Source organism: Eubalaena glacialis, chromosome X (assembly GCF_028564815.1).
Source record: "Eubalaena glacialis isolate mEubGla1 chromosome X, mEubGla1.1.hap2.+ XY, whole genome shotgun sequence".
Classification (NCBI taxonomy): Eukaryota; Metazoa; Chordata; class Mammalia; order Artiodactyla; family Balaenidae; genus Eubalaena; species Eubalaena glacialis.
In genome coordinates, this window is record NC_083736.1 from 95,896,460 (window position 1) to 96,017,354 (window position 120,895).

General features: G+C 43.8%; 3 protein-coding genes across 4 annotated transcripts; 1 reads left to right on the forward strand and 2 right to left on the reverse strand.

Annotated features, from left to right (window-relative positions):
* Positions 1–18,383: 18,383 nt before the first annotated feature.
* On the reverse strand, positions 18,384–30,889 carry MORF4L2 (mortality factor 4 like 2). 2 transcript variants are annotated; one of them, XM_061178306.1, is made up of 4 exons: positions 30,798–30,889; positions 27,959–28,047; positions 21,327–21,430; positions 18,384–19,722 (listed from the first exon to the last, which is right to left on the reverse strand). In XM_061178306.1, the coding sequence occupies exon 4, from the start codon at positions 19,696–19,698 to the stop codon at positions 18,832–18,834; it is 867 nt and encodes a 288-aa protein (XP_061034289.1). In that variant the 5' UTR covers positions 19,699–19,722; positions 21,327–21,430; positions 27,959–28,047; positions 30,798–30,889; the 3' UTR covers positions 18,384–18,831. The 2 variants fall into 2 exon arrangements, with proteins under 2 accessions (XP_061034289.1, XP_061034288.1); XM_061178305.1 differs by lacking the exon at positions 30,798–30,889 and adding an exon at positions 29,471–29,692.
* On the forward strand, positions 29,994–53,501 carry TMEM31 (transmembrane protein 31). The gene is given in 4 exon segments (XM_061178307.1): positions 29,994–30,119; positions 52,387–52,511; positions 53,074–53,286; positions 53,289–53,501. Coding segments are annotated over 3 exon segments (528 nt in total). The 5' UTR covers positions 29,994–30,119; positions 52,387–52,409.
* An 11,987-nt stretch (positions 53,502–65,488) lies between these two features.
* Positions 65,489–75,793, reverse strand: LOC133081975 (glycine receptor subunit alpha-4-like). The gene is given in 8 exon segments (XM_061178304.1): positions 65,489–65,523; positions 65,526–65,798; positions 68,335–68,475; positions 70,227–70,309; positions 70,437–70,660; positions 71,292–71,359; positions 71,645–71,775; positions 75,723–75,793. Coding segments are annotated over 8 exon segments (1,026 nt in total).
* Between the last annotated feature and the right edge of the window lie 45,102 nt (positions 75,794–120,895).

Sequence of the window (120,895 nt, forward strand, 5' to 3'; positions counted from 1 at the left end):
GAGAGATATTAAACTAATTAGGTTCATTTGGTAGGTTAAATTACATGGGAAGTATTATCAAATAAGTAATAAACCTTCTTAGGTTATATTGTATGGTAACTGTTACTAATATAGATATTCTAGAGGTTATATGGAGTTCCTAAAAATCTGATATGTCCTGGTAAAATGTTATCAGTCATAACTCTAGTTATTATCTGAAAGTGTTGTATGTCACAGCAGTAACCAAGTTACTTTGTCAATTGCATTGTAATCAGATTTAAACGTGCCTTCTTAAGTCTTTTGTCATTATAGACAGTTATGATTTCACTCTGATGCCTTTGCAAAAATGCTTCCTCTTCAAGAAGATTTATAGAAAGGACTTTTGGATAAATACAAGTTTCTGACTTTCAGACCATAATGCTGAACTGGGTAAGAAATTGAAGAATTCTAATGGGAAACCTGATGGCTTCATAAAGCTGTCAACAAAAAGGATTAGTTACATAGGACTGAGTGAACTGGTGAATATGATTATAATTTTTATGGTTTCTATCTGAAAAATTACTGGTTTAAATCTGTGTTTTCCAGGTATAAGAAAAACCTTCCCCTTAAACTAATTATGACTTACAATAATTTGGTAAATTATACCTTTGTAAGCAGAATTGAAACATTTATCTTTTCTCTCTATTTGCTTCCTCCAGAGATTGAAAACTCTTAGGTTCCCAGCAGCTTTATCAGATAAATTAGGAAGGCTACCTCACTAACAGGTACGGAAATCTCAAGGTATTTTGGAAACCTTGAAAAGGGAGGAATTCACCTAGATCTATGAGGCAAAATCTGTGATAAGCTCTTGGTGGGAATTTCCTAGCCCTGAGAGGTCTTTTAAAAGTCCAGTCTGAGACTCCTTATAAAAGTTTCAGCAAGCAAAATGCCTATATGATCAATTATAGTTATATAAATCATCAGGCCAAGATTATTAAGACCAGAGTTATTTTGCAAACAAACTAGTCTTAATTTGGTTATATTTTGTAAAAACGAGGGTAATTTTAGAGAGAAAAATTACATTTCAGTGAATATTAAATTCCAGTTTTGTTTACGGAGGTCTGTATTTACTAAGACTCACCTCCCAGATAGTTCCTTGCTGTTACGTTATATTAATGTAAAGTTTAATTGAAGGACACGCTAAGTTTGTTTCTGAAGCTTATCTCAATAATCTATCTTTGGATGAAGATCAGATGCCCCACGACCTGCAACCAGGGGATTATGCATGCTGGAAAAGACATAATTTAAAGGACTTTCTCTACCCTGGGCAGAAGGACCCTTATCAGGTGCCCTTTAACTAGCTCAAGCACAGTGAAACTGAAGGGAATTGACTCTTGGATTAATTTCCACTCACAAAGGGCCCCCGCACTGGACTGGCCTGTAGAGAGGACGGTTTACCTCAAAATCACCTTGAAACAGTGCTCAAACAGAGGAGAAACTACACTCATGCTAGGATGCAAAGAAGACCACATCAGAAGTAGACAGCTTGCTCAAGATCCTCAACCTGACTCATACGATCATTTATAATGTTTTCTTGACTTCTTGGACCCTTGCATATGAATCAAATGTTCTCCTATCATGAGCACGATCCTATGCTAGTTTTAAAAATCAATCCAATTGTTGGGTTTGTGGCCAATTACATGTACCTAGTACTTCTGGGTTACCTTGGTGAACTTCTCCACTTCAAGGCTCTAACTGGTTGGCTCTGAGGAAATTTACTTTAAAAGCAAAATTATAGTCATGTTCAGGTCACTACTGATATTACTAGATGGAATCCCCTCACCTGGCCAATTAATAATGCCTGCTCTGACCCTGGCTATAAATATGAGTTTTCATCTATTACTCAGGCTCAATCAGAGCAACAAGCAAAATTTCAGCCAAGGAATAAGACCTCCAACAATTATGGGATGGATTTATGTAGCTATGTAACACCAGACTATGGTAATTAAGGCTCCTATATGTTGGGAATAATTAAATCATACTAAGGATAATCAGTCTAGTAACACTAGGAAACTGGGCTGGGTGCCTTATGGACAATGCCAATATATAATTTCCCTTAAAGATAAGGATAAGGATCGGTACAGAACAGGCTAAGTCAGATGACCTAGGATATACTGGGCTGCACCTAATGGAAGTTCTTGACTTATGTTCTTGCTTATGACCTTACTAATCTGCTAGCTATATTGTTTTTTTATACTGCCTGGTTTACAAAATTGTTGTTTCTTGCATTACCAAATGTGTGACTGAGCCTCTGATAAAATGATGATATATAGTTCCATATAAGATCAATGATTTAATGGTGTAATTCTAGATATGGGAAGAAGCAACAAGAGGGAATATTTTCCTGGACCATAAGAGACTAGTGAGACGGGTGGTCTGGAGACTAGTGGCACTGTTAATGAAGCCTAGTCCAATAATAGCAGGACACTGAGTGGCCTATCAGTGAAATCTTCGCCAGACCTGGGAATAGGTATTCTTAGCACCGTGGGACGAAATGGTCATGAAATGCCCCCCAAACCATGGTCAAATTTATGACCCTGAAGGGGCTCTGCCAACTGAAAATTGCCATCTGCCTCTGCAAGGGTTAAGTCAATGGCCACTGCGGCCACTGACCTTCAACATCCCCTGAAAGGAATTCAGGGTGTAGATCAGGATGAGGCACTCTGTGCTCTGAGAAAACCTGGCAGAACAGGCCTTTAGCTAGTTAGATGTTTTCAGGAGAAGATCTTATGAGCCCAAATTCTTGCATCTTCTCATATCTAGAGAAACACTAACATCATTAACGGTGACATCTGCTTTGGCTATTAAGGGGAATATTACAATTAAAAGTCAAAATGGAGTAGCTATGGTTTAGACACCCAATGAAATAACTAGGTAACATTATGGGTGTGATTTCAGACAAGTCCTTATATTGCTAAGAACTTGAGTTTTCTGAGCTGTGTCAGAATTGGATGCCACCAGCCATTCTCAAAACAATGTCAGCTGGCAGCTGGTAACTGCAACCTTACTTTTTAAAGGTCTCCTCTTGTAACTATTACATTTTTAGACAATGAAATTGCTTTAGATCATACATTAACAAACAGAAGAGACATGTATGATGATCAATAGCACCTGTTATCTATGTGTTACTACCACATTAAAAGTTAAAACCTACTTAGATAAAAGTAGACAACTGGCTACCTGGCTACAAGTCTCCCCAAAGTGCTGGTCCATATTGGGTTTCAGGCTTATTTTCCTGAAATGAAATGAGATTTATTTTTCCTATTAAAATTCCAGTTGTCACTCCTCCAACTACTTCTAATTGGGTCTGTTACACTAAAATGGCAGACCAAGGGATTGAGATTTTAATCATACAAGACTCAGATCCAGAACTCGGAACTCAGAAATATTTCTGATTCAGTGTCTATTTTCCAAATTGAGGCAGGACTATGCCCCATTTTAGCAGGAAGTGGCCAAAGCCATCATCATCCAGTTCCCTGAATTGAAACTGAGCAGGACTCTGTGGGGCTCTGGAGTACAAATCCTTTCTGTGTCCCCTGTTTCTTGTTTGTAGGATTTAGACTTCATTCAGCCTCCTTGACCATCCCTGAATTCCAAAGGGCAGATTCAAACAGTTGCTAATCAGAGAAGGGAGGGGATACAGAAACAGGGGAGTCAAGTGGTGGTACAGCCTTGGGGCAGGCTTCTGGCTCCTCCTAAGGAGTATGCATAGCAATACCTTTGAGTTCTTCTGCAGGAACTAAGGCCCCCACCCAGGTGGAGGATGGTAACTTCAAGCTGAGTGCAAGATTCCTGGAGCAATGTCCTGTTACTTTGCCACCGACCAATCAATCAGAAGAAAGTCACACATCCTGCAGATTTTGCCTTCCTTTTCTGGGCCCAGTGATGACCATCCAGTTAGACTTCCTGTTTGGCCCCTGTCTGTTTCATCTCCGACAGGGTTCAACAGTTTCAGGCTAAATTGTTGTTACCATGAGGGTGAATACTGGTTTCGGGCACAGAATACCTCGATTTAGATCAGGTGGAGAGAGACTTCTACTCTACTAGGCAGGACTATGCCCACTCTCAGCAGGAAATAGTTACAGAAGAAAGAGACCTCTGCCCCAATTCCCAAGAAGTATCTTGAGTATGAAGTCTCTCAGCGGGGAGTTGTTAGGGGAACCACTGACTGAAACTGCCCGCTCTGGCCAGGCCCAATAGTAACCACTTGCATGAGTTATCTTAAACAGGAGGTCCTGGTAAGGAGCACGGAATTAACAAGCCACCACCAACTGGAAGAATTCGGGAAAGGTCAAAAGGAGACAGGAGACGCCAGTCCATATGTCCTCCCGGAATCCTTCTCACTGGGATCCATCTTGGCTGAGCGATGCACACGCCACCAGGAAGGACCCTGAGTCAGAATGATTGGCCAGAGACAACCGGGAAACTAATCCCATCACCATAAAACCCGAGACTGCGAGCCATGTGGCAGAGCAGTCCTCCTGCGTTCCCTTACCCTCCTGCTCTCCACCCGGGCACCCCTTCCCAATAAAAGTCTCTTGCTTTGTCAGCACGTGTGTCTCCTCGGACAATTCTTTTCCGAGTGTTAGATAAGAGCCCACTCTTGGGCCCTGGAAGGCGTCCCCCTTCCTGCAACAGTGAGATGGAGGTGGGCATGTCTGGGATCGAGCTGAGGGGAAGCTGACTTGGAATTACATTTAGTTTGGGTTTAATTGGATAATTTATTCATGTGTTTCTCAGTCACTTCCATGTATGATTAATTACTAGTAAGATTTCACAGTGTAGTGAGTAGAAGCTCTAGGATTCAAACTAGGGTTGTCTGATTCTAATGCTAATGAACTAATGCTACACTCTATTGCCTTTCATATGTTTAGGGAACCATGAACAAATTTTACAGCTCAAATTAATACCATGGTGGTTTAACACCAGCTACTTGCCAGCATCTGATGCTATTTCCCACTTCATTACCTGATTCCAAGATACTTTTTTTAAGTCTTGGCTCCCATTGCTGCCCTATAAGTACGTACGATATGATTTATCAAAAATGCACTCCTGGTCTTTTGCTACACCGACTACATGTATGGTTTTGCCCAATCACATCCACACAGGTTCGTATTAATTTCTTGGTGATGTGGCATGAAATACTGACATTGACTAAGATACCTTAAAACTCAAAATCACTACTACAGTGAGGACTGTGGGGGAGGACAAATAATTTTCCTTCTACCCTTCTAGGTTCTTGGCTGAGACCCTCCTGTAATAAAGAACAGATTAATAAGAGAAAAACAAACACATTTAATAACACGTATAGGGACTTCCCTTGTGGTGCAGTGGTTAAGACTCTGCACTCCCAATGCAAGGGGCCCGGGTTTGATCCCTGGTCAGGGATTTAGATCCTGCGTGCTGCAACTAAAAGCCCGCGTGCCACAAGTAAAGATCCCGCATGCCGCAACGAAGATCTTGCACGCGGCAATGAAGATCCTGCGTGCTGCAACTAAGACTGGGTGCAGCCAAATAAATAAATAAATATTAAAAAAAATAATAATGTGTATACAGAGAGACCCAGCAAAACTGAGTAACTCCCCAAAATAGCCCAAGACACCACTTTAAATATCATCTTCTTCTAAAGACAAAGGATGTTGCTGGGGGGTGGGTGGGTGGCCAGTTATGGGAGGTGACCAGGAAAAGCACAGTAAACAAGAGTAAGGTTGTTATGCAAATTCGAGTCGTTGCCTTCTCCATTGATAAGAGTTTCTAGAGATTTAGTCATCCTTCTCTTCCAGGCACTGAGAGGGAGACACCCCTACAAATGGAGATTTCCCTTATAAATGTAAATCTCTCTTACAAAAGGGTAACTTACCAGTTTTCTGAGCTTCTGCTAGTGAAACCGTGCATCTCAGATTGGGACTTGAACCCAGCTAAACCCCAGATTGGGACTTGAACTCAGCCAAAACCCAGATTGGAACTTGAACCCACGGTCTTTTAACTGAGATCACACACCTGGTCTCAGGACTTAATGAAGCTCAGGTTCTTGATGTCTCATCGCAGAAAGAATTCAGTGAGAGACAAAGTGATGGGTAAGAAGTGGATTTATTTAGAGAGAAACACACTCTACAGACAGAGTGTGGGCCACCTCAGAGGCAAAAATGGCCCTAGAGTATGGGGTTGTTAGTTTTTGTAGGGGTTGGTAATTTCATAGGCTAATGAGTGGGAGGAGTATTCCAGCTATTTTGGGGAAGGGGTAGGGATTTCCAGGAGTTGGGCCACTGCCCACTTTTTGACATTTATGGTCGGCCTTGGAACTGTCATGGCGCCTGTGGGTGTGTCATTTAGCGTGCTGATGTGCTACAATAAGCGTATACTGAGGCTCAAGGTCTAGTGGAAGTCTCGTCTGCCATCTTGGACCTAGTTGGTTCTAACCATTTATGTCGTGTCTATGTCATTCTTTTAAAGGTTGTGCCCTGCCCCCTTCCCTCTTGTTTCACTAGGTCTGGGTTTCTTAAAAATAATCAGCCTAAAATAATCTTTATGCCCAGGAGGCATATTTTGGGGTGGCAAATTCTGCTCCTCTTCAGGACACTGACATCAAACTGGTTTGTAAGTGTCATTATTAAGACTATTTAAGATAAGAATCTGCACAAGAAAACCTAAATCTTAAGCCCATATAAGAAAGAAACTTGACAGAGTTAGACAGCAGTTTACTCAAATTTGATAATACTAAAAATTCACCCATCACCAAGAATGAGTTGTAAAGCTGAAACTTTTATCAACAACAACAATAATAATAATAAATTGATTAACCATGCAAAGGAAAGACTGAATTATCTTTACATTTTCTCTAGGAAAAATATTACACAGACATATGAAGAGAGGATCAAAGAGTTTATAATAAAAAAAAATTGTAGGGAAAATATCATAGAGGTGTGCCAGGCAGTAATTAATAAAAATATTGTTTGTATGGAAATTGGGATGTTTTGTATATGCCAGCTGTTCAAATTTCATAATTTCTTGTGATTTCTCATTATAAATAAATATTAACTTTGGCACCTAATTGCCTGCATTACCCATAAATTTTTAGTGTCCTTTTTCTTAAAGAGGGTCCCCTGAATCTTAAGTTTCAGGCCTCACAACCTAGATCTGTCCCTGAGATGGTAAGAAGTAGTATGAAATTTTGGTTGCAATTGGAAAGGGTTAATAGGGATGTGGATGTGGTAGAGAACTGGGAAACAGAGCAATTGTGGAGGTTAAATTAATAATAATCTTGAAGACCAGGACATGTGACCAGCTTTTAAAATCTGAAATTCCAAGTTGGTATTATGATATTATGTGACCTCAGAGGCTGACTTCATGGACCAGCCCCCCAAACACACACACAGGGGCCCCTCCCAAGAGGAGCCTCCAGCTGCTCTGTACATTTCAAACTTCCAGAAACGTAGCTGCCTAAAGGATCTATATTTGTATTAACAATGAGCAGGGAAAACAGGTGGCTGGGTTGTTTGCTTATTCCCACACACACTTGAATCTACCTCTTGCTTCCCAAATGACAATAGATAGCTCTTTTCTATTTTCTAATGGTAAACAGGACATAGGCTGATAGTAATAACGGTAATGATAATAATAACTACAAGGCACAGAACTGACAAATGTTAAAAAGAACTAGTAAAAAATCTCTCTCTCACTCCGATCCTTACTTTCTGAACCCCATTTCAGTGCCTGGACAGGACTGCAAGGGAAATGGTAGACCTTCGGGTCTTGGGGGAGGGGAGGTGGAGAATCTAGGGAGCAGGGGGGCCGGGGGAAGGAGACACGGGTCGACTAACCGCCAGGGGCTGATCCTCTCTGATAATCTGAGAAAGGCGCATAGAAATTCCAAGGAGATGATACACTTCTCCAGTTTCTGGCCAAGACTGAAAAGATTGTCAAGTGGGGCGGGGAGGAACAACCTGGCTCCTGCTGCAGTGCTGTTGGGAGAGTTAATTGGGGAACTGAACTCACTGTTAACATGGGCCTCGCTGGACAAAGGGCTGACGTGAACTTCAGTCACTGTGTAGTCTGACTCCTCTTTCCCCCGCCTGAGCACCATCTCCCTCTTACCTTGGAGGCAGGCGGGCGCTCTTCTGGACACTAGACCAGAGGAAGTGACTACCACCTGCCGGGGATCTGAGCAGGTTTGAAAGAGCAGAGGCTATCCGAAGGCGAGGGCGAACACCATTGCGGGTCCAGGACTGCATTGCCTATGCTCCTTTCCTGCCCCTGCTCCGGTCCATTTTGGGGCAAAAAAAAATGGTGGGCTTGGGGGAGGGATCTGGGAAGGGGGCGGCGGTCATGTTTGAGTACCAGCTCCCTATTGCATTGAAAGCAGGCTGGCCTCTGGCCCAGAAAAAGAGGAGGAGGAGGAAAACACCAGGGTTCCCTGGAAGTGGAAGTGCAGGTGGGAGCCACCTGCAAACCACTGGAAAGGAAAGGGGCGTGGGGGGTGGGGTGGGAAGCGGACCCCGTTCTGCAGTTTTCACCCCACGTCCACGCCTTCTATCCACTTTGATTCAGTAAATGGTGGGCAATGGGGAATGCTGGGGGGGTGGGCGGGAACCCTGCGTGGGTGCAAGCATCCTATTGCGGAGGATGTGGGCGGGTCGAGGGAAAGATGGAGAGAGGTAAGCACCCCGGATCCCTGCAGATGGGTGCGAGAGTGGCTGGTGCCTGTAGCCCTCAGGGGCGGGGGCGGGCAGACATGGAAGCGAATCCTTTTCAGGACTGCATTCCCCACACTCTTGCCCTGCCGCGCGCGCGTGCGTGTGCGTGTGTGTGCGCGCGTGTGCGTGTGCGTGTGTGTGTCTGATTAGGGGAGCTGACGGAGCTCTTGAAAGGAGTGCTGTGCATTCTTTTTTCCATTCCTCTCTTGTAGGGAAAACATGGACTTTTTTCAAAAGAAAATTCCTAACATGCCACACTAGAAGGTTAGCAATATCTGTGTGGAGTTCTGGATTTTTAATTTTTCCTTTTTGTTTGCGTCTTCTGTTTTTCCAAGCACCTGGGTAACAAATACTATTATAAGGTTAAAAAAATTAAAAAGTATAAAATTCAAAAGGATTTGTCAAATCAGCTAATTGAGTAGTTCTCTCCTATCATCACTAATCCATGTCTGTCCCCCAATATATTTTTGTCACAAAATATGTATTTTAACGTTTCACAGGTGATTCTATTGCATCCTAAACTTTGAGAGCCATCGCTGTTTGTCAGGTTAGGCTAAGCTTATGCTGGGGTAACAACCCCCAAACTTCAGCGGCTTAACATAGTAAGGGTTTAGTTTTAGCACGCAATAAGTGCCCAACAAATGTTGGTGAAGGTCAGGGGTGAGGGGGCTCTGCTTCCTATCTGTCAGGGACCCCAGCTGACAGAGGCTCCACAGCCTGGAACATCGCTGGTCACTGTGGCAAAGGGAGAGTGTCATAGAAATCTCTTATTCTTCTAAAGTCACTGTAGTCTAGAAGTAACATAAGTCACTGCTCTGCACAGCTGACTGGCCAAAACTAGTAACGTAGCCTCACCTAATGGCAAGGGGCTGAGGGTGCTATGGGACTAGGAAGCATAGTTTTTTTGTGTGTGCAGAGGCAGTATATACTATAAAGTGAGAAAAATAAACTAAAAGAAAATATTCATAAAAATTCCAGGGGGAGTGCCTTTCTAAAGCACTAAAATGAAAAATTGAAAATTGTAAAGAAAAAGTGACAAGTATAATTAAGTTTCTATGGAGCAAAGTAAGAATGAATGTATCCTTGGCTTTTTGTTTTCTCAGTGGTGTTATTTTGGGGGAATCTTCAGACCATTCTTTAAGGTTATGGTAGCCTGATGGATGCTGATTGGGCTGGATTCTGGCTGGAGTGAGTTGAGGGTCCAGCAACTCACTTGCCAGCTTTATAGGATGGAATGAATCCAGCCCCCTGGGTGCTCTGAGGCATGACACTGGGGCAGGATGTGGAAAGGCTCCCCCAAGACACACTCTCCAGGGTGGTCTGACTTTGGTTTCTCTTCTCCAGTCTGCAGCAGGCACCAGACTTCTTCTAGGTTGATGGCCAGGCTGTCCTGGACATACACACCAGGAGGACAACGACTGTCCCATTGCAGGTCAGAGCACTTTGCCTCTCTTTCCTTTTCCCTGTCTCTTTTGGGGAACCAGACTTCTTCTAGGTTGATGGCCAGGCTGTCCTGGACATACACACCAGGAGGACAATGACTGTCCCATTGCAGGTCAGAGCACTTTGCCTCTCTTTCCTTTTCCCTGTCTCTTTTGGGGAACCTTTTATAGGGGAGGAGATAAAGCCCAAGGGTTCCCAAGTGGAAACATTGGTCGGGACAGTCTTTGAGCAAACAGATGTCTGACCTGGCTGGGCCTGACCAGGTAACTTGGGGCTGAAGCAGAAGGGGCTGGCCCTTCTGTCAGAGTCCAACGAAGTAGCCCCCCTGAAATGGGGTTAGACCTCAGACACGACCTCACCCATCCCTCTCCCACTCACGTTGCTCAGATTTCCAGAAGGGCCTCAGATGTGCCCTGGCCTGTTTGAGTGGTTCTGTGGTGACTTTAGGTCTGTGTGTGCCTGGTGCGGCGCTCCTGAGGTCTGCGTCAGCCCAGGCCCAGAGGCAGGGGAGCCCCCAGGTAAAGGGAGCTTCAAAGGCATGTGGTCTCACAGCTCAGGAGAAAAGGGGTGGCACCTCCTGTGTGAACACCCCTATGCACTGCAGGCCTAGCCCACGACTTGGAGGTCAGGGCAGTCAGGCTGTGGATTGGTGTGAAGATGTTTTGGAGGCGTTGATGGTGGAGGGTCAGCAGCATCCAGAGCCTGGTTCTCTGGCCCCCTCACCACTTCCCTGCCCACACAGAAGGCTGATATCCCCATCACGTGTCCAAGAAGCTACTTGCCTGGCCAACTCCAGAGCAGAAAGCATTGAGGGTCCAGGACCCTGGAGAGAGCTGTCTGCTAAGCAGGATGCCCAAGCCCTTGGGAGACAACGCCTGGGAGTGGGAGCCCCTCTGGTGAGGCAGGGTAGAGGGATCAGGTTCAGGGTTCTTGCAAAACACTCAGGCGCCAGAAGGTATGTGGATGACTGCCAGGAAAAAGTCACCGGGTCTGTGGTGGCCATGGAGTCACATAGCTCAGATATTTCCTCAAAAGAATCTTTGGATCTCCCCTGACATTCACGCTAAGGCCACATTTTACCCAGATTGCGCCCATACCCTAACTGAGCACAGTTGGGCAGCCAGAGCCAGGCCGTTTCTGCTCTTTGGATTCCCTTAATCTTTGCCTGTCCTCCCCACTGGCCTGGTGCAGACATTCTTTTTTTTTTAAATTTATTTATTTATTTAGTTATTTATTTATGGCTGTGTTGGGTCTTCATTGCTGCGCACGGGCTTTCTCTAGTTGCGGTGAGCGGGGCCTATTTGTTGTGGCGTGTGGGCTTCTCATTGTGGTAGCTTCTCTTGTTGCGGTGGCTTCTCTTGTTGCAGAGCACGGGCTCTAGGCTTACGGGCTTCAGTAGTTGTGGCACGTGGGCTCAGTAGTTGTGGCACATGGGCTTAGTTGCTCTGCGGCATGTGGGATCTTCCCGGATCAGGGCTCGAACCCGCGTCCCCTGCATTGGTGGGCAGATTCTTAACCACTTCGCCACCAGGGAAGTCCCCAGACTTTCTTATTGCACCACAGTCTGAGGCTCTTCCTGCCTAGTCTGCCTGCCTTCCCTCTCTTCTTTCACAGGTGTGAGATGTGCATCACAGTCTGAAGGCTTTCCCCATGTCTTCCAGGTCCTTCCTCTTTAATTTTTCATAAGTGCTCCCCCAATAAATCTCTAATGTTGCCTAATCTTGTCTTGGCATTTGCTTCTAGGAAGGCCTGAACTGGTACCTAGGCTCAGGGTACTTTCACAGATGAGAGCTCACGTTTCACATTTCTCAATAACTGTACTGTTTTTCAGAGAGGCAGGGTAGCATAGTAGTTAAGAGCCTGACTAACTGGGTTCAAGTCCCAGGTCTATTACTTTTAGCTGTGTGTCCTTGGCCTCTGTGCCCCTTTTCTAAAACTGAGATAATCACATTACTTCCTCTTAGGATTGTTGTGAGGTTTATATGAATGATTTTTATACAGACCACTTAGTATCTCACACATATTAAATAATATCAGCTATTTTACCACCTTTGGTAGATGAAGGCAGAAGAGGGGAAGGATCTTACCAGGTCCTGTAGCTATTGATGAGCTTGGGTCTGGAACTCTCAGTCTTACGGTTCTACAGCTCTAAGTACATATGTTTTATTGATTTTTAACCTAGAAGCTAAAATTAAGGTTTAGGAAAACACATGAACCAGTTAAATGGCATGATGATTGTGACTCCTACCTTCAACTCCATTGGGTGGGTAACACCCAAAGTGAGAATGGTATGATAATATTGTCCCTTTTCCTATATTGTATCCATCAGACAACTTATTCTGGAATACAGAAATGGCACTGAAGACCATACCTGTGATTCCTCTTCTTGTTGTTACATTTACCAAATACTCTTTATGGTAGAGTGTGTCACAGGCATATTTTTCAAGGAAGGGAAGAGGCAGGGTGGGAAGGGAACTAACATTTTCATGAGTGCTCACTAAGGGCCAGATGCAGTGTTTGGTGTTTTGGGTTGATTCTCTCTTTAGTCCCCATAACAGTCCTGTGAGGTAGGTAGCAGTATTTCCCTTACATGAAGAAGAAACAACTCCGAGAGGTTAGGTGTATTTTCCAAGGCCCTTAATCTAGTAAATTATAGAGTTTATATTCTAACCTAGGTTTTGTTATACTCCAAAGCCCATACCCTACCTTTTAAAATTTTTTAAACTTTAGATGGTGACCTTCCAGGACTGGGAGATTTATTGGTTTAAATTTGCATGACAGGATGTTAAATTTGAGTTTTCTCATGAGCAACCAAGATATAATAGATACGAAATTCTAAAGCCACGTTTTCAAAGGAAATAACCAAGCAGCTCTAAAACTTAAAAGGATTAAAAGGATTAAGAGAGAGGAGATATGGAGAAAGAATTTTTTTGAGGATTTCTTTGGAGTGGGCTTCCAAGGGGGAAGAGTTCTGGTGCTTTGCCCTTCACCCCAAGGCTTTAACTGGACCCCCTGAAGCTTGATATGTAGCTCCTGGAGTTTGGAGGCACAGTGAAATGGGATCTGACTCCAGCATAAGAAATCTGATGGGCTAGAGAATGGGGAGGACAGGGAAAGAGAAGAAACCCAGCACATCCCTTCCCCACAAAGTGGGAGGCCCACCAGAAGTTGGTGCTAGCTAAGGGAGGAGAGGTTTAACTCTGAATCGAGTTCAAAGGCTCCTTTATTATTTGGGACTAGGGGTTCTAATCACTGAAATGAGGCTCAATTTGTGATTTAAAGTGACTGGAGAGCTCTTTGGAGTGAGCTACAAAGCCATGGGGCCTGGGAAAAACTTTTGCTACACTAGCTTTCTTTTGACTAGTATTTGCCTGGTATATATTTTTCCATCTTTTTATTTTGAATTTTTCTGGATAATTTTAAGAGTATCTCTGAGAAAAAGCATGGAACTGGATTCTGTGCCTGGAAAATAAATCCAATCTGAGGTTTTATTCCTGTTGAGTTTAATCCGTGTGTCTTTATTTTGATTATTGGCATACTGTAGCTACATTTATTTCTACCTTCCTACTTTGTGTTTTCTGTTTATAATGTTTGTTCTTTGCATCCTTCCCCTCCTCTCCTTTCCTGCCTTCTGCTGGACCAATGGAGTTTTCTTTGGAATTTTGGTATTTACACATTCTATTTTTTTTAATTAATTAATTTATTTATGGCTGCGTTGGGTCTTTGTCGCTGCATGCGGGCTTTCTCTAGCTGCAGCGAGCTGGGGCTACTCTTCCTTGCGGTGCGTGAGCTTCTCATTGCGGTGGCTTCTCCTGTTGCAGAGCACGGGCTCTAGGTGCACGGGCTTCAGTAGTTGTGGCACGCGGGCTCAGTAGTTGTGGCTCACAGGATCTGTAGTTGTGGCGCACGGGCTTAGTTGCTCCACGGCATGTGGGATCTTCCCTGGACCAGGGCTCGAACCCGTGTTCCCTGCATTGGCAGGCAGATTCTTAACCACTGCATCACCAGGGAAGCCCCTCTATTTTTAATCTTTTAGTGCTTGTCCTAAGATTTTTCTAAATTGATTATCTAACTTTTTAAATTTTTATTTATTTATTTATTTTGGCTGTGCTGCGTGACTTGCAGGATCTTTTTTCCCTGACCAGGGATGGAACCCAGGCCCTTGGCAGCGAAAGTGCAGAGTCCCAACTACTGGACTGCCAGGGAATTCTAACTTTATATTTTTAAACAAAATCTAAACTATCTCCAACTTCTATGCTCCTCCTTATTTAGACTTCTACATTTTGAAAGGTCTTTCAAAATATATATATATACAGCTTCTGATAACTGGCATTTCTATAAGCAAGCAAACTGTTAACCATTATTATTATTATAATTCACAATTCATGATGTATTTTAAAATATATTATCTCCTTTGATTCTAGAAAAAGCTCAGCTAGGTGTTACTTCATAATGAATTAGGAAGAAAAGAAAGAAGAGGAAAGACCCGAAGAGAAAAGAGCTCTTCAATTCTTAATGGTATCTTTAAAAACCCTTAAGAGTCTGGGGACCTCAGGTTGAGAACCACGGATCTTAGAAATATATTATTCACCCTTTTCTTTTGGGAAGTGAAAGAGGAGAGAGGATTATCATTTTTGAACGTTTATTCTGTACCAGAAAATTTTCTTAGGCAAGATAAGGCTTATATTTAATGGCTACCTTTACTTTCTAGGTGTTTTATGGGTGTCATGAGAGTTATTTCACAACCTGCTTCCGTTGTGAAATCCACATACATTCTCCTGAATGGAAAATGACTTATTTTTCTTGTTAATGATGTTGCTGAAAATAATAAATAACAATTATAATAGCATTTATTATGGAACCACCATGTTAGCTAGGTGCTGAATCTGATGCAGTAAATATATTCTCAAAACCACCCTTCAGTTTCAGAAGGGAAGCCTTTAGTCATTTAGATGGCTAGATGAAACTACATCACCTGTGTAGTTTAAGAATATAGAAACTTGCTAAATCAACAGAGATTTGGGTAATAATTTGGATATACTTATTATAATTGCCTTCTTTTTTTTAATCAATAGGATGGCCTGGTTTAGGTCCTAATAAAGCACTTTAGGCCTCTCCTGAATATTCCTAAGGTGTTGCTTTTAAAAAATGACACAAGAAGAAATCAGCTAAAATAGAAAGAAACTACCTGTGAACCTAACTGGAAAATACTGAATTATTAGTCATTGAGATATTAACATGTATATTGTGTTCTTATATTTTTTCTCTCCTCCCATTTTCCGCAGAGATCCATGAGAGGGAGGGTTATAGCAGAGCTGGAAGTGAAAGCTGCTTGAAGCCAGTGGCTTTTATATTTTGAAAAGGACTATATGCCTTGACAAAATCAAACACGGTTTCCCTAGATGGGAATGGAGGGCATTTGAAGGCAGCAAGAGAAAAGAGGTCAGGGTTTATGGGTCCTTCCAGTAGCAGAGACATGTTTTTCCATATTAGGCCCCAAGGAAGACTCTGTGGTGGGCTCAGAGAAGCTGGGCACCTAGTCTTACTAAAGATCCCCCTACCCAGAGGGTTGACGGAAGCAGCAGGGACAAGGGATCTGAAGATACCGGGCCAATTCAGTAAAGGAGCACCTCATTCCTAACCAGTGTGGACAGACATCTGATGTCAGTGGGGACCTCCTCAGGCTTTGATGCGACCATAGAATGTTTGTACAAGTAATAAAGATGGGGGATCCTCAATAATAACTGAAGTGGCTATCCCACCAACATGCTACGGTTGGATCTCAGGGTCATATTTATGTTCATTTTGAGGCAATGTGATTTTTAGAAATGTGATGTTTTAAAATGTGATATTTCTAACATGTTCAAGCATGTGAGCTAACATCCGTTTGTTTACTAGGCCTCCAGTTCAATGGATAAATGGCCTTGTTAAGAATCCCGCTAGTTGGGCTTCCCTGGTGGCGCAGTGGTTAAGAATCCGCCTGCCAATGAAGGGGACACGGGTTCGAGCCCTGGTCCGGGAAGATCCCACATGCCATGGAGCAACTAAACCCGTGTGCCACAACTACTGAGCCTGCGCTCTAGAGCCCGCAAGCCACAACTACTGAGCCTGTGAGCCACAACTACTGAAGCCCGTGCGCCTAGAGCCCGTGCTCTGCAACAAGAGAAGCCACCGCAATGAGAAGCCCGCGCACCGCAACGAAGGGTAGCCCCCGCTCGCCGCCACTAGAGAAAGCCCACGCACAGCAACGAAGACCCAACACAGCCAAAAATAAATAAATAAAATAAATAAATTAAAAAAAAAAAAAAAAAAGAATCCCGCTAGTTGGCCAACGCCCTAGGTCCCAAAGAGGACATAATAATTCTAAGAATATATGGCAAAGTGTGAATAATGGTTATTTCAGGTATGTGTGTGCTAGAAATCTCATTTGCTCTACCCCCACCAATCTACTTTTCCTCCCTGCTGTGTCCCCCAAGCTTACCAATATAGATATATCAAAGGTCTTCTTTGCCCTTTGGTTTCCAATATGGCCAAAGGGAAATACCCAGCAGGAGATAAAAAGCAGGGAAGAGTGAGGTCAGGTACACCACCCCAGCCCCTCTTCCTGGATTCTGCCTACTTTGAGGTTTCTGTGAGCTAACTGCATCCTGAAGATTCCAGCTGCTGTCAGGTGGCCCTTTCCACACAGCTGTCTACCATTCCAGTAATTCCCCCCTCCCCTCCCCGCTCCCACTACTCCTATTTTCTCCCCTCACCCTGCTCCTTCCTCTCACCCCTACTCCACAGTCTCCCACACTCCCTCCTCCCGCTCCCTCCCCTCACCCTGTTCTCTCCTCTCCTACTCTTCTTTGTCTAGATGTAGTAATACCCTGTTACAGGCTGAATTGAGTCACCTCCAAATTCATGTTAAAGTCCTACCCTCTTCCCACCAGTACCTCAGAATGTGACTGTATCTGGAGATAGAGTCTTTATAGAGGTAACTAAGTTAAAATGAGATCATTAGGGTGGGCCCTAATCCAATATGACTGGTCTTATAAGAAGAGATTAGGAGGACACAGATAGGTACAGAGGAAAAGACCATGTGAAGTCACAGGGAGAAGGCAGCCATCTACAAGTCAAGGAGAGAGGCCTCAGAAGAAACCAACCCTGCCAACACCCTGATCTTAAGACTTCTGGCCTCCAAAACTATGAGAAAATAAATTTTTGTTGTTTAAGTCACCCAGGCTGTGGGTGACTCCTCTGCTGACAACTTGGGAAAAAATTCTCTATTGAACTCCTCAAATCGTCCATTTTGGGTCTCATTTATTTCCTGCTGGGACCCTGACGGATCCAGTAGCATTTTATGTGATTCTTATTCTCATATTTGTTCTTAGTGTATTTTCCAAAATTTCTGCAGTAACCATGGAATATTTTTTTCACTAAAGAAGTAAAAAAACACTGTCATGAAGCAAAACTTGGTTTGACTAGGGTATTTTCATGTAAGATGGATTTATAATCATAGGCGTCCAACACCATCCCTCTTCTCCACAGATACCCTACTCTAGGATTCTCAATCTTATGTCCAAGGGATTATAAAAGCATAGGGAACATGGCATCAATGCTGGAGCTGGGAAAGCTGCCATCCTTGGCCCCAAATCTACAAGTATTTCTGATACAATACTGAAGGTGGCTGCCCATGCTTCCCCTGGTGGGAAAGAGCAAAGGTCTGCGTAAGTATAAGGGGCTGTTATAGTACCCATTAAATATCCTATTATACCAGCCCAACTCACAGAGGCAAGGAGCATCGGGAACAAAAGTGGCTCTTACAAGCAGCACTAGAAAGCAATCCCACCCTGAGAAGCCTCACAGAGGGGAGAGGAGGGAGACTGGCCGGGCAGGGTACACACCTGGCTGCCCCACCCAATAAAAGGAATTCTTTCACTAGGGGTCAGAACTCTCTCCTTTAATACCACCTAGATCTTTCCTGAGCCTGCTGACTTCTCAGCCTCAGTAACATTAAAGGCACACTGCAAATTTCTTGCTTTGAAATTTAGAAACAAATTTTATTTAAGATCTGAAATACAATTCCTAAAATATCAACTTCTCCAGAAAACCGTGGCTACACAATAATGCATTGCCTCTATCATGTTAGAACGTGCATTAGACTCAAATACAAAAACCATGAAACAAACCACCATCCTTCAACAATTTGAGCAAAGATAGAATGCCTAAGGAACAACATAGATGGACTTGCAGAGGATGGGCTGTTTTACTTCAAGCACCATAAAAAAAAGAGCACAAATGCATGGGTTTTCGGGTATATACATTAAGTTGAACCTTTGGCACTAGGAATCAGGGCATTTTTTTCACGTAGCATTTAACACATATTAGAAAACTGTGTAGTGTCAAAGGGATAGAACCACCAGCATTCAAGCAATGTTGTCAACTAGGCAATAAAATGTTCTACTGAATGTTTCTTCTTTGTCTAATTACTGCGTACACTGGTAGCAACTTTGAAATGAGAAAAGGAGCTTGCACTCCTTTTATTTTCTGTTTAGAACAAAACAGAAAACAAACTGAAACATAAGCCCTGTTATACATTAACAATTTTAAAGAACATCAATTATACAAGAAAAAGACTAAGAACAAAAAGAGTGTTTACAGATACCAGACATAACAGTGAGTGGTCAGTAGACCCTCACAGGGCTTTGCGGTGGTACTCAGCAGAAGCCACTTTATAATCACTGGCAGTAAAGAGAGACGCAGCATTCTTTGCCAGATATTTTAGGAAATCATGCAAATAGCCCAACAATAATGCAAGGCTCTTCTCATCAAGGGGCGTGTATGCCAACATCGCTCCAATTCTTACAAATAATCTCAGTAGGTGTGGCGCCCCATAAACCTGGGACATCGGCGCATCAGGGTGAGCCAAGAGGATTTCGGCATACTGGGGCCTCTCAAATTTGTAGAGCAGCTGAGTGCCCAACATCACATTGAAATACTCTTTTATTCCTGCCACAACTTCATTAACTGCATACTCCTTATTATCAACATTTCCCTGCGATTTCTTGCAATTAGCATACTCTTCCAGAATGGCATCTACATTTTTCTTAGCAGGGAGTTGAAACAGCTGCTTCTGCCTGGTAACTAAGTCCCAGTCCTCAACAAGCCATGGTTTTAATTCTTCTGGAATCTTCACTTTAACTTCCATTCTATTCTTAAATGCCTCCTCACTTTCAACGGTGGGGTCTGCCCGGGCCCTTTTCTTCCGAGGTGGCTGAGGTGCTTCGCTGGTGCTGCCACCATCTCCGTTTCCAGGGGTCTTCTGTTTGTTCTTTCTTGTCTTCCTCACGGACCCTGAAGGGGGGTTCTCTGCAGAGCGACCCCCCCATCTGCCTGGGAGTGCTGCTTCCAGATTCTTCTGCTGGGGACCAGCTGTCTTCTTTCCCGAGGAGGCCCCTCTCATCTTACTTCTCTGCATGTTGCTTCTAGTTGGTTTTTTGAAGTTGTCTTCGTCTGCAGATTGTTGTCCACGAGTTTGAGAACCCTGCTTTCTGGAACTCATTCAACCCTGTTTTTATTCCAACCACTGTAATATATAAAGTATTTTACTTGGTTGTTTTCTATGGCGACCTTTAACACACCGTGCTTCCTAAAAACCTATCAAAGCACAACACACGCTACTCTCTTGGAATTTGGATTTCAAATCCTATTTCAGGGCCAACCAATTAATTGTAAGTGACTTACTACCTCTTCTCTCTCTTTGATCCTCACTACCACCCACCCACTACTCTCAGCCCACCCAATCACTCATCAGACCTGCCCATAAATTAGCTTTTCAATGCCACGCAAAAGACAGGAATATAATTTTAGCGAAAGAATGAATTAAACTACAAAAGGCAGTGGAACTGAAATTCAAGACTTCTGAACAGGAAAATGACAAGATGAAAGAAACAAGAAAGATTAACTTAGGTGGCTGGAGGCAAAATGAGTAACAGCAAAGGTTTTTCTGTAAGTCCAGTAGGCCTGAACTAAGCTGATGACAGAGTCAAGAGAAACTGAATATAGAACTTGGTAAATGAAGGAGAGGGAGGAGTCAAAGGTGCCTCCACAGTTTTAAGCCTGAGTAATTAATGAATTAATAAAAGCACTAATTTTTAATGGTTAGTTTGGAATCAGCAATAAAATAATAGGAGCGAGCGCCCGATCTTATTTTTTTTTTTTTTTGGGAGAACACACACCAAGTTTGATTGGGGGGAAGCGGAGTATTTACAGAGGCAGGTAGACGAGAAGGGAGTCACACAGGTTGGGGAGATGGTGGGTACAAGGCAGACAAGGATATAGAATGACCCCTGCACCCACCCTAACCCCAGGAACCCCACCCTAACCTCATCCATTCAGTTAGTCATCATACATTACTGCTTATCTGCTTCTGGACATGTACTATGCTAGGCGCTAGGGATTCGAATATCTAAAGTGACAATTATAAAACAACAAGGTTAGTAAAGTGATAGTTATAGGCACAGAATATTTTCGGAGCAAACAAGAAATGCTACCGAACACCACTTTCAGCAATAGCTTGTTGGAGGAGATAATAAATTGGTGAGGGATAAAGTCAGTGATGACTGCCAGGGTTTTGAGAATGGGTGATTAGGTCATAGTATTATCACCAAATGAGACTGCATCTAGAGGAGAAGGAAATGGATTAGAGAGGAAAGAAGTTCAGTACTAGATGTAGTAAGTGTGAGGTATGGAGTCAAACAAATGACTTTAAAGCTTAGGTGAGAGGTCAAAACCAGAAATGGAGATTTGAGAGTAATCCTCATATAGCTGGTAGTAGAAGAAAAACTGAACCAAGTACAGAATTCTGGAAAAACCTAAGAAAGAATGGTATTTAAGGGGTGAGGAGAGGGAGAGAGGGAGGGGGGGAGAGAGAGAGAGAGAGAGAGAGAGAGAGAGAGAGAGAGAGAGAGAGAGAGAGAGAGAGAGAGAGAATAAAACAAAAAGGTCAGAGCAGCCATATGAGAATTAGAAGAATGTTATTTTGGAAGCCAAAGTAGTTGAGAGTTTCAAGAAGGAAAAGAGATAATCTACACTGTAAAATGCAGCAGAGAGGGTTAGTGAGATAAAGATGAAAAAACAGTGTTCTGTGATTCTTACGGTATGACAGATTAAACAAGTCCTTTGACTTACATAATCCTCTTCCTTCTTTCCCTTCCAAAAACTCCTAGTGTTTTCCCAGATGGAATCTTACAGGTCTTCTGGGATGTCTGGAGAGATGAGGTGGGAGACACAACCTAGAAAGGAAAGCAGACATCAGCAATGAAGATAAACTTTTCTGAAATACTGGGAAAAAAATCTAATTTAAAAACATGTGGTTTACAATTGTGATATCAAAGAAAATACATGAGTTCTGCTGTTAGACATACTTCTACTTCAATAAGGCTCTGCCATTTATGGGTTGTGAGGCTCTGGGCAAGATATGTAAGCTCTCTTAGCCTGTTTTTTCATCTATGGAATGTAGCAAATTACCCCTAGCCTTCACAGGTTCTTGTTAAGAATTTCATAAATACGATGTGGCTGAACAGCTAGCACGGTACCTTGCAGGAATACCTGCATATGTGAACATGGATACAAGGATGTTCACTGCAGTGGTGTTTGTAATACTGAAGAACTGGAAACAAATATTCTTCAACAGGGAAATGGTAATAGAAATTATTATGTATGCACACCATGGAAGAACATTCAAATGAATTAAGCAGAGATCCATGTACTGACATGGAAAGATGTTCAATTATACACTATTAGGTAAATAGGCAAGTTGCATAATAATGTGTACAAGAGGATCCCAGAGATAGCACAAGTGGAGAAATAACAATATTTTAGACAGTTTTTATGAACAGTGAGGTTCAATTTCTATGTTTTAAACTGATGTGTATAAAAATACATAGGAAAGTTGGGAATTCCCTGGTGGTCCAGTGGTTAAGACTCCGCGCTTCCAATGCAGGGGGCCCGGGTTCGATCCCTGGTCAGTGAACTAGATCCCACATGCCGCAACTAAAAAGATCCCACACACCGCAACTAAGACCCAGCGCAGCCAAATAAATAAATAAATATTTAAAAAAAAATACACAGGAAAGTAACTAGATGAATAAACACCACACCATTAAAGCCAGGGTAACCTCGGGGAAAGAACGAGATATGATGGTGGGCAAGCCTTAAACCAGGTTTCTCTGGTAACTACAATTTTAACCCACAGAAAAAAAGCCCTTTTGCCAATCGCTAGCCCCTAAGATTATGTGGGCAGGTGTCAGGGAATCCGTGAAGAGGAAATGAGGTGAGAAATGCCAGAAAACTAGAGCTGTGAATCAGGGAAGCCAGTTATTGGCGAGAGAGGCCTGGGTTCTATCACTAAGCAAATGATATCCTCTGACAGAACACAAAGCTCTCAGCAGAAATCAGAGCAAAGGTGCTCCTCAGAGAGCATCAAGATCTGTGAATACAGACACTGACCCTGTGGGAATCAGAAACTTTCTGGCTGAGAGGGATATATAGACACATCCTGTGAAGGATCAGAGAGTGGCCAGTGTTTCATGGCATTATATTGTAAGCTACCAAGCTTACAAAGTGTTTCTAAAAAAAATTTATTGTGACTGGGACAGAGGGGACACAGTATGTGTGGATATCAGAGAATTTAGTTAAGTTATATAGGTGAAATCCAGAAAGCCTACCTGGGGGCTAATAATGCGCAGACCTTCCACAAAACAAGGGTATAGTTAAAATACAAACTAAAGAAAGCAGGATGACCCAGTGCCAACCAGACTGTAAAACACACAGAAGTAGAGCCAGGCTGCATAGGAACTCTTTTGGAAGTCACACTGGTCATCAGCAATTCCTTAGTGAGGAACTTGAGAATGATCCCTGAACCTACTGTATATCCTTGGCATTGATTACATATATTTATGCACAAGAAAATTACAACAAGGAATTCTACCTGGCTCTCATTAAGTGGGTGAGTTCCATCATTCTCTACAAATTCTATTTTTCATATAAAGTCCCAAGTTGAATGAAATACCTGACATGGTACAGAAAAATACCCACACGAGTCAAGATTTTTGCCCAGACTGAATAAAGCCAGGGAAGCAGCCTTTCTAAGAATTGTCTCAGTACCTTTATTTTCATCTGAGTATCCTACAGATCAAGCAACTATTACTACCTGGAGTAGGAAGCCAAACATCAGAGGGAAGACCCATCCGTTTGATGTCTGGCTCCTACCTGTAATACAAATTTATGGAGTTTCATTAGGGTCACTGTACTTTGTACCTCCCTTCCTAGAAGCTTACATTACTCCATGGCTTGGTGGCAGACGTGCTGTGCATATTCCTCATTAAAAACGTTAACACTATATATTGCTTTGAGCTGTTTTAAACTTCAAATCTGCCAGTTTCTGACTTTATTAACATCGTTTACTGGCTTTGTATACCCACTCTTAACTCCAATCATGCTTCCTCCCTTCATCTCCCTCATCTAAATATCACGAAAGTCCCATTTCCTCTTTAAATTTCCTAACTACTCTAGCCCACCTTTCACTCCCATCGCCAGTGTCATATGAAGCCGTTAGTACTCCACAGCTTAGTATTTAAATGTTTCATGTGTTAGTTTTGCTTATGGAACTACATCATTAACCTCCATTTGCCATAGGCCTTGTGTAATATGTATCTTGTGCTTTTTGCAGTAGCACTTAGGTCCCTGGTGGGTATGGTATACATTAGTGAATCAGTGAGGAGGTGATTCAACACATGGGGAAAATGGAAGCACAAATTAGGGACGACAGTCATCAAATATTTTTCCACTTGTTCCCTACAGGTCAGCTCTAGGGTATGCCAGATATTGAGAAAACACATCCGTATGTTTGCCTTAGTTTTCTATCTTCAATTTCTGTGTAAATACTTGGAGGTAACCTCATCCTGGTATTAAATCAGATTTTCACTTAAAGTGACCCTCCCCCTCAATCTATCCTGTAAGTAAAATATCTTTTGCCCTCATTATTCCTTTAAGATTCCCAGATGCAGATTTAGTAGGTTAAGAGGTAATATGTTTGTTCCCAAATTACTTTCCCCACAAGTTGTACCAATTTTCAACCTCACAACTCTGGTCGGCACCGTCTATCCAGCACTGTAAATCTGATAAGGAAAACGGGTGTATCTGCTCAGCTTGTATTTTTTATTAGTGGTTTTGACATTTAAAAAATGTGTTTCCTGGCCAGTTATATTTTACTTGTCCTCTGCCCATTCATTTTGAGTTGGTTCTTAATGAGTTTAACATTTACAGTTGTTTATCAATTATATTGGGCAAATATTTCCCCTAGTTTAGTGTCTGATAAGATTAAGATTTGTATGATGAAATATGTGGTTTTTCCTTCCATTAAGCTTAAAGATTAAGATGACATTTTAATGGATTTGTTTATATTTTAATTCCTTAATCCACCCAGAAATTATTTAAATTGTGAACTGAAAATATATATTCCTCCCGCCCGAGTAATTAATTTTGTGGTAGCATTTGAGTAATAGCTCCTTTACGTAATTATAAATACCAGAATATATAAAGATGTGGGCATTCTCCCCTTACCACCTCCCCTCCCCACCTCAATCCCAGAATGAGTGTGTATGCTTTCAAATCTTTTTATGTACACATTCACACAAAAACCTACCTTTAAAACTAAATGTGTCTGTTCATATTGTGAATATGTATCATGCATTTACTTGATTTGTCTTGAAAAATGTGATACATATTGCTCCCCACCTTTTCTCACTTTATCACGGCCATCTATATCCACACATACCTAGCTCATTCTTTTTAATATCCGCATCATTCTATAATCTCCACATAATATAATTTAACCAGCCCCATATAAATGAACATTTAGGTTGTTTCCAATACTTCATTATTATAGAAATGCTGTAACAGACATCAGTGTACAGACATATTAGCATGTTAGGTAAGTATTCAGGACATTCTCAGCAGTGGAACTGCGCAAAGGATTTGCTTATTTACAACTTTGATGACATAGAGGCAAATTAATTTGTAAAGAGCTGTTTTAATTTGTACTCCCAGCAAAAACGTTAAAGTTCATTCACCCACACCTTCAGCAACACTGGATAAACATCTTTTTGGAAAAAAAATTGGGGGGGTCCAATCTAGTATGTAGTAAGATGTTTTTATTTGCATTTGTGTGATACTGAGCATATCTTCAGACATTCATATGTATCTTTTTCTTATGTAAATATTTTGTCCTCGTTTCTACTAGGTTGTTTTGCCTCTTTCATTGACTTCTAATAATTAAATACTAAGGTTTTTTGGTATGTTGGAAATATTTTTTCCAAACTGTCATTTTTCTTCTAAGTGGGTCTCTCTGTGTGTATAAGAAACACGAATGTGTCAACCTTTTCCTTTGTGAACTTTGGCATGTCATGCCGGGGGAAAATGCTCCCAAATCAATATTCTAAATGACTTCCTATATTATTTCTCAGTATTTTTATAGTTTCTTCCAAATATACAGCTAATTTTTCCTAGTATTAATTATTAGAGCCTATCCTTTCCCCACTGATTTGAATTGCTGATTTATAACATTCTAAATTCCTAGAGTTCTATGGGTCTTTTAAGGTACTCTCTTCCCAATGATTTTTGATTATTCAATTTTTAAAGGTATCACCGTTTCTAGGTCATCTGTTCTGTCACAGTGATGTCTGTTCTCACACCAGTATCAACACTGGTTTAATCATCATAGTTTAAAGATATAAATATTGCCCTGGAATAACACTTGTAAATGGGTTCCAAGGATGTTTGATGCAGTATAATTTGAAACAGCAAAACACTGGAGTCAACCTAGAGGACTATCAATGGTGATTTGGCAAAACAAAATGTGGTTTATCCATTACATGGACTATAATGCTAGTTAAAGGAATGCCACTGTGAATGGAATCAGAACTCTATGAATGGATGTGAAGATATCAAGACAATTTGTTGAATAAAAATAGCAAGTTGCAAAACAATACCTATAATGTGACACCATATTTATGTAAAAGAAAACACAAAACAATATTTTATATGTATCCATATACATTTTTTAAACAGGTACATAATTAGAGATCTCGAAGGAAATAGAACTGATAATAGTGGTTAACTCTGGGGAGAGTAAGAGAATTGGAGGTATGAGAAAAGGAAACCTGGGCCTACTCTGTAATATTTTAGCTTTTTACATTACAAGGAGACTGATTCATATGATCAATTATGTGACTAAAGATTTATATTAAAATACACATATTTAAAATTCATAATGATTTTCTGATGTATTCTTATCCATGGTTCTAACACACAGCTAGACTTTTCAGTTAATTATCATCGTATGTCGTATACTTTGTAGGCATTCCATTTGAACTGGTTTCCTTCCCCCCTTCTAGGTTCTGCCCATCCTCAGAGGCCCTGGTCAAGGTCCTTTTCCTCCTTGAGGCTTTCTCCATTTCAGGCTACCTTGACCCTTGTCTTCTCTGAGCTGCTACTGGCCTATCAGTACACCTCCCTCCCTTTCACCTTTAATCATTCTCCAAATGGCCTCCCGTAAAGGGGTTCTGTGCCTACCCATCTGTTGCATCTTTCCCACCAGGGCAGTGCCCTTCTCTGCAACCTAGCTTTCAGAAGAAAAAAAAGTAAAAAGGAAAATATCGTGACTCCATGGGAAAATAAAGCTGTCAAGAGACTGAAAAACCTTCCTTCATCTCCTCATGCAAATGATGGGCCATTCAGGAATACAGACTCCAAATGCTGACATTTTTGTGTATGAATGTGTCACAAGTGAGTGTGAACAATATCTCCAACAGTTTGTTGGAATAAACCTTTAAATGCATATACACCATGTCAGTTACATTTACATCAATTCTGGATCTTGGAACACTTCCTTTATGTTTAACAGATATTTTTTGAGTCTGAGACAAAAGAGGAATGATATAAAAGCTGTTAGCAGACTGAATATGGTTATGATTTGCTAGTTAAAATTATAGCTCCTGGAAATTCCCTTATAAATAAACATGATCAACATACTCAGTATCTTTCTAGATTGTTAGGGTAAGTCAGAAGTTATAATTTCAGAATTCAGTTCTAGTAGTAACTGCTGCTTCTGGAAAATCAGGAGAGAAACCAACAGTATTATTATTATTATTTACAACTCCAAAAAGGTATCTACTGCTTTTATTAACATGTGTGTGCACATGTGCACGTGTGTGTAAAACAGGATGAAGAAGGACTAAGAGTCATAATTATTAAATCAAACACTTATATGTGCCAAACAATGTCCTGTAATTTTACATGTAATTCCCTCAACAATCCGATGAAGTAGGAACTGTTATTATCTTTATTTTACATATGAGGAAATTTAGAGACAAAGCGAGTAAGTATCTTGCCAGGATCACACAATAAGTGGCAGAGCCAGGATTTATATTCAGGAAGTCAGTATTTGCTCTTAACCACTAAATTATGCTGCATGTGGGATGCCACAAAGTAAAAAAAAAAAAAGGATGTATGGAGCTAACTATAGGGGATCAATTACAGTATCTTTTATCAAGGAATGTAAAATTATACAGCCCTCTGTTGTTTAGGCACTTTCTATACTGGAAGCACAAATGGACTTAGCTCCATCCTTCCCTTCTTAGAATGTAGAGTGCTTTCCTAGACAGGCGCTTATTAATCCTCAAAATATTCCTGGACAGTTAGGAAGGTTATGTGGAATTATCTTGTTTGCAAACTGAGGCCAGGAGAAGGGAGGCACTTACCCAAGATTCTGTAATCAGGGATGTTCTGCAATCAGGATCAGATCTTCTGATCCTCACTATTCAGCAAACTGAGCTTTTCTGATGGTAGCCTAGAAGGTCAAACAAGGGGACAGGAAAGGACATAAAATAAAAAGATATGAGATGAACGTTTTCTTTTCCATCAATGCGTTTTATCACACACAAAGGACACCAAAGCTGATAAATAATGTACAAGTGTTTTTTTCCTTTCTTGTGGTTACATTTTCAAATTTACTTTATTGTACATTTACCCTGATTTTTGATAAAGTAATTTGTTTTTGCTTTTTTAAAGTACTTTTTATTAAGGATAATTTCAAATGGATAAAAATGTAGGGGGAATAATATTATAAACCTATGCGAATGTATAATCCAGCTTCAACAATTACCAACTGAAGGCCATCTTGTTTTATCTATAACCCCACCCACTGCTCCCCCCCACTCCGTTTTTTTCAAGCTCACTGAAGAGCTGACTTTCTGTATTTTATTATGGAAAATTTCAAACATATACCAAGGTAGACAGAATAATATAAGGAATCCCATATGGCCATCACTCAGCTTAAACGATTAACTTAGGGCCAATTTTGTTTCATCTATACCCCTCCCCACTTCCCCCTACCGCTGAGCTTATTTTGAAGCAAATCCTAGACATCAACGTATTTTGAAGCCAATCTGAGACATTTTATTATTTAATCCATATTTTCGTATATTATCTCTACAAGCTAAAGACAATTTGAAAACATAACCACAATACCATTACAACGTCTAAAACATCGTCATTAATTCTTTAAAAAACATCAAATATCGAATCCGTCTTCAAAATTTCCCGATGCGTGTTAAACATTTTTTTTTTAATAGTTGGTGTGTCCGAATCAGGATCCAAACAAGGCCTACTCCTCGCATGCGGTTCACCTCCAGCTCGCTCTCATTCTCCATCTCTCCCCACCCCCACGCCGCTTTTTTTTTTTAACTTTTCAATATGGAAAATTCCAATCCCCGCTATTTTGAGGTAATTCCCAAATAAATTATTTCATCGGTAAAGATTGATACGTCTCTCTTATATCTCGAATTTCTTCTAGGGAAGGGAGTGATGGGCAGGAAAAGCACTGTAATGAACGACTTTACATAATTTTATGTTTTTTCTCATTCTATTACCCGGGTTTTTCTCTCCACAATAATAGCTAATATCTTCCGGAGCCAGGCTTCGTATTAAGTTATTATACGCACTACATTACCTCGCTTTCGTATATTACACGCACTAATATACAGCACACGCCTCGGAGGCACACGTCTCTGAGGTAGATACTATTATTATCACCACTTTACAAACATGGAAACCGAGACGCAGAAAGAACAGCAGCCAGCCCAAGCTGGGCGTTGGCGAGTAGGAATTTGAATCTAGCTCTGCCCGATTGTAAAGCCATTAGTTAATCTTGCCTATATACGCGACGATAAGAGGAAATCGTCAACCCTTTCTCCCCACCCCCACCCCGAAACCTGAAACGAGAATCCAGCTCTTTCCAGCAGCCGACGTGTGATCACTGCCGACCCTCCAACCGCCATAGTAAAGCCAGGTTTCTCTGGCAACTGATATCCATAGGCAGACACGTCACCCTGGAGGCGGGTTTATGCCCTCCAGCCAATCACAATCGTCTTGTCTAAGTTTTAGAATGTTCTATAACCAAATGATTGGACGAAGCCCACCACGTCAACAATGACACTTCGCCGCAGTGAAGGCGGGTGCTAGCAGCCTGCTTCTTCACGGTTAAGGCTTGAAGCAAACCAATCACCTTCCTCCTTTAGTGCGGGCTCTGGCCAATGATGTTCGCCCTCTTAGGTTCTTAGCCCGCCCTCCAAAAGCGCGACAGCAGTTGGGTCATAAGTCTATAGGGCAGGGTGTTCACGTGGCCTACTTTCACGACCCAGAGTTCCCCAGACCAGAGGTTTTTTTTTTTTTTTTTTTTTTTCCTGCAGGGAGGCATTATGGGTTTTTTTTTTCCCACTGGGAAAGGAAGTGTCTACGTGGCCTGCGGAAACAGGATGGGCGGAAATGAGCTAAGGTTCCCGCGAGTGGGGAAGCGCTAGGTCAAATCTGGGGCCACGCCCCCGAACCTGTTGCACAACTCTTGGAGGAAAAAAAAATAAGGTAGAGTGGGGGTTTTGATGTGTGTGCGAGTTGGGGTGCGGGGGAGCGCTGCGGGCGCGCAGTGTCAGGGCGTCTGCGCGCAGGCGAGCCCACGTGGCCTTGGGGTTGGCGTGTGCGTGAACGCCAGGCCTCGTGGCGCTGGAGGTAGCTGGTGTGCGCAGGCGTGCGCCCCTAGCGTTGGGGCCGGTGTGTGTCCCGAAGCGGGTGCATGTGCGTGTGTGCGCGCGTAGGTGCGCGCGCTCTACGGATAGTTTTCTACTTTTGTGTATGTTTGAAAATTATTCTCAGGAAAAGGAAAATTAAGTAATTAAGGCAAGGCGACCGTAATTGAGATAAAGGGTCTTAGCTAGAAATATTTCGGTGTCCCCTATCGATTTTAGACCCTAAAAATACACTTTCTTCCCACGTCTTTCTCCACGTCAAAATCCTGTTCTAAACCGTAGCCCTCCAGCGGTGAAGAGCCAAACCCTCCCATTCTCATATTAGCAATTCCAAGAAGCAGCTTATTGGTGTTCCCTAATAGCCTTCCCCCCCAACCCCCGCTCCCTCCGCCCTCCCCTCCTCAAGTTGCTTCCAATTCTCCTGGCACAAACAATTTTCTGCTGAGAATATCTATATACGACAGACTTCCCCTCCACTAGGGACTCCGAATTTCTGTGGGGGCTGAGGCTCTCTTACCTTTTTGTCCTGATCTCCAGGCAGAGTGCTCTTCAGGCAAGTACGCACTCTTAATTTTCCAGAAAGTTCTCTGGGTGAGGTTTATACCTATTGAGTTTGCCACTAGATGCCGCCAAATTCCAGCAAAGGATTGGCTGTTTGGTCCCTGGAATTATGGGATCCCCCCCTTTTCTGATTTGTTGAACTCTCCAATCTGTAGAGATCATATATATCTTTCATTGCTAGGGAAAAATCAAATTAACTTCTGTTACTAGCCCCACAAGGCAGGGGACTATGGCCCTTGATTCAAATGTTTTACCTCATTTCTTTCCTTCTTTCCTCCTTAAAAAAAATCCTCCCCCCATCTCTCTCTTCTTTCCTACTTGCCTTTTGCGGGTAGGGGGCGGTCAGAAATGATAAATGACCCCAGGCACTAATGCTGATGAGATTCTAACCCTTTCTGTGGGGTTAAGATCTTCTCTTCAAATGCCGCCCCCCCCAAAGGGAAAATATAGATGGCTGTTTCGTCAGTAAAGACGTTTCCCTTTATTGGACTTGGACCCTGGTATTGAAAACTGATCTTTTTACTTTTGAAATTATGATTAGATATGTATGTTTTCACCCTATTTTCTGTAGTGGTACTGTTAAACTATTATGTTTTTGGAGTCAGAGGCCTAATTTTAAACCCCATTCCACACTTACTAGTTCTGAGAACCTGGGATTAATGTTCTGTGATCCTCAGTTTTTTTCATGCTTTCTATATTTTAGATGCTGTGTCATATCATTCACATGGATATTCTTTTATTCTTCACAAAATCCTTATTAGATGCATACTAATAAATGAACATCAAACAACAAAAGTTATACCTCTTTCAGTTATAGATCTTACACATGTGTGCATGCATGCACGTGTGTGCTCATGAACACACACAAGCACACACCCGGAGAGGGCAGGATTTAGAGCAGAAGTTCTCAAAGTGTTTCCCAGACACACCAATAGCATCGTTATCACCTTTTGGGAAGTTGTCAGAAATTTAGATTCTCACCTCCAACCTAATTAATCAGAAATTCTAGGAGTAGGTAGGGTTTGGCTATCTGTTATAACAAACTGTTCTGGTGATCCCAATGCACACTGAAGTTAAAAGCACTGCTTTGGAGGGCAGAAATACAATGCTTATTTTTGTACACTCCACTAGAGGGTACTACAGAATGTAAAGCAAAATAATAAATGCTGTATATGTTTTATTGAGACCCCCTGCGTGTTATCTGTCCCATTTCACAGATTAAAAACTATTGTGAAGAGGTGCCTATTATTTTCTCAGTGCATACAAAAGTTTGGGAACCAGAATTGAACTTTACCTGTCCTTCGAGCCCAAGCCTTTGACAGTACTGTGTTGTTCAGCCACAGTAGCTTGTCTTTCTGGGCCTCAAAATGCATCACAGACACCTTGTTCCCTGCCTTGGCTAACGTTGACTAGAGCATCAAGAAGAGGGCAGGGAAGCAAACCAAATAAATGGAAGTATTTTGATGATTTCATACCTTCCCTCATTTCCATTCTATAATAAAATATCACATGAAAGCTCATAAGTGTTTCCTTTCTTGCTTTTATATTTCCCACATGCTCTCTACCCTACAGTTATCTTTTTTAGTTTATGTCTAAACCTCTTCTATGTGTGGGGGAGGAAAAAGGATGGTGAGGAAAGACAGTTGTTGAAAGCAACACTCTATATATAGCTCTAACCCATTAATCTCAACAATAAGCCTATAAATTAGGTGATAATTATCCTTATTTTATAGATGATGAAAGTGAGTTCTAGAGACTATAATTATTTCTCTTTGGTTGTGTAACTTGTAAGTAGTAGAGCCTAGGTAATTCCTGGTGTATCATCTGACAGTACTACCCTGCTAAACTTTCTACTCCTTGTTTTGAATCTGATTTAGTTATTTACTATTTATGTGACTTTCAGCAAGTTCTTTAATTTTTCTGAGCCTCAGTTTCAACATATAGTAAATGGGAACAAATATTCCTGCTTCATAATCTTAGAGCTGCAGTATCCAATACAGTAACCACTAGACACATAGGTATTTAAATTTGAATTAGTTAAATTTAAGTAAAATTAAAAATTTAGTTCCTCAGTTGCACTAACCGCATTTCAAGGGCTCAGTAGCTACTTATGGCTAGTGTTAGTACCAAATTAGATATCAACAAATATAGAACATTCCCACCATCAGAAAGTTTTATGGGACAGTGCTGATTTAGTGTATATAAGGTATGTAAAAGGGCCTAGCTTAGTGTATATTTCATGGCAGGTGCCCAAGAAAAGTAATTTCCTCTGCTCTTGCCTTTCAGCGTCAGAGCTAGGTATATTCTCCTGTTTTATTGATGGGGTCCGGAGAGGGGAGTAACTTACCCACTATACTATATAACAGGGGATATATCTGGCATTGGGACCCACGTCTCCTGACTCTCCCTCCAATATTCTGTCTGGTAGACCTGTCCTTATGCTCTACTGAGTGAGGTCCTAAGGCCACGGGTGTGAATAATGTGAATTAAATTTGGAGTCAGGGTAGTAGCAGAAAAAGACATAGGAACTGAATGCCTCCTATGTGCCAGGCAGCACTATGCTCAGCTCTTTACATCAGTTATCTTAGTGACTCCTCACTGAAGCCCAGAGAAGTTAAATATTTACTCAAGTTGCCAACTAGTAAACAGCAGACCAAAGATTCAGACTTCTCTGTGACTTCAGAGCCCATGTTTTTTCTCATTATGCCATGGAACCCTCTCAAATGTGAATACTCTCCTGCCCCTTCCACTTACTAGTGGGATGAAGCTTCAGCAGATTCCTGACTCTTATTAGATCCTCAGAAAATGTGAGTTACTCTTCTTCCATTTGATTTTACAGCTGAATCAGTGTCTTCACAATCTGTGTCAACTGGAAGGGAAATATAGCTTTGGTCAATGTTTGGTTTCAAGGCCCAAGGCCAAACAGGCTATTTATGGTCGCAGCCTTCACAGAACACCTGATGGCTCTAAGATCTCTAAGTTAATTTTCAAGGCCACCATTTGCTCATATGATGCCTTTGTGCTAATTTGCCACCTGGGGGCAGACAAATTGCAGAGAAGTGTCCACTCTAGTGGAACAATGAGAAAAATGTTTTCTTTCTCAGGGATATTGGAGCTCCACCAGGGCAGTTGAAGAATGAATTTCAGCCTCCACTTGTTCCCTCTCAGTTGGGTACCCTTGTGCAGGGTACAACCTGCCCTGCCCAACAGTATCTGCTGGCCTTGCTTGTCTTACCTCGTGGCTAGGTCTGGAAGGTAGTGGTCAGTGTCTTCTGGAGGGTGGAGAGGGACACCAGTGTCTTCCCATGGCTTCTGGGTAGTAGATGAAATTGCTCCATTTTAAGGTTAATTTGATATTTTTTCATTTGGTTCTGACTAGCTTATTGGATGATTTTTAAAAGAATGCTTGGTTAATTTAAAAGTTTTAAAAAAACCTAATATTTCAAGGCTAAGCAAAATGGTATTTCTTTAATGTTTTTTCTATCTATTTGTACCTGCCTTGTTCTATAGGGATTTCATAAAACCAGTTCAGCAAATTAGTCTGGATCAGTTTAGTTTGCTAGCCCATGATAGACAGGGCCAACGATGGAACTAGTCATGGGAAAGTTTTATCCTTTTAGGGGTATCTATTCTCTTCTAGCTCCTCTCCTCTTCTGTAATCAACCCCCGCCCTGCTCCAACTGACCCATCCATGTGGCAGAAAGAGATTACTTCAAATGACTGAGAACCTGAATCTAATCAGTGTAGTCCTCAAGTGGCCTTGGGATGCCAGACTTGCACACAATCCCTTGGTTTCCCCTTCCTGAGTCAGTAGTTTAGCATGCGATTCACCAAAATGTGTGGCTTTGTGAACCACACACCTCACTTGGAATCATCATGTCAACTCATCCGTAGTACACATCGACCAACAGAGATGAGGACTGATTTCCCCCAGTGTATACTGACTCCTACAATCTGAGCATTGCCTCGAGAGGATGCCTTGAGCCCTTTTTCAGAGATAACTGTGTTCGTGCTTATAACCTGCACTCACAGTCCCCATTTTACTGGGAATGATAAAAGCTATGCCTTTTGAAAATTTCAGCTGTCGTATTAAAGAGGACAAGCCAGTAGCACTTAAAGTGCTGTGTCTTTAAATTGTCGAAGTTTAATGATGGGCACATGGGGGTTCATTATACTAGTCTTCCTACTTTTGTGTGTTTTTTGAAGGTTTCCATAATAAAACAGTTAAAAAAGACAAAAAAAAAAGAAAAATTAAAAGTGCTAAAAAAAAAAAAAAAGTGCTTCATCAGTCCCGGGAAGGAGAACACACATGGGATTCTCTTCTATTAACCAAGGGCTTGGGTGATAACATTTCATAGGAAGGTACCATGTAAAAATATGGGGAGGGGGGTATTTTAGATTGAAAAAGCTTCTGTGCTGGAAATCCTGAGAAGGTCTCCTAGAAGGGGAGACTCCTCCGGTCTGCAGTCCCTCTCTACCGGATCCCTGAAGAAGTGTTGCTATAATGAGCTACTGCAAGTGAGAGAAGTGAATCATCTCCCTCGGGCCTTTGGGAGTGGGGAGAGGGTGAAAACCAGGAAACAGGCCTCAGCTAATTGGTGAAAACTGTTAGCCAGTAGGCAGAGAAACACAGGCAAAGAGAACCTGGGGGCAAGAGAAGGGGCTTCATTCTCACCCCAGGTGAGTGCTGGAGAGGGCAAAGGTGCTAGGGAAGGAGGACACCAGGGAGCAGAATATGTGGCAAAGAGGCCCTCACTTGGGATCTCAAAGGATAGTCTTTGAAGGCTCCAGGCCCCATCTGATTTGCAGGTTTTAAAACAAGTGGGAAAGCCGTCTGAAGGCAAAGATTACATACGCACGCGAGTGTCCAAGGGCCTGGAACCTTGTCTGCTCAGCTTGGAAAGGCAGACTCAATAAAAGTACACTTTGAAAACTGGGTGGTTTGGTTCTTTTTTGTTGTTGTGTTTTTACTTCGACTGAGCAAGCGAGGGTGTTGGTGCACTGGTGGGAGTCAGAAGATATGGTTGGAGAGGTGGGGCACTGTGGAGTGTGGGGACCTAGGAGGACAAGTTCTTTCAAAGCCCTAAAGTTGAGGTAGCATGATTAGAGGCTGGGGCCAGAGAAGAGAGCAAGGGCAGTGCCTAAAAGGTACAAAGCCAAGATTCACCCAGCAGCTCCCAGGCCAGAGTTGTGGGTGGGATGTCAGTGAGACCCAGGCGGGTGCAGCCAGTTTTCAATAGAGCTGGTCTGTGAAACTTGGCTGGGAGGACAGAAGAAGATTGATGTTTGCTCCAGCGTGGGGCTGTCAGCTGTGCTCACCGCCTCACCATGGTCCCAGCTGTAAACAAAAGTCCTGGCCCTTCATGGCACTGCAGAGCAGTCCAGGCTGGTGTAAGTCTCTGAGGACAGCTAGACCATTTTCTCATCCTGGCTGACAACCAGAAGACAGAAGAAACAATAGAAGGTGGTGGTGGGAGAGGGGGCAGGATTGGAAGGGGGGTGAGAAGCAGTGACCAGTGGGAAGGAGCTGTTGATTTCGAATCTTAGGTCTTTGGATGCAAGTAGCACAAATCTTGTAGGGAAAGAAAACCTTTTCCTTGTCAGCTTCACAGATAATAGTGAATTATTAAAGGAGGCCTGCAGGGGCTCTAGTGCCTCATTCATTCATTCATTCATTCATTCAGTGAGTACCTTATGTGCTCATCACTGAGCTGGGTACCCTGGGTGATGCCAAAGTAATCGAAGACAGTTCATAAGTTTAAGGAGCTTACAAAGAGTTTGTGGTTATGTGTAAAGTTAAATAACAACACTAAATAGTGTATCTTTAAACGCTAAGTGAGAAACATGGAATAGGAGTTTAGAAGCAAGAGAAGCCATATCTGGGTGTGATCAGAAAAGGTGGGATTTGAGAGGGCCTAGAAAGATAGACATGATTTGACTAGAAAGAAACGGCACTTGGCATTCCAGGTTGAGACCAAAGCATTAGCAAAAAGGAGGACTGCTTTGGCTAAAGCAGAAGATTATTGTGATGGAGATTCTCTTCAACTCCTCACCCCCTCCAGCTCCTCACCATGCCTAACCCAGCCTTCAGGTCTCACCTGAAATGTCACTTCTTCACAGAGGCCTTCTTTGACCTTCAGGACCAGGTGAAGTGCCCTTGCTTTATGTTCCCCTTGGACCCACTACATTCCCCTTTTTCCATCGCCATCTTCATGTCATGTCCTACTCTTGTCTCCCTACAATTTGTTTCCCACACTGTGACTCAGAATGTTCTTGGCAAAATGCAAATCTGTTTCATTTTTTTCCTTTTAAAAACTCCCTTTGCTCTCTTTTCCCTCCTCTTATGTCCTTCCTGCTTCCCTCCCTCTCACTTTCCCCTCAGGTCATACCTTAAATGTCTGTGTCTCAGGGAAGCATTCCATGACACCTCTTCCCCCAGCTTCTACCATAATCAGGTCAATTCTCCCTCTTATATATCTTCATAATACTTTTTCCCTTTTACTATTCTCCACTAACTTACTACAGTTTGTCTCCTCCACCAGAATATAAGCCCTCTGAGGGCAGGGGCTATGTTTCTTCTTCACTGTGTTGCCCTCGTAGTTAGTACAGTGCCTGGCATATTGTGGTAGGTGCTCCACAAAAATTTATGAGTGAATCCAAGGGGGATGAGGCAATATTCATAGATGAAAGCCAGCTGAAGAGATTGTTCTCACATCTATGGGCAAAGTTTAAAAAACTTTCAGTGCTTTTGATTATGGGATGAAGAAATCATTAGGCAACACTGACTTTTTTTTTTTTTTTTTAAGGCCGCGCCATGCAGCATGCGGAGTCTTAGTTCCCCAGCCAGGGATTGAAGCTGTGCCCCCTGCGTTGGGAGCGTGGAGTCTTAACACTGGACCACCAGGGAAGTCCAACACTGACTTTTGAAGAAAACAAAACAAATAAAAAGCCAGTTCAAACTAACAATACCCAGAGAACTCCAACCTCAGCTTACCCTGAACCCTATCCTCCCAATTATCTTGTGGACTCATACTCCCTCCTTACCTGCTCCCCTACACCACTCCCTCCTCCAAAAACACAAGAAAACTTACTCTTTGGTCCTTCCAACCGGAGAGATTTAGCAGTAGGGCCAAATGCACTTACTTTCACAGGTGCGGTTGTTCATTGGGCTGGCATTTATTGCCCATCTCGGTTGTTTCAAACACTGTGCTCTTAGCTACAGATGAAGAAGGCCTTATTCCTACCTTAATGGGGTTCACAGTTGAGTGAACCTCTCATACTGATCACTCAGTTGATACCCTCAAATTGTTGAGTGAAGAACTTTGCCTTACCTGGGCTCAATTTGGGAGATTTTTTAGGGCACTAAGAGCCTGCAAAGGAGCTGAATCTCAGGGGTTGGTCCTCTGCGAAACTGGGGACTCAGTGAGACACAAAGAATGGATGCCAATCCACACTAGGTTTTCACCCTTCCAGGAGGAGGCTAAGTAGCAGGGTGAAGAATGTCTGGAAGGGCAGTCAGGTAGTAGCCATTCTTCAGCCTTATGAGGTTGTACCTAATAAGGCAAACGGGCCTCCAGTGTACACCCCTTGAGTGAAACAGAGTGAAGGAACTCAAGGAGTCACAGGAAAAGCAATTAGACTTACCAATAAAAATTGAGGAGCTGGCCTGCCCCCTGAAGTGAGCTGAAACAAAAATGTGGCTCCAAGAAACCTTCCAAAGGTCATCATAAAGCACCCACCTTCAGCCTGGGGTAGAGGTTAATGCCAGGGGATGGTTCCTTTTCATCTTAGATTTGGTTCCCAGATGGTTAGGAACATAACAAATGGGGATGTCAGAGAGGCAGTGCACTCCTGCCCCTGACCCCACCCCAAGGGAGAGTAAAGGGAAGCAGTGGATACTGTTTTGTAGCTACAGGCCTAACTGGTTATCTCTTGCTTGAGGGATAACATCAAACATAGTGCCAGTGAAGTTTTGAAGATATATTCATTAGTTTTTACCCATTCTCTCTCCCTTGAATCCTTTACCCTGAAAATGAATCCACCACCAGGGTATCAGAGAGAGAGGAATACATAAGTAGCAGATAGACATGAATGAGATTAATTTCCATGACTTGTTACTCTACTCTGTTAGGTGGCCTTATGTGAATAGGGTTCATACATCTGAAATTTGAAATTCTAAGAGATGGGACCGGAAAGGTTAACTCCAAAGTCAATGGAGTATTTTTCAAAGAAGGATAATGATGTATTAGTGAAAAGTCACATTATTTCCTTCCTTAAAGGACAGCTTGAAGCTTAGGCTAATCAAATGGGTGATAATAGGTATGTTTCCATTAGGGAAAGGGTAAAAGAAGTGTAAGACTAAGGGCTTCACAAATAAATTCACAAAAGAACCCTGGACAAGGATACCCTGAGTTTGTAGAATTTGGAGCTTGGCATCACCATTTTACACCTGTACCATCCTAAGTGTTGGCAAGATTTGTGCTATCCTCTTTCTATGGGGACTTTGGACATCTAATGTGGGTATCAGCAAATAGATTAACATGGCAGAGGTTGGGGACTGAATGGTATCACAGGGACAGTTTCCTCAGCTACAGATTCCATTTGGCCTTGAATCTGCTGTAGTCAACTTGTCAGAGCAGTCTCAGAAATGAGTCTCTGGAGCTAATAAATTATGACACACTTCGGTCCCTCACTTTCTATTCCATCCTTTCCCTTAACAGCTTCAACTAATCTGAAAAAAAAAAAAAGGGAGTTAGTTACACTTAGGGCCTGGACTTTATCCTATCAGGCCCTCAGTGTCCCCATGTTGTCTGATGAGCAGACAAGACAAAATGATCTGGGAAGGCCCTTCCAACTCTATTGTGCCAGCATCTAGAATTCTAAGACATTGTAATCCATTGACCCAGTTGCCTTATGGGAAATCCCATGAGAGATTAGTTTTCTAAAAGAGCCAATTGTTTGTTTCTCTGTGTGGGAATAGTGGTAAATGCAGTCAAGATAGCAAATGTGCTGCTGTGACCGAAGTTCCCAAGCATTCTTGCCCTCCTGATAGTCAAGGCTGTATTTATAACAATGATTCTCACTGCCTGAAGTAGTTAACGATTAGTGTTAAATTGAGGACTGATAAGACAGATCAGTCAACAAGGCATTGTTAGTAAGTGTAAGGGGAGAGAGGCTGATAAGAATTCAGGACTTCTGTAAGTTGATAATTTGAGGAGGAGCTTAGAGTCCGAAAGATGCCCAAATGTTAGATTCCTTTGTCGTGACTGCCCTTCATTTTGGCTTATTTTTAAAACACAAGGTCTTTCTATACTAGTATCCAAATAATACAGCTGTAACACCCATTGACCTGTTAAATGGATTACCTCTGAAATTTGTATTTAGGTAATGCAGTTTTTTCCCCCCAAATTATAAAAGCAGCAGTAAACTCTCTTTCCCCCCCCACTCCTACCCCAAATGAAGTATTATGGTGAAGTAGGTATATCAGCTGAAAGTAGAGTTACTCTGACTGAATGTGCAAATAGTGTGTATGTGAGGGGAGGAGAGGAGGTGGTTACCTGTTCTAGGACTCCTTGAAGCTGACTTTAAAAATTCCTGGCCCAGTAAATAAGACATTAAACTGAGAAACAGGAAAACTGAGAAATAGGGTTTTGGCTTTGTCACTAACTCGTTGAGAGACTTGGGTAAGTCACTTGGTATCTTTGAGCCTCATTTCCTCATCTCTTGCATGAATACATAGTTATTTTACCTAAAAGCTTTGCTCTGAGGATGACATACCACTTAAGTGCTTTGAAAAGGAGAAGATTACAAGGATGCTTTTTACCTTGATAGTATAGTCCCTCATGACACAACCCTTGCAAAGTAAGTATAGTTGGTGAGAACTAATGCTGCAACTGAGTGGTTGAAAAATTTAAAAAATGTTTTTAATTTAAAAAATTTAAGTGCTCACTACTTAAAAAAATATCTAGCAAAAACTAATTCATTTCATGCTGTGAGCTTGGTATGAGGAATTGAAAGATAAATACATTATAATTCTTTACTTAAAACTCATATTTGTGTGTGAGGGAAACAAAAAAAACTCTATATAATCTCTCAAGTACAAATATAGAGCTATGTACAAGGCATTATTGGAGAACCCAAATCTGTCTGGATGTTGGAGTTGTCACCAGAGTTTGAGTGAAAATGTGATATCTGGTTAGAGTCTTGATGGATGAGTAGGGGTACCTCAGGTGGAAGAGGTCAGAAGAGGGCATTTAAAGACTATGGAACAGCATGTGCAAAGGCACAGAGCATTAGACAGGATGAGTCATTGGGTTCAGGGATCTGTGGGTGGATCAGCTTGGTCAAATGCAGCTTGCATTTAGGCGGGTGAGGGAGTGACGAGAGAAGAGGCTGGAGGCGCTGGCCGGGGCCAGAGCAGAAAATCTCTTGGAGGTCAGTTTAAGGAATGTGGCCTCTTTCCTGAAGATAATAGGGAGCTATTGAAGGATGAAAAGCAAGGAAGAGTTTCCCAAAGATTTCTGTTTCAGAAAGGTCAAATTGGCACTAGTGTGGAGGATAGGAAATCATACTGGCATCAAAAGCTGAGCCAAAATGAGATCCGGGAGGATAGAAAAGGAGGGACAGATTTCAGAAATATTTGAAAGGTAGACTCAGCAGGACTTGGTGATTGATTTGATCTGAGGGTCGTGGAAGAAGGACTTGTCAAGGCTGACTCCCAGGTTTCTGGCTTAGGTGACTGGGTAGGTGGAAGTGCCACTCACGAAGATTGGGAAGAATGGAGGAGGAAGTTTGAAGGAGACTGTGAGCTGCTTGGCTCTTGACATTTTGAGTTTGAGGTCCTTGTGGGCACCCAGGTCGGAATGTTCAACAGAGAATTGGAAAATAGGACTAGAGCTGTGGAGATTCGGAACTGAAGATAGAAAATTGAGAATCATCAGCATACAGGTTATCACAGCCACGGAAATAGTTGAGAACAGCCAAGCAGTAGGCGCGCAAACAGCCAAAGATGAAATACTGGAGAATGAGAACAGCAAGAAGCAATGACCAGAGGGCTGAGAGAGGAAACTGGAGAATTAAAGCCAAGGGAGAAGAAAATTTCAAAGAAGGTGTGACAGCTCCGACAGATGTTACAGGAAGTTATGAAAGATTAGGACAGAAAAATGTTGACCTGATACAGCAAATAGGAAGGCGGTGTGAGGAACATGAGATGGAATGAGGGGGCAGAAGGCAGAGGATAGACTGCAGTGTGTTAAGGAGTAAATGGTAGCTGTGAGGTGTGTAAATGTCTAATAAGGACATCCGTTTAAGAAACTTGATGATGAATGGAAGGAGGGCAATAAATCAACAGCTAGAGAGAACTTCAGGGTCAAATAGAGGGTAGTTTTTACTTTTATTTTTCATTTTGAATGGGAGAGACTTTCCCTCTCTCCCCTCTCCTCCCCTTTTGTTCCTCCCTCTCCCCCTCTCCTCCTTCTCCTCTTCCTCCTCCTCCTCCTCCTCCTTCTTCTTCTCCTTCTCTCTCTCTGAAAAAGCTGAGGTTCCGAGAGATCCAGCCACTTGCCATGGTTACATAGTTTATAAGCATGTTATATGCCAGCAGGAAGAACCCAGTTACAGCAGAGAGACAAAATATAAAAGAGAGGTGATTTGCACTTGACCTTTTTTGTGAGTGTGGACTCAGCAAGATGAGACACACAAAATGGCAATCTGAAGTTCCAACCAGGTCCATGTGCTAAAAGTCTGACAGACTACGATGATTGGTCTGGTCATATAATAGCTAATCTTCGTTGAGCAGTTACTACGTGCCAGGCACTGAGTTAAGCACTTTATCTACATTAACACATATAATTCCCACAACAACCCTATGAGGTAGGTACTGTTATCGCCTTCATTGAACAGACGTGAAAATTGAATCAGAGAAACGTTCAACGATTTACTCAAGGCCACATAGTTGTTGTGTGCTGGATCTTTCAGAGCCTTCAAATGACCCCTTACAGGAGGAAACTGGTGCTGAAGGAGATGAAGCCATTTGTCCAAGAACCCATATCTAGTGAGTTGTAATGTAAGCCCAGGCTCTGTCTGGTACCAAAGCCATGCTCTTAATCACTACACTGTCATGAATGGTAGCTATTAAAATAGACAATATGTGCACATTTTTCTAGATCCAGCTCTGTAAGGCAAGATGTTCCCTGAACTTAAGTAATAGTAAAAATTGCCCTTATTCCAGGGAGCTGATAGCGATAGCATGTACTTCCTTGGTAATGTACATGGTATAATGCAGCCAGGGCATTTGTAGAAAGCGTTATGGTGAAAGGAGAGACTGAGAAAAACAGAGCTACTCAGGTGGGGCAGCAATAGCTGAGTTCTCATGTGACTTTTTCAGGTGGCTTTATGACAGCAGTAGTACTTTGTTCTTCCATGAAGAGAATGCTCTGTGAGCAAGAAAGCCCCTGGCTCAGACGTCCTTCCTCCTCCTGGCCTAAGATTTGATAACAAGTTGTTCTGATGCCACCAGTCCAAGTTTGTAGACTGTAAATAAATGCTATCCTAGATGTGAAGTATAATGAAGCAAGGGATGTGAGGTGGGAAAGAACAGCCTAATTGCTATCCCTTCAGGGATGACTGGCTCTCTGGTGGGACAGCATATGGAGCAGGGAGAGGCAGATGGTTGTACTGCCAGAATCCCTGCTCCTGTACTCTCTTGTCACTACCAGAGTTTTCATTTGGTGATTGATTGGTTTTGAAATATAGCTTGATACTGGTCTTCCTATTTAGAATATTATTAATGTTTATTCAGATCGCTATCATTCTTTATTCAGTAATGCAATTTGCCAGGTTTTGATGTCTTCTGAACTTTGGTTCTGTTATACCCAAGGACCAGCTTGGTTATGTGTGTGTGCATACACACGTGTGTGTAAATTTTATTTGATTTTATAAGTTCCCTTCCAAGTCTATTTTTCTGTGGTCAACAGGTTAATGGAAAGCAAATGAATAGAAATGTGGTATATAATAGGTCATATGAAAAGTCATGCTTTCATTCTACATATACATAGTGAGCATTGCTATGTACCAAGATCTGTGTGGGTTAGAAAGTTGTGTAAGATGCAGTCCCTGCCCTCAAAGAGCTTGTTCTACATTTCTTCCATTGAGCAAGGGATAATACTAGCTGGGTTTCTAACCCCTTGGTGGTTCCCATGTTTGGCTGATTTGTTTTTCACCAGCAAAGCAGCCTAGGAAGATCTTTAATCCCAACATAGTGAATTTGAATTTAAGATTTTGACAGCTGGAAATGACAAGATATTAATAATAATTACAACATTGATAATAGTAAACTGAGAATGGAGAGAGGCAAGTGGGGACACATATAAAGATTCCTAGGAGGTGATATGTTCTGGACTAAGTTGGGATATTTGCATGGCTCAGTGAAAAGGAAAAATAATGTTAACAGTCGACATTTCAGCTAGAAGAGTGTCAAGTCTTTGGTGACAGGTGGGGAAAGAGGCTTATGGTAGAAAGTAAAAGGAATAAATTTTATTCACTACCTTTCTTCAACATAGAAAATTTAAAAAAGTATGACTGTGAAATTTGGGAGAGCAAGTGGCCCTGCTAGTGGATTGAGAGGAAAGAGGAAGACAGACCACTGGCTCTCCAAAGAGCAGAGCAAACTGAAGAGAAGATGAAGGCGCTGATAGCCTCAACAACTGAAGAAATAAAGCCCTTTCTCTGGAAAAACATATGTATAAAATATTTAACTGACATTAAACATTAAGAATTAATGAAAACACCAAAACACTTTATTTATGTAGGAAGTTTTTTCCCCTTTAGAAAATATGCTGTTTTAAAACTTAAAATCATTTCATACGTGATCCAGGGAGAAAGCAGTGTGGATCTCTAGCGGTGGGTACTATCAGAATGACAGTAGATGGAAATGACCTCCAAATGAGTCTCTTATATCGCCTCCTGCCAACTCACTGTAAGAAGGGTCCAAGTTCAAGAATTCCATGATTGGAATGGATTGCTAGGTGTCAGACACTTCTAGTGAGACCCGCATCCCCCCCTTCGCCCCCAAACTTGTGTGGGAAGGGTGAGGAAAATGAAAGCTATTTGCACCGAATTCTGACACCCTGTGTCTCCCTTCTCCACTTGCCAGCTCCGATGGGGAGGGAGAGTACCTTCCACCTGGCATTGCTTCTGAGTAGCTTTGTGAACTCCTTTGGGCTATTATGTTGGCTGGTACTTTGGCTTCTTTGGCTCCCAGCACCAGCTGATGCCCTGAGCTGAGTCCCAGTTGGGCAGGCTCTATTGCTCAGTGCTGTAGCTGTCTCCAAAGCATTGTTCTTGAGACTTCCAACAGGGCAGATTTGTGCAGTTGGCCCATCTGGACAAGATCTATAACAAGTAGAGCTCTGTGCAATAAGCTCATCTCCATAGTCCACCCCCCCCCCGCTACCCCCGCCTTCGGGCTGCAGCAGCCTGACACCCCAGCCCCACCATAGAGAGTATCAAAGAGATACTCTCTGCTCCTTTCAAAGGGGTATTGCTTGTGGTCTCTCATTGATTGGCACTACCTGGGCAGAAATGGGAAAACAGGGATTCTCTGCCCTCTCAATTTAATATCCTTTCTTTAGCCAGTCCTTTAGTTTTGAATCTCCTTGGCCACCAGAGTCATAATTAATATTTTCAATAAGATTAATTTCTGGTCCAGCTATCCTGATCAGCCCAGAATGCTCTCCTCAAAGCCAAGAGACAAGAAGAGTATCTTAGTGAACAGGAAAGAGCAGCCAAGTTCAACAGGAAAAAAGGGGGAAAGAAGCTGAGCTCTTGGTTTGACTATAGGATTTGCTTTGGTCATTGGATTTATTGACTTTCCATTTTGAACACCGTTTTGAGAAAGGGAATAAAGGAGGGAGGGGAAAGGAGGAAGATGAGAGAGAGAAAGAGAGAGAGAGAGAGAGAGCGAGAGAGAGAGAGATTAGACTCACATAGTTAATTATTGTAGGTCCAGAGAAAAAGTCAAGATGTTAGAGATCATTTGATCACGTCTGTCTTCCAGTTGTTTAGCTCAGCACTTTAATCTTCCCTTTTTCAGTTCTTCACAGTGGGTCATTTCAAAGGACTCAGAGTACCAGGCCCATGCTTCCCCATGTCCCAGTGGTATGTCAGGCCTGAGATGAGCCCTTCACATCCTCTCTATTCTGACATTTCTTGTAGCTTCAACTGACTGCTTCCCCTCCTCACTGTGGAAGGAGAAAGGAAGCAAGAGAAGGATTAAGAAATAACTCCAACTTATGTTTTTCTAACTTCTACAACTCCATCCTGAGATTGGCCAAGTCAATATTTGTCCAGAATAGGGGTCCTCTATATACCTAGTTCCTCCCTCCTTTAGGAACCTTGAAGCCCACTTTATCCCAGACAAGGTTACATGGCACTATTATTTGCTTACTAAAAGGAGCAAGTTGGAAATGAGGGGTCCTGGGAAATAAAGAGACTTTGGAGAAAAAGAAGAAACAAATAAAAGCACAGCTAACAGAAGACTCTCTGAGGATAGTTTCTGTATTGTACTCCTCCTAGGTCCTACTGCTTTGGATCTCACTTTTCTTAAAAGGTTTCTAGCATCACTGAGTAACTTTCTTGAAGACTAAGCATTTTTCTCTTTTTACACTCCATAGCAGTCAAACACACCCTGCCGCCGTGTTAGTTAGTTAAGGAATAAAACAAATATTTCTGAGACCAGGAAATTCAGGTAGATCTGGAAGGGTGGTCTCTCTGAGAGTCCAAGATTTCTGACCTCATTCTGACAGTGTTGAGCTTCCAAGGAAGCTTGAAGACCTCTCTGTTGGGTCATATAGCAATGCCCTACCACAGTGCAGCCGATGACTGTTCCAACCTTGCTGAGAGGTGGGGAATCTATCCCCTGGCCTTCCTCCCACAGTCAAGGAAACCTGACTGGGTCACACAGGGCAGCACTTGTGGATGGGAAAGACTCCCTATTTGAGCCTGTGGTAGAAGGTACAGAGGGCACAGTAAAGGTCAGGCTCTGGGTGGGAGGTGGCAGGGCAAAGATTGGTGCAGATTAAGATGACAAATGCCAGAATCTAGTAGCAGTGGTCTGAATAGTCCCCACCAGAGAACTGAAAAACAGAGAAGCTCCAGTCAGGGAAGAAGGTCATCCTGGCCCCAAGAACATGGCCAAACCTTACTCTCATGAGAAATGGGATAGTATGGAGAAAATATGAATTAGGGTAGGTAAGCCATCTTTCTAAGTAAAGCCACCATTGGCCTCCTGCATTGTAGACCCACATAGCTTTGGCATTGGCTGTTGAAGTTCTGAGTGGGAGATCAGGAAGGAACTGTTCAAGCCCTTGATGGAATCTAATGCAGGGGGAAAGCCCACCCAGGAGGAAGCAGGAAGCCAACAGCTGGACTCTTTAGCTCCTATTCACAGTGCCTGGTGGATATCTTCTGACCGTAGCACTTTATAGACAACCCAGTAGAAGATGTTGAAGGTGAGGAAAGTGAAAGGGAAGACAGCCCGGGAGATGGTGTCAATCCTCTTGGCCTGGTCCACGTAGAGTTTCCGCATGTTTTCTCCTTCTCTTAGAAGAGGGGCTGGAGGTTGGGGGCTATAAATGCCAGAACCTTCCATTGGACCTCCATCCCTTGCCTGCAGGCAGTGGCCCTGGCCATAGCCAAGGAAATAAAGGCGACTTTCTCGGGTGATATCTTCCTCCTGGAATTACGTGGAAGAAAAGGCAGAATTTGAGGTCACAGCTCTAAGGCAGAGGAATAGAGACCAGGCCACACAAATATCTCAGGTGGTGCTGTGCAGACAGGGTGGCTGGGTACACAGGCCCATTGCATGTTTTTTTATGGCCACAAAACTACTCACGAGATAGATGTATGTTAAGCAGCTATACGTGGTATGGATGGTATATGTTATGATTCCATTTGCAGATAAGCCCCGAGCGGCCCTTTTAAAATGCATAACATCATTTAGAGCCATCTAAAACCCAGTGAAATGCCACCTCACAGCGAGAGGGACATCTCAATGTCAAGTTATCTCTGACTGGTAATAAACAGAATAAACAGAACAATGAAACCTTTAGAAAGCACAGCTGAGATATTTAGACTTGGGAACTTGACTTTAATGACTTCCAAAAGCTGCAAAATTAATTCTGCTTGCACATAGTATCTTTAAAAAAATGTTTATCTCGACTTAAAGCTGAAAATTCCAAAAGTTTCAAATAACCTAGTGGGCTATCTGAATTATCGTAAAGCTGATCATGCTCTTGCAGATATGTGTGCTTCTAGGGTAACATTTATTACCCAATACACATTCCATTCATGTACAATATATGCATTCTGATGAACACATTAACACTGAAGAGGTAAATTTTTATATAAGCATTAAGCAATGTAGCAGACTACACAAAGTTTGTCTAATAAATGACAGCTGACAACCTTAAGTAGCTATAACACAGCTGAGATCCAGAAGGTAAGGCCACAAAGATAGATAGATAGAGATCTAGAGAGAGATGGAGAGGGAGAAGGAGAGGGAAAAGGAGAGAGAGAGAGAGAGTGAGAGAAAGAGAGAGAGAGAGAACCAAAGCCCCTGAGTGATCAACAGAGAGAACTTTACTCATATAAGAGCCTTTCAGGGCCCCACTCAGAGCCTATTTACTCTTGGTTTCTATATAACCCAAACCTGCCCAATTTTGGCTACTTCTAAAGGACATACCACCATCAGAAGTGGTGGTTCACAGCCTGGAAATTACACAGAGGACAGATAAGTATATACCAAAACCTAGAAATACTTCATTCAAAGATGGTTGTAATTTTGTAAAGTGTTGATGTTTACAGGAGTAAAAGCTTCAGCTATGTAAGAAATAACCTGAAGTGAAGTGCCCCCTTGTGGAATGGTGCCAACTATCTTCTCAGTTTGTCCAGGGCTGAGGGCTTCCTGAGACTAGAGACTTTCAGTACTAAAACAGAATAAGGCACATGTATGTTGAATGGATGTGACCGATATACATAAAATGTAGATAAAAGTAGATTTTACACATGCTATGCAGTTAGAAGGACATCATAGGATGTTTATAATGAGATCTCTGTAGCTATAGTAACCCACTGAAAAGTGGTTTCATCGATGAGACGTTGGTGTGGTGGGTCCCAGTGAGCCTTGATTATGACAGCACTAGAAGGCCTAGCCTGTCACTGGGCATCAGAGGCAGACAAGCTCAGGTCAGAGATTTATCAACAGATCCCACCTCTTTCTCTGCTTCCTGTGGGCTCATAGTACAGACGTGGGAAAGGGCATCGGTCTTGCTCACTGCTGTGTCCCCAGTGCCTAGCACAGAGCTGGCATCCAATAGGCACCCAGTAGACATTAGTTGAATGAATGAATGGATTGATGAACCACATGCCTCGGAGTACAGGACAGGGAATGGCTTTGTTCTCATGAAGCCAGCCTCCTCTCAGGATCTCATACTGAAGAGTCTACTCAGAAGAGAATCTTAGCTACAGAGTACTTGGCAGAAAAAGCAATTACTCCTTGCCCCACCCCTGCACAAGGGCATGATGCCCTTCGGCCTTTAGAAAGAGTGGCACCTTTGGCATAGGGAAGGGTCTCTCTAAGTCTGCCCACCAGAGAGCCTTGCTATTCAATCCTCGATTTTGCCAGTCTCTGTGGAGAGAGTTGTACATGTGTAGGCCAGAGGCAATTCACTCCTGTGATGGTGCTTTGACCCTGAGTTGTGGTGAGGCAGCCTCAGTTCTCTCCTCAAAGTTCTTTACATAACCTGTCACCATAGGCCTTGGCTCACCTCATCTGTATTCTGTAATTCATTTTCACACTGTTTCTACCAGAGAGGTTGTGCTGGACCCATTTTACAGATGAAGAACCAGAGGCAAACAAAATATCTCCCACATAAGTGAAAAGTGAGGGGGTAAATAAAATGATTTTTCCTTTTGCTTTCCAGTTCAGAGTCCCTCAGACTCCCTGTTCCCTGCTGCTCATCCTGATCCTCTCAGCTCTCCAGCCAGAGGATACAAGCATGGAATATATCTGTTTGCAAAAAGCTCTGAAAGAGAAAGTTGAATCCAACTGCTCTTTCTGTTTCTATAGATCTAATTATTTCCCATTTTCTCCAATCACAGTAAATCTAAAGGGAATTATTGGGAAATATTCCTCGGCTGGAAAAAGCTATTTCACACAGGAGAGAAAATATGGCCAATAGAATGTCACCCTTGGCTCTTTTTAATTTTAACATGTTGTACCACTTGTAGTTGGGGGAGCAAACATGAGTGACCTAAAATTCAAAGGTGGGGGTCCTGGATTTGGGTATTACCTATTTAGGCCAAATTCTGAAGGGTGTGTGTGTGTGTGTGTGTGTGTGTGTTTGGAAGGGACAACGGAGGCTTAAACTCCACTTTGTGGCTTCCATGGCTGTTGAAATAGAACATTTCTGTGGCAGATATATATAGGGGAGGAGGGCTGGGGAGCTAGAGAGGAAAGATATTCCAAAACCAAGCTGGGGCGGGAATGCCCGGTGTGGGAGATGAGGTGTGGAGATGGGAAGGAGGGATAGATATTGAGTGATATATTGAAGTGAGAGAGGAAATTGGAGAATGAGGGAGGGTCCTGGGGGATGGAAAGAGGCAAGCAGGGTTCTGGGATCAAGCGCCTGAGAGGATTTGGCAGTATTTTGAAATTTCTTCCATTTCTCAAGTTATTCTATTGATAATGGTAAGGCTTTTTCTCTCTCCATCTTGAAAGAGAGCCCTTGCCAATCAGCCTGCAAAGGTTGGTGGAGTAGATTCTGTGGCTGCTGTGTCCAGAACCTGGTTCCAGGGCCTGTTGAGATTATAAAAAAGGAGAGACAGACTCTTCCCTGTGGGGTTTCTAGACTAGCTGGGAAGACAAAGTGGAAATGTCTGGGGAAAAAAATTGAGCTATTGGGTTGCTCAAAAACCCGAACGAACTTTTTGGCCAACCCAATATTTTAGACCGTGACATGGAAGGAGATCACCATGCTGTGGAGATGGGTGGTTGAGGAGAGATTCGAGAAGAACAGAATGAAGTCTGGAGCTGGATGAACAGCTGGCTGGCTTCTAGAATACTCCTAACTTGCTCTTGACTAAGGGATCCCTGAAGATCATATGGATTCTCTCTCTCCCTTAAGAGGGCTCCTCTCAAGACTAAAAACTGCCCTTCTAGCTGGAACAGCAGGGCCCAGAGAGAGGTTCTAGAAATGCATTAACCCTGCATCAACTTTTTCAGCCTGCTCAGTGACCTCTAGGATTCTGCTACATTTCTTCTAGGATGGCAGTGGCTTTAGGAAACTCAAAAAGGGACAGGACTAATGGCACAGGTTTTGGTTTTCAGGTTTTATTTACATTAATCATAAGCCCAGTCCACTTTGAGGCAGGATCCAGGTGCCTAAGCAGGGCCCAGGCTGATGTTATAACTTTGCAATTATTGAGCACTGGTTATGACAGACTTCATTATGAGATCAGGATCACCCTATACATGACCAGGAGGGGAGAGGCTGTGGGCAGTTGGAGGTTGGAGAGGTGCAGGGAAGGGGGCGGGACTAGTGTCAACCTGGAGTAGCTCTACAGTAACTGCAGCAGTCTTCTGTTGCTGGGGCACCCACACAGGCAATCTAGCTGGCAAAAGGACTCTGGGACTGGTTGGCAGCCTGCTCTTCTTTCCCAAGGTAGGCATTGAGAAGGCATCAAGATCAAAACCCCTATAAAGATAAGATTTTGGTACCTGTGGGCAGGCTTGACACAGCTAAAAAGGAGGTGGGGACAGTTAACTTAGAAAAGGGTGCATCTACTTTTCTTGCCCTTCTGCCAAGTCCATATATTTTTTCTAAGTCTCAGCATCGGGTACGAAAGCTTTTAGGTCTCTTGAAGAATCGGTCCTACTCAAGGAGATGTAGTTATGGATCAATCCACTAGAGGGCGTGTTTCCCAGGACACAGCTCAAGGACTGAAGCCAGGCAAGAATTGATAAATTCCGACAAAACACTAGATGAGGCAGGAGCCCTGCCCTCAGCAGAAAGGGACCTTAGCAAGGAACATGAAATCCCAGAGGATAATTTTAGTGCAGACATATGGTAAGGGTACTCCAGGAGCAGCTGAAGTGGGAGGTGGGATGTTAGGAAGAGAGAAGAACCTTAGTGCTAGAGTGGCCCTGACAGGCTAGAGCCAGTGGGCTTAGATAGAACATCGTTTCCTCTCCCCCCAGAGGTCATATGTGACTGCCCCTTGGCTTTGGAGCTTCCAGATAAGGCAGAAAACAAGGAGTCAGAGCTCAAGACAGGCCAGAGCTCTGTGTGTCTGATGATTAAGTGACCAGTATGTAGCTCAGCAAAGGCTTTTCGCTTTGCTCATAATTGGGCACTGGCTTCTGTGAGAGTGGCCCAGGCACCTCTGTTGTCATGGCAACGTACCTAGCACCTATGGTCTGGGCAATGGTGGGGAGGAAGAACTGCCTCTGTTGTCATGATGACAAGACCCCTACTCTATTTCCCCAGGTGATCACTCTACTGTAGAAGAAATGGGGTTAACAAACAAGAGCGAGGGAGAACGACAGCTCATGCCCAACAACTCTGATGCGCCCAATGAAGATCAAGGTGAAGAAATCCAACAGCCAGAAGAGGCAAGTGGTGGTTTTTCAATTCCAGTTTAGTTATGGGGACCCTTTTATAATGCTCCCCTAGAAAGGCAACAATGCCTGATCTGAATTCTTAACCACCAAACAGTATATGACAACTTGGGGTACCTTCCTCCTGGGTGGGAGGAGAGTCAGGAGCAACCATTACTTATTCTCAAAGCAATCTCATGTTAACTAACTTGACAAGGTTCTAATACTGGCTAACATTTTTTCAGGGCTTACTATGCCCATGCTCTTAATCAGTCTGCTAGACTGCCCCACAGGAATTAATGTCCCACTGGACGGAAAAAGAAATGGAATCAAAGAGATTAAAGTACTTAGCTTATTTGTGACCAGCTTGGGACTAGAATCCAGGGTCCTGATTGCCTGTCTAGTCCTTGCAGCCTAGGTCGAGTCTTGGTTTGTGGGAGGAGTAGTAGGGAGGAAGGAGTCCAAAGGAGAAAGGAAGTGGGCCCCTCCCTAGTTATACTCACCATGCGTTGGCGCCTCTGCCTTCTTCGAAGTTGCATGAATTCCTTATGCTGACAGGAGACAAAGTTGACAGCAGCGTACTCCAGCAGGGCAGCGAACACAAAGAGGAGGCACATAGCCATCCAGATGTTGATTGCCTTCACGTAGGACACCTGCAACATCCACCAATGGAACAGTCAACTTTCCAGGAGTCCTTCCATGGCCTATCCAGTGAGTTGCCAACCCATATCAACTGCCTGCTGTTCTTCAGTTTTATCCTGAATTTCTTCTGGTTTTTAAAGAAACCATGATATGGTTTCCCATGATATGTCCCATGATATGTCCCATTGTCTGAAGGCCCATGTCAAAGAGATCAGGCTACCCATCATCCTTCACCTCTCTGCCCTCTCCACCCTCCACTTCCATCTGCCTTTCCTCCTTACACTTCTTTTCCTTTCTTTCTTTCTTCTTTCCGTACTTCTGCTTCTGCTTCTTATTATTCTTTTCATTCTTGTCTTCTTCTGATTCTTTTCTTTCAATAAAAAGCAATGAACATGAATGCTGTATTTGTTTGCCTTCTGTTCTTTCCTAGGGTCATCACAGCTGTGGTGGTAATTGGGTGGGGTGCGTTATTCCTATGTGAGACACATGAGGACGTTGGAGGCCTAGAGGGGAAAAGTCTTAGCCAAGATTACCCAATGAGAAGATAGCAGTAGGGCTTGGGGATCCTGGGCTTTCAATTCAGTGGTGCTGCCCTTTACCTAGGCTGTAGTCTCAATATCAGGCTAAGAGGTCCTTCCTTTCCTTCCTCCAACCCTATTCTTCTTTGACCTTGTGATTTTTTCCTGCTGTTCTTCGTGAGAGACCCTGGTGGGGATTTGAACTGAGTGGTGAGTGAGGGCCTCATGTCTTACAATGAAGAGCAGAACACGGCAGGGATCCCAATGGAGTGTACAATCCACCCCCTGCTATGGATGCTTCTCTCATTTCAAGGCACTGCTGGCTTCCACCTATCCATTCCTTAGTGCTCTCCTCTACTACCTGCCTTGGTAGCCTTTAAGTACAGTCAGCCCTCTGTATTCATGGGTTCTGCATTTGAGGATACGGAGGGCCAAATGTAAGGGACTTGAGCATCTGCTGATTTTGGTATCTGCAGGGGGTCCTGGAAGCAATCCCCCACTGGTACTGAGGGATGACTGTACTTTTCTTTCCCATTTCCCTTGTGAAGAGTGAATGCTCACTTCTCCTGAAACAGGATTGTGGCTGGGTGGGACCAGAAGGGAGGCCAGAGCTCAGGTTTATGAAGTCCTTTCACTTCCTCAATCAGATCACCTCCCTACATAGTTTTGAGCAGCTGAGCTCACCTTATGGGGCTCCCCAGCAGGAGTAGGATTAATGACAGGCAACTTTTTTCACCAACCTCTGCTATGTTGGACAGTGAGTTTGCTGCAGACTCCAGGTAAGGAGCAGGTCTCACTAGAGAAATCTTCCACCTCTGTGGTTCTTAACCAGGGCTGACTCTCCCCACCCCCACCCCACCAGGGGCCTTTCAAAATGTTTGGAGACATTTTTGGTTGCACAACCTTGGGGTGGTGCTGGCAACTGGCATCTAGTGGGTAAAGGCCAGGGAAACTGCTAAATATCCTACAGTGCACAGGACACCCCCCTCAACCCACACATCAAAGAAAAATTATCTCACCCAAAATGATGATAGTGCTAAGATTGAGAAACCCTAGGAAGACACTGGAACTCACCAAAAAAGATACCCCACATCCAAAGACAAAGGAGAAGCCACAGTGAGATGGTAGGAAGGGAGCAACCACAGTAAAATCAAATCCCATAACTGCTGGGTGGGTGACTCACAGACTGGAGAACACTTATACCACAGAAGTCCACCCACTGGAGTGAAGGTTCTGAGCCCCACGTCAGGCTTCCCAACCTGGGGGTCTGGCAACGGGAGGAGGAATTCCTAGAGAATCAGACTTTGAAGCCCAGTGGGAATTGATTGCAGGACTTCGACAGGACTGGGGGAAACAGAGACTCCACTCTTGGAGGGCACACACAAAGTAGTGTGTGCATCGGGACCCAGGGGAAGGAGCAGTGACCCCAGGGGAGACTGAACCAGACCTACCTGCTAGTGTTGGAGGGTCTCCTGCAGAGGTGGGGGTGGAGGGTGCTGTGGCTCACTGTGGGGACAAGGACACTGGCAGCAGAGGTTCTGGGAAGTACTCCTTGGCGTGAGCCCTCCCAGAGTCTGTCATTAGTCCCACCAAAGAGCCCAGGTAGGCTCCAGTGTTGGGTTGCCTCAGGCAAAACAACCAACAGGGAGGGAACCCAGCCCCACCCATCAACAGTCAAGCAGATTAAAGTTTTACTGAGCTCTGCCCACCAGAGCAACAGTCAGCTCTACCCACCACCAGTCCTTCCCATCAGGAAACTTAAACAAGCCTTAGGTAGCCTCAACCACCAGAGGGCAGACAGCAGAAGCAAGAACTACAATCCTGCAGCCTGTGGAACAAAAACCACATTCATAGAAAGATAGACAAGATGAAAACGCAGAGGGCTACGTACCAGATGAAGGAACAAGATAAAACCCCAGAAAAACAACTAAATGAAGTGGAGATAGGCGACCTTCCAGAAAAAGAATTCAGAATAATGATAGTGAAGATGATCCAAGACCTCGGAAAAAGAATGGAGACAAAGATCGAGAAGATGCAAGAAATGTTTAACAAAGACCTAGAAGAATTAAAGAACAAACAAACAGAGATGAACAATACAATAACTGAAATGAAAACTACACTAGAAGGAATCAATAGCAGAATAACTGAGGCAGAAGAACAGATAAGTGACCTGGAAGACAGAATGGTGGAATTCACTGCTGTGGAACAGACTAAAGAAAAAAGAATGAAAAGAAATGAAGACAGCCTAAGAGACCTCTGGGACAACATTAAACGCAACAACATTCACATTATAGGGGTCCCAGAAGGAGAAGAGAGAGAGAAAGGGCCAGAGAAAATATTTGAAGAGATTATAGTTGAAAACTTCCCTAACATGGGAAAGGAAATAGCCACCCAAGTCCAGGAAGCACAGCAAGTCCCATACAGGATAAACCCAAGGAGAAACATGCCGAGACACATAGTAATCATACTGGCAAAAATTAAAGACAAAGAAAAATTATTGAAAGCAGCAAGGGAAAAACGAAAAATAACATACAAGGGAACTCCCATAAAGTTAACAGCTGATTTCTCAGCAGAAACTCTACAAGCCAGAAGGGAGTGGCATGATATGCTTAAAGTGATGAAAGGGAAGAACTTACAACCAAGATTACTCTACCCGGCAAGGATCTCATTCAGATTTGATGGAGAAATCAAAAGCTTTACAGACAAGCAAAAGCTAAGAGAATTCAGCACCACCAAACCAGCTCTACAACAAATGCTAAAGGAACTTCTCTAAGTGGGAAACACAAGAGAAAAAAAGGACCTACAAAAACAAACCCAAAACAATTAAGAAAATGGTCATAGGAACATACATATCAATAATTACCTTAAACATGAATGGATTAAATGCTCCAACCAAAAGACACAGGCTTGCTGAATGGATACAAAAACAAGACCCATATATATGCTGTCTAGAAGAGACCCACTTCAGACCTAGGGACACATACAGACTGAAAGTGAGGGGATGGAAAAAGATATTCCATGTGAATGGAAATCAAAAGAAAGCTGGAGTAGCTATACTCATATCAGATAAAATAGACTTTAAAATAAAGAATGTTACAAGAGACAAGGAAGGACACTACATAATGATCAAGGGATCAATCCAAGAAGAAGATATAACAATTATAAATATATATGCACCCAACATAGGAGCACCTCAATACATAAGGCAACTGCTAACAGCTATAAAAGAGGAAATTGACAGTAACACAATAGTAGTGGGGGACTTTAACACCTCACTTACACCAATGGACAGATCATCTGAAATGAAAATAAATAAGGAAACAGAAGCTTTAAATGACACAATAGACCAGATTGATTTAATTGATATTTATAGGACATTCCATCCAAAAACAGCAGATTACACGTTCTTCTCAAGTGCGCACAGAACATTCTCCAGGATAGCTCACATCTTGGGTCACAAATCAAGCCTCAGTAAATTTAAGAAAATTGAAATCATATCAAGCATCTTTTCTGACCACAATGCTATGAGATTAGAAATGAATTACCGGGGAAAAAAATGTAAAAAACACAAACACATGGAGGCTAAACAATATGTTACTAAACAATCAAGAGATCACTGAAGAAATCAAAGAGGAAAGCAAAAAATACCTAGAGCCAAATGACAATGAAAACACAATGATCCAAAACCTACGGGATGCAGCAAAAGCAGTTCTAAGAGGGAAGTTTATAGCTATACAAGCCTACCTCAAGAAACAAGAAAAATCTCAAGTAAACAATCTAACCTTACACCTAAAGGAACTAGAGAAAGAAGAACAAACAAAACCCAAAGTTAGCAGAAGGAAAGAAATCATAAAGATCAGAGCGGAAATAAATGAAATAGAAACAAAGAAAACAATAGCAAAGATCAATAAAACTAAAAGCTGGTTCTTTGAGAAGATAAACAAAATTGATAAACCATTAGCCAGACTCATCAAGAAAAAGGAGAGGACTCAAATCAATAAAATTAGAAATGAAAAAGGAGAAGTTACAATAGACACCGCAGAAATACAAAGCATCCTAAGAGACTACTACAAGCAACACTATGCCAATAAAATGGACAACCTGGAAGAAATGGACAAATTCTTAGAAAGGTATAAGCTTCCAAGACTGAACCAGGAAGAAGCAGAAAATATGAACAGACCAATCACAAGTAATGAAATTGAAACTGTGATTAAAAATCTTCCAGGGCTTCCCTGGTGGCGCAGTGGTTGAGAGTCCACCTGCCAATGCAGGGGACGCGGGCTCGAGCCCTGGTCTGGGAAGATCCCACATGCCGCAGAGCAACTGGGCCCGTGAGCCACGACTGCTGAGCCTGCGCGTCTGGAGCCTGTGCTCCTCAACAAGAGAGGCTACGATGGTGAGAGACCCACGCACCGCGATGAAGAGTGGCCCCCGCTTGCTGCAACTAGAGAAAGCCCTTGCACAGAAACGAAGACCCAACACAACTAAAAATAGAAAAAAAAAATAAAAAAAATCTTCCAACAAACAAAAGTCCAGGACCAGATGGCTTCACAGGTGAATTCTATCAAACATTTAGAGAAGAGCTAACACCCATCCTTCTCAAACTCTTCCAAAAATTGCAGAGGAAGGAACACTCCCAAATTCATTCTATGAGGCCATCATCACCCTGATACCAAAACCAGACAAAGATAGTACAAAAAAAGAAAATTTCAGACCAATATCACTGATGAATATAGATGCAAAAATCCTCAATAAAATACTAGCAAACAGAATCCAACAACACATTAAAAGGATCATATACCACGATCAAGTGGGATTTATCCCAGGGATGCAAGGATTCTTCAGTATACGCAAATCAATCAATGTGATACACCATATTAACAAATTGAAGAATAAAAACCATATGATCCAATTATACTCCAATAAAGATGTCAAAAAAAAAAACAAAAACCATATGATCATCTCAATAGATGCAGAAAAAGCTTTTGACAAAATTCAACACCGATTTATGATAAAAACTCTCCAGAAAGTGGGCATAGAGGGAACCTACCTCAATGTAATAAAGGCCATATATGACAAACCCACAGCAAACATCATTCTCAATGGTGAAAAACTGAAAGCATTTCCTCTAAGATCAGGAACGAGACAAGGATGTCCACTCTCTCCACTATTATTCAACGTAGTTTTGGAAGTCCTAGCCATGGCAATCAGAGAAGAAAAAGAAATAAAAGGAATACAAATTGGAAAAGAAAAAGTAAAGCTGTCTCTGTTTGCAGATGACATGATACTATACATAGAGAATCCTTAAAATGCCACCAGAAAACTACTAGAGCTAATAAATGAATTTGGTAAAGTTGCAGGATACAAAATTAATGCACAGAAATGTCTTGCATTCCTATACACTAATGATGAAAAATCTGAAAGTGAAATTATGGAAACACTCCCATTTACCATTGCAACAAAAAGAATAAAATACCTAGGAATAAACGTACCTAGGGAGACAAAAGACCTGTATGCAGAAAACTATAAGACACTGATGAAAGAAATTAAAGATGATACCAACAGATGGAGAGATATACCATGTTCTTGGATTGGAAGAATCAATATTGTGAAAATGACTATACTACCCAAAGCAATCTACAGATTCAATACAATCCCTATCGAATTACCAATGGCATTTTTTACGGAACTAGAACAAATCATCTTAAAATTTGTGTGGAGACACAAAAGACCCCGAATAGCCACAGCAGTCTTGAGGGAAAAAAACGGAGCTGGAGGAATCACTCTCTGACTTCAGACTATACTACAAAACTACAGTAATCAAGACAATTTGGTACTGGCACAAAAACAGAAACATAGATCAATGGAACAAGATAGAAAGCCCAGAGATAAACCCATGCACCTATGGTCAACTAATCTATGACAAAGGAGGCAAAGATATACAATGGAGAAAAGACAGTCTCTTCAATAAGTGGTGCTGGGAAAACTGGACAGCTACATGTAAAAGAATGAAATTAGAACACTCCCTAACACCACACAAAAAAATAAACTCAAAATGGATTCGAGACCTAAATGTAAGACCAGACACTATAAAACTCTTAGAGGAAAACATAGGAAGAACACTCTTTGACATAAATCACAGCAAGATCTTTTTTGATCCACCTCCTAGAGTAATGGAAATAAAAACAAAAATAAACAAATGGGACCTAATGAAACTTCAAAGCTTTTGCACAGCAAAGGAAACCATAAACAAGACGAAAAGACAACCCTCAGAATGGGAGAAAATATTTGCAAATGAATCAACGGACAAAGGATTAATCTCCAAAATATATAAACAGCTCATGTAGCTCAATATTAAAGAAACAAACAACCCAATCCAAAAATGGGCAGAAGACCTAAATAGACAATTCTCCAAAGAAGACATACAGATGGCCAAGAAGCACATGAATAGCTGCTCAACATCACTAATTATTAAAGAATTGCAAATCAAAACTACAGTGAGGTATCACCTCACACCAGTTAGAAGGGGCATCATCAGAAAATCTACAAACAAGAAATGCTGGAGAGGGTGTGGAGAAAAGGGAATCCTCTTGCACTGTTGGTGGGAATGTAAATTGATACAGCCACTATGGAGAACAGTATGGAGGTTCCTTAAAAAACTAAAAATAGAATTACCATATGATCCAGCAATCCCACTACTGGGCATATACCCAGAGAAAACTGTAATTCAAAAAGACACATGCACCCCAATGTTCATTGCAGCACTATTTACAATAGCCAGGTCATGGAAGCAACCTAAATGTCCATCGACAGACGAATGGATAAAGAAGTTGTGGTACATATATACAATGGAATATTACTCAGCCATAAAAAGGAACGAAATTGAGTCATTTGTTGAGACGTGGATGGACCTAGAGACTGTCATACAGAGTGAAGTAAGTCAGGAAGAGAAAAACAAATATCGTATATTAACGCATGTATGTGGGACATAGAAAAATGGTACAGATGAACCGGTTTGCAGGGCAGAATTTGAGACACAGATGTAGAGAACAAACGTATGGACACCAAGGAGGGAAAACCGCGGTGGGGTGGGGATGGTGGTGTGCTGAATTGGGCGATTGGGATTGACATGTATACACTGATGTGTATAAAATTGATGACTAATAAGAACCTACAGTATAGAAAAACAAACAAACAAACAAAAAAAAACAACCAATACTAAACTTTCATTGGGTTATTTGTATGGAAATATGTTAATATAAATGTTTCAGACATTACATGAAATTTCTAAAAATCTTATATGTTCTGGTATAATGTTATAAGTCATAATTCTAGTTATTACTTTAAAATGTATATCTCAGAAATAACTAAATTTCCTTGTCAATTGCATTATTATGAACTTTCATCAAATCTTTAACCGTGGTCATTTTTAAGTCTTTTGTCATTTACAGACAGTTCTGTCATTTACAGACAGTTCTTTTGTCATTTACAGACAGTTCTGGGTGTACTCTGATGCTTTTGCAAAAATGTTCCTATAAAAGGGCTTCATCTTCAAGGAATTCATGGAAAAGACTCTGACAAGTACAGGTTTCTGGTAACTGACTATACTGCTGAACTGAATGAATAAGCATTTTCAGAACTCTAATGGAAAACTGATGAATTCATAAAAGTGCTAACAAAAGCTCAAGATGAAAAAAAAAATTAATTACATGGGACTGAGTGAACTGATGAGGATGATTATATTTTTTGTGACTTTCTGTTTGAATAAAAAAAAAATCCCACAAGGACTCAGAGGCAAAAAATATACAAATCAATTTTCACTGCAAAGTAAAGCAGCTGTTACAGTGGAGGATTACTGGACTGAATGTCAATATTATGACATAGTATGAGTGTGTTTCGTGTTTGGTAATTGCAATCATTGTTGCTTTTGTTGTGGTCATCCATTTACAATGCTTGGTGTCAGTTTATCTCTTGTAAAAATAAAATACAGTGTGTATGTGTTAAAAAAAAAAAGATTGAGAAACCCTGCTCTTTTTCTTTTTAGGCAGTTCCACTGAGATGGTAGTGGTGGGTTGCTAGGCAACCTTGATTAAGCATCCCTTGGTGTTTCCACTTTGCCACCTACTAAAAGGTCATCCTATTTCATTCACCATCTCCCAGTCCCACTGTGCCCCCAGGGATGTTAAGTGCTACAGAAATCCATAGTGAGATAATGACAAGGGAGGTCCACGAAGGACTTTGGACCATCAAAAGAAAAGGACACCTTAATTAGCAGGAAGAAAGTCTTGTTAACAATACACGTGTCAACAATACACCTTAAATATCTGTGGAATCCATCCATTTGCTATCCTGGCTCATCTGAAGGAGTGCAACAGTTTCCTAAACGGTCTCCCTGCATCTACACTTGCCACCTCCAATCTGTTCTCCAAGTAGCAGCCAGAATTTTGTTTTGAAAATGTAAGTCTGATCATATCACTCCTCTGCTTACAACTCTTCAGTTGTTCTCCATTATCCTTCCGATACAGTCAATGCTCCCCTTAGCATGACATCTAGCCCCTGCCTACTACTTCAGCCTCGTCTCGCCCCTTGCAATCTATGACCCTGCCATGATGATCAATTTCAGTTGTCTCCCAAGGAGATAATCTCTCTCTGTATCTCTCCTTTACCTCGATAACTTTTACTTAAACGTTCACTTCAGGTACCGTATCCTGAGAAGTCTTCCCTAATCATCCTAGTCTGGGTTGGTTGCCCCTACTGTACGTGCTCAGGTTACCTACACCTTCTTAGCATCCATCAAATATATCTGGCTATTTCCTTCACTAGACTGTGAGCTCTTCAGTGGCAGGGACTGTTTCCATCGTGTTCACTGTGCCTAGCTGAGTGCCTGGCACATAGTATCTTTTGAATTAATGAATGGATGGATGGTTTGTATTCGTCTCTGCTGGCTTCTGTTTGCTCTCTTGGCCCTCCTTGTTACTACTTGCCCCAAGAGCTGTGAGCCATTTAGATTACAAGGTTTTGAAAGAATTGGGTCCCTCCTCCCTACTGCAACTTTAGGTCTAATCTGTCAGTCTCTGGTAGAAACTTCCATTTAACCCTTCCATTATGCACTGAGCCACCTGCAGTTGTGTAGATCAAGAACCTGGCAAAGAGACAGCCATGGGTGCCTTTGAGAGCCCTAGCCCTCATAAAGGCAAAGAAGGAGTGGCTTCCGGGAGCATGGGGAATGGTCATCCCAGCTGAGTTCCCTTACAAAGCGAGCCTCTGCTGCTCTCATCCTGGACACTAGAGTTGTACTGGGGGTGGAATTGCTGTGGCTTTCAGAAGCCCCTGACCTGGCCCCACCTTTTTCCTTGGGGCTCCTATAAAATCTAATGTTGCACAAACTCAAGAGTGAGTGGAAGTTCCCTGACTTAGTCCCTTGCTCTGTGGGGCTGGCCAATGAAGCTATTTAGTTCGGGGAGCATGCCTACGTATTTTGCTTATTGGCCAATGAGGCCAAGAAACGGTCCCCAACATAGAGAACAGACTTGTGGTTGCCAAAGGGGAGGGGGTGGGGAAGGGAAGGACTGGGAGTTTGGGATTAGCAGATGCAAACTGGTATATATAGAATGGATAAAAAACAAGGTCGTACTGTATAGCACAGGGAACTACATTCAATATCCTGTGATAAACCATAATGGAAAAGAATATGAAAAAAGAATGTCTCTATGTGTATAACTGAGTCACTTTGCTGTACAGCAGAGATTGACACAACATTGTAAATCAACTATACTTCAATAAAAATATATATACGTAAAAAGAAAAGGTCATCAAAATCTGATAAGGCATCAAATACTGCAACCCGCACCCCAAATCAAACCAAATCAAACAATCCTCCAACAAAGTCCATTTTTTCCATAAGAGAAAACGAAGTGATTCCTGGGAGCAGGGGATTGTGCTTGCTCACAGGAGGGGACTGGAGGAAGAAGTTCTCTCAGCAAGAATAAGGCATAAATTGCCGCACTTCCCTGAGATAGAGGAGAATCTCCTTCTTGTGTGGCAGTGGCAATAAACAGGGGCAGGGTTCTTAGGTCTGAACTACTTTTCTGCCTCTGGCTTTCATACAAGGCCACTACCGCAGCCCCACCTGGCCCTGAAGCCCTCGCCTAAGCCCAGTCTGCCTCTCAGAGCCTCTTCAATATCCGTGTCCATTTAGAAAATACATTTACAGGCCTACCTCGGAGATATTGTGGGTTTGGTTCCAGATCACTGCAATAAAGCAGATATTGCAATAAAGCGAATCACATAAATCTTTTGGTTTCCCAGTGCACATAAAAGCTATGTTTACACTACACTGTAGTCTCTAGTAAGTGTGTAATAGCATTATGTCTAAAAAAACAATGTGTATACCTTAATTAAAAAAATACTTTTTGCTAAAAAAATGCTAACCATCATCTGACAACGCAGGGTTGCCACAAACCTTCAAGTCATTAAAAAACGCAGTATCTGCGAAGTGCAATAAAGCGAAGTGCAATAAAACGAAGTATGCTTGTATAGGAAGTGATCTCTGACAACTTCCCCTAGGACATTAGATCCTAATCTGAGTTTTGTCACTATTTATCCCTAGAGGGCTTAGGACCACCTCAAAGGTTTCCTCGTTACTCAAAAATAATTGGAAACACCACCAGCTGCTTTAGGCCTAGGTCTACCACCCAGTTCTTTCCACCTAGACCCCTAATAATTATAACAATAGTTAACATTTATTGAGCAGTTATTATGTGCCAAACACTGTTCTCTGTGTTAATACATTATCTTATTTATTACTTGCAATAACCCTATGGAAGAGGTAATATTTCCATGTTACAGGTGAGGAGACTGAGATGTTAAGGAATTTACCTAAGATCACCATTAGTAAATGACAAGGCGGGGACTTAAATCAAAATCTACCTGACTCTATTCTCTTACTCTTGACCACTATTACCCCCACCTCCACCTCCCCACCATATAGCAAATTTGTAAATTCACTCTGGGTGTCTGGATTACCCCCTGTTTAAGTCCCCAGTAAAAATCTTCTTAAAAATAAACACTGGGAGATGGGCGATCACAGGGCCTGGTTTCCATCAATACAGAGCAAGAGGGAATATATTCACTGGAAGATCTGCAAAAACTGTGTTGTTTTGGTTTCCCATTATTTCTCCGTGGCCTAGTACAGTGCCTGGTACATAGTACGTGCTCAGTAAATATGTATTGAATGAATGAATGAGTTTGCTCCCTGATTTTCTCAGAGCCTTGCTGACTGTAAGGACATTGAGGTGACAACCTCTAAATTCTGCACATGAAGACATGAGGCAGGGAGAACCTAGGCCCAGTTCCATCAGCACAAATCTCTCTGTATAATCAAAATATCACCAGGCCCTAGGTGATCAAAGTCTACTGACTTTAATTGCTATTTGCTACCTCAAAGTTTTCTCACCCCAAAAGAAAGGACATTGTCTCCAGAGTTCTTTGTAATAGTATCCGATTTCCGACATAGCAAGAAACAGATGTCGGATTGTTTGATTGTTTCTTGTGAAGCATGACCTTGAGAAAGTCATTCTATCTCTCTGGGCTGTAATGCCCTCATCTGTACCGTGAGGGAGTGGGACCTTCTACTTGCTAAGGGTCTTTTAATCTTGGACATGCTAGTATTTCCTGATGAAAGTCAAAGTAAGTCAGCACTGTCTCTACTCGTTCCCCAGCCAGACAGCATCTGCAACCCCAGCCTCCACACTGTTAGCAATGTTGTTAGCGGTATGTTCTGGGGGAAGAGAATGCAGGCCACCTGCTCTTGCTCGATGGCTCTTCCCTACCTTAAATCCAAGGAAAATAGTCAGCAGGAGGGAACAGGGGATGAATGGGAAATGGGGAGCTCTATGGCAAGCAAGTTCCCTTGCATGTCTCTTCACCTTAGGCAAAGAGGCCCGGGAGCCAGAGCTCTGAGTTGTCATGGTGAGCACAGTGGTGATGCCTAGGCCCACCCGGGCAGGGGCAGCATCCATGTTGATCCAGAAGGAGACCCAGGACAGGATGACGATGAGTAGGCTGGGGATATACATCTGAATCAGATAGTAGCCCATCTGTCGTTCCAGGTGAAACTTTACCACGATGCAGGTGAATTTCCCTGCAAGGAAAGAGGTGAGGTATCAGGCCCCAGGTCCCCAGCCTGCAGCTGAGCCTGAGAGGCAGGACTAGGGCAGCCCTATTTCTGTGGGCCAGCCTCTGGGCACCTAACCTGGGCCAATAAATGAGCCTTTCGAAATGGCCCCAGGGAGCACCAGATGCATGTTTTGAGGAAACTCTCAGAGAAGCCATTGGGGACTTGACCTCTTGCTCCCAGCACTTTAGTTGCCAGCAGAAGGCCTTCCCCGTGACAGCACTGCAAGAGGATTAAGGGTGGGAGGGCTCCAGAGCCAGACTGTATGGCTTTGAATCCTGAACCTTCCACTCACTAGCTGTGTGACCTCAGGCAAAACACCTAAGCTTTTAAAGCTTCAGTTTCCTTGCCTGTAAAATAGAGTAATAACAATATCAACTCCATCATTGGGCAGTTGTAGGAATTAAATGAGATAATGTATTTGAGGTGTTGAGCACTGTAGGTAGCTGGTACTATTATCATGATTAACAAAATGAGCTTAGACTCCACTCAAATCTCAGCAGCCTAGCTTGTGCGTGCTGGGACCCTTGAAGCTCTCCGGCAACGATTCACTGAGATAAACACCGCCTGTGTCTTAAGCAAGTCAGAAGAGCAGGATAGCAAACATCTGGAAACAATGTCTAACAGAGACCAGCTCTGGACAGCAGGCAGCGGGTTCCCAGAAAGCATCTGGCAGCAGCATTCTATTCCACCCACAAAAAGTGCATTGGCCCCAGGCACGTGTACCAATGCTCGCCTCCTCTGCCAGCCATCTTCACTTTACCCTGCTTTCCACTCCCCAAGGCTAAGAAAACACAAGCTCAGAGCTTCTGGCAGCAGACGCTTAGGATAACCAAAGCAAAAAGCAGAGGATGTGTATATTATTATTTTATTCTGGCCTAGGTTTGCTCTTAGCAGGACTGTCTGATTCCTCAAGGTTAGTGATTTCATCGATGACTGATTGTGGCTTTGACATGCCGTGTGATGCTGTGATCTCCTACTCTTCCCTGAGTCCACCCACCCTGGGCTTCTTGCCATGACATGTTTTGGCTAGGTATCCATATTTTCTTTCCTTTCTTTCCTTCCTTCCTTCCTTCCTTTTTTTTTTTTTGGTGATAGCAGTTTTGTTTTCAATGACAAAATTAACACTTGTTTAGCACAGAACGAAAGTGAGAAGTAGAGAAAGAATAATAATATTCATAAGCTGACATTTGTCAAGCCCCTACTAAGTGCCCTGACTTTATATAGTTTATCTCATTTAAATCTCATAGCAACTCTTTGGGGCAGGTAAAATTATTATTTCTCATTTTACAGACAGGGATACTGAGGCTCAAAGAGATTAAGTTATGTTGCTCAAGGGCACCCAACTAGTAAATGGTGCAGCCAGAATTCAAACTCAGCTCTATCTGACTCCAGAGTTCTTGCTCTTATCTGTTGTATCATACTGCTTTAGAAACGCTTAGTGCTATTTCCTTCCAGGGTTTTTAAACACATGCTTTTGGTTTGTTTCTTTCATCACAATAGAATCATTCTGTGTATACAACTTTGAATCTTAGCCTTTTCCACTTGAAGTTTCCCATGTTGATATAAGCACCTTGCAAGCGTTCTTTTAAACGTCTTGATAATATCCCACCAAGCAGATGCGCTATGTAATTTACTTAACTTCCACCCTATTGGTGGATATTTAGAGCAGTTCCAAGATTTTGCTAGTATAAACAGTGATCCAGGAACCCTCTTGGGGTCTAAAGTCAATATGATATTTTGGAATATTTCCTTATAATAAATTCCAGGCAGTGGAATTCCTGGATCAACAGGTTGGGAAACAAATTTAGCTTCCAGACTAAAGATCTCCCCTCTTCAGCTTGTGGCCTCTATCTCCGGGTCATAGCTCTTCACAGCCAAATTGTCAGGGGAAATGAGGAGCCAGCAGCGATTAGGGAAGCTGCAGGGGGCAGACACTCAGGCTGGAAAACCAGCTCCTCTCCATTTCCTGGCACGCTTTTCACACCTGGGAAACCAAGCCAGTTCATGAGAGTTGGGCAGTGGGGACAGTGGTAGGAGGTGTGGACGGTAAGCCAGCTGGTGACCTGAATTCTGTTCTCTCCTGGTTCAGTGTACTCATTGACTACTCCCAGATGTAGATTCCCCACTTTCCACATGAAGTTGGCCCCAGGACAGGTGGAACACTCCTGCCACTCACTGGCACAGGACCATTTGTTCTGCAGTGTGTGATAGGGACAAGAACAAGGGCTTTGGCATTAGACAGATCTGGATTTGAATTCTAAATCAGCCATTTACTAGCTGTGTGACTTGGACAACTGATTTAACTTCTTAGCACCTCAGTTTTCTCTTTCTGAGAAATGGGGCTGATCACCCCTACCATAATGAGATAAGACATATGAAGCACTTAGCACCACGTCTGGTACAGATTGGACCTTCAGTAGAGGCCAGCTGCCTTGCCCCTTTCCCTCCCATCTGGAGGCCCTCTTGTGGCCCACAGCCAGTAAAGATCTTGGGTTTTTACCTGTGTTGTAGCGCTTGGTACAATAGCCTAGATCCTTCTCATCCCGCAAGATAAACTGGGGCAGAGTCAACCCCTCAGCCACTTGGACAGCAGGAGCATCTTCCAGCCACTCAAACACGAGGTCATTCATGGTGTAGCCAACTGAAAGTGACAGAGATGGCAGAGGACTGCAGAGTGTGGTGGTTGGACAGGGGTAGGGAGAGGGTTAGAACTGGCAGGAAAGAACAAATGAGGAATAAGGCCTGGGTTTTAGGAGTTTCATGCTCATCTTGGAAAGGAAAACCATTCGGAAGAGGGTCAATTGCCTCATGGGCCCAGCCTAAGTGGGTAAATCAGAAAGATTCCAGATTCCTCTCCTACCTAGTTCTCAAGCTTTAGAAAGGCCCAAAGAGAAATTATTCTGGCAGACCCAGAAAGCACGTCAAAAGGCTTGGAAAGATGTCAAGGAAACCAGCTGGGAACCTCCTGCCCCATCTCAAACCCAGGGGAGTAAGCATGTGTACCGACCACATGTCTTGAGCTGAGCCAGCCTCAGAGCTGGGGCTTCTGCCACCTCACTCCAGGGAGGAAAGAGCTATTTATACCTTGCCAGTCATGCATGGGACAATGTGCATACCACAGACTCCCAGCCAGAGTCCTGACCTGGGGCAAATTGAGAGCTAACATTGAAAATGCCAAGTTGCTCACAGATAGCTAGCAGTTCGCGAAGGCTCTTGCCACATAGATGACTATACTCACACGTCGGGTAGAAATGGGAGCAGAAACACCAAGGCTCACGGATGTCCAGTGTAGGGCCTTGGCCCAGAGTAGCTTTGTGACTCTGGGCAAGTCACTTCCCCTTCTGTAAAATGCTCCACCTACTTTTCAGCGGGGGTAATGAGGACCTGGATGTGAAGGTGGTTTATGAACTCTAAAAAGCTGACCACATAGGACATGTTCTATCCATTACTGTTATTATATGTTGGAAACAGCCTGACAAGACTTCCTCTTTGAGGATCAAATGGATATCTCCTGATCCCACAGTCTCACTTGCCCAGGAGATAGCAAAGGAATGGACATGGGCGATGGTCCAGCCTTGTTATCCTTTAGCTTCTCTGCACTTGGGGCAGCCTCTGCAGGCTGGCACCCCCTGCCCTTGGTAGCCCTTGGCTGACCTTGTTATCCTGGGTACTGTCCTATGCCTAGAACTGTCCTCTCCCACCTCTCTACAAAAGCTATCTGTACACACTACTATATGTAAAATAGATAAACAACAAGGACCTACTGTACAGCACAGGGAACTATATTCAATATCTTGTAATAACCTATAATGGAAAAGGATCTGAAAAAGAATATATATATATATATATATATATATATATATATATATATATCCGAATTATTTTGCTGTACACCTGAAATTAACACAACATTGTAACTATACTTCAGTTAAAAAAAATTATGTGTTCACAAGGAATCAGGGTTCAAAGACTCCCCCCTTCCCTGCCAACTCTGGATTTTTATAGGCATCTTGAATGTCTTAACTCAGGGGAAGTAAAGGTAGAATTACTTCAAGCACTGTGAGAGAGAAATTATATCTGGACAGAGGAGGTACCCCTCAAATGACCCTCCACATCCAGCATAAGCACATTTGTATGTAAGGCTGGAGCCTTCCCATTCCCCGGCCCTGTGGGGCAGCCAGACCTGCCAATAGCGAGGGGATGGAAAAGCACACTGGGCTGAGTGTTAGCAAGCCCTGGCTTCTAGTCTCACCTGTGCCAAGAGCTGACTGTGTGTGCTTGGGGAAGTCCGTCTCCACTCTGGGCTGCCCTTCTCCTGTCTGGAATATCATGGCATGGGGTTAACTAGCTGGTATCTCAGGCCTCACTCTGTGACTCTCTAGGGACACTTACAGCTCTCCAGCTGCATCGTGCAGGTCTGGATATCCATGGGGAAGTTCTTCAGGTCCATTGGGCAGGATAAAATGAGAGTCAGCCTGGCAGGGACAGTAAGAAAGAAGTTAGTCCGGCTTACTGGGGCTCAGCACAGCACAGGGAACCCTCCGCCCACCCCTCAGCCTCTACCCCTTGCCCCGAGCTCTCCTGGCTGCACGCCAGCTGCACCTGATGCTGTAGAGCACGTTTCCATTCTTGAAGATGCGCAGCAACTTGTTGTCTGTGGTCACCTCGTGGAAATTGGCCCCTTTCTCATTGGCAAAGAACAGGTCTGGCTTCCAAATCGAGTCCAGCATGGAGGGATCGAGGTCCAGCGAGTCATCAGGATATTCTCGGTAGGCCAGGCGTGGGTCATTCCACTGCTGCCGCAAGAAGACGTTCACCCGGTAGTCCTGAACAGAGATGGGCCCATCAGAGGCAGTGCTATTGCAGGGGCCTCGCAAGCCTACCTGGGCAGGAGGGCCACGAGGAGGAAATGCTTGGAGCACATCTCAGGAGCAGTGGGCATTTTCCACTGGAGAAGGACCCTGCTTTGGGCTGATATGGCAAAGAAGGGAAGGGAAAAGACATTTATTAAGCACTTACTATGTGCCAGGCTCTCTGCTAAGTGCTTTCTTCATATGCATCATCTCATTTAAATCTCATGTCAACCCTGAGAGGAGAGTGCTGTTATGATCCCCATTTTACAGATGAGGAAACTGAGACAAAGAAAGATTTGAGTAACCTGCCTAAGAGATGGTAGAGTCAGGGTTTGAACGCAGGTTTATCTGATTTCCAAGCCTTGATGCTATGCATCAAGCTACCTTCCAAACTGGACCATCTGCTGCTTAGGCTAGTCTGCGTTTAGCCACTAAAACCCTGGGCTGGGGAAACATAAACTCCCAGTGACCGACTTTGGACATCCCATGGCTTTAGCCATGACCCTGAAACAGGGAGAGGATGGCAGAGGGAAGAAAGGCTTGCTATCTGGTGGGCTTCACCCATTCACACTAGAGTGGAAGCGGGACCAGGGCGGTGCTTTACTATGGTAGTCTCGGTGATGGAGCTGAAACTGTTGATGAAGATGTTGCAGGTCACGTTCACAGGTGGGCCTAAGGGTAGCAAAGCACAGCCATATTGGCAGGGCATTCCAGGAATCTGGGAGAAGTTTCCAAGACTCCCTCCCTGAGCTTGAGGCCAGGGTACTGCTGGGAGAAGGCAGTGCCTGGCACACAGGCCCATGGATGATGGGGAGGGGACGCTCCTTCTGAGCTGTGAGAGCCAGCCCTGTACCTCCAGCCTCCTGGCCCTGAGGTAGGCAATGGGGGCTAGCTCGGCAGTATGTTCCCAAAAGAAGTGGGGAGGGAGGGGTTTTTTGTAGGATGAATGCTTCTTACCTTTAAAATTGGGCCGAATCCTGGCATCATATCCAGATGTTCGCCCCATAAGCTTGTCCAGGAAATCAGAGGGGGACATGGGCTGGGACACCTTGGTCCCAGATTTGACTTCTTCTTTTGCCAAGGCCACCCTGGGCAGGAGAGATAAAGAATTAATAACTGAGATCAGTTGTATTCTGCCTTTATCACAGACCCTCTCCTTCCTTGTTCCCTCCCCACTTTGGCTGGTCTCTCCATCAGGCAGGAGGATTAGGAGATGGGTTTCTAGGTGCCCACTTGCAAAATGAGAAGTACAGAAACCCATAAGCCAACACAGCAGCTCAATAGTTAGTCCTAGAAGATTGCTTTCACATATATTAGATCTTTTTGCCCTCAAAATTCTCAGCGTGATGGGGGTGAAAACTGTTATTTCCATCTTATAGGTGAGAAAACTGAGGCTTCCAAAGGAGTAATCTGTGAGACTGTAAATTGGTGCAGCCACTGTGGAAAACAATGTGGCGTTCCCTCAAAATATTAAAAGTTGAACTACCTTATGATCTAGCAATTCTACTTCTGGGTATTTATCCAAAGGAAATGAGATCACTATGTTGAAGAAATATCTGCACCCCCCCCCCATGTTCATAGCAGCATTATTTGCAATGGCCAAGACACGGAAATCACCCAAGTGTCCATCAACGGATGAATAGATAAAGAAGATGTGGTGTATATATACAATGGAATACTACTCAGCTATAGAAAAGAATGAAATAATGCCATTTGCAGCAACATGGATGGACTTGGAGGGTATTATGCTAAATGAAATAAGTCAGACAGAGAAAGACAAATACCATATGCTCTCATATGTGGAATCTAATAAATGGATAGATAGATAGATAGAGAGATAGATAGATAGATAGATAGATAGATAGATAGATAGATAGATAGATAGATTGACCGTCCAAAAGAAAAGTGACTTGCCCAAAGTCTCGCAGTTGGTGAGTGACACAGGGCCCAGGACTTGAACCCAAGGCTGAGGCCTCATCCAGTATTCTCTTTCTGAAGGTGCCTTGAACATACTCAAACAAGAGTGACAGAAATAATGTGGCTGTGGCAACGCTTTGCACATCTGGCCTAGCCAAGGATGGGAAGGGCTCAAGGGCAATTTACACCCCTGAGAGATGGTTTTAGTTGCTTGGCCTTCGTGCTGATCCCTCAGGGGCTAGGACCCAGCTTCTGGAGAGGGCAGCTTGGCTTCTGGTGTTTGCTCCAGCAGGAAGCTATATTCTGAGCTGAACCTCAGTTCAGGGTTGTGGCAGCTGCAGGCAGGTAATCTCACCTTGGCAATAAAATAGGCAGGAAAGCAGGGCTCTAGGAGCATGGGAAAGCCTCCCAGTAAAGTGGCCATGCTGTGAAGGTCAACTCCCATCTTTTCTTCCTAAGAGCTTCATTTTGAGGAGGGGGCCAGTGTGCTTTGGCCTAGCCTAGAGGCCAGCCCCCTTCTCCCCTGACAAGTTTCCCTCTAAGAGCAGCAAAGTTCCTTCCATATGCTTGCTTGTCTGCTTACCAGCCAATAGCTAGACCAGGGACCAGGAGCTCAGCAAGGGCTTGAGGGCAGGCGTGGGGCTCACACTGAGCTCAGGCTGGACTCCTGGCTGGGTCCTGTGGCTCCTGCTCCATCCTGCCGTCATCACCAGAGCCAGCTCCCCTGCTGCCACTACTGCTGCTGCACTGCTGGGGCTGGGAGGTGGGGTGACTGCTGTCCTTCTGGGTCTGAGTCTCCTTTGAACCAGCGAGCTCCTCTTTCCCAGTAAATCTATGTACCTGCCAGTGACTGATAGAATAATACAAATAGCTGAGGCACCATGCTAAACACTTTATCTAGTATAGTTCTCACATCAGTCCTCTCAATAATCACTCTTATTATCCTCCAGCTATATTTGAGGAGTGCAAAATGGAGTGACTTATTCATGATCATACAGTTCCTAAATGGTAAAGCCGAGATTCCAACTCAGAGCTACTGACTTCAAAACTAGCTAAGTCCATCTACCGCAATACCATGATGCAAGCAGCCCAGGGCGGGCTGCCAAGGAACCAGAGTGGGGGAAGGTCAGTGGCAGCCGCACCCTGACCCTTAGAGTTTTGCTTCCTTGAATCCCATGAGCAGGAGGAAGCTCTTACCCTGGGAACAGAGGCCACCTTGGCCCCGAGCGGGGGTGGCCAGAGCAGGTGGCCTAAGCAGGCTCTGAAAACCCAAGGAGGCGGGTGGTGGTGCTGGTGTAAGCAGAAGTCCGTGGCTTCACCACGGGGCGTCCACACTGGCCAGGTGCTGCTGCTGGCCGCTTGTCACCTGCCTGCCGGGAGGCCACGTGGCCTTGCAGGTGGAGCAGCCAGGCCCTTGCCACCGTCCTCAGCCTCACTCTCATGTCACCTCTCCCGCTAGCTCCAGCCCCAGGACCCTGGGACTGGCTGTGGGCTCAGCTGTCTTGGGCCCCAACTGCCGTGACAGCCCCACTTTTCCAGGGTTACCTTGTCTGCGGACCTGAAAGCAGAGTCACTGTGTGCGGCCTCTCCTTGCTCCCTTTCATTCCTGGAAAGCTCCAAACACTGGCAGGACTAGGGAGGTTCCAGAGCTGAAAATCTTTCTCATGGAAGGCCCTGGGGTGGGGTAAGGGGAGAATGCTGATTCTGCTACTGGGTACTTAAGTGATTTGGCCAGGTCACTTGCCCTCTCTAGACCTCAGTTTCCATAAATACAATGAAGGATTTGGTCTCAAGATTTCCTGGGCTTCCCTGGTGGCGCAGTGGTTGAGAATCTGCCTGCCAATGCAGGGGACACGGGTTCGAGCCCTGGTCTGGGAAGATCCCACATGCCGCGGAGCAACTAGGCCTGTGCGCCACAGGTACTGAGCCTGCGCCTCTGGAGCCTGTGCTCCGCAACAAGAGAGGCCGCGATAGTGAGAGGCCCGCGCACCGCGATGAAGAGTGGCCCCCACTTGCTGCAACTAGAGAAAGCCCTCGCACAGAAACGAAGACACAACACAGCCATAAATAAATAAATAAAACAATTAAAAAAAAAGTGTTAAAGATTTCCTAAGGGCCTGCTTTGCTCTAATCACTCAAGTGGGAATGCTGCCACCAAAGCTTGGGCCTTGAGGCAACTTCCCCTCCAGCAGGGCCACCAAGCATCAGCTGGGTGCCCCCTTCTGCCTGCATCCTCCTATCAACTCCAGCTGAGCTGCCATTGCACTTCGGGCTGCTTTTCACTCTGAAGAAGTTTATCACTGCCCCCCCCAGCCACTGCATCCCTGCCTGATTGCCCCCTAATGTGTCCGCCAGCAGTGAGGCAGGAGGCTCCTGAGAGGCAAGCAGATCTTGGCGTGCTCCTTGAATGAAGAGGAGGAGGACGATATTGCGGTGGCACTCACCTGCCTCCACCTTGGGAGGCATTCTTCTGACCAGTTCAGCCCAAGGCACAGCCATCTTTCCTCCTCAGCTCACCCTATCCACCTAGAATGGCCCCTGGTCTAATGAGAAAGTGAGAATGGGTGGGAGGCCATTTACAAGGAGCCCAAAGCATGTCTTGCCCCCAAGCCCAGGAAATGATGGCCACTTAGTGCCCCTCCAGGGACAGTGAGCCGCCAGGTTCCCCCCGGGCAGGGTAAGGTGACTGCAGAGGGCCAAGGTTTGGTCAGCCAACATCATTCTGATGTGGTTTTGGGAAAATCCTTGCTCCTTGAAATCTCTTGGGTGAGCAGCTGGCAGATGTTGGTGTCATTTTTAAGGATCTGAGGAACGTGTGGCCAAGCTGGTAGGGAGATAGGGTTGCATGGCAGGACAGATGGCTTCTGTTCCGGGGCTCACTCCCTAGCCCCTACCCTGGCCCAGGAAAGTCTCACCCATGCAGAAGCCTTCCCATCTGCTCTGGAGCTTTGACAGCCTTTATGAAAGTCTCCTGGGATCTGATTGGGGGAGGGTGTGTCCTCCCCTGGAGGCTTCCAGACTGTGGGCTTTTTGTAAACTTCAAGGAAACTGTGCCAGAGCCCCTGCTACCCCCGGCCGGTATTTGCATGCATCTCCTTCTCACCCCCACTCAGCTCACCTGAGGAGGACCTGCCCTGGCAGGGTCCAGAGGAGAAGGAAGGAGAGGGTTGCTGGAACAAGAGTTGTCATTCTGCGGGGGCCCTGGAGTCCTTTCTCAGCCTGGCTGCCGAGGTGAGAGGGGATATCCGGGCGGGAACGCCGAAAGTACAGAGCCTTCTTCCTACTTGGGCCACTTGCAAGGAACCCAAGGAGGGCCGGGCTAGGAGTTGCACGCTCTCTCCTCTTCTCTCTTCTCTGCCCCGTCCTTACCAGTCAGGGGCCAGAACTATTCCCCTGGAAGTGATCCTGACACAGATAACTTGCTCCTGCTCTGGCTCGCCTGGGGCTCCGGAGGGCCTCAGCCCTGCCTGCTGGGGTGCTGAAGGAGACTCTTTTTGGGCAGCAATCACTCTCTAAACCCTGGAGAGTCTTGGAGGGGAGGGAAGAGGGAGACTGTAGGAAGATGTTTCCCTCCCTCCCACCTCCCCCTGAGATGCACCCTCTGAAAGCAGCAATTTAAAGGCACAGTCGCCAGCAGCTGGAGTGGGGTTCCGAGCGAGCCTGTGTGCTGTGTGCTGGGGAGGAGCTTGGGCTGCCGCTGCAGCCTGGAGAGGGCCGGAGGTGTTCTGTCTAGCTTCTAACTGTCCAGCTGGAGGAGTGCATGCAGGCTGCCCTGATTCCCCAACCTCCCCAGCAGTTCCCCTTTTAGCCTGGAGCCAAGCTGTGGCCGAACTCTAAAGGCTTAATGATTTTTGTAAGTGGGAAAAAGACCTGAGAGGGTTTAGGCGGAGCCACCGGGTTTCCTCCAGCCGACAGCTTCAGGGCTGAGAGGAGGAGGCCGAGGGCAGGGGTGGCTTTTCCTCAACCCTCTGGGTGGAGACACAATGGATGGATAAGGCAGAGGAACTTCGGAGTTCTCCTATGTCTGCCTGCCTATCAGTCTGTCCATCTGTCTGTCTGCATGACCCATCTTCATCCTTGTAGTTGTGCATCCTCTTTCCTGCCTGCTTACCTCCCTTAGCTCATCTCTGCTGAGCTTGGGGGGCTCTCTGAAACCCACTTTCCCCAGCCTGGCTAGGCTGTGAGGAGGAATAGGTGTCCCTGGCAGGGGCAGGGCAGGCCTGGCACACAGCAGGCTTTGCAAGCTTCAGAGGAGTCAAGGGGGCCAAGAGCAATGACCCGGCAACCCCGAAGCCCAGGATGGAGTAGAGATGCAGGGAGGGTGGGCGGGTCCCCATCCCCTTGCTTCTGCCCATTTGCTTATAGCATCCAGGTGCTTGAGCAGCTCTTTTCCTGTCGACCTTTCCCCAAACTTGCTCAAGCACCACCTGAACCCCTCTGGGACTTCCGCGCGTGCCTCCCTCCCTCCCTCCCTCTTTTTCCCTACTTTCTTCCTCCCTCTCTCCCTGAAGCTTTCCTTCATCTTTACTCTCTTCTTCTCTAATCTCCCTTCCTGTTTCTTTTCTGGGTCTCACCTTCCGTGTCTGTCTCCCCCTCTTCTTTCACCCTCACTTTCTCTCCATTCCTGTTTTCTCTCTCAACTTCCCATCATCTCCATTTTCTCACTCTCTCTTTTTAAATTACGACGTGAGAAGCAAAATGTTTTCATTTATTCTGCAGTGGAAATTCTCACAACAGCTCGTCTGAGTTCTTGAGTGTGTACTCAGGGGAGGGGTCGGTGCCACTTTATAGGGGTCAATTCCAGCACTGACTGTGGCCCCTCAGCCCCACCAGAGAAGGGTGTGTGGGGATTGCAAGCTCTTCAAAGAGACCCACTTAGAGGCAATGATGGGTAGAACTTGTGCTGCATCTCCCTTGTGGTTGTGTTATTATTAAAGAAGAGGAATTTTTAAACCACCAATGAAGGGGAAAGAAGATAATTTTAAAGATTACGCACTGAAATGTTGATGGCAGAGCTGGGCTTTTGGAATTGGGACTGGAAACATTATAAGCCTGAAATCATGCTTATATGGCCAGTAAGTACAAAATACAAAGTACTAATTTTCCTGAAAATATCTTTAGCAGCTCTTTCACCTGCTTACTCTCCCTCCGTGTTTTCTGTAAGCATCACAATCCCCACTCCGTGGGCAGGAACCAAGCCTTATAGCACCTCTCAGGGCAGAGCTGCAGGCTAGGGCACTAAGGGGGGCGGGCAGAAGAAGCACTTGATCCTGTTTAACTCACTCCCTCTGACAAGCTTGATTTTGTCACTTCCCCTTCCTCAACTCTTCCCTATTGCTTTCAAGCTGAAGTTCAAGGCACTGCATGACCTGGTCACTCTGCTCCTCAGCTGATGCATCTCGAGACCCCTGTCTCTCCAGCTTCCACGTTGTTTCACAAGTTATTCCCTCTGCCAGAGTACTCTTCCCTCCACTCTTATCCTTCTGGACTAAGTTTTGTTGTCCCCCTCTCAAGGAAGACTTCTTGAACTGCCCCTATCACCCCTCAGATCTGGGTTAGGAGACCCTCCAATGTGTTCCTACAGGACCTTCGCCTTCCCCTTCACAGCACCATCACACTCCGTTAAAGCCGCCCGCTTACTTGACTCTCTCCCCGCTACAGACCTCTCAAGCTTCCTGAGGGCAGAGACACGTGAGCCACCCAAACCCCAGGGCCCAGCCCAGAGCTTGGCACATTCCAGACAACTAGTGAACATCTGTTAAGATGCATTCCGGACACCCAGAGATACTTCCCCAAGCCAGTGCCTCTGCATCTTTCTCTGTCAAATGAGAATGATGAGTCTGACACAGAGAGAGAGAGCCGGCATGAAGGAACGGTAATAAAGGGAAATGAGAAAACAGTTTTCATTCTCTTGCCCCTTAGTCCTGAGGCATCACCTTCAGTCATCTGGGATTCTTGGCTAATGGAAGGCACAGGCCCCTGGGGACTGGTCCATTGTCTCAGGTCTCGCCCCCTGTGTGTCCCGTGGGGTCCCTGAGTGCTGAGAACACAGCGGGATCAGTTTCCTGGGAGGAAAGATCTCTTCTTATGAAATGCTGCAGCCATGACCAAGGGTCTGGCCGGCATGTTGAAGGGATACGGCTTCCCAAGGGTGCTGAAAGGCTTTGGGAGAAGGAGCGAGGCCAGGGAGGCAAAGAACTGGATAAGCTGCTCCTAGGAGGTGACAAGAAGCAGGGGAGATGCCCATCCAAGAGTTCCCTCTACTAATAGGAAGCCACGCTTTCTGAAGATGACCTCAGCATTTTCTGGTGTGGGAGGGGCACAAATTTGTGTCCAGCCTCGCCCCACAAACTTTTTCTATTCTTATTATCAAACTATGGTGTATGTGAATCTCCATGCTCCAAAATGTATTGCACCCTTTTCCTATTTTGAAATTGGCTTTCCCTTTGGCCACGAGAAGTGGCTGGATTGCAGCAGGAGGTCGCGTAGAAGCTACAATAAGCAAAATGTTTTACTGGATGAAAGATTATTTCATCATGAAAAAACTACTGAGCTGCTAAAAATGGATTAAGCACATCATTTTCATAAATGTTTCATTCCAGGAAAGAGTCTGTCACATTTCAGCCCAATGCAAGGAAAATTACAATTGTGCCCTCCTGACAAGCAGGCTTCTGCAACCTCAGTCTGAGGAGAAGCATGTCTGTGCAGGGTCGGGTATTATCTGGTGAATTCAGTGACTTCTAGGGCTTAATTTGGGGGGCAGAGTTGGAGAGTCATTTGGCATCCTATCCTGGACTCAACTCCCCCATACTACTTATCCCACTTATTTAAGTATAAAGTGGTCTGTGGGGTACCTCAAAAGTCGACTGTGTTCCCAAGCTGAGGAAACTCTCAAAGCATTAGCTACTTTTCAGAAGCATTGGGGTAAGAAGTTGGGGGCATGTGTGAAATAAAAGACAGACGTCTTTTAATATGTCTGCTGACAAGGACCGGGGCGTTTCAGTTGGATCTCCAAGGAGCAAGGCTGCATCTTGTTGCTGTGTGTGAGTTTTTCTTTTCAGGGTCATTTTCAACCTCCAAGGATGTGACAGTTTACTTGAAAGTGGGAGCTCAACTTCTGGTGCTGAGGGAGCGCTGCCGGCAGAGGCGGGAAGCCCTCATGCCCTTCAGACTCAAGGAGGTATGCACAGTGTGTGTGAGGTAATAGTGGTGGTGGGAGTTTCACAGTCCTCGATTCAGCTGGAGGAAGGAAGAAGAAAGAACAAAATGGCAGATGCGTTAGATATGTTCAGTGCTCTCCTAAGACTTTTGGAGAGTGATTGATTTAAGTCCCATGTTTCCAAGATTACCTTTCCTTCTTTTATGGAATATTTCCGGCATGGGTTTTGCAGACCAAGCCTTGGGTATCTGAATTTGGGGGAGCCCTTGGAGAGGTTGACCGAGCTTCTCTCAGACCTCAAAGATGAACCAGCTATCATCACCAGGATAGCACAGTGAACAATGGTCCTGCCTCTGTTGCTGGCTCTCTGTTCAGTGTCTAGGGGTCAACAGAGAAGTGGGGCTCCAGGCAGGGAGTGTGTGTATTGACTAGCACCCAGATAGGCACCACTTCTCTCCTGCTGGACCCTCAGCATCATTACTCATCCCACCAACCACTTGAGAGTGATTCACTAGGCATGCAGGAGAGTTTCATTAAGGTTTCCACAGAGTTTGCATTGACTCTCCTTGTCTCTTGGCTCTCATAACTCTGAAACATTCTTTTTCGGGGATGACAGGACCATGTCACGCTTCTCCTCAAAAGTAAATTGGTTTTCGCTGGTGATCATGCTCATGAATATTTTATTTCGCTCACCTGGGGACTGTGATCATCCATGATGTGTAAGCTGTGAAGCCCTTGCATAACATAAAAGTAACAGGCCTTGGAAAGATGAATAAATATTTACCGTGTGGAATGGACTGTGTTCCCACTGATTCATGCATGCACTTAACAAATATTTATTGAGTGCACATCATATGCCAGACGTTTTAGGTGCTGTAGATACAACAGTGAACAAAGCAGACGAAGTCCACGCCCTTATGTAGCTTACATTCTAGTGGGGTAATGATGTAATTGCCTCCCAAAGAAGGTTCTGAATGGGTCATCAGCAGTGCCCCAGGGCCTGAGTACCTCTTGAAACATTTGATCTGGACATTTATTACATGGCCTAGAAAAAATAGAGATGAAAAAGATGCAAATGAACTTATTTACAAAACAGAAACAGACATAGAGAACAAATTTATGGTTACCGCAGGGGAAATGGTGTTGGGGGACAGATAAATTAGGAGGTTGGAATTAACATATACACACTACAATACATAAAATAGATAATCAACAAGGACCTACTGTATAGTGCAGGGAACTATACTCAATATTTTGTAATAACCTATAAGGGAAAAGAATCTGAAAAAGAATATATATCTATATATCTATACACATATCTGAATCACTGTGCTGTATACCTGAAACTAACACGATATTGTAAATCAGCTATACTTCAATTAAAAAAAAAAGAGAGATGACTTTTCAGCAGACAGGAATGAACTTCATTTCCATGTATCCCAGAATCTGTCTGCTAGTCACATCACAAGAGGTCATCACCTGCTAGACACCCCCCCAAGAAGCTTGTCCTCCAATAATCCAACCCTAAACAGAATATACATGTCCGAGTCCCTTGAGTATCTCTGGTGGTGCATACATATTTGTCTGTGACTGATAATAAGCACCTTCCTCAGCAGGATAGTTAGGGGGATTAACGGTACTCTTAGCACTCTTGCTGTGGTGCTTCTCTAAGTGGTCTCCAATTACTTAGGATTCATTCTCTCTCTCTCTCTCTGCCTCTCTTCCTTTCTCTCTTTTGTCTTTGTTTTTCCTTTCTGCCTTTCTTTCAGTCTGTCCTCAAGTCTTTTTTTTTCCCCCATGAATAAATTCAATGTCTGTTGCAATAGGATATTGGACACCAAAGTAAGGAAGAATTTAGTTGGTGACTGTATGTAGAAATATGCAGAAAGCTGAATTTGCATTAATGATACCAATCATATAGTTATAGTTGGATTAGCAATTTTTATACGGCAGGAACTAGAATTTAACATTAGAAAAGATGTGATAGTTTAATCTTGCACCCCTGTAGTGTTCATCATCTGAATATACACACGTGTGTGCATGCAGACACACACACACAGAGCACCTCTTGATAGTGTGAAGATGATGCCCCTGCCACTAGCAATTATCATCTCAGAGTGTGACTGTGGGGTGTGATGAAGTTGGGGTGTGATGAGTAGTCCTTTTTTTCCTGAGTGCAGGTGGATCTTGTTCTTTGATTTGTGGCTGTGGTTTCTACATATACTGCACTAATGAAGCCCTTTTCGACACAGTCACTTACTTACACGGGAAAAATTGGAATCCCTTGGTAAGGTGCCAAATTGAACCACTTCTCTGTGTATAGGGTGGGTTAACTCATTTTGTGAAAGTTATGGGACATATGGCCCAAAGCGACAGATTCTAATCAATGACAGGCACTCCTGACCTGCTAATCAGACAACAAACCTCAGCAGGTCACACACAGTAGCTTTTGCTGCCACCCGCTCCTGCACGGTCAGCAACATCATCGTCCAACACCGAGAGAGTGCTGCTTTGAGAACTCTGACTTCTCTTTCCTGCCCATTGTCAGTTTCTTTCTGTAACCTTCACATTGCCTTTCTACCGTGCATTACATCCCACGTGTTCTATAATCCCCTCACTTTCCACAGCGGTGTGCCCACTGCTGAGTCAAAGGCAGGTGCTGTTTCACAACTGCAAGCCCAGTACAACCAGCCTCAATTACGGTGCAGTTTCAGGATAGACAAATAGGATGCTGAGGTCTTGACATTTTCAGGCAAGCAGTGGCATGGAGCCAGGGAAGTCTACTCAGTTGCATCACCTTAAGCAAAAACACTTAGGAGACTAACTTATTTTCCATGTACAGAACCGGGTCTATGAAATGGTAGAATGGAGTAGAAGAGGACCATTTAGAAGGTTCACTGAGTAAGGATGAATATTTTCACTCTTCAGAGAAGCATCCAGGAGAAAACTGGAAGCATGGGCAGGGGAGCTCAGCTCATCCTGAGCTACTGGAGGGAGAGAATTTGAAGTGGCTCTTTTTCAATGACTCAGATTCCATTCAAGATCAAGCAGCCAGCAGCAGAAGTCAGAAGATTAACACATAAAGTGAAACTAAAGAGATACTCATACCACAGACCAAGTCCTGGAGAAGCTGTTAATCAGTGCTAAGAAGGCCAGTGCCTGGGGAGTCTTAGCTCATATTAATTGCATTGATTGAATCCTGGGGTGGAACTGAGTCCACCATAGACTCTAATGATACCAAAGGGCCAGCCTCATCCCCTTACTCTGAGAGGATTCTCTGATCTCCATGGAGACTAGAAAGGAGTTCTAGTTACTGTGGTAGAGAAATTTCTGGCATTCAAGTGCTTCCAACTTGTCAGAGGCAGAGAAGATTCTTTGTTCCAAGTTGGTGGGATTCATAATTATTATTAGATACATTTCACTGTATTTTAACTCCTTATTTCAATCTGATCTGCTATGATTGGTTCTTCCTTGATCCATGATACAGATGGGAAAATGAAACCCACAACACAGTTTATTTCTGTCTTCTCTGCCTCACGTCTCTGTCTTCTCTGTACCTCTACTCTCATTCAACCTCCAATTTCCCAAGCATTAAGATATTATGTTTATAAGTTGGTGAAACTCAAGCCAACCAATAAGATAGACTAAAGCAGAGATGAAACTAGGCTTCTTTTTGCAGTTAGTGTCCAGGAAATGTTTAGATGTCTGTCTCATGTCCAAGTCTATATTCAGACTCTGGCCTCTCCACTGCTCTGCATCTACTCAGACCTCTACTTACCTGTGAGTTCAGAGTGTCATTTTTCAGAGATGAACTGAAGTCTACCGATGCCCAGTGAGGATCAGGGTAGGCCTCTTCATCTGAAGAAAAGGAGAATAAGAAGTAAAGAATGACTGAATCATCATGGGTCTTGCTTCTGCCATGCAGATCTCCCTGGTCTCAGGAGGTGAGTGCAGATTGGAGAAAGGACAGCATCCTGCTTTCCTGCGAATCAAAGGCCGCTCTAGAGGCTTTTGTAGGAAGAAACTGCATTTTCTCCAGCCTACATTCCACAGAACCTGGCCATGGAATAGGCTTTTTCTTCCCCCAGAGGTCAATAAAATTGGCCATGAAGCCAGGAGTCAAAGCCAAGCAGGCTTATTCCCCAACTGGCTGCTCTAGTCAAGTCAGAACAAACTAGATCCTTAGAACATTAAGGGACAGTAGGTAGTCCATAATTAATACTTCCTTCCGAATCAAACTTTGCTGTGGTTAGTGGTGAAGTTGTCTCCACCCTGGTAAGGGGATCTTTTCAGCTACCAGATGAATCATGGCTGAAATTAATGCAGCAGATATTTTTTTTCCTAAAGGGCTTGATTCTTCTCTGCTCTGCTCCGCCGCTTCCTGCCCCCTGTCATCAATCCTCTTCAATCCTTCTCTGTACTTGAGCTGAGAAGAAGGAAAGTGCAGTTGACTCTCAGGTTCCCTCTGATGTCTTTGTGTGGAAGCTTGGCTCAGTCTGTCATGAGCAGAGATGGTGGCAGCCTTGACTTGCCCTCAGAGGTGGTTTAGAAGTGACTTGTGGCTTCCATTTGGCCCCTGAAACATATTATTTGGTGAGGAATGAGGGGAACGACTAAAATTCAACAGCAGAGTCTTGCATGGGGCAAATGAAGAAGCGCTAGAATTCCCCTGAAAATCTCATGCAAAGCCACCAAGTCGTAGAATGTTAGAAATGGAGAGGATATTATAGATCAAATCCAATCTCCTTTTTTGAAGGCCCAAGAAAGTACCGAAAGGGTGAAATGACGGGCTGAAGGTGATCCAGCTATTTGGTGTGGAGCTTGGAGTAGATCTCAGAAACTTTGGCTCCCGAACAACCTGCTCCCCATCACATTGCTGCCTTCCACTGGAAGCCGAAACCAGTCCTCTGCTTTGCGCTCTGTGACATTTCCCCTGGCCCTCTCCACAAGGCACACGTGTACACACCTACACTTTGCCCTGCACCTGGTAGCCGTGAGCTCTTCCCGGCCGGGCACAGGCCCAGGCAAATGTCTTCCCAAGTTGCTACTTTGCTGTAAAGGGTCAGCAGCAGGGCCAAGGGAGTCCCTTTAATTAAGCCACAAGTCCGCTAAATTATGCACACATAAGCTGCTTCCTCCACCGTTTACTCAGTAACTCATTCTCCTCCAAAAAAAGAAAACAAAACAAAACAAAAACAAAGCTGAGATGAGAAATGAGAGAAGAAAAGAGTGCAAGAGAGAGAAATGAAATGAGTGGATTTCCTTAGAATTTCTTGGCATCCCGCTCCCCCCCCTTACCTAAAGCGTTTCTTTAGTCCTCGTTCTGCAGGGCCAACTTCCCTTGCAAGTCTGTGCACACAAGGTCCCACTCTAATAACGATAATGATAAAAATAATGTTGCTCAGCAGCGTCTTTATCCGGAGTCCTCGTCAGCATAGAAGTTTGGTGTCAGATCCAAGTGCTGTGTTCCACAGAGGCCTGGGTCTCTTCTTTGACCACAAGAAGTAAGCGATCTGGAAAGAGGAAGCTGTGTGCTCCAAGGGGCAAGCAGGTGATGCCGTGGGCAGCCTTGGGTACCCTTGCTTTGAGAGCGCCCATTCCTAAGAGAGTTGGTGAGGGTCCCAGCGCCCCCAGACCCATCCTGTCTGTGGGAGAATTCAGCACCACCCACCTTTGTTTCAGTGGAACTTTCCCATGTAGAAGTGATTCTGCCTCTACAAAGTTGACCGCTCTTGTGTCAGGCACTTCCAGAGCCATGATTTTCATTAACTCACAAGTATCATTATTCCCAGAAACAGGCTCAGAGATGACAAGTGGAGAGCCAGGCCTCATAAACAGAACTCCTAGCACCCAACAGTCTTTCCACAACAACACAGATGCCTATGGATAGGCTGAATAGAGCCTGGCTCATGGGAAATATTTGCTAAATGTGTATCGGGCGAATGAAAAAAGGACTCCTCAACTCCCTTGCTTTCCTTTCTGCCACACTAGGCCCTTGGATCTAAGCAGAAAGACATATGTTTGTTATCCAGGACTTTTTCACTGACCAGACCCCTCCAAACAATGTTGATTAAAGGGTATACCTGGGACCATTCCTACTGAGTGAGTCAGGACAGAATCTTCCTCCCCCAAACCTCTTCCGAAGGTCGTCGTGGAAGGGACAGGTTTTGGCGTTAGACTGCCTAGGTTTAAATCCTTGCTCTGTCACTTGCTAGCTGTGTGACCCTCTACAAGTGACTTAACCAGTCTAAGCCTCTGTTTCCGCATCTGCTAAATGAGATAATAAATTAGACCTGTGCCATCAGGGTTGTCATGAAGATTAAATGTGATAATAGACTCTAGCCTAGGGCCAGGCACACAGTCAGCACTTGATAAGCTATTATTATTCTTCTTGGCCCTGGAGTACTTCTTTCCCTTCATCTGCTCTGTGGGCTGAAGTGGTTTTGCTGCATTGTGCCCCCTCAGTCGGGGGTGCCAGAGCAGAGGATGTGGGCTTTGGAGGGAGTACCATATATCCCTCACCCAGAGCAAAGACCAGTGCTTGCTAGGCCAGTTAGAATTGCAGCTGGAAAATATCCTGGATGAGGGCTTAGCTCTGGGAGAAGAGATGGTTAGAAATATTCCTTGGGGGGTGGGGGGACAGGAAGTTGTGAGTACAGACAGAATAAACCAGAGGAGATAGACAGAAGGGAGAGGGAGGCTGGGGAGATGGGGGAAGAAAAACTTTGGGAGAGACAGGGAGGGGCTGGAGAGCTGAGGAGAAGCTAACTTTCTACTAGAACATTAAGCACAAATGAGGGGAAATAAAATTAACATCTTTATTGAAACGAAAAACAAGGAAGTAAGAAATATTCCTGTTTGGGGAAATCTTGTGTAGAAAGGAGCAGGTGCTGGGGGACTTTGGAGGCTGGCTGCCATGGTGATGCTATATGCCTTTTTTTCTATTACCCTGTGAATCTGGCAGCTGATAGCTTCTTTCTGCTCTAGTTTCTAAGTACAGGGCTTAGCCCTCAGTTCATCTTTGGTTTCCATCTCCAGCACTCTGGATATGCTGTGGGACCTACTGGCTTGTTGTCATGCCTTCTTTTTTTTTTTTAACTTATTTATTTATTTTTTGGCTGCATTGGGTCTTCATTGCTGCATGCGGGCTTCCTCTAGTTGTGGTGAGCGGGAGCCACACCTCGCTGTGGTGTGCAGGCTTCTTCTCATTGCGGTGCCTTCTCTTGTTGCAGAGCACAGGCTCTAGGCATGTGGGCTTCAGCAGTTGTGGCACGCGGGCTCAGCAGTTGTGGCTTACGGGCTCTAGAGTGCAGGCTCAGTAGTTGTGGCGCACGGGCCCAGCCGCTCCGCGGCATGTGGGATCCTCCCGGATCAGGGCTGGAACCCGTGTCCCCTGCAGTGGCAGGTGGACTCTTAACCACTATGCCACCAGGGAAGCCCCATGCCTTCTTTTTGAAATGATACTTGTCCAGAAAGAAAAAGAAGAGAGGGTGTATGCTGGGGAATAGAGGGAGAAGCACTCTGTGTGGCTCTTTGCAGATAGATGAGAAGGCAAGTTTAGCACGTTAGGGAGCACTTTGGTCAGAGAGATGTGGAGGGACCTCTTATCCTAATGACTCCTTCCAAGGTCAGTCTAGGTGGGCTCTTCTCTAAGAAAATAAGGTGACCAATCGCCTTGGTCTGCCAACACTGAGGGGTTTCCTGGGACATGGAACTTTCAATTATACAACAAGGAGAGTCCCAGACAAACTGGGACAGGTGGTAACCCTAAGAAAAAGCCCACTCAGGAAGTCCAAGATGAAGGGAGCCCACACTCTTCAGAGCCTGACACTAAACAATCACATGCAGGGACCACAGAAGGCTCTTGAGAGAAAGTCACTATTTAACCCAGGCTCATAAACATAGACAACTTAATAGCTCGGTTTTTGCCCCCAAACCATTTTCCCCATGCTACTGTATGTAAAGAGATTCTGCAAGTTCCAGTAATGTTAGAACCACCTGGAGACCTTGTTAAAAATACAAATTCTTGAGCCCGCCCTGACCTGCTAAATCCAAGTCTCTGGGGGTCTGTCCAGCCCAGGCATCTACCTGTTATCAAGTTTTCTCTCGGACTCTCATGCCCATGGTCTGAGGGCTAGGTGTTGAAAAGCCTCGGCGGCAGCAGTCAGAGTTTGTTTGTCAAGTGAAAGCCAACAGGCAACCAGACCCCAGAGTCTGACCCACAAAGGCAGAATGCTAGGAAACACCCTGACCCGGGTCAGGGACACACCTGGCCCTCCTGCACCCTCTCCCCTCACTCATTGCCTGGCTGGTGCCTTCTCTCCCTCGGGGTCAGGCCTAAGTATCACCTCCTTGGACTTCTTTCCTGGCTTCCTACTCCATCTTACACGTGTTCACAACACCTCGCTATTTATTTCTTTGGGTTTCTCACAATTTGTAATCTCACATCCATGTGTGTGGCTCCTCATAGGTCCCCCCCACCACTAGACTGTAAGCTCCCTGAGGTCCAGGCCTGTGTTGTTCTCATTGCTGAGCTCCCACAGCACCTAGTGCAGGGCCAGGCACAGGATACGTGGCACCTAAATATTTGGTGATGAATGCATGCATCAATGGATGGATGGATGGATGGGTGGGTGGGTGGGTGGGTGGGTGGACGGGGAGGCACTGCTGGCAGCCCCAGCTTGGACGGCAGTGCTGAGTGGCAATCTTCTGTGGAGTCAGTCCTGGCTGCTCTGTTGGCGAGGTTGCCTGCAACACCATTAATGGGCTTGAAGGTGACAGGGCCCAGGGCCCTTCTCTGAAGGTTCCTGGCTCTTGGCAGAATCCTCGGTCACTCCCCAAATGGAAAGCAAACAGAAGCCAAGGCAGCCAGGTCTGGGGTAAGGGACCAAGGGAAGCAGCCCATTTCTGGCTGGTTGGTTGGGTACCCGGAGGCCAGCGGAGGAGAGGCCTGGGACTTGCTGCCCTCTTGCCCTGGCCCTGGCCTCCCTGGCTGTGGCTCCCCCAGGGTGGGCACAGAGCGGGGCAGAATTTACCACCCCAAAATACGTCTCTTTGGCCTAAGGATTATCTTAGGCTGATTATATCTGAGAAACAGCAGACCAGAAAAAGCTCTGAAAACCTAGTAGAAGTTACTCCTTTGTAAGAGACATTTACATTTATAAGGGAAATCTCCATTTGGAAGGGAGTCTCTCTTTCTGTACCAGGAACAGAGAGAAGGATGACCAAATGTCTAGAAACTCTTATCAATGGAGAAGGCAACAACTTAAATATGCATAACACTCTTACCCTTGTTCAATGAGCTTTTCCTGAAAATCTCCCATAACTGGCTCTTCGCCACCCCCTCATCATCTTCTTTTGTTTTTAGCTGGAGATGGTATTTAAGTTGGTGACTTGGACCATTTTGGGGTGTCGCTCAATTTTCCTGGGTCTCTCTCATAAATACAGGAGGTATATAGGTTTCTAAGCGTCTGTTTGTTTTTCTCCTGTTAATCTGTCTTTTATTACAGGGTGGGGGTGGTCTCAGCCAAGAACCCAGAAGGATAGAGGGAAATTATGTTTCCTCCCCCACAGCCCTTGCTCTGTCCTATTCAGAGCTGTGGGCAAATGTCCTGTAAGCCCGGGAGCACTGGTCTCCATGGCAGTGTTCCCCAGGATGCCTCGAAAGTGAGGAGCCCCCACGAGCGTTTGCAGGACATCACACGGGGTGTGCACCCATCGGGACATATGCTGCATATTCTGAAGGGCTGGCCCAGGCAACTTGCAAACCACATGTTCTCATCACTAGAATGTCGTGCTCCTTCTGGAATGAAAAGCCAGGTCCCAGGGACTTGAACAGATCAAACTCTGGAGAACGAGGACCTCTGATGAGATGCACATAGCTACCGTCTACTGAGTGTCTCTCAAGGCTGTGTGCTGACTGCTGTACAGTTTGCAGCGATCTTTTGAGGTGGGCGCTATTGTTGTTCCTGTTTTACAGATGAAAAGACTGAGGCTTTGTCGGGCTAAGCAGGTTTGTTACTGTCACGTACCTCGGAAGAGACAGAGCTGAGACGTGACCCCGGGCAGCCTGGTTCCAGAGCCCACGCCCTGAATCGCCGCACTGTCTGTATTGCCTCCTTTGTCCAAGTGAAAACTCAGGCACAGAGAAGCCAAGTGGTGTGCCCAGGGTCACACAGCTGGCTAATGGCGGAGCTGGAACCAGAAATTAGGTCTCGTCTCCCCACTCCGGCTCTCTACCCCACATGGCTCTGTCCCTCTAGGTACAATAGGGATGGACAACTTGTCCTACTTTACCCAGCCAAGCAGAGTCCTAACGGCAGAGACCGAGTTCTCTTCAATTCCGTGACAGTATTTTTTGACTGCTCAGCACTCGGGCGTTCTAGGACTGAGAAGCACGGTGGGTCAGGCCTTCTGTGTTTGTCCAAAGCTTTTGAGAAGGCTGACGCCCCAGACCACCACGCTGGTCACCCCACAGTGAAGAGCCTGCCTGTGCCCCATCACCCTCCCGAGTCCCCGGGTCTCAAGGACTCCGTCTCACAGGCCCTTTGGGGGAACCTCCCACGCCGGCCACTGCGTCTCTTCCTCCCCTTGGCTTTCTCTCTGGCTAGCTGTGTGGCCTGGGGCCCGGTGGGTCACCCCCACCCAGGGTTTTTAATGAGAAGTTTTGTCATGCTCAGGCAGCAAAGGTGAATAATTCAGTGAAGGGAGCTCAGGAAATGTTATTCTTTCAGTCCCTCGACAGTGGGAGAGACAGAAAGGACTGCATCTTATTCTGGGAGGGATGGGGGAGGGGTGACAGCCGTACAGGAGAGGAGGGGAGGAGAAAAAGGCTGTACAGAAGTCACTAACTGAATTCTGAGGGATCCTTGTCCAAGCCACTTTGCCACTTAGGAGTTAAGCCTACTTAGGCTGGTGCAAATCCCCACTAATCTGTTGGCTTTTGCCCCATCCAGCAGTAATCTCTTTATGACCAATGCCTACTTCCAGAGAGCAGTGCTGTAATCTCTAGGGGTGGTGGCCTGTTTTCTTTATTCATTGGACTTTAGAAATGCTTAAGAGTTCTCAGAGGGGAAAGAGGACTGATGGAGGGAAGAAGTGACATGCATTCCTGGTCCTCATTTCGGTGCCAAGGGTAAACAAACAAACCTCGCAGAAGCCCTTGACAGCTTGCACTGCATCTGAGCACATATCCCTGCCTAGTTTGGGGGGTAGCGGGGTGGGGGGAGGCTAATTCTTAGACAGCACCTTTGAGGAGAAGGCATCAAAAGGTTTTCCTGCCAGGTGATGGCATTTCTACTTCTGATGGCGTGTGAGAGATGCCAAGCTTCTTCCCAGTTGGCAATTTGGGACGCAGCACTGGTGCCCTAGATCATCTTTGTCTGAAGAGAAAGCAGCAGTCTTTTAGTGGGAATTGGCACATGCCACAAAGCAAGATTTCCAATGCTTTGAGTGCCAAGGAGACCCAGTGGCTTATGCTCAGGGATTTTAGAGTCAGAAAACAGTGGATTTTAGCCCCAGCTCGACTACTTCTTGGCTCTGTGATCTTAGGCAATTTGTATCACCTCCTTTGAGCCTCAGGTTCCTTATTTGTAAAGTGAGGAATAGTAATTGAACTCCCTCTTCTGATTGCTGTGAGGAGTATAAGAGGGATAAAAGTTTGTAAACTCTAAAACTTTGTACTTGGGTAAGGGGTATTGACAAGTAGAAAGGCACACTTAGCAACCCACACTGTCTCACCTGGGCCCCTTCAGACAAACTGATTTGCCAGTGTTGGGAATAAAGTATGTGGACGAGGAACTGTCTCTATGAAAAGTTAACTGGCATTTTGGGGAGCCAAATAGTTACTTTAATCTCAGTGGCACTTCCCTAACACCAGCATAAGGAGGCAGACTTTGGAGTCCAAGGGACCTGGGTTTGGTACCAGGCTCTGCCACTTACTAACCATGTGAGTTGGAAAAAATTAATTAATGTCCTTGAGCCTCATTATTCTCATCTATGGAATGGAATTAAATAATAGTTTCTACCCCTCAGTGTTGTCACAAGGTTTAAATTAGAGTGTGCATCTGAAATACTTAACACAGGACTTGGCTCATAGTAGTTGTTCAATAAAGGGAAGCTTTAGATGCTGCTGTTGTTTTAAGTGATCAAGAGACTCTGAGATTATACACGTAGTAGGTTTCATTCAAAAAAATCTTCACTGCATGCCAAGCAGCCACTGGAGACACACTGATGAGCAAAATCAGACATGGCCTCTGCCCTTATGGACATTAGGCTAGTGACTTTCAGTAAATGGTGAGTGAGCGAGTGAGTGGAAGCAAGACTCCACCCTGACTCAGAAATTAGTAAGTCTAAGGTGTTAAGGTCTTGGAGGTTGAGCCTAAAGGGAAGATGATTATTTTTTCAGACTCTGGGACTCAGCCCCTCACTAAGGGAATGGAAAGAGTGTGCAGATGGTATCAGGCACAGGGGCACATAGAGAGGAAGGAAGGTAGTGGTTTTTTAAAAAATTAATTAATTAATTAATTTATTTTTGGCTGCGTTGGGTCTTCGTTGCTGTGCGTGGGCTTTTTTTTTTCTCTAGTTGTGGCGAGCGGGGGCTACTCTTCGTTGCGGTGCACGGGCTTCTCACTGCGGTGGCTTCTCGTTGCAGAGCACGGGCTCTAGGCACGCGGGCTTCAGTAGTTGTGGCATGCAGGCTCAGTAGTTGTGGCTCGCGGGCTCTAGAGCACAGGCTCAGTAGTTGTGGTGCGCGGGCTTAGTTGCTCCACGGCATGTGGGATCTTCCCGGACCAGGGCTCGAACCCATGTCCCCTGCATTGACAGGCGGATTCTTAACCACTGTGCTACGAGGGAAGCCCCAAGGTAGTGTTTTTAAGGAGGAAAGAGTACCCAGTTCCATTTGCGATAGGGGAAATCAAACCCACTGGAACAAATTGAGGAAGCAACCCTTCACTAGTTGTGGACATGAGCAAAACACCCAAGGGCCTTCCCTGAGTCTTTCCTCCCCAACTTACTGCCTCCCCTTCCCTTGTCAAAGCATGCATTTAGGAAAAGAACTAAGAATTCATCCATATTGCTGTGGGGTAGGGCCAGTGTGAGCTGCCTGGGGACTAGCCTTGGGTCTGATTTCCGAGTCCAGGCCCAGCTCATTATGTGTGTCAGTGACTCTATTCCAGCCCCATACCCAGCTCCAGCCTCAGTTTCTTAGGAAAGGTAGTTGCCAAGGCAGTTGCCAGTGGGAGTTATAGAGACTCTGATAAGACTTGAAGGACTCCCTTCTTGGCAGATGGCTGTCTATCCATGGGGGTCAGTGCCCTTTAGTGGACAGACTGAACCAAAAGAAGGCTATAGCAATGGTGCCTTTGGGAGGCCTGGGGAGGCAGAGTTATTGGTCAGAGGAGCTGCATTGCCGAGAATCTTTCCTGAGGAGCATGCCTCCTGTTCCTCTGGGGGGAGAGGCTCTCACAAATGACCAGCTACCTCCTGGGCGAGGTAAAAGTGGGAATCCTGCCGACTTTTACTTCCTAGCTCCTCTTTCTGCTTTTGGCCAAAGAAGGAGCATTATCACTTTGGGCTACAAAGAGCTGACTGGTATCCACCCACACTGAAGGATCCCTCAGATGGCAGAGGCTTGCCTGAGGGGAAGGGGGAAGAGAGTGGGGTGAGCCAGACTTCACACAAGACCTCTGAGGGTTAATCCAAGTTGGCACTGGAGGTCCTCTCCACCTTCCCGAGAGAGTTCCTGAGAGATGCTGCCTGATGGAAACCTGCCATTCCTCACCTCAGTGTTCCCTCTCCTCTCTCTGCCGCCGCCCCCTCCTTCAACTTCCACATCTCCTCAGGACCAGTTTAATTTGCCCAGTATTGAAATCATCCCAGCCGAAGCAGCCAGCCTCCACTCTTCACTAACAACTGGACTGAGGACTGAGGAGGCCTGGAGACTTCCTGGTTGCTATGGTGAGGACTAGTCCCTGAGAGGATTAAGGAGTTAGGAGCTTGCGCTCTATTGTTTGTTGGTTTTGATGAGTTCTGTTGGCTTTTCTTCCCCTACCCCTCTTTCCCTCGTTCCCCTCCCGCCCACCCCACCAAAGTCTCAAAGCACTAAAGCAGAAGGAGATTACTAGAAGCAAAATCAGCTCCTGATGCGGGCTACACTAAATACAGGCTGCCCTGCTGAGCATAATTGGCGTGTGCTTTGCAGTGCAGACTCCTGGGAGGGCCACGTTTGTAAGGCAAGATGTTACACCTTTGTGGCATGATGTGGCATCCTGAGGCAGAGGGGGACTGCTGGGGGAGGAGGGTTCGCTGACTCTCTCTGAAGCCTCCATAGTTTTCTGGCCACAGAATAAGAAATGCATAGACAAACTATTTAGATGCCAGGAGTTTGGGTGGAGGGAGGCCTCTGGAAAGAGGGAGGCCTCTGGAAAAATGGAGGCAGCTCAGTCCTGTCAGTCTGGGAACTCCTGTCTGGTGTCTCCCTGACCCCAAAGTCCTTTGACAGGAGTCCAGGCACTCAGTCCACAAAAATCTCCCTCTGTTGGCTGCCTCCCTTCCCAGTGGTGACCAAGGTAGAACATATTTGTGGAAAAAATGTGGGCTCCAGAAGGGCTGTGAGGGTATTATTATTATTATTATTTTATAAATAGTTTCCCTTCAATTCAGTCCATTTCTCTGAAAAGCTGATTCAGGGAGATTTTGTGGACTGGGCGCTTGGACTCCAGTCAAAAATGACTTTGCTTCCTTCTTAATTGGTACCCTGGGGCTTGGGAGCTATACAAAGGGAAAAGGGCATGGGAAAGAAATCCCGAGTGTACCAACAAGGCCAGATCATGGCAAATGGTGAAGTCTTAGTGGCTCCTATCTCTTTCATCCTGTGGCAACTGCATAAAGCTAGCCTGATTGGATGAGTATCTCAGAGTGATGACATCAAATGCTGTCCCTGTACCCCTAGTCCAAAACTTTTATCCATCCTAGCCTGGGAATAGGGAACCTGCTCCCTTTTTAACCCTCTAAACTTGTATTCTCAGCTTCCAAGGTCTTTATTTATCCTTACCTAGGTGTTGCTTTGTGCATATTCTCAGGTCCTTGTGTCCATGTTTTATTCTTCTAGCTAGATAGCACGTTTCCTAAAGGCAAGTTCTGTGTCATAAGCTCCACTAGACTTCCTCTTCAGGGCTTTGGAACACAATAGGAGCTTGATAATGGATCTTGACTTACTGATCAAAACTGAAGACCACAGGAAGGGTCTATTCTATGTAGAACTGACATAATGTAGCAATAGTGGGGAAATTGGCTTATTATACAGAAAAATAAGATTAAATGCTTTTCTCATGCCATATACAAAATAAGCTCTTAGAGATATTGAAGACTTAAACATAAAAGGCAACTATGCAACTCTTGGTAGAAAATGTAGGAGAATATCTTTGCAGCATGGGGGTGGGAATGTTTTCCTAAGGGGTAGAGAGCACAAACCATAAAGGCAAAAGTGGATGGATTTGATTAAAGTCCATTAAGAGTAAAGATTTCTTTTCTACAGAGGACACAATGAGCAAATTGAACAGACAGGTAACAGATTTGGAGAAAATATTTGTAATATATATGAGAAAAACAGATTAATATCCAGAATATGTAGGGCAAGAAAGAGATAGGAAATCTGATAGAGAAAACAGCAAATGTACAAATAGGCAATTTACAGAAGGGGAAGCTCCAATAAGTGGATCATAATCATTTGAAGAAATGTTCAACCTCATTATCATTAGGAAAAGGCAAATTAAAACAGCAACAAGATATTCTTTTATACCCATCAGACAGGCAAAACATTTAAAAAGAGTAAGCTAATAACAAGTGTTAATAACAATGTAGGGAAACAGGGAATTATGTAAATGGATACAGCCATTTTGCAGAGGAATTTGCAAGTATTTAGAAAATTTGTACATACCCTATGACAGAGCAGTTCTAATTCTGGATGTATATCCCACAAGAACTGCTCTCACAGGTACACAAAGTGGCTTGTATGAAAATGTCCATTGTAATATTGCAGAATTAGAAACAACCTAAATGTTCATCAACAGGGGAACAAATGAGTAAAATGCAGAATATGCAAATCTTGGAATACTATTCAGTAGTCAAAATGAACACACTAGATCCATAGATATCAACATAATTAGTTCTCTATAATTGTGATACTGTGTGAAATAAAGAAGCAGAAAAAAGATGTACAGAATAATATTACTTATGTAAATCAAACACATAAGAAAAAAAAGAGTGGGTGTCCATCAGGAAAAGAAATGGCACTGGGAAAGGCGATAAAGAGGGAAAGAAAGAAAGTAAGATGAATAAATAAACAAGGACCTATTGTGTAGCACAGGGAACTATATTCAATATCTTGTAATAACCTATAATGGAAAAGAATCTGAAAAAGAATATGTATATATACATATATACTGATATATATATGTATATATGTATATATATATGTATATACTGAATCACTTTGCTGTACACCTGAAACTAACACAACATTGTAAATCAACTATACTTCAATAAAAAGTAAGATGAATAAAAAATAGAAATAAAATAAAACAAAGTGAGCCATGCATGAACTGATAGTGTGACTCTAACAAAATTCCAAGCAATGCCATTCTTTGCATCTGAGGCACAATCCCCCCTCCCCACCAAAAAAAAAAAAAAAAGAAAATAGAAAGAAAGAAATTGGAGAAGGTATAGGAAAGTACCCAAGACAGTGTCTGGCAACCAATACTTGCTCAGTAAATGTGAGTTTCCTTTCTCCTGATTCTTTTTTCTTCTTTGAGAGAGAAGTGGCTGTGAGGAGGGAGTACTAAGAACCCAGAAGCCAGACACCCTGGCATTTGGATCTGTCCATGGATGCCAGTTGGTCCACATGGAGGAGGTGCCCCTGCTGGAGGACAGCAAAAGTGAAATGAGGACATGTGGTTAGAAACCAGCAAGAGGCCTCCACATCCTGAATGTTATTCATTGGGATGTGAGCTCCCTTTGCTCTTCATGTCCACAATCCCATCTTTGTATTGAGAACTTGACCCAAGGAGCCCAATCAACTGCCAGCTTGGCAGTCTTGGATCCACTGAGACTAGCCTCCCTGTTTGCTCAAGGGTGGGGAGAAGCTTTAGCTCTTCTCCTGACTGATCCAACACTACACCTGTCCAGAGACCCCCTGGCTGCTCTGAGAAATGGGCTCCATAGCTCAGGAACCTGAGGGCCGAGACAACCTGACAGGTGGTTTGAGGATACTGCCTTCCCTGTATAGGGACACAGGAAACAAAACCAAAGGCAGTGATACTGTCGAAGAGACTTAGCTCACATGCTGAGCTGAAGGGTCCCTAGCAGAGAGGTACTTGGAAAGCCTGCTTTTCACTTGCCTCAGGCTAAATTTCTGCTGGAGGCCTATCAGTTTAGCCCAGCCTGGCTCAGCCTGAACAGGGCCAGTTCTGGCTATAGTAACCTTCAGGGACCTGCTGCCAAACAAGAGAAGTAAGAGAAGGAATGGGAAAACCCTCGTTCCCAAGGGTATGGTTTAGGAAGAGCAATCTGTGAGACTCGAGTCGTGACAGTGGAAGCAACCAGACAGGAAAACCTGAAGTCTCCAGTCTGGCTCTGACCTATTTTGTAGCTGAGGGATGGCTTTCCTTGGTAGAGGGCCCAGGACAGAACCAGGCCAGTGTTCTAAGAACCAGGCGAATGGTATAGATAGGAAAGGAACAGACAAGCATACCTGGGGGCATAAAGGGGAAGGTCTTCTGGAAAGAGCAATTGTTTATCATTCTTCTCTTCAGAACCAGGGTTCTGCTTCCTGGGATTCTCACTGGGCCAGTGTCAGGACTTGGCAATGACCTTGGTTTTGGTGGTGCTAAGGGAGATGGAGGCCTGGTCCTACCAGGCCACAAAGCTGCTTGGCTGTCTGTCTGGGAGAAAAGAGGCTCAGACATGTGGTGAGCATCTGTATTTATGCCCACTTATCCCCTTGCCTTCATTTTATCTTCACCTTCACCTCCTCCCCCACCCCCAAGCTGTGGGACCCACAGTCCTCCCGGCTCATTCCTCTACATCTGTTGTTTACCTGTCTGTCTCTTTACTTCCAAGGTCAGGCAATTGGGATTTGCTGATTTATTTTTTTTAATTTGCATTTAAAGATTTTGCAAGCTGCCTGCCCAGGAGCACAAATGGCATGGGGAGTGCCAGGGCACTCAGAATATTCTTCTGTCTCGCGTCCTTGGTGGGAGGAGGAAGGAAGGAGGGGCTGGGGCCAGGTGATAGGGAAGCACTGTCGTCCTGTGTTCCAAAGCTCACTTTCTTGGCTTTTGTTATCAACTGCCCCTCCTCTTCCTCCCCCTGGACTCCTTCTGAAGAGAGAGGCACAGAGGCTGGGGGCATGGCACAGAGAGAAAAGAAGAATTGCTAAGAGTTATAGAGCATTAATTACCTGTGCCTCTGAGGTTAGTACTATTAACATTCCCCAGTTTATAGTTGAGAAAGCTGAGGCCCCAAAAGGATAGATAACTACCCCAAAGTTTCAGGGACAGTAATCTGTGGAGCTAAGACTCAAAGCCAGGTGTGTCTGACTCTAGCTGCGGTGCCCTTAATCACTCAGCTGCCTTTGTCAGGAGTGCTAGGCTATGCTCCTGGCCATGTCACCAATATTTGTGGCTATTAATGCAAAAACCTCTCTGGGCCTCAGTTTCCCCTGCTACCAAATGGGAATGACAGCCCTTGTCCTGCCTGACTCCTGGGATTGCCATGAAGATCAAATGGGTTGAGGGATATGAAAGAATAAAGAACTATTATTCCCCTTTGTGGGAAGATGGGGAATAGAACAAACACTGGTCTGTGAGTCGAGCTGCCTGGTTCCACTCATGGCTGTGAACTTCTCTGGTTCTGTGACCTTGGATGAATGACTTCAGGTTTCTGGGCTTCAAGTGTAAAATGAAGGAGGTGGCTTCAAAGGTCCCACCCCTCCAGGTCTGTGGGTCTGTGATTATTTCTACTCTCTCAAGTCTTAGGCCATCTGCCTGCTGCTAGCGTGAAATGGTCCCATGCAGTCTTCTTCCTTCACTGTGCTCACATTGACTGGGTCTGAAATGGTTTGAAATGAACACAGAGCCAGAGCCCAGTCTCCATGTCTGCTGCTGTCCCCTTTTCATCGTCTATCACCACAGCGCTGGTCCCAGGTATTGCCTTCCCCCTGCTCCTTGCCATGAAATGGCGGAAAGACTGTGTCTTGCTCCAATCTCCTTACAGCCCAGCACAACCCTACTCCCACTCGACCCCTCTGAAGAAAAATGAGTGACATTGGCTTCACTTGGTGTCACCTGTTGCTGCTGTTGGGGATATGGGAAAGTCTTAGTCTGGGAAGCAGCTCATGGGAACAGAGGCTTGTCATTTGCAGCCCTAAAATGCTACGCTCCTAGTCATAGCTTGAATTCGTGAAGCACCATTTTATTGGGTAATTTACTATGTGCAGAATACTCTGCTGGGCACTAGGAAGGGAACAATCAGGTAGATGAGAAGCTCACAGGCTGCTGGGTGAGATGAACGTTGTCTCCTAGCATGTGCAGCCTTTTGTGTACTTTATGAGAGCATTTGGAACTGTATCTCATCAGATTCTCAAAACTTCTAGGAGATTGCTGGGCAGTATCGCCTTCTTTTGACAGATGAGTAAACTGAGTCATGTAAGTACATCTGAGACCACATGCCTGTGAAGGTAGAAAAGTAGGAAGAGTAGGTGGCAACTGCAGAGATGTGTGATGATGTGAAGTGGACGGCTTCTAACGATACAGGGTGGTTTGCCGTTGGGAGAGAAGCATCGTGGGAAGCTTTGCTACATGTCTTCAGGCTTATTGTCGGGGAACTGAAGGGCCAGGCACCAGGACTGGACTTTTACGCAGAGGACTCGAAGTCTCGGGAGCTGACGGGGCCTGAGCGCGTCCTCAGCTAGCCCGCTGGTTGAGAAGACGGAGGGGGTCCTGCAGGATAAGCAGAGTCAACAGGGAACGAGGCTTCCTCTGCATAACCCTATTGAGTCTGCCTTAGGAAGGTTCCAGAATGGAGCCTTAGGACTTGATTTGGAGTCCAGGAGGCTAGCCACAGAGTCTTGAATAAACCAGTCCTGCACAACAGCTGAGTGTCTTCTCAGCATCTGCCCTCGCTAGGGGTGCTCTCTGAGCCCCAGGAGTTCTGCGGGTCACCCAGCCCCCAACACTCAGGCTGCTTTCAAAAGCAGAGCTGGAGGGCACGTTTGCCAAGCTCCCTCACTAACAAGCAATCTCTTCTCTGGCAGCCCTGCTCTGCCCTTCTGCTGGAATAATTGAGCACAGATGTCTGTGCATGTGAGTCTGTGTGTGTGTGTGGGAGGGGCTGGGGGAGCAGTTGTATTGCTTGGGGACAGGAGGAGGGCAGGGGATTCTCTCTGGCTTCCCAGCTTTCCAGTTACTTCACTAGCTGCCTCCTTCTCCAGACATGGAATTTAGCTACTCTCCCTCCTTTCCTTTCCTGGCCCTTCTCAGATTACTGCGAGGGGCTTCCTGCTCTGTGCCCTAAGGTCACACTGGCCCAGGGCCTTACTAGGGCAAATCATTAGGATTTTCTCTGAAGTAGATGAAGCCCCCAAGCAAAGGCAATCGGTCTGAGAGGAGACGGAGTAACTTAGGAGGCAAAGGGCAGGGGAGAGGGCTCATCCACACAGAAGCACACTAGCCAGGCGGTATGCATACTGGTTAGGAGCATGGGATTGGAAGGCAGATTGTCTAGGTTCAAACCTCGGTTCTTATCCTACCAGCTGTGTAACTTCTCTATGCCTCAGTTGCCTCCCGCCTAAAGTGAGGACAATAATAAGACCTTCCTTATAGGGTCTTTTTCTTTACAGATTCAACACATTATTGTCTATAAAGCGGTTAGAACAGGGCTGGATATATACTAAAGCACTCAGTAACTATTAACTGTAATTATTTTTTAAAATTTAACGGCTTTATTGAGATATAATTCACATATCATAACATTTACTCTTTTAAAGTATACAGTTCAGTGGTTTTTAGTATTTTCACCAAGTTGTGAAATCATCACCACTAACTCCAGAACATTTTCATCATCCCCAAAAGAAATCCTGTACCCACTGGCAGTACCTCCCCATTTCCTTTCCCTCCAGCTCCCGGCATCCACTAATCTACATTTTGTCTCTGTAGATTTGCTTATTCTAGACATATCATATAAATGGAATCATACAAATGGGGTATTTCAGGACTGGCTTCATTCACTCTATTAGTTGTAATTATTATTTTCCCTTTCCTATCCTCCACCTGCAGTCAAGGCAGGATGAGGTGGATCACGGACCATCCCTCGGCCAGCCGTGCCCTCCTAAGGCTGGAGCATGTCTGCCCTTTGGGAATGTGTTGTTCCCCCCACCCCCATCCAATTGCTATTGTTGTTGTTTTAGTCTAGGGAATAGGCAGGAGGATTTGGTCCCAACTCCCGAGCTGTCAGGGATTCCTATTAGATGCCTCCCCTGATGAGGTGCCATGGAATCTTCTAAAGGTTTCTCTCCAGGGATCCCTGGCTCAGCCTCAGCCCAGTGTAATCAGCTTGAAGCCTTGAAGACTTCTGCAAGTGCTGCCTTTGTTAGTTCCAACACTGTCATTCCTTGAGGACTTAAGGCCCACTGGTCTACTTCACACAGAGGACAGATGGTCTAGATTGAGGGTGGGCATAGGTGCCCGTGAGGCTCGTAGTCAAGAACAAGAAGAAACACTAGAGGGAGCCCAGGAGGAGGTCACGGCTTGCAGGGGCTGAGGGAAGGCTCTCCATGTCCCCAGCAAGAGCACGGTCCCCACGGACACCCACTAACGCAACCCTCCAAAGAGGTTACCTCAGGAGGTTGATCAGCCTAAGGGAGTAAGAGAGTCTCAAATCAAAGAAAACGCCAGCACAGAGGGAAGAGGAAAAACAGTTGAGAGATCCAGGCCAACTTTGAAGAAGCAGAGAATTAAAAAGAGCTGGATTTTTTTCCTCTTTTTTGGGGGGAATTAGGAGGGTGCTGGATCTGGACAGGAAGCAAGAACCATTTGTTCTGTCTGCTCCAGAAAGAGGTGAGCGGGTGTGAATTCAGTTTTCTGGATCACTGCCTGGAGTGGTCACATATCACCACAGGTCAAGGATCCCCTCACTGCCAGAATTCTCTGTGAAGTGGGCACTCCCTCCTCACCACCCCCAGCCTTCTCTCTGCAGCTGTTGCAACTTCAGGTCTCCCCTGGGCTTGCCCATTTGGAGGATTCAGCGGCACCACGTTGGCTGACACTTGAAGAATTCACGTTTGGTCCCAGTACACTGAAGGTAGCATTAGATTGGACATTGGAAGTGGAGGGTGGCAGCATAGCCCTGGCACATCCCAGCCATCAGAGTCAGCTCAGAGGACGCCAGAGGAGCTTGGAGCTGAGGGCTTGATTTGGGAAGAGGGACACTATTCACTCCACAAAAACTTTTAAAGACGCAGGTCTTCAGTAGAGAGTCATTTCGCTTGGCGTTTGGTGGTTTGTCGGGGATAGGGTGAGAATGGGGCATGGACCAGCTCCAGAAGGTGTGGTAAAGGGAGGAGCTGCCAAGAAGACACGGGTTAGGAGGGAACTGGGAGGGTAGAAATCCCAACAAGGTGTTTGCCAAGTCAAGCCAGCCCTTAGGCTATGGGGATGTGGGAAGGAATTAAAGAGAAGGGAACTACTCTTTATTAGGTCCTTATTATTATTTTTTTCTCTTAGTAACTGAATATTTATTATAGAGTATTTCTTTTTTTCTTTAACATCTTTATTGGAGTATAACTGCTTTACAATGGTGTGTTAGTTTCTACTTTATAACAAAGTGAATCAGCTATACATATACATATATCCCCATATCTCCTCCCTCTTGTGTCTCCCTCCCTCCCTATCCCACCCCTCTAGGTGGACACAAAGCACCGAGCTGATCTCCCTGTGCTATGCAGCTGCTTCCCACTAGCTATCTATTTTACATTTGGTAGTGTACATATGTCAATGCTACTCTCTTTCTTCGTCCCAGCTTACCCTTCCCCCTCCCTGTGTCCTCAAGTCCATTCTCTACGTCTGCGTTTTTATTCCTGTCCTGCCCCTAGGTTCTTCAGAACCTTTTTTTTTTTTTAGATTCCATATATATGTGCTAGCATACGGTATTTGTTTTCCTCTTTTTGACTTACTTCACTCTGTAGGACACTCTCTAGGTCCATCCACCTCACTACAAATAACTCAGTTTCGTTTCTTTTCATGGCTGAGTAATATCCCATTGTGTACATGTGCCACATCTTCTTTATCCATTCATCTGTCGATGGACACTTAGGTTGCTTCCATGTCCTGGCTATTGTAAATAGAGCTGCAATGAACATTGTGGTACATGACTCTTTTTGAATTACGGTTTTCTCAGCGTATATACGCAGTAGTGGGATTGCTGGGTCGTACGGTGCTTCTATTTTTACTTTCTTAAGGAATCTCCATACTGTTCTCCATAGTGGCTGTATCAATTTACATTCCCACCAACAGTGCAAGAGGGTTCCCTTTTCTCCACGTCCTCTCCAGCATTTATTGTTTGTAGATGTTTTGATGATGGCCATGCTGACGAGTGTGAGGTGATACCTCATTGTAGTTTTGATTTGCATTTCTCTAATGATTAGTGAGGTTGAGCATCCTTTCCTGTGCTTGTTGGCAATCTATAACTTCTTTGGAGAAATGTCGATTTAGGTCTTCTGCCCATTTTTGGATTGGGTTGTTTGTTTTTTTGATAATGAGCTGCATGAGCTGCTTGTAAATTTTGGAGATTAATCCTTTGTCAGTTGCTTCATTTTCAAATATTTTCTCCCATTCTGAGGGTTGTCTTTTCGTCTTGCTTATGGTTTCCTTTGCTGTGCAAAAGCTTTGAAGTTTCATTAGGTCCCATTTGTTTATATTTGTTTTTATTTCCATTTCTCTAGGAGGTGGGTCAAAAAGGATCTTGCTGTGATTTATGTCACAGAGTATTCTGCCTATGTTTTCCTCTAAGAGTTTTATAGAGTCTGGCCTTACATTTAGGTCTTTAGTCCATTTTGAGGTTATTTTTGTGTATGGTGTTAAGAAGTGTTCAAATTTCATAATTTTCCATGTAGCTCTCCAGTTTTCCCAGCACCACTTACTGAAGAGGCTGCCTTTTCTCCAATGTATATTCTTGCCTCCTTTATCAAAAATAAGGTGACCATATGTGCGTGGGTTTATCTCTGGGCTTTCTATCCTGTTCCATTGACCTATATTTCTGTTTTTGTGCCCGTACCATACTGTCTTGATTACTGCAGCTTTGCAGTATAGTCTGACGTCTGGGAGCCTGATTCCTCCAGCTCCGTTTTTCTTTCTCAAGATTGCTTTGGCTATTGGGGGTCTTTTGTGTTTCCATACAAATTGTGAAATTATTTGTTCTAGTTCTGTGAAAAATGCCATGGGTAGTTTGATAGGGATTGCATTGAATACGTAGATTGCTTTGGGTAGTAGAGTCATTTTCACAATGTTGATTCTTCTAACCCAAGAACATAGCATATCTCTCCATCTGTTTGTAACATCTTTAATTTCTTTCATCAGTGTCTTATAGGTTTCTGCATACAGGTCTTTTGTCTCCTTAGGTAGGTTTATTTCTAGGTATTTTATTTTCTTTGTTGCAATGGTAAATGGGAGTGTTTCCTTAATTTCTCTTTCAGATTTTTCATCATTATTGTATAGGAATGCAAGAGATTTCTGTGCATTAATTTTGTATCCTGCTACTTTACCAAATTCATTGATTAACTCTAGTAGTTTTCTGGTAGCATCTTTAGGATTCTCTATGTATAGTATCATGCCATCTGCAAACAGGGACAGCTTTATTTCTTCTTTTCTGATTTGGATTCCTTTTATTTCTTTTTCTTCTCTGATTGCTGTGGCTAAAACTTCCAAACCATGTTGAATAATAGTGGTGAGAGTGGGCAACCTTGTCTTGTTCCTGATCTTACTGGAAATGGTTTCAGTTTTTCACCATTGAGAACGACATTGGCTGTGGGTTTGTCACATATGGCCTTTATTATGTTGAGGTAAGTTCCCTCTATGCCTACTTTCTGGAGGGCTTTTATCATAAATGTGTGTTGAATTTTGTCAAAAGCTTTCTCTGCATCTATTGAGATGATCATATGGTTTTTCTCCTTCGTTTTGTTAATATAGTGTATCACATTGATTGATTTGCGTATATTGAAGAATCCTTGCATTCCTGGGATAAACCCCACTTGATCATGGTGTATGATCCTTTTAATATACTGTTGGATTCTGTTTGCTAGTATTTTGTTGAGGATTTTTGCATCTATATTCATCAGTGATATTGGCCTGTAGTTTTCTTATTTGTGACATCTTTGTCTGGTTTTGGTATCAGGGTGATGGTGGCCTCTTTGAATGAGTTTGGGAGTGTTCCTCCCTCTGCTATATTTTGGAAGACTTTGAGAAGGATAGGTGTTAGCTCTTCTCTAAATGTTTGATAGAATTCGCCTGTGAAGCCATCTGGTCCTGGGCTTTTGTTTGTTGGAAGATTTTTAATCACAGTTTCCATTTCAGTGCTTGTGATTGGTCTGTTCATATTTTCTATTTCTTCCTGGTTCAGTCTCGGAAGGTTTTGCATTTCTAAGAATTTTTCCATTTCTTCCAGGTTGTCCATTTTATTGGCATATAGTTGCTTGTAGTAATCTCTCATGATCCTTTGTATTTTGGCAGTGTCAGTTGTTACTTCTCCTTTTTCATTTCTAATTCTACTGATTTGAGCCTTCTCCCTTTTTTTCTTGATGAGTCTGGCTAATGGTTTATCAGTTTTGTTTATCTTCTCAAAGAACCAGCTTTTAGTTTTATTGCTCTTTGCTATCATTTCCTTCATTTCTTTTTCATTTATTTCTGATCTTATCTTTATGATTTCTTTCCTTCTGCTAACTTTGGGGTGTTTTTGTTCTTTTTTCTCTAATTGCTTTAGGTGTACGTTTAGGTTGTTTATTTGAGATGTTTCTTGTTTTTTAAGGTAAGATTGTATTGCTATAAACTTCTCTCTTAGAACTGCTTTTGCTGCATCCCACAGGTTTCGGGTCATCGTGTTTTCATCGCCATTTGTTTCTAGGTATTTTTTGATTTCCTCTTTGATTTCTTCAGTGATCTCTTGGTTATTTAATAGTGTATTGTTTAGCCTCTATGTGTTTGTATTTTTCACAGATTTTTTCCTGTAACTGATATCTAGTTTCATAACGTTGTGGTTGGAAAAGATACTTGATACGATTTCAATTTTCTTAAATTTACCAAGGCTTGATTTGTGACCCAAGATATGATCTATCCTGGAGAATGTTCCATGAGCACTTGAGAAGAAAGTGTATTCTGTTGTTTTTGGATGGAATGTCCTATAAATATCAATTAAGTCCATCTTGTTTAAAGTAGCATTTAAAGCTTGTGTTTCCTTCTTTACTTTCATTTTAGATGATCTGTCCATTGGTGAAAGTGGGGTGTTAAAGTCCCCTACTATGATTGTGTTACTGTCGATTTCCCCTTTTATGGCTGTTAGTATTTGCCTTATGTATTGAGGTGCTCCTATGTTTGGTGCATAAATATTTACAATTGTTATATCTTCTTCTTGGATTGATCCCTTGATCATTATGTAGTGTCCTTCTTTGTGTCTTGTAATAGTCTTTGCTTTAAAGTCTATTTTGTCTGATATGAGTACTGCTACTCCAGCTTTCTTTTGATTTCCATTTGCGTGGAATATCTTTTTCCATCCCCTCACTTTCAGTCTTTATGTGTCCGTAGGTCTGAAGTGGGTCTCTTCTAGACAGTATATATACGGGTCTTGTTTTTTTATCCATTCATCCAGTCTATGTCTTTTGGTTGGAGCATTTAATCCATTTACATTTAAGGTAGTTATCGATATGTGTGTTCCTATTACCATTTTCTTAATTGTTTGGGGTTTGTTATTGTATGTCTTTTCCTTCTCTTGTGTTTCCTGCCTAGAGAAGTTCCTTTAGCATTTGTTGTAAAGCTGGTTTGGTCATGGTGAATTTTCTTTGCTTTTGCTTGTCTGTAAAGGTTTTAATTCCTCTGTTGAATCTGAATGAGATCCTTGCTGGGTGGCGTAATCATGGTTGTAGGTTTTTCTCTTTCCTCACTTTAAATAAGTCCTGCCACTCCCTTCTGGCTTGCAAGTTTCTGCTGAAAGATCAGCTGTTAACCGTATGGGGATTCCATTTTATGTTATTTGTTGCTTTTCCCTTGCTGCTTTTTAATATTTTTTCTTTGTATTTTATTTTTGATAGTTTGATTATTATGTGTGTTGGCATGTTTCTCCTTCGATTTTTCCTGTATGGGACTCTCTGTGCTTCCTGGACTTGATTGACTATTTCCTTTCCCATATTAGGGAAGTTTTCAACTCTAATCTCTTCAAATATTTTCTCAGTCCCTTTTTTTTTTTCTCTTCTTCTTCTGGGACCCCTATAATTTGAATGTTGGTGAGTTTAACATTGTCCCAGAGGTCTCTGAGACTGTCCTCAATTTTTTTCATTCTTTTTTCTTTATTCTACTCTGTGGTAGTTATTTCCACTATTTTATCTTCCAGGTCACTTATCCGTTCTTCTGCCTCAGTTATTCTGCTATTGATTCCTTCTGGAGAATTTATAATTTCATTTATTGTGTTGTTCATCATTGTTTGTTTGCTCTTTAGTTCTTCTAGGTCCTTGTGAAACATTTCTTGCATTTCCTCCATTCTATTTCCAAGATTTTGGATCATCTTTACTATCATTACTCTGACTTCTTTTTCAGGTAGACTTCCTATTTCCTCTTCATTTGTTTGGTTTGGTGGGTTTTTACCTTGCTCCTTCATCTTCTGTGTATTTCTCTGTCTTTTCATTTTGCTTAAGTTACTGTGTTTGGGGTCTCCTTTTTGCAGGCTTCAGGTTTGTAGTTCCCCTTGTTTTTGGTGTCTGCCCCCAGTGGGTAAGTTTGGTTCTGTGGGTTTTGTAGGCTTCCTGGTGGAGGGGACTGGTGTCTGTGTTCTGGTGGATGAGGCTGTACCTTGTCTTTCTGGTGGGCAGGACCATGTCCGATGGTGTGTTTTGGGGTGTCTCTGAACTTATTATGATTTTAGGCAGCCTCTCTGCTAATGGATGGGGTTGTGTTCCTGTCTTGCTAGTTGTTTGGCATAGTTTGTCCAGCACTGTATCTTGCTGGTTGTTGAGCGGAGCTGGGTCTTAGCATTGAGATGGAGATCTCTGAGAAAGCTTTTGCCGTTTGATATTATGTGGGGCCGGGTGGTCTCCGGTGGACCAATATCCTGAACTTGGCTCTCCCACCTCAGAGGCTCAGGCCTGACACCCGGACAGAGCACCAAGATCCTGTCAACCACACGGCTGAGAAGAAAAGGGAGAAAAATTAAGAAAGAAAGAAAGAAAAATAAAGTTATTAAAATAAAAAATAAAACAAATATTATTAAAAATAAAAGAGTAATAAAATAAAAAGAAGGAAAGAAGAGAGCAACCAAACCAAATCCACCAATGATAACAAGCGCTAAAAATTATACTAAAAACAAAAAAACAAATATAAGTGGACAGACAGAACCCTAGGACAAATGGTAAAAACAAAGGTATACAGACAAAATCAGACAAAGAAACATATACATACACACTCACAAAAGGATAAAAGGGAAAAGTATATATATATATTTTAAAAAAAGGAAGAGAGCAACCAAATCAATAAACAAATCTACCAGTGATAATAAGCTCTAAGTACTAAACTAAGATAAACATAAAACCAGAAACAAATTAGATACAGAAAGCAAACCCCAAGTCTGCAATTGCTCCCAAAGTCCACCACCTCAGTTTTGGGATGATTCGTTGTCTATCCAGGTATTCCACAGATGCAAGGTACATCAATTTGATTGTGGACATTTAATCCGCTGCTCCTGTGGCTGCATGGAGAGATTTCCCTTTCTCTTCTTTGTTCGCACAGCTCCTGGGGTTCAGCTTTGTAGTTGGCCCCGCCTCTGCTTGTAGGTCGCCTGAGGGCGTCTGTTCCCCGTCCAGACAGGACGGAGTTAAAGTAGCAGCTGATTAGGGGGCTCTGGCCAGGGAGAGAGAGGGGTACAGAATGCCGGGCGAGCCTGCAGCGGCCGAAGCCGGCGTGATGTTGCAACAGCCTGAGGCACGACATGTGTTCTCCCGGGGAAGTTGTCCCTGGATCACGGGACCCTGGCAGTGGTGGGCTGCACAGGCTCCTGGGAGGGGAGGTGTGGATAGTGACCTGTGCTTGCACACAGGCTTCTTGGTGGCTGCAGCAGCAGCCTTAGCGTCTCATGCCCGTCTCTGGTGTCCGTGCTGATAGTCGCTGCTCATGCCCGTCTCTGGAGCTTGTTTAGGTGGTGCTCTGAATCCCCTCTCCTCGCGCACCCTGAAACAATGGTCTCTTGCCTCTTAGGGAGTTCCAGACTTTTTCCTGGACTCCTTACCGGCTAGCTGTGGCGCACTAGCCCCATTCAGGCTGTGTTCACGCAGCCAACCCCAGTCCTCTCCCTCTTAGGTCCTTATTATTATGTGTCAGACAGAGTGCCAGGGCTTTCTTGAAATGATAATAGCTACCTTTTAACAAGCACCTACTGTGTGTCAGACACTTTTCTCTTCATGATCTCACTTAATCTGCACAATGACACTTTGAGTTTGGCATTATTATGTCCACTTTTAAATTAGGCAACAGAAGCTCAGAAGAGTTAAGTGACTTTCCCAGAGTGGCATAGCTTGTACAGAACTGAGATTTGAATCTAGTTCTGTCTGACTTTGAAGCTGGTGCTCATTATACTACACAGATGCTCCGCAGTGTCAACTCCTCAGAATCTTTGTCCCAGGAAACACTCTAGGGAAAAAGAATTTCTTGATTGTATTAGTCCAGATAGGATAGGATAAATATTGTAATAAGCAACCCTCAAATCTCAGTGGTTTAATGCAATCAACAATTATTTTTTATCCATGTCACGGTCAATGCTGCTTGGAAGGAGTGGGTGTGGGCTGGGCTGGGAGGCTCTGATCTACACAGACATCCAGTGACCTAAGCTCATTTCGTAGTGTGGCTTGGCCACCTTTATGTCCCTGGAGTCCTTTACTGGATCCTCTGCATTCTGCCGAGAGGTGAGGGAAAAGCGAGAAAGTGGAGGAGGCACACCCATTCTTACCTGTCTCAGCCTGGAGGGGACACACATCACTTCTGCTCACATTCCAAAGGTAAGTACTGACCACCCCATTGCAAGGGAGCCTGCGTGATGTAATTTGGTGGTGGGCCCTTAAGAAGAGGAAATGGGTTTGGCGAACATCTGTACAGTGTCTGCCACACAGATCTGATATGCTATAGTGCAATTCCCCAAAGTATCAAATCTGCTAATTATAGCTTGTGACCTTGGATGCAATTACTTAAACTCTGTGGCTCAGTTACCTTACCTCTAGAATGACGAGAACAGTAGCATCTATCTTATGTGATGAGGGTTACATGAGGATTAATACACGTGAAGCACTTAGCTCAGAGCCTAGCACACAGTAAGCGTTTGATAAATGGCATCCAGTGGCAAACTCTATTCCCTCCATCTTTTAGAGGCCATAATGCACATTAGTATATTGGAGGTTCTGAGAAGTCTCAACGTAGAAACATTTTTTAAGTTTGGGTAACCCAGCCTTTCACAAGCAGATTCCTCCTTAGAGCCACCTTTCAGCATTGAGTGGAACTGGCATTCTCTGAAACGTGCTTTGGGAAACTCCACTCTCCTTCCAGTGAGCGACTCCAATGAACAGTCAGTGCTTTGAGGATATTTCCATTTGGTGTTATTGATGCTTTCTTTCCTATTCATTATCGCCTATTTGGAGCAAGGGTGAAGGGAGGTTCTATTTTTAAAATGCCAGCCTGTGTCAGCTGGGCTGCTGGGGACAGGAAAAGAGCTATTGTGTTTTTGTGGGAGCTGAGGCTTTCTAAGAGGAGGAGCAGAAACTGGGCTGGTGGCTCTGGTGGCTGTAGGATAAACAAGACGATGGATGTCCAGACGGACCAAGTCAGCCCCCCACTCTAACCTTCCAGGTCAAAGTTCAGAGGATCCAATCTCAAGAATGCCATGGATCACTCCAATGATTCTATTCCCCTCTTAAATCTGTGAGTGGGTATGGGAAAAATTTCTCTGATTATCTAATAAAGACCAGCCATGAACAATGGTCTTGGGCAGTTCATAAACAGCCACTGTCCTGATTCTCAGGAAGGAGCCACTGTCTCTGAAACACTTTGCCCCCTGCTCACTCACCTTTTCTCAAGACTCCAGACCCTCCTCCTTGATCCCATCTCTCTGGCTTCCTCTCTTGCCTGCTGGCCCAGGGAAGGAGCTCCTTTCATCACACCTGAAAGCAGGGATGACTTGGAGCAGCTTCAGCTCTACTGATGCTGCTGTAAGCTGCCACCTGCTGACCATGCCACCCCCAATGAAAGTATAATCCAAATAAAGTACCTGTAAGCAGATGCAGCCTCCAGGCAAACTCCCCTGCTCCTGTAACACACATTTCAGATCACTGTCCCTAAACCCCTGCTGCATAAAAATGGCTAGAACGTTGTTCCTTGCCTCCTTCCTCTCCTCCCTCCTCACCATCCCTTGGGATTTTCTTGACTGGTAATTATCGGAAAGCAGACATGCCTAGGTCAATGAACACGCACGCTTCTCCATCTGAGGGCTCTCAGGGCTGTGCCTCATGCTCACAACAGCCAGCGCATCTGCAGCTCCCTGCAAGAGTGCTTCCTGTAGCATCTCAACACATGGCACTGGATGGGAGGGAGAGAAGAGGAAGCAGGAGGTATTCTCGCTGGGGGAGGCTAAGGTAAGCTCCCCAGAGCAGAAGCCATATCTTACATCCTTTCTGAAACCCCTCTTCCACCCCCTGCACCCGGCACGAGGTGGGCAGGAGGCTGAAAGCAGGAAGAATTCACCTCATCCCTGCTGGGAGACTGATGCCCCTGCCATTGCCACCGTCAGCACTAAATTGTCAGAAGCCACACAGTGGCAGCTCTGGCTCCTCCCTTCACATGCACTCACAACCCCCGCGCTGAGTTAGAAGCCTCACCAGGCTGGCTGGGTCAGCCTGCGAGCTCCTCAGCCCCTGATCCTGGAAGGGACCTGAAGAAAGAAGTTTGTCTGGTTTTGTTCTGTGTAGAAATGGATGGGTGATTCAAGTAACCAGGTGCAGGCCCCAGGACAAATCACAGGACACATTAAAATACATCACAACCCATCCAACCACAACACACACACACACACACACACACACACAAAATTTAGTGAGCAACTACTGTGTGCAAGTTAATGAGAGCATTCAAAGTGGCTGGGAATAGCCAGGGAGGGGTTGATATACCAATATGTCAACTAAGAGTAAGATGTAGCCTGTTGGAAAATGGAATTTTCTTTAGAGGAATTGCCAGGAACCTAATAGAATCTCCGTGCAAGCAATCTTTTATTTTTTTATTTTTTTAACATCTTTATTGGAGTATAATTGCTTTACAATGGTGTGTTAGTTTCTGCTTTATAACAAAGTGAAGCAGCTATACATATACATATATCTTTTAAAAGCAGCATGACATACTGCAAAGAACAAGTTGTGTGTTCTTGTGTGGGTTTCCCTGCTTACTAGCTGGGTAGTCCTGGGAAACTTATTTAAATTATCAGAGTCTTAGTTTCATTATCTGCAAAGTGGTGATGATAGTAATTTCTTCCTGTGGGATAAAAGTGCGATAATGTACGTGTTATTGCAGTGAAAAGAGAACGCATACCATGAGGAATCATGGGGTGCTTCAGGATTTGGACTTCAGTGATTTTGGAGAGGGTTTAAAGAAGTGGGGATTTGCTCTGGATTGGATGCTGTCAGGAATCAGGAGTAATTCTATAATTGAACATCTCAATAAATCTTATCTAAAAAGAGGGAAGATTAGAGCAAAGATAAAGATGTAATTAAAGAAGCAGCAGTCACTCATATTAGCCAGAAATGGGGGGGAGGTAGAGTTTGGTCTTTGCTATGATTTACATAATGTTCATATTTTGTCTCTGTTCAGATCTGATTATACAGTGGCCTTTTCAGTCTCATGCTCTCCTGCTGAGCTATTTCGGCCCCCACAGTGGTCTTTCTTGGTTTTGATCCATCATGGTCACAGAGTGGCCTTGTCTGATTTTGATGTTCTGTGAGATTGTTTAGCAGGAGAACAGCAGGGCCCAGCTGATAGTACCAGGCTGGGTCCTAGCTGTGAGGGGCTGTTTGTTTTTTTCTTAGTGCCTCCCTTATAGCCAAGGGCAGATGAAGGTGGGTTGCTAAACATTAATCAATGATAGGCAGGTTTTCACTTTTGCCAAGATTTTGCTGATCAGGAGGTTGTCTGGAGAATGTAGTCTGTAGCAGGACTAGTGTTAGTCTACTCTGCTGCAGGATGAGTTGTTGAGTCCTCCAATGTGACAATGGTTGTACAGTAGCATTTCTAACTCTACCCAGGCTACATCAGCCAACTGTAATACTAACAATTATCAGAAACACAATGATGATTAGTCCAGGAAACAAGTGGCTTTTATTCTCCCAGCTGTTTTACTTATCTTGTAGTGTATTGGCATAGCAAGAAGTATTTGCTATAGTGTAAAATTCCCCTTGACTAGTTAAGAGAAAAATCAAGGGTAATGTGATTGTTTATAACAGCCCTGGCTACTGAATTTTGACTAGGTTATTGGGCTTTCAGAGTCGAGCTTATATTATTTAAGATTTTTTCTAGGGTCAGAGACAAGTTTTGGATCATCTTTGCCAGTTCTATTATTTCTAATGTGGGAATCACAGCTCTAATAGTATATATGAAGAGGCAATCAGTTATCCCTTCTGGGAGTTCTCCAAAGTAGCTTGCATATGCCTCATTTTGGAGGTGATTGGGTAATCTGGGGGTAATTTAAAAATTATTTCTAGAGAAACATGATCCTCTGGAGGAGTGGTAATTTTAAATCTCTAAAAATGATCCTGAATATACAAGATGAGTTAGTGTGATTTCTGATGTCCACATATGAAGTAGTACCCTAGTGGGGCACAGACTATATTGGGAGCAAAAGTGACATTTGTGACAATAGCAGTGAACCCATTTTGTATCCTTCTAAGTTAATATAGTTTTTTGTGAGTCGGATTGATCAGTTCTTGCAAAGCAGGCTGAAGCGTCTCTGAAGGTATGTATAGGATATAGAGAATTTCCTGACAGAAGGAAGCAATTGTAGGTTTTTCCTTCTTCAAGTAAATGCAGGAGGCTGACTGGGTTTCAAGTGTCACAGCCACAGAGAGTGTGACAGGGAAAGCAGTATTTCCTAGGAGGTTATGCCTTTTTTCTCAATGAGAGAGTTCGCACAGCATGGGGAACCATTGAGTTTAGTGGAGAGCTAAAACTAAGCTATTGAAGTTTTGACATGTTTTGCTATTGCTGTTATAGCTCTTAGACAAGGTGCTATGCCTCAGCTACTGGATCTAATGAAAGACCAAAATAAGCAATATACCTCTGACCATTCCCGTGGAATTAAGCTATTACATACCCCTAGTGCCTATCCAGAAACTTTATGAACAAAAAGGGAAAAAGGGTTTGTCAATCTAGAATCCTGGAAAGGTCTTTTGACAGACAGGTATTGTATCAGTCTTTGTGCTTAAATATTAGTATGTTTATTTTAACTTGAAAGCTATTCAACATGGAAAGATATCTACATTTGCATATTTTACATATCTGGAAGATAAACTCTAATTTTTCAGGTTATTTATAATACTAAGTTTGGGAGACAAAGTTCTCATAAGAGTTTGACAAAAGTTAGAGAAAATTAGACAAACCTAATTATCCTTATTATCCTTTCTTTTATAGGATGAATGGGCAAATCTTTTTGTTACTTAATGCTCATTTTAGGAAACCCAAAGGTTGTTTAGATGTAAAAGACATTTTAATAGTTTTATCATTCTGCATTTGGGAAAGGCAAAATTAAGAATAGTTGTTAAAAGGGACTAGGTATAAGTCATAAATATCTAAAGCCAAAAGTATTTATAGTTAGCATGGTAAAATTACCCAGTGATAAACAACAACATCTATTAGGCAATTAACTTTTTTTTTTTAAAAAAAGGAATCTTTAACAAATGATTTCAGACTATGTCACAAAACTCAGAGAGTTAACAATAATTTGGGGACAAAAAGGAACCTCTATTAATTTGGGCACAGAAAACCTTAGTCATTCTACCAAAAAAAAGACCCAAATTCTAATTTTACTCCTTTGGTACATTATTCATGCAACAATTTGTAATAAAGAATTTATTAATACACCTTTATATATTTGCACTTATGCATATACAGATATATAAATATGAAAATATGTAATAATCTCAAGCTTTTAACTATTGCTTTAAATATAATTAACTTAGTATGTTAAATAAAACATATCATTTAAAATAACTATGAATGCTTCTTTATTTTTTTAATTTTTATTGAAGTATAGTTGCTTTACAACACTGTGTTAGTTTATACTGTACAGCAAAGTGAATCAGCTATATGTACACATATATCCTCTCTATTTTGGATTTCCTTCTCATTTAGGTGATCACAGAGCACTGAGTAGAGTTCCCTGTGCTATACAGTAGGTTCTCATTAGTTATCTATTTTATACATAGTATCAATAGAGTATATATGTCAATCCCAATCTCCTAATTCATCCCACCCCACCCCCTTCATCCTTGGTATCCATACGTTTGTTCTCTATGTCTCTGTCTCTATTTCTGCTTTGTAAATAAGATGGTCTATACTAATTTTTCAGATTCCACATGTATGCTTTAATATACTATATTTGTTTTTCTCTTTCTGACTTACTTCACTCTGTATGACAGTCTCTAGGTCCATCCACATCTCTACAAATGACCCAATTTTGTTCCTTTTTATGGCTGAGTAATATTCCATTGTATATATGTACCACATCCTCTTTATCCATTCCTCTGTCGGTGGACATTTAGGTTGCTTCCATGTCCGGGCTATTGTAAATAATGTTGCAATGAACATTGGGGTGCATGTGTCTTTTTTTTAAAATTTAATTAATTAATTAATTTTTGGTGCGTTGGGTCTTCACTGCTGCCCACGGGCTTTCTCTAGTTGCAGCGAGCGGGGGCTACTCTTCGTTGCGGTGTGCAGGCTTCTTATTGCTGTGGCTTCTCTTGTTGCAGAGCACGGGCTCTAGGCGTGTGGCAGTACTTGCAGCACGCGGGCTCTGTAGGCGTGTTGTGGTGTGTGGGATCTAGAGCGCGGCTCAGTAGTTGTGGCGCACAGGTTTAGTTGCTCTGTGGCATGTGGGGTCTTCCTGGACCAGGGCTCGAACACTTGTCCCCTGCATTGGCAGGTGGACTCTTAACCACTGCGCCACCAGGGAAGGCCCTCATGTATATTTTTGAATTATGGTTTTTCTCTGGGTATATGCCCAGTAGTGAGATTACTGTGTCATATGGTAGTTCTATTTTTAGTTTTTAAAGGAATTTCCATACTGTTCTCCATAGTGGCTGTATCAATTTACATTTCCACCAACAATGCATGAGGGTTCCCTTTTCTCCACACCCTCTTCAGCATTTATTGTTTGTAGATTTTTTGATGATGGCCATTCTGACCAGTGTGAGGTGATACCTCATTGTAGTTTTGATTTGCATTTCTCTAATAATTAGTGATGTTGAGCATCTTTTCATGTGTTTGTTGGCCATCTGTATGTATTACAGCTTCTTTAAAAAGCAAAATGAAAATAATATCCATTATCTTTTATACATGTTTCTATTTCTCTGTAATTACTCTACCAAGTATAACTATTTATATTTTCTTATCTTTAATCAAAGTAGTGAACTTTTCTTTCCTGAAACATGAGAGAAAACTAGAGAACAGAAAATAAAAAGTTGTTTAGCTATGTTTGTCTCCATGAACAATTATTTCATATTTTAACAGTTTTAGAAGGCAAAAAAAATGTATAAAATATCATCCAAAACTTTTGTATATTTTGTTAGTTGATTGCCATTAAAAAATAAGAATATAACTGTATTTGTATCTTTTTTTTTTTTCTTTTTGGAACTGTCCAGACAGCCAAAGATTATTTACAATGAACTTGGGTCTAAGGTTTTAAAATTAGCTAAGAATCTGGAAATTACAACTTAACTAACACACTGAATTCTTTCAATATACAGCATTTTAAGAATTTCATAATCAAAGTTTTGAAAAGATTTTTTTCATTCTGTTTAGTTGAATACAATTTTATACATATAATTTTAATTTAAACAAGTTATGGAAACAATACTAACTTATTTAACTTATAAAACCAATGTAGAAAATTTAAGAAGTTTGAATTATGAGACATTTAAACCTGGTTTTGCATAAACCAAGATAGTGTGCTAAAGATATCAAATCATACCAAAACTCATCTTTTACCTTGAAACTAAACCCTCTTCTTTTTTTTTTAACATCTTTATTAGAGTATAGAGTATAATTGCTTTACAATGGTGTGTTAGTTTCTGCTTTATAACAAAGTGAATCAGTTATACATATACAGATGTCCCCATATCTCTTCCCTCTTGCATCTCCCTCCCTCCCACCCTCCCTATCCCACCCCTCTAGGTGGTCACAAAGCACCGAGCTGATCTCCCTGTGCTATGCGGCTGCTTCCCACTAGCTATCAGTTTTACATTTGGTAGTGTATATATGTCCATGCCACTCTCTCACTTTAAACCTTCTTCTTTTTTTAAAGCAATTAAAAAAATTTTTTTTCTTTTTTTTAAAATTAATTAATTTATTTTTTGGCTGCATTGGGCCTTCGTTGCTGCACGTGGGCTTTAGTTGCAGCAAACGGGGGCTTTGCTGCAGTGTGTGGGCTTCTAATTTTGGTGGCTTCTCTTGTTGCGGACCATGGGCTTTAGGCGCCCAGACTTCAGTAGTTGCGGTGCGTGGGCTCAGTAGTTGTGGCACATGGGCTTAGTTGCTCCGCGGCATATGAGATCTTCCCGGATCAGGGATCGAACCTGTGTCCTGCATTGGTAGGCGGATTCTTAACCACTGTGCCACCAGGGAAGTCCCTAAAGCCTCTTCTTATTTTCTTATAGCTATAGCAACAAGGCTATTATGCTTTTCAGTGCACACAGAAAGTAAGACGGTTTAATAAATTAAAATTATCTTTCAGACAAATTTGAGTTTATTTGGACTAAATATTCCTAGAGTGTATGCAAGACAACTAAATTATTTTGTGATAAAATTAATATTTAAAGTTTCACAAGACAGGAAAAAGACAGTGGAACAGAAAAAAATATGAAAGAGAAGGTCAGCTGCAGTCAAATGTATAATTATCAACTGTAAAGGGCTAGTTATGTTTCCTCTGCAAGGAAAAGGAAGAAAGTTCACACGTAGAAATACAGATTTTGAGGTATACACACAAAAAAGAGAGTACGTATAGCTGGTTTTGACATAACATGGGCCCTTGATAAGTTTATCAAGCTGTATAATTAAAAAGCCAGCATTTTTTAATCTTCCAAAATATGGAAACCAGGGAGGTGATATTTCCTACGTTAAACAAACTGATCTCTCTTTTAGACAAAGAAGACAATCTCCTCCAGAGGGTTTCTTTTGCTTTTTGCTCCAAAGTACCTCTCCTGTTTATGTCCAAAGCTCCCCAAAGGGACCACTGCAATTTTAAATCGTCCCTGGTGAAATTGTGCCAGTTAGGGGGCTAAGTGCACAAATTAACATTATGGGGGGAAAACATGAAGGAAGAGGTGTTTAGCCTGGAAGCGGTGCATTTTTAGACTGAGAAAACCCCATGAGAACTCAACCATCTGTAAAGATGGCGGTGGTGAACTTTGTGCGTCCAGAATTTGGCCAAAGGCCAATCGCCACCAATGAGGGGCCAGATGAAAGCCCCTGATTCTGGGTAGATGAAACTAAAGGAAGCAGGTCTCAGGGACACAAAGGCAAGATTGAGAAATCTCTATAAGGCTTTGAAATGATAAACTGAGATAAAGTTTGTCAGAAGGACAATGGTCTGAGGAGACCTGAACTCCTCAGTCCCTGGGGCCAGCTCAAGGACAAATTTATTGAATCTATGCTGTCCTCTCCCTATAGATTGTTCCTCTTATAAATAAACAACATTAAAGACACTTAGACAAGCAGAGAGACTATAGGAGCATGTGTTAGAAGGCTAGAAAACAATTTTACCAGGGAACAATACAAACCAGAACAGAAAACCAAAAATACCCCAAGGGATCTCATTCTTAGAAAAGCAAAATAAACCCAAAGCTGAAGGACTTCAATGAACTATCAGACTGCAATTCAGCACGAACTTATCTCCCAGATATGGGCAGGCTGGCACCTCAAACAGGTAGACAGAAGGAGTCTCAGATGCGGGCACTATTACTAAGTGGAACATCTGGGTCCAAGGCAGTGAGGGCTTCAGCTGAGTGTTGGTGAACCCCTGTTTCTGTCAATGTCCTCCAGCCAAAGACCACCAGGAGCACATCTGGGGTTGAACAAGTTGGACTTATTGCTCTTTGCCTGTAGGGAAAACGCACACCTTGGGGGACAGTGGGGTGTTGGGGTGTCTCCCTTTGCTGCAACGGGCAATAAACCCAACTCGAACAAAGCCAGGTGTCTTCCTGGTGGACTTTTGCTGGAGGGCATTGACAACACATGAAGCCAGAGAGCCTGCATTTTTGCCTTCCACCATTTACTAGCTGTGTGACCTTGGGCAAGTTATGTGAGTTCTCTGATACTCAGTTTGCTTGTCTGTAAATTGAACATTGTAACAGTATCCACTTCTTTGGGCTGCTGTAAGACCTGGTAGTAAACTTTGTTTGAAAAAAAACAAAAATGTGGGGAATTCCCTGACGGTCCAGTGGTTGGGACTCCACACTTTCACTGCCGGGGCCCCGGGTTCGATCCCTGGTTGGGGAGCTGGGGTCCTGCAGGCCGCATGGCTGCGGCCAAAATACCAAAACAAAACAAAAAAACCCCACAAAGATGTGATAGCTAGGTCATGTCTGAAGCGGTTCCTAGGCTAAACAACTCAGGGATCCAGAGGCCTAGTGAATCTGCGTGCCTGTGATTTTGCTGTAGACAGAGAGTGCTGCTTTGCTGACTCTGGAGCTGGTCTGAGGGAAAGGCTTACAGGCTGCAGTGGGCATTTCCCCTCAGTCAGAGAACCCTCCACCTGAGAGTAATTTCTCCAACCCCCATCCCTGACACATTCTCTAATTGTCTGTAGTACACAATTTAGCAGCACCCTTGGGTAATGGGAAGAACACCAGACTTGGAAGAACTGCGTTTGAATCCTAGCTCTTCCAGTGCCAGCTGTGGGCTTCAGATGCCTCAGTTTGCTCATGTGTAAAATGGGTATAATGACCCTACCTCGTATGCTGTGGGATTAACAGGGATTACGTTTGTGCAAGAGGAGTAGGGTGATAAATTAGTTGACATCAAAGTTTCTCCTAAGAAGGGTACAGTCCTTTTTAAGGAAAATACTCAGATACGCCAGTTTCGGGGAAGGAGGAGCTCTGATGGAAAGGACTGGAAGATAACACATATGTAGCTAAATTGCTTTTCATAAGAAATAAACATGAACTTGGGGTGAGAGAGAAGAAAAAAGAGGAAATGAGAGAAGGGAGAAAGGAGCAAGAGTGGATGCATGGCAGGAGGATGGAGTTTGCAGAGAAATTCCAAGTAGCAATGTAGCCAAGGACTTTTAAATACAGGAATGTCTAGTCATCAATTTTTAATTGTTTGTGTTGCTATAGCATACGTCCCCTCCATCCACCCAAACGTTGCTAAATACTGTTACTTGCACAAATCCTTTATGTGAGTGGTTTTTACAGAAATCCAGGAAGAAAAGCAGCATTCCCAATCTGGTGTGACAAAAAATAGAAAGCAGGGAGTGGCCATGGAAGATGAACTGGATGTGAATCAGAAGTTCATTAGGAGCCCAAATTCAGAACCAAATTTGGTCATGGGATTCTGAGCTCCCTCAGAATTCTCAGAAATCTTGGG

Excerpts from the sequence above, each read along its gene's own strand:
- MORF4L2 (XM_061178306.1), bottom strand. The coding sequence starts at position 19,698 with ATGAGTTCCAGAAAGCAGGGTTCTCAAACTCGTGGACAACAATCTGCA.